Source organism: Pyrus communis, chromosome 16, assembly GCF_963583255.1.
Source record: "Pyrus communis chromosome 16, drPyrComm1.1, whole genome shotgun sequence".
NCBI lineage: Eukaryota > Viridiplantae > Streptophyta > Magnoliopsida > Rosales > Rosaceae > Pyrus > Pyrus communis.
Genome location: NC_084818.1, coordinates 9571793 through 9715971, shown reverse-complemented (window position 1 = coordinate 9715971; position 144179 = coordinate 9571793). Strand labels below are relative to the sequence as shown.

Here is a 144179-nt window from a genome sequence, read left to right as displayed (position 1 = left end):
GATGATTTTAATTGATTTTTAATATTTTTAGAAAATATAAAATGAGTATAAAATAAATAAAAACATATAATTAGATAACTGGACTCACTCCTAAAAACACTCTAGTTTTTGGACCTGGATCTAAAAGCCCCATTTTGTTATGAGATGGCTCGAGTTTGGTTCAAGTTTACCTCATAAATGTGAGTTTGAGGTTCGACATGCTATTGGACTATATGTCCTTATTTTTGTACCTAATAAAAAAAAAAAAAACACTATTTTGATTTATCTAAGAATATTTTTATTTCCATTGATTTTATTCTTAATATTGATGAAAAATCTCTTAGAAATAGGCATATCCTACTATTATTTAATTATTTACAATTTTCGTTTAAACTTGAATTGAACATTTTTGAAAAATAAGTTATTTTGAGCTTGGTTTATATAAGAGTTGGACCAAATCGGAGTTTGGATAAATTGTATGGGTTTGACTAGTGAAGCACGTCCTCACTTGAGTTGGTTGTCTCGTGCCAAGTTAGCGGTTCTTCAAACCTTTGTGAGGTTCTTTCAAGAATATCAAGTATCTTGCAGAGCAACAATTGGCTTGGTTGCTAGCTAGGTTGCTTAGGTAGAAATTGTTGTGATTGGCTCACTAAAGTTCCAATTGGATTGCAAGTCTATTTGAATTCAAGTCAAAGAGGAGAACCCGAATTGAATGAGCAATTTTCTTTTCCACTCAAACAAAAATTAAGTTAAAACACCCAAAAGTATGGTTTCTTTGGGTTATCTTCTTGTTTTGGGCTTCATATTGTAACCTAACCAACATGATCCTCTCTAGATCATTTTTGTGAGAATCCCGAAGTTTTGTTAATCATGTTCATTTATCATACATCGTGCAGTCAGTTTTCGTCAGGTACTGTTTGTGTTCAATTTTAAATAAAAAAAATTAAAATGATTTCTGATCTCGTGATTTACGGTGAATGAACACAATTAACGGATTCTTGGAATTCTCACAAGGAGGATCTAGAGTCGTTACCTAAAGCTTGCCTACAGTAAGTAGAACTTTACCACGGATTTTGAGAGATGGATATGAACCTAGAATATCAAATAGATTGAGAGAGCTTGTCGAGTTATTCTAATTCATGTACAAGTTATAAGGGAGGCATAATAAGGCTTGAGTCCTAGAGTGCGTGAGAGATTAAGACCTACGGTTTGATAGGGAATAAGGGGTTCCTTAGTAACCAAAGCTGTCTAGTCTTTGCCAACTAGTGAATTTTTTTGAAGGGGATCACCAGAGTGGATGTAAACAAAATTGATTGAACAACTGTAAATTCTTGTGTTCTTGCGTGGATGGTGCTCTTGCCTGTGTAATATTTATCTTCTTTACAATTGACTGCGTGCGTAGTTATAATATAGCAAGATCAATACTATCTACTAGGAAGAAGATCGTCATGTGCGACAACTAACTGCGTGTTTGTAAAAGGGCATTGACTCCAAAAATAAAACAAATTCATATATGTTAGAGGCTGCATCAGGGTTCAAGGTCTAGTTTTAGAGCAACAAACTAACTCCTACAAAATTCTAGCTGAGCGCATGCATACATGTTTTTGTCTTTGGGCTTTATAAATATTACTTTTCCAAGATTAGACACAGACCCACATATCACAAAGACACAATGCTCCTTAAAATTCATTTTCCCAATAAGATCCCCATATATCTGTTGGCCTTAGTTCTCATTCATTCATATGGATCTTTAATTGTGGCGTCGTAACTAAACAGAGCATCAAAGTGATTGAGTGTAGGAGGATGCGTGCAAATGGCATGATTATCAACAACCAGTCTCCAAAAGCTAATGACATTCTTATGAAAAAAGCCCCTTTTTCTTGATCACTCCACTAGATGCAGCACTTCATTATCTATATATGCACACAATTTCTGTTTTCAAGACCAGAAGTCCCACCACTGATAATCACCACTCGTAACATCAAAAAGACCATCAGAATTCAATTTCCCCCAATCCTCAGCTGATGTCAAGGAACCGTCTGCAGACTCCACTAAGTTCGCAAGGTCTGGTTCATCTTCCAGTCCAAAGTACTCTGCTTTTATGCGGCTGTCATCATCTGACAGCACCCCAAGTCCTCCTTGCTCTGATTTTTCCACTGAAAAATCAAGCTTCACCTTATCAGATTCAGAAATGGTGGCATCTCCGTTATCTGACTCACCGTCAATGCCATTGTTCATAACTACATCTTCCCCACAATTCTCCCTTTGCATCATCATCAGATTATTCAGCTTCTGCACCTGTCACAAAATAAGACATAATCTATCAATTCTTGATTATCTTAACATGTTAAAATTAGTGAAAAATGTTTTGTTCCTTACATGTAACGAGTAATTACTTCTTACACATGACACATGTGCCTAAACTTTTCCCCTTTTTTATGGTTTTAATGAGTTACTTTTACACGCATCAAACTGAACTTAAGGTTAACAAAGAATGGCTTCTTACAGGTGATGAACCAAGCACTGTTCTTCGATTAGGCATATTTAGCAAACCGGAATGAATGAACAATTACCTGAACAACCAGGGCCTGCTTTTCTTTCTTCAAAGCTTCAAACTTTGATGCCAAGTTGTTGTAATTGGCTCTCAATTTGCTGTAGTCTCTCTCGAGCTGCTTAGACTTCCATCTAGCTCTCTTGTTCTGAAACCAAATAGCAACCTGCTTAGGTTGCAACCCTAGCTCTTTGGCCAACTGCATCTTCTTCCTCGGCTCAAGCCTCGACTCAGACTCAAAGATGGACTCCAATGACCTAATCTGCTCATCACTGAACCTCTTGTTGTTCTTGTTGTTCTTCCTCCTTGTAGTGGCAGCTCCCAGTGGGCTCATGCAGCTGAAAGTCTCATGATCTTCTGCTGAGGGACTCGAATATTCGATTTTATCGAGCATCTTGGCAGATCGATTAGAAAATCTTAACAGGGTTTTGTGGGTGGTTGTGGAAGGAATGTTTTGGGAGTGTGCGAGTGTGTGTTTTTTCTGATATGTGCATGATATGGAATTTGTTGGTTTTTAAGGCTTTATGCAATGTGTGTTTGATGTCATGGTTTTTTGATCTGACTGGGTTTTGTGACTTGTGATCGCTTCTTTATATCCAAAATCTATGGGCTCTGATAAGTATAGTGCTTTTTCTCTTTACATTAATCAACACCATTTTTCTTTTTCTTTTGCAAAAGAAAATAAAATTATGGTTTGTATCTAGAACAATCATTTGATATATGATATAATATTAATGAACGACATAATTGATATATCATTATTATAAGGTAGGTAAATAATAAAAACAAATACACGTGTTACAGTTTTAGTAAAATTTTAACATTATGTGACGGTGTTTCGAGTACATTAAAAAAAACTCTCTTAATTTGCGCACACACCATATGATAATTTTGGTGAAGCTTATCATGAAACGGTATTTCAAGTATATCGAAAAATCTCTCTTAAATTATTCAAAGACCATACTATATAGTAAATATTAATTTTCCCTTCATGAACTTAGGGTCTGGCTAGCTTTATAGCCGAAGCTGTCTTTGTTAATTGCACTAATGCAGGCACATATTTTAGTGATTTAATATTGTTTATGACATGATTTTAAAATGCCTTTGTCATTTTCATAATTTGAACTATGGTAGTCAAGCTAAGTCTTCTCCTAATGAGTGATATAGATGTCGGCAACGTGAATCATGTTCCAACACTGAACCTTCCGACTTTGTTGATTTTGTGAGACCTATATATGAATCTATGATGCTAATATACATAGGTTCTTATATGTTTAGTTTTGGTGTCTACTAGTCCTACCCCTTGAATTGTCGTAGCTTAATTTAAATGGAGATACAATATTTTATACAGAGGCTGAAGTTCTGACGAATTCAAAAAAATTTCGTTACGCAAGTAAACGAATCTTGCATGCCACTCTTCTTTGTTGTACTTCGCTCCTTACTTTACTCCTCACATTTTGAATTTTTTGTTGGTATAACGATTTATTTTATACTAAGGGAAGAGAGAGTTCGGCTAAATCACACAATGAGCAACCTAATTTGGTATCGAATTTACCATCTACGAGATTCAAACCTAAAACCTATCACTTACAAGTGAAGAGGAATACCACCAAACCGCATATAGTACTGAGTACTAATCAAATTTTGTCGAACATATTTCTCCACTGATTCTATTACATACGTCACTAGAGACAAATTGTATAACATCAACTCCTGAATTTAGTGCTAATCAAATAGTAGACACTCCGACATGTACAATTAGAAGCTCTATAGAGAGCATAAAAGCGTTGAGTTTAGTATAACATAAAATTATCAATAAGGTTGCACATTGAAATACATTTTCACATTACTTGATAGTCTAATAATGTAATACGTCAAACTATTTTATTAAAAAAATCTGATCATGTTCATCACGCTAATAAACTGGATGTGATTAACATTGAACCTAAACTTAGTGAGTAATAGGTCTCCATCATACACCAAGTTTCATACTTACGATTAAGAACTCCTCAAGGGTAGGGCTTAGTCTTAGGCGAGCCACTTCCATTTCCGATCCAGAGCCATGAAAATGGTTTGATCAAGTCACTGTCGGAACGTGTCCAACTTTGGTTCTCCCATCCAGACGATCAATTTACAAACCCCACATCTGAATTAAAATCGTATTCAAATCAATAAACATTGAACAAATCACCAAAGGAATTTTATTTTATACCAAAAATTATGTTGTGCCCTGACAAGACTCTGTCACCTGTCACACGTCGCCGAATTATCCCTTGCCACCTGCCCTTGGTCAAAACTTGGTATCTCATTTTCTTTAGGGTTTCCAGTGCTGCCTCCTTGACGTGGCCGGTATCTGGTGGTTGTAACGTCGAAAGCTTGTGGATTACAGCCGACACGTGCCCTTTATGTTTGTTCTGATTTGTAGCCAATTCCAGACTCGTGCCTGTCAGAACAAGTCTTCAAGTTGTCTGTCATGCAGTGCTGTTTGCCACGTGGTTGTTTAACCCTATCATCCTAGTAAACCCTTAAAATATCTTGATTGGTGATGCTATCGACACACTTATTTTTATTTTTTTCAAATTATTTGTTAATTTTTATTACTTAATTTTTTTCAATTTATTTGATATATAGGCCAAAATTGAAAAGATACATATGAGAAGTAAAAAGAAATGTGTAAATATTCTACCACAATATGATCTTGGCCATTTTTTTACTTGGTATAAGATCTTGGTTGGTTTTTAATCAATTTTGCAGAACTATTAAGATTAGTATGAAACTAATTCTTCTTAAAAGCTATCTGGGATGCTGTACATATTACTTCGTCGATGCTCTATATATTACATCGTCGATGCCGATTTTAAAAGTTCAATTCAAGTCGATCGTATACTAAATAACATATATATTGAAGGATTTATAGAAATTAGAATGGTATTACTTTAATAAAGTTTATATTATTTCTTGTTAAATAACTCGATTGTAAGATGGAGACACTTTGAAATTTATACTGACCCACAAAATTGTTTTAAGTTGGAGAAATTTATTAAATACTTTATGGGGCTCAATGTAGGGTAAATGAATGTCCTCACGTTTCTTCTATGTTGTTGTTTAAATGGTTTGTTCTCCATTTTTTTTTCCTTATTCAATTGTGTGTAGGCAGCAGTTGGACGATCGACATTGGTTACTGAGATTTTTTTACTTACAATATTAATATCAAGGGAAAAAAAAGTATGAAAACTTTAATTTTGTGCTAAGACAGAGACTCATCACCATGAAAATTTGAATTAATTAAATTAAATTAATAATTTTATATAAATTAAAGAAAAAGAAAGATGGTAAGTGATGAGGATAGTGTTTGAAAATGACACTATATGTTTTATTTGTATTAGGCATGCTTATCATCATCATTTTCAAGTATTCGTTTCATATGGGTAAGTTTGGAGAGCAAAAAAGAATTGAACCAATCTACACTGTTGGAGTGACGAAGCAGAGCAAGACTTGATTAGGTGAATATGTTTTCCGAAAGGAAATTTCTTCGAGGAAGCTATCACTTTTACTTCTTGCCACCTTAGCATATATCGATCGTTGAATGCAGACGACCAATGAGTACTAGCATTGTGGAGCAAAACGAGAGGAACAAGGTGGAGCTTGTTGGACTAAGCAGTTACTGAAATTATGACTTTAGCTTCTGAAATTTAATTTTCTTCACATAAAACCCGTCATAAGTTTTTTACTAAAATAAAACTCATTAACTAGATTCCACATCAGCAAATTCATTAATTATATTTGACTTTACACATTTAAAAAATTTCGATGCCCAAAACACCCATATTTGAATGTTTAATGTACACAATTAGTAAGAGAGAATTAATGATTTTACGAAAATAATAAATAATAAATTTATTGCCTAATATATAATAACAACAAAACATGCCTAATATATTTAATAATACATGCTTTGTTAAGTCAACAAATTATATTTTACATATAAATGTAGGTAAATTATTTCACACACATATATATAACAAAAAATAAATAAAAATAAAAAATAAAATAAAAAGCCTGGTATACGTAAAAATTCGGGCAAAATAATTTACCTCCAAAAAATGTTATTTGATTCAGTGCACCTATTATTCGAATTTTAAAATGTTAGATTGCTTAAAAAAAAGCAAAATAATTTCCCCATTATATGTAAAATACATACAAAATAATTTACCTACATAATAAAGCAAACCCAATCTAAGCAACATACAAGCAAAATAATGTACCAACATAAAAAAAAAAAATTATTATTTTATTCAATATTTTACCTATTCTTTTGTCCACATAATAATAAAATGTGCCCAATATATATGATGATACCTACAAAATATATGTTATTTGCTCATCATAAATTTACATATAGGTAGATTAATTAGTATAATATGTTTGATCATATATGTAGTACTGTGCATATACATATATATATATATATATTTGAACGTATAGTAGTACTATATATATATATATATATATATATATATATATGTATGTATGTATATATATATGTATGTATGTATATATGGAGCTTGTGGTAGTACTATATACATTTGAACGTATATATGTATATATATGTGTGTGTTAGGGGTAATAATATGTAATAAATTATTTATTCATTGTAATTAAGGTGAGTAATAATATTTATTGATTTATTTTGAATATTGTGGTACAAGTTGTAAATATTTTGTATTAATAGGTCAATAGGTCAATTACTTTCCTACATGGCAATCACTTCTAAATTTGAGCTTTATTTGGATGTTTATAATTAGGTGGGTTTTTATATAGGAAATAAGAGTTGTAAGGGTCTATATCTAAAAAACCCTTTATTTTACTAGGGTATGTTGGGATATCAAGAGTTAGGAACATATGAAGGGATTAAATTGCAGTCATAATCGTAGTTCATGTCGCGTTTAGGAATTAAGTTATACTTACATCAATGATGGTTGGTGGAATAGTGCATGTGAATGCATGTCAAACTCGTAAGAAGGGGGATGACCTATGGTTTTGGTTGCCTAAAGTCCAAAGTGCTACTACATATTCAGGTTGCTAAAAGTGATAAACCTAACGAAAGGTCCACGTCAGCACCACCAATTCAACCACAACCTTCCCGCTGCAATCTGCAACCGAAGGAATAATCCCAACATGCACAACTCTCTCATCTATCTGCTGTACAACCTGGACAGCAGAAGGAATAATCCCAGCAGACAATCACATGGCTTCTGCCACCTTTAATGTTGTTTATATGCTACCTCTGCAATCTGCAACCGAAGGGAATAATCCCAGCAGACAATCACATGGCTCCTGCCACCTTTAATGTTGTTTATATGTTACCTTTATTGTTGTTTATTGCATGCGTGTATATGCAAACTGTATATAAACCATGCTGCCATTGCAGCATCGGGTGTGTAAAAATATATCAGACAAAGCAATATTCTTTATGGTATCTCAGAGCTGACAGTCTAACGACCAAAAGTTTTTTTAATTTTTTTTTTTTCCTCTCCCATGGCGTCCAGTTCAAGTCCCTCCCATCTCTCTCTTCCAAATGCTTCCAACTTTCTGACTATCAAGTTGGATCGTACCAACTATCCCCTATGGCATGCCCAGATGTTGCCCTTGCTTCGCAGCAGGAATCTGGTGTCTTTTGTCGATGGAACCAACCCATGTCCTCCTGCCTTCTTAAAGGACGATGATGGCCAACTCACTGATAAAACAATCCTGACTTTGATGCATGGATTCAGCACGATGCTATGGTTCTCTCTTGGATCAACAGTTCGGTTCATCTTACAGTTCTTGCCTCTCTTATTGGTAAGACCAGTTCTCTTTCTGCATGGACTTGTTTACGTGACAGGTATGCTTCTCAGTCTACTGGCCGCCTCCTCCAATTGCGTAGTGAGCTTATGAATACCCATCGTGGTGATTCCTCTATTGCTGAGTTTCTTGATCGTATTAATTGTCTTGCTGACACTCTCTCCCTCTCTGGTTCTCCTGTGACTGACTCTGATCTTGTTGCCATTATTTTAAATAATGTTGGGCCTACTTATGAGAGTACTGTTGCTTCTGCACAAGCACGGGATGAGGCCATCAATTACAGTGCCTTGGAGGCTCTTCTTCTTGGTGCAGAGAGACGTCAAAAGCTTCATACTATGATTGAAACTGGGCCCACTGCCCTTGCTGCTGGAAGAGGTCGTTCCGGCTCTTCCCGTGGTCGCGCTACTCCTCGCGGAGGCCGTGGTCACTTCAATGGCAGCCGTGGCCAGTTTCCTCCTCGTCCTCAAGGCCAGGACCACTATGCTCCTCCACCCCGACAACCCCATGATGGCGTTCTTGGTGCTCCTCATTCTCCAACCCAATCTGGTGGCCGTATCCAATGCCAAATATGTCGTCGTCACGGCCATTCTGCAATCGATTGTTTCAATCGCCTTAATATGGCCTATGAAGGACGTGTTCCTGCTCCACGTCTCCAAGCTTATGCTGCTGCTGCACCGTCTCCGGCATCTGCCTCTCCCTCTGGCATTCAAACCTGGCTTTTTGACTCTGGAGCCAATGCACATATCACCAATGATTTACATCAGGTTTCGAATCCTCGTCCCTACAATGGCACTGACAATGTTAATGGCGTGGTGGATGGATCAGGTTTGCACATTTCTCATGTTGGCACTTCTTTTCTTCACACACCCAGTCACTCATTTACCCTTCCCAACACCCTTCACTGCCCTAATGCTTCTACTAATGTTATTTCCATCAATCAATTTACCAAAGACAACCATTGTTCACTAACCTTATATCCCAATTCCTACCGTGTTCAGGACCTTCAAATGGGGAAGATGATTTTGCACGGCCAGAGTAAAAATGGTTTTTATCCATTTTCAAGTTCTTCTGTGGTTAACCATGGAGTCTCTGCATTTGTTGGTGTTAGAGTGTCGGATGCTATTTGGCATTCTAGGTTAGGTCACCCTGCAATTTCTGTTTTGCGTCGTCTGATTTCCCAAAATAAATTACCTTTAACTGGTAATGCAACCTACGACTTTTGTTCATCCTGTCCCCTTGGCAAAAGTCATAAGTTGCCATTTAATTTATCTTCTTCCCAGTCATCGTGTCCTTTGGAATTAATACATTCCGATGTATGGATTTCTCCTTCTTATTCAATTAATGGTTACAAGTATTATGTTGTTTTTGTGGATGACTTTTCTCGTTATGTATGGCTCTATCCTTTAAAGTTAAAATCTGATGTTTTTCAAACCTTTGTTCATTTTAAAAAGCTTGCAGAAAATATGTTCAACACCAAAATTAAATTTTTTCAATCTGATGGTGGAGGAGAGTTTGTCAATTCCTCTTTTAAACACCTTTTCTCTCAACATGGCATTCATCATAGACTCAGTTGTCCTCATCATCCCGAGCAAAACGGTCTCGCAGAACGTAAACATCGTCATCTTGTTGAAATTGGCTTAACTTTACTTGCTCATGCGTCTCTTCCTCACACTTTCTGGGATGACGCTTTTCACACTGCAAATTATCTCATTAATCGTCTTCCCACCAAAATATTGAATGGCGTCTCCCCTTTCCAAAAACTATTTTCAAAATCACCCCAGTATGATTTTCTCAAAGTATTTGGTTGTGCTTGTTTTCCCTATTTACGTCCATACACTGATACTAAACTTAAGTTTCGATCAAAACAATGCATTTTCTTAGGATACTCATTAAATTATCAAGGTTATAAATGTTATGATCCTACCACTGGCAAGTCTTTTCTGTCTCGTCATGTCATTTTCAATGAAAAGAGTTTTCCCTATACAGACCTTGCTACTCCGACCTTGTCAAAACCGAGTCAGTTGGACCATGTCCTGCCCATTGATACCTTCCAGTACACCCCACCACGTTCGACCCCACGGACCCCTCCTTCCCTTGTCGCCACCTCACCCTCTCCCCTGCTACCTACCCCGGCCTCCCATACTATCCTTCCATCCTCTCCCCCAGACTCCCATTCTCACCCACCAACTCCCACTACTCACGTGAATATTGAACCTGCTAACACCACTTCTCACACTATTCCATCCACTCATCCCATGATCACGCGTGGTCAACAAGGAATTCGAAAACCAAATCCCAGATATGCTTGCATCACTACTGTTACTAATACTTTGGTTGAGCCCACATGTTTCTCTCAGGCCAATAAGTCTCCCCAATGGTGCCAAGCAATGGCAGATGAATTTAACGCTTTACAGCGTACAGGCACTTGGACTTTGGTACCCTACAAGTCTTCTATGAATGTGTTACCAAATAAATGGGTGTATCGCATAAAAAAGAACTCTGATGGTTCTATCGAGCGTTTTAAAGCTAGACTAGTTGCAAATGGCTTTCATCAGCAAGAAGGCATTGATTTCTGCGAAACCTTCAGTCCGGTGGTCACCCATGCCACCATTCGGCTCATTCTCTCTATTGCTCTTCACTTTCAGTGGCCTATCCGCCAGCTTGATGTTCAAAATGCCTTCCTTCATGGCACCTTGAATGAGGAAGTTTATATGCGCCAACCTGCAGGGTTCATTGATCCACAGTTTCCCTCTCATGTGTGTCGACTTCGAAGGTCCCTATACGGTTTGAAACAAGCACCCCGTGCCTGGTTTCAATGTTTTTCCCAGAAACTAGAAGACTTGGGCTTCACTGCTTCCCAAGCTGACTCGTCTCTCTTCACCTATTTTGATGGCTCAACAATCATTTATCTTCTCATCTATGTGGATGACATTTTAATCACAGGGAACAACAATGCTCACTTGTCTCAGTTTATCACGCAACTTGGTGCTCATTTTGCAATGAAAGATCTTGGGCCCTTACACTACTTCTTGGGGATGGAGGTTTCCCGGACGCCTTCTGCCTTCTATCTCACTCAATCCAAGTACATTTTGGAGCTTCTACAGAACACTAATATGGCTGACTCCAAGCCCATCTCAACGCCAGTTCCCAGTGGTAAACAATTGAGTTTATATGATGGTGAGCCCCTCTCCGATGGATCTTCTTTTCGCAGTGTTGTGGGCGCCCTTCAATACCTTCTCTTTACCCGTCCTGATATTGCTTACGCTGTCAACCAAGTATGTCAGTACATGCACTCTCCAACTACTGCACATTGGGCTGCAGTCAAACGCATATTACGGTATTTGAAAGGCACACATGATCATGGCTTAATTTACAAACCCAGTCCTCTCACTCTAACTGCCTTCGCTGATGCTGACTACGCTGGCGACCCTGATAACCGTCGTTCCACTGGCGGTCACTGCATATTTCTTGGCGATAATTTAATTTCCTGGAGTTCGAAAAAGCAACGTGGAGTGTCACGGTCTAGCACAGAGGCGGAGTATCGTCAACTTGCCTATACTTCTGCCCATCTCTCATGGTTTCGCAATCTATTCCGTGATCTATATCTTCCATTACCGCCACCTCGTCTCTGGTGTGACAATATCAGCGTCATTGCTGTTGCTTCCAATCCCGTTTATCAAGCTCGCATGCGCCATGTTGAAGTGGATTATCACTACATCCGGGACAAGGTCATTCGCAAGGAAATCGAAGTTGGTTATGTGGCTACCACAGACCAAATTGCCGATTTTTTAACCAAAGGTTTGTCATCTGTTCGCTTTCATTATCTTATCTCCAAGCTTCCTGTTCGTCAACACCCTGTCAGCTTGCGGGGGCGTGATAAACCTAACGAAAGGTCCACGTCAGCACCACCAATTCAACCACAACCTTCCCGCTGCAATCTGCAACCGAAGGAATAATCCCAACATGCACAACTCTCTCATCTATCTGCTGTACAACCTGGACAGCAGAAGGAATAATCCCAGCAGACAATCACATGGCTTCTGCCACCTTTAATGTTGTTTATATGCTACCTCTGCAATCTGCAACCGAAGGGAATAATCCCAGCAGACAATCACATGGCTCCTGCCACCTTTAATGTTGTTTATATGTTACCTTTATTGTTGTTTATTGCATGCGTGTATATGCAAACTGTATATAAACCATGCTGCCATTGCAGCATCGGGTGTGTAAAAATATATCAGACAATATGTATGTATATATGGAGCTTGTGGTAGTACTATATACATTTGAACGTATATATGTATATATATGTGTGTGTTAGGGGTAATAATATGTAATAAATTATTTATTCGTTGTAATTAAGGTGAGTAATAATATTTATTGATTTATTTTGAATATTGTGGTACAAGTTGTAAATATTTTGTATTAATAGGTCAATAGGTCAATTACTTTCCTACATGGCAATCACTTCTAAATTTGAGCTTTATTTGGATGTTTATAATTAGGTGGGTTTTTATATAGGAAATAAGAGTTGTAAGGGTCTATATCTAAAAAACCCTTTATTTTACTAGGGTATGTTGGGATATCAAGAGTTAGGAACATATGAAGGGATTAAATTGCAGTCATAATCGTAGTTCATGTCGCGTTTAGGAATTAAGTTATACTTACATCAATGATGGTTGGTGGAATAGTGCATGTGAATGCATGTCAAACTCGTAAGAAGGGGGATGACCTATGGTTTTGGTTGCCTAAAGTCCAAAGTGCTACTACATATTCAGGTTGCTAAAAGGACGTTTGTATTAGTGTCTAAGTCCGATTCGTAGCCAACTTACATGAAGAGGAGAGCAGATATATGTGGTAGCGAAAGTTGACAAGAGCATTGGTATTGGAAATTAGTAACAAGAAGACAAAACACTTAGGCCTCATTTGATAGAGAGGACTGGTTTGGGTAGGATTGTTCACTATATTAAAGGTATTTTAAAAGGAAGAAATGGATAACAAATTCCTTACTTTGTCCAAGTTGAGGTTACTCATGAAGTAAAAGAATCATCTCCACCCTAGCCCAAAAAGTTGAGGATTATTCACTATATTGAAGGCATTTTAAAGGAAGAAATGAAGAACAAATTTAGCCTAAAGTAAAAGAACCATCTCTATCTGAGCCCAACACGTATGGCAATCCGTGGGCCTAAGATTGCCTGACCAACCCATCTGCCAACGTTAGCTTGACTCATTCCCCTAGTGTGATTTGAAGTCGGTCATGTGCAATTTTATTTTTTATTTTTTTGTGTTAGGGGTGTGTATAACATGTGCATATGAGAGGTGCGTTGGGGGACAAAAAAGTGCGGTGGGTTCCGCGCTGCAACACACTCAACGCCAACGAAGGTTTAGGCAACATAACTCGTTTATATCCATTGGACTTTCAACGGTAAATAAGTTGGACTGTTGGATTTTCAATTGTAAATAAATTTGAATTCAAAACCAACGACTATCACACGAGGCGCGATGTGGCCCGTTTGATTTATAACGGCTATATCATCCAATAGTCTAGATTAAGCCGACACCTTGAGGGTTAAAGAAAAAGGAAAAAAAAATCTCAAGAAGAAAAAAAAAAGGATTGAGTTGTTGTGCCCACGTGACCAATATGGGTTGTTGGATAGAAAAAAAAAAAAGTTTGAATCCATCGGTCCAGATTGGTTGAAAATCTTATCGAAAATTTATCCACAAGAATTTTGAATGGATAGTGACACGTGTCATGACGAGATTGGTTAGAAATCTTATCGGACAACTACCCATAAATAATTTACACGAGCATGACACTTGGTGCTACGGTCTACGAGATTGATTGAAAATTTAATCGAAATCTATTCATAAACATTGTAATTTCGGATTGTGACACGTAAAGTGACGAGATTGGTTGAAAACCCTATCCGAAATTAAACATAATATTATCTTTTTGTTAATTCTTAAAAAAATAAATTTTTAATATCAAATGCCCGAGCAGTTCATTACCGAGTGGAAATGCACTCGGACAATGACTATTGATTGAGGCAATAATTGCTTATTGCCCAATTACCTGGGCATTTATTATCATAAGAGTGGAATTGCTCTTATTGTGGCATTCTACTAGTTTGAACTTTGAGTTGCATATTTCTTTCTTGGATAGTACCATATGCACACTCGTTGTTACCTTCCATTGTTAAATTATGGTCATTGATCTTCTTCAATTTATTCGATCCGAGGATCGAAAATTTAAAAGGGTTGTGAGAAGTAACATAGGTGTGTAGATAGCACTACCCTTCTTCTTTTCCTCAGTGCAGGAGAGATAGGAGAGAATTCGAACGAGTGTGAAGGCTTTGAACTTATGCTTTTGGACAAGGAATTTTAAAATTTCATGAAACTTGGGCTTAGAAATGCTCTAACAAAAATAAGATGGAAAGATTTGGAAGTGACTATATTATATAATACATTTGAGAGAATTTTTAAATGACTTCGCAAAGGCTTTGATTTTAAAATTCTTTTATTCAATGCGTATGTGGTACTTTCATAATATTTATGTACTACTTGACTTATTTATTGATAATTCTCTTGTAGTGAATTTTTAACAATAAAATTTGCATTTCAAACACCAAATGAATTATGCAGTACTGGTGTTGATGTGGTACTTGGATTTTTTGTCTTTGGGTGTGGTTACTATGGTAGTTTGCAAACAAAATGGGGACGGGGCCACTTTATACTTTTGGTCCTTGTAGATTGAGAAAATTTTCACTATGGTCATTTTGTATTCAAGTTTCGCAATTAGTCATGTAGTTTCCCTATATTTTCAAATTTAGTTTCACTCGCTAATTAAACCAATCAAAATTAAATACGAAATTTTGACGTGGCAACATGTGCAGTTGTAAAAAATGCCTATATGTGGGACATGCACATGCAGGTTAAGTTATCTTCAATTTTAAAGGGTTAGCACTTAGCGAAATTGAAAACACTAAGCATGCAACAATAAAATGGCCAAAATTGAAACCAAAGGCTTAAATTCAATGATTGCTCAAACTATAGGGATCAAACAAGTCCTTTATCCTTTGTTAGAGTTTGCATGCTATTACTAGTTGTACAATCTATAACTTGGTGTTTCAAGATTTGACTGCTATCCTTCAAATGGGTTCTAGAATATCAAGCGTAGTAGAATAGAGAAGCATTGTACACACACACACACACACACACACACACACACACACACACACACACACACACACACACACACATTCCTCTTATCAACGATTGGAATGTTTTCAATTTCCGTTATAGTTTTATGCAGGTGCTACAACCGGGTGCCACTCATGTTGATCCCACCGAGGAATTTGCTTAGCCGATTATCTTCATGAGTGGATCCTAATTTCATGTTGGAATTAAAAATTCTTCTTCATTTATAAATTGTTCGTGTAAATTGAGATCTGGTTATGAATTCGAAGAAGAGATGAATGGAAAATCTCAGTGAAGAAAATGGAAATGGATGCTTCTCTCTGTAAGTCACAGAATAGCTACTGAATTCTTATTGATTTTTATCTGGTACCTCTCTCTCACACATATCATGCAAAATGAGGGAATATTACTATTAGAGAGTGTTGGATCTTTCTCTTTCTCTAAGCTTAGATCACAGCCACTCATCTAACTAATACTAAGGATCAAACTACACATGGCACTCATGGCCTTTACATATCAGAATTTTACACTTAGCATTCTTTGCACAAGTGGATACACCAATTAACATAAAACACTTATTCTAATTCTATCAACTCAATACTTATAACTCAACACTCCCCTTTAAGTTTTGAGTTGATTTCACACCAAGCATGTCTCTGAGATAGTTGAATTGATCCTTGGTTAGAGCCTTAGTGAATATGTCTGCCACTTGCTTGTTTGTTGGACAGTACACTAAGTCAATTATCCCTTATTGCAGTGCATCCTTGATGAAATGGTACCTTTTGTCGATGTGCTTGGTTTTCTGGTGAAACACTGGATTTTTAGTGATTACAATTGCAGCTGTATTGTCACCGTGCACTAGAGTTGTTTCAATTTGTAACTCACCAAAGTTTTCAAGTACGAATCTAAGCCAAATGGCTTGTGCAATTGCCTCAGAAGCACTGATGTACTCTGCTTCTGCAGTGGAAAGAGCTACACAATTTTGCTTCACAGAAGCCTATGAGAATACTCCACTGCCAAAGGAAAAATCATAACCCTAAGTGCTTTTAATATCATCAACAGATCCTCCCTAATCACTGTCACAGAATCCGATTAACATTGCATTCTTTCCCTTCACATACTCCAAACCATAATCCAAAGTGCCTTTGATGTATCTGAGCACTCTTTTGGCTGTTCCAAGATGTTTATTTGTAGGACAGTGCATAAATCTAGCTAGGAGACTTGCAGCATACATTATATCTGGTCGAGTAGCAGTGAGGTATAACAAGCTTCAAGCTTCCCACAATCCTTCTATATTGTTCCTCACTTGCTGGACCACTACCATCATCCTTGCATAGCTTATTTGATGAAACAAAAGGTGTGAACACAGATTTGCACTCACTCAAACCAAACTTACTCAACAGAGAGACTGCATACTTCCTTTGGTGAATAAATATGCTTGAGTGAGTTTGAATGACTTCAATGCCAAGGAAATGGTGAAGAAGTCCTAAATTGGTCATTTCATATTTGATCATCATGTCCTCCTTGAATTCCTTCAACAACTCATTACTATTTCCAGTATACATTATGTCATCCACATAAATTGAAACAATTAGAATTTTTTTCTCCTCTTGCTTTGATGTAAATAGTAGCTTCACTTGGGCTTTTCACAAATCCACATTAAGCAAAGTAAGAATTAATTTCACTATACCAGGCCCTTGGTGCCTGTTTTAAGCCATACAAAGCTTTATGAAGCTTGTACACCTTGTCTTCACTCCCCTTGACCACAAAACCATCTGGTTGCTTTATATAAACCTCCTATTCTAGTACTTAGTTTAGAAAAGCATACTTGACATCTAATTGATAGAGTTTCCAACTCTTTTGTCCAGCCAAAGTAATAAAAGTTCTAATTGTATCAAATCTAACTACTGGGGCAAATGTTTCATTATAATCTATTCTTGGTTTCTGAGCATACCCCTTTGCAACAAGCCTTGATTTGTTCTTTTGGACAGTTCCATCAAGGTTGAGTTTGGTCTTAAACACCCACTTCACACCAATTATGGGCTTGTTAGTTGGTCTGTCTACCAATTCCCATGATTCATCTTAAGTTGTTTCTTTAAATTTCTCAGGTTCTATAATGTAGAGATTTGCATTGTGCTAGAACATCATCCAAGTTTCTCTATTTTAGTGGAGTGTGATCAAAGGCCTGAGGCTTTCTCATGCTGCTATTTATATCATCTGTTGATTTGTGAGAAGATGACAATCTTGGCGACTGAGTATAGTCATGACTTCCAAAAGTTGTCCTAGGTGATGTAACTTGAGACTGCTCAGATAAGTCTTCATGATTAGTCACAATCACATAAGTCTCAAAGATCTCCTTCCAAACCCAAGCTGCACTTTCATCAAATACAACATCTCTTGATAGTAAAAACCTCTTAGTAACAGGATCATACACGATGTACCCTTTTTCACAAGTTACATATCCTACAAATATGCCATTGGTACTCTTTGCATCTAACTTCTGTCTCAGTTCACTTGATATGTGTACATAACATAAACAACCAAAGATTCTAAGATGGGCAATCCCTGGTTTTCTTCCACTGAATGCTTCAAATGGAGTTATATATCCGAGAGCTCTTGTAGAACACCTATTCAGTAAGGTAATCCTTTATCATGAAGCATGGCTTTTGCCATTTCAACTAGTGTTCTGTTCTTTCTTTCTACCACTCCATTCTGTTGTGAAGTATATGCCATAAAGAGTTGTCTTTGAATGCCTTCATCTTCAGACAACTTGTTAAACTCACAGGATGTGAATTCACCCCATCTGTCACTTCTCAGGCATTTTACTCTAAAACTATTCTGTAAGTCTACCATAGATTTGAATTTTCTAAAACAATTCAATGCATCTAACTTGTATTTGAGAAAGTAAACCCACATCATTCTTGTGCAGTCATCTACAAGAAGCATAAAGTACTTGTTACCAACAATGGACTCATTTTGCATAAACTCACATAAGTCTACATGAATTAACTCTAGGGGATTGCTTGCTCTCCATGCTTGATTCTTTGGAAGCCACTCTTTATGATGTTTTCCAAGCTAACAGCCTTCACAGACTTCATCAACTTCTTTTAAGTATGAAAGTCCATGCACCATTTCCTTCTCTTTGAGTTGTTTTAAACCCTTAGATGCAGATGGCCTAGCCTTTTGTGCCAGGTCCAAGTAGAGTGAGACATACTTTCTTTCAGAGCTATATGATCATTAGGTAATAGTGCTAAAGGATAGCATCTATTCCTCTTCATTTCTACTTTAATTACAAGGCATTCCAGTGAAGGACCATAAAAAATACTACACATTCTACTTCCAAACAACAAATAATACCCATACTCATCCATCTGTCCCACACTTAGTCAGGTCTCCTTCAATCTAGGTAGATACATTACTTCCTTCATGTATTTTCTGCCTTTGCTAGTATCAATTACTAGAGTGCCCATTCCAGCTACATTCATAAGCTTACCAGTTGGCATTTGTACTTTGCCTACCACATTTATCCTTATATCAACCAGTAGCTTCTCATTTTCAGTCATGTGGTTGCTGCAACCACTGTCAATATACCATTCACCATTGACAACTGATCCAAAGATAGTGATATTGGCATAGAATAAGTTCCTTATCACCTTTACTTGATTAGCATTGTTTGCCTTTTGCACATTCTCTAGCCTAGTGGCCAAACCTTTCATAGTTGTAGCATTTAGGCTTCCCCTTATATCTACACTCACCAAAGTGAAATTTAGAGCATACCCTACACTGTGGTTTTCTAACTGCCTGACCCATTGACTGTGATGAATATGCATTTTGTGCAAGACTATCAGGAAAGTTTTGCTGAAACTTGGGTTTTGAATCCCATTTCTTGCCCTTAGAATTCCAATTATTTTGGAACTGAGATGGACTAGATTGAGCTCCACTTCTATTTTGCCCTTTTGGACTCACTGAGAAAGATGTAAATGCCTTCCTAGTAGTATCAACAATGTGTAGATCAAACCGTTGTTCTTGGCTCTTTAAGATTGCAATTACCTTCTGCAATTCTATGTCTCCAAACATTTTGTATTTTCTATAACCAAACAGATAGGATCATACGGTTTACTTAGACTAATCAGAACCTTTTGCACAAGTCTCTTATTTGAAATAGATTCACCAAATGTTTTCATCTGATTAATCAATTCATTCAGCCTTGTAAGATAACTAGATAGAGATTCATCACCTCGCCTCCTAGCATATTCAAATTTTCGTCTAAGATTTTGAAGTTTTACCGATCTAACATGATCACCACCGTGGCATTCTCCATACAACAGATCCCATGCCATCTTAACTGAATCAACGTTGGCAATCCAAGTGAAGATCTGATCAGAGACTGCATTTTGTATGATTCTTAGAGTCTTCGCATCCTTCATGAACACAGCGGTCATTTCTTCATCAACTTCATCTTCCGATGACCCTTCAACTTTCTTCTTCTTCTTCGAATCGGGGGTTGTAATCCCCTTTTCTACCAAATTCCATAACCCAAGAGATTTGAAGATCATTGTCAACCTAATTCTCCAGAACTCATAGTTCTCACCTAAGAAAGTTGGCGCTCTCACTTCAGAGCCTCCAGATCTAGGCTTCTTTGGTCTGAATAAATTGATTTCTCTTCTTAAATGATAACGAAACTCCAACGACCTTCACCGAGCTTCGAGTGAACTTCGATTTAGCTCAGTGACTTCACAGATTGACACCCAGATTTAGATGATTGAACCTGACTCTGAGGCCATGTTAGTGTAAATTGGGATCTGGTTATGAATTCGAAGAAGAGATGAATGGAAAATCTCAGTGAAGAAAATGGAAATGGATTCTTCTTTCTGTAAGTCATGGAGCTACTGAATTCTCATTAATTTCTATTTAGTACCTCTCTCTCACACAGATCGTGCAAAAGGAGGGAATATTACCACCGTTAGAGAGTGTTGGATCCTTCTCTCTCTCTCTCTCTCTCTCTCTAAGCTTAGATTACAGTCACTCATTTAACTAATAACAAGGATCAAACTACTCATGACACTCATAACCTTTACATATCAGAATTTTACACTTGGCATTCTTTGCACAAGTGGATACACCAATTAACATAAAACACTTATTCTAATTCTATCAGCTCAATACTTATAATTCAACATAAATGACAGATCTCAAGCTCAACTTCTCTTAATGAATAAATCAATACTTGATTGTGACCAACTCATTTTGTGACTTAGTCCACATCTCTTTCAAAATATCAATTTGTATAAAAATAAAAAAGTTGGCCTGTATTTTGTTAGATTAAGAATATAAACCATAACTGATTCACGAAACCAAACAACCACATACCTGAGTAAACCATGACTGCTAGAATTAAGGAAAGAGTCTTCTGCAACTCGTCAGTCTATTGATGCAATTTCTCAACAATATGGGGCGTGAGGCTTTCTGTATTGCGAATCAATTGAGAGTGCAGGGACCCTTTATTTATACTTCATGTATTGATGATCAATAAGACGATTTCGACATAATATCAATCCTTATCGAACTCAACCTTATCACTACTTTTACCTGAGTGTTTATATCAGTAAACACATATACAAATAAGTATGTGTTTATCAAATCATTAAAGCTATGAAACCTGAATGTACACGCACTCTAATAGTTTACCAACAGTGTTATTCTAAATCTCTATGGTCACAACCTTTAAACACACGTGAAACAGGTGTGCAGCTCCAATAAGCCTTGCATATTTCACATCTTCCAAGTTGGAACGCTGACAGGCGCCACTCTAAGCTACCGGGCCTTATGTGATATTAGGATAAGAGGGCAGGCCTAACAATGATTCATAAACCAATTGCCACTCAAAACGAGGGCTTAGCCCAACTGACTGAGAAAGGCTTGGTATCTGATTAAAATACGACTTAGCAAGAATAGGGTTTCCATCTCAATGCCACCATCAAATTACAATTAAATTACAGCAATGGAGTTTAGTTTATGAATTTGTATTGACTCCCTCTAGTCTCCATCATGGTCCACACAGTTAACTTTTGACTATCTTTTAAAGTCCAGAAAAATCTAAGAGATCCAAAAAAGAAAAAAAAAAAAAGGCGATAGAGTGAATATCCTCAAGGAATTTCGTATTGCTGATTAGGAATGTGGTCATTGATTCCATCGAAAGGAGTTCAAAAGATGAAGAGAGCATGTAGTAACCACCACCAGGAAAAGGCTTGTGTAATTCCCGATGAAATTTTGCATGTCTGTAGCCCCTTCAGAGATAGATTAATCAATAATATATAGGTGATTAGTATAAAGTACGTGTGTGCATATGTTTTCCCAGCCTTTTTATCTTCTCGATCCAGACACCAAATTGACTTAAGCGCCAAAAAGCTTTCTCAAAAGTTTTCTCAACCTTTTCCTCCTTTTCAACTACTACTACTACTATACCACCTTGGTCCTTTTCTCTTTCACACAGTCACACTTAGTCACACAGTCTCACGGTCACACCCACAAATACAGACACAGCATGTGACAAGCTCATGGATTATGCAGGGTAGTGAACACAGTAAAACCTTAGGTCCAGATCGTTTGTGTTGTCCCCCGTCCTTTGTTTAGTACTCAATATATAAACATTTTCAAATGCATTCCTATCTTCTTCTCTTTGCAAATGTATGTTCTTAACGCAATGCCCATAAGGTGTCGATAACGCTAGCAAAGTACATGTTTTTGACTTAGAATCGATACAAAATATGTCCTCCTGCACAAGAGATCGTTACTATATACATACCCTAATCATATTGTTAATGACCAATACAAATTTATAATATAGTACTGTGACCGATGTTTGAAATTTGAAATGTGTGGATGGACAAGCTGGCTTTGAGAGGAAGCACAGGATGAGTAGCTAGGGGGGGGATTTGACATTTACGTGTTGTTTCTTTCCTGCTGGGCCTTTCTGTGTTTCTCTTTCATTTTTGTCTCACAGTCAGTCAGTCACACAGCTTCTTAATTTACACAACTTTCAAGACCTGTAAGAACTTCGAAATCTGGAGCCAGTATCGTCTTCTCCGTTTGTCACTCTGATATATACGTGTACAACAAAACACATTCAACCTTGAAAGAGAGAGAGAGAGAGAGAGAGAGAGAGAGAGAGAGAGAGAGAGAGAGCCAAATAAGAATATATAAGAGCTAGAAATTTAAAGGTGGGTCTCAGTCTCACTAGGGTTTTTCTCAATTTGGTGGTGAAGTTGGGTTCACTAGGCATGGCAGCACATCTTCCGGGCACCCCCATTTAGATAAAACAAGGGGATCATCATGATTCCAAATTCTCGATTTTACTAATCAACAATTATATTATTCTAATTACAATATTGCACATGATTTCATTCAACTTTTTAAGGGTAATTATTCCTCACCATGCCAAGAAACTACAAATATTAAGTCTCCCAAAGGGCCCTGTTTTATGTGTTGTACTTTTTTTACTTGTATTTTCAACTTTTAATCAAATATTACTTAAACATAAATTTACAATAAAACGACTCGTAGCATGAATTAAGTGAATAAGCAGCTGGATATGCAATTAAAGATTTAGGTGTTAAGTATTCAACGATCAAGAATTCCGGTGCATATTATACGCTAATCAATACTAGACTAACTTCAATATTTAGGCCATTATTGTGTGAATTTGGTGCTTGACATTATCACTTGAAACTGGCAAGAGCTAGCTAAGGGCATAGCCGCATATAGATATATAGACCTAGTTATATATCAAATTGGTAGATAGGGTTTCGCTTTAACTTACATTAAAACAACCCTCTTCATATTATATGCAATTATTTTTTCTAGCTAGGGTTATGATTGAAACAAATTGTCCAACCATGAGAGTGAAAAGCATGTGTGTTTAAATAAACAACTCAAGGCATTTTTCAGTGTTTTTTCATAAGTCCAACTTCTGCAAACCCTAATTTATGTTTTTTCTTTCGCTTTTCCCATGACTGTAATATCAAACATACCACAGTGTATGGTCTATTGCCAGTAAAGGCTCAGTACTTATGCAGCTTGTGATGTGAGAAACAAAAACTAGGGTTCATAAATTAACCTATCTACCCATTATTCCCATGTCACCAATATGCAAATGTCATATATGCTTTCAACTTATTGAATTGAATACATGAATGTGACTTAGAGTAAAAGAAAAAGGTTAAAAGATGTTACCTAGAAGGGGTGAAAGCGAAAACGACGACGTCGAGACATATTCACAGGCACAAAAAGGGCGGAACCCAGAAAGGTCGGGGAAAGGTAAAAGGGTTAAAAGGCAAAGTAAAAACAAGAGAATGGACTCCGTCTGCCCCATCTGTCGGTCATCGCCTCGAACTCCTCGCCCTGTGCACCTCAGCTCTAAAGTGACACGCCAGCCGAGGGTCCCTTTATTTTTATTTTTTCTTTTGACAAATAAATTAAAAAATTAATTTTGTTAAAAACTAATTAATTAAATTTTATGATTTCGCATAAAAGTGACAAACGTATTAAATGGGGTTACAGCTCAATCACTCAACCACTCCCCTGACTCGCTTCATAGCTCCTCTATTTGTTTGATTCCCTATTTATTTATTTATTTTTATTTGTTTGTGGTAAAAAATATTCTATTTACCCGACTAGTCATTGTTATTTGATTATGTTTTCAGTTTTTGATCATTGTACAATGATAGTATCCTACGGTCAAAAATGGGTCATCGATCTCTAGGCTTGCACAGAGTAGAGTCGTATCAAATGGTGAGTGATTTTTTAAAACTTTTTGCGGTACTAATTCTCATGCTTCATGCTTGTACGAGGAGACTCATCTGCCAAATCCGACGGTGGTTATCATATCATATCAGTTTCATCCATCAAATCTAACCTATTATAATTTTGACCAAAATAAAACCCTAGTATAAACATGTTTTCTTCTTTAATTAAGCTGTGATTGTGCAAATTAATATAACAGCCCAGTAGTATTCTAGATTTTTATTAAGAGTAAGGCATTGTAGGTTTGATCAATGTATATGAATAGTGGTGGTAGAGGCAGATTTGGGATTTGAATATTTGGAGGTCTCAACATTAAAGGTTCATATTTTTTTAGAAACATAACGCTAAGTGCGCAAAAAACTTTCAGTTTATTTGAGCATTTCATCACACATATAGTTTTGTAGATGACTATAGCCCCACCAAATGTCCGACCAAAAGGCACACCGAAAGATTTATGTGTTGTTTCTGTCCAAAAATTTTTGCATGCTGCACGGGTTATTTCTCCACTCACCCTTCATAATCTTTATGAATCCTATATGATAAGTTTAATATCAAATTATTACAACCGACTTGTTATGTGAGTCTTCGTTAATTACTCACCCTTAAAATAGACTAGAGAGAGAGAGAGAGAGAGAGAGAGAGAGAGAGAGAGAGAGAGAGAGAGAGAGAGAGAGAGAGAGAGAAGGAGAAGGTGCATGGGGTCGTGGTCATTTCTGGAAGTGAGAGATGAGAACCCAGCTGGTGGGGTCGAGTCCGCAACTATGTTTTTGTCCTTTTTTACAAGGCCTTTATTACTCTTCTTATTATAAAGTTTTTTTTTTTATATTTATAAGTCACCTCCCCCTCCCCACCCCATACCATACTAACCATACCATATCATCATTCTCTACATTCTAATTCATCATTATCATCCTTCATCTCTCTCTCTCTCTCTCTCTCTCTGTCTCTTTCTCTCTCTAAACCCCCCTTGAAGATAGGCGAAACTCTTGGGGGACAAAGAGATAAAAGAGATCAGAGAAACAAACACACGCATGCATAAACACTCACTCTTGGATTTACATACATAATTGTAGCTAGGGTTTTTGAAGATGTTGAAGGAGAAGAGGAGCTTTAGCTTTTGAGGGGAATGTTGTCTGGCTCGAGGACTCTTTTCATATTGATCTATAATCCCCTAGATCAAGAACCTATATATATATATATATATATATATATATATATCTGTATGTGTATGTATATGTTGCGTTTACCAACTGCATACACAGAGATGATCAGGTGAATTAGTGTCGTCGGACCAGGCTTCATTCCCCCCAATTTATGGCTTCCGATCCATACAGAGATCCCCTTTTTTTTCCAGGGCAGAGGGCTTGTTCATCTGAAGGTTTGGTTTCTATTTCTTATTTTTTTTAATTTGCTATTTTGGGGGTTTTTTACCGTCAGTTTAGAATTCTGGGTTTTTGTTTTTAGAGCAATTAAGGTTATTAGTTATGTGCAGATTGGTGTAATGATGGAGTATTTTGACTATTTCTGTTTTCATTTTCATGGACTGCATAAAAAGTTTTGATGATTGCTGGATCTACTTTTCATTTATTTTTGCTCTTGTTTGAATCATCATGGTGTGATGATTGTGGCCTAATACCTCATGATGCCTTCCAGTATCTGATCTGTCTGTTTCTGCTATTTTCTCAGATCTGGCTCCCTTTTTAATTTTTGTTTTCTAAAATAAATTATGTTGGTAAACACTCTCTCCTCTCTTTCACGTTATAATTCTCTCTCTTAGGGTTTCGTGGGTCTAGATTTATTAGGCGACAATACATCTAAACAAATCTTTTAGAAAATAGCATTAATTTATTGCCGAGGAGAACGGGCAACGAAGTGACACCCCTTCTGACACTGTTTCAAATGCGAAATGCCTATTTTCATCCCTAAACAGTACACCTATCTGTTTCTTACTCATAATCTAATGCTATTAGTCAGTAATCCTTTTTAAGTCTTGATTGTAAATTACAAAAATGCATAAATAGATCAGTAGTTTCTTACTTTCTCAGATCAGTTCCAATCTTGTCACTTTACCTATTTACTTTGATAATGTTTTTGTTAGACATCCCTTATTATCTTGAACTTATTTCTTTCCAAACTTGATGAGCATATGAAAATGTGGATTCAGCAGAAGTACAAATAATATTATAACTTTGGGAAAGTGCTTGTCCAAAAGGAAACCTGTTCACTTGCCTTTTTCTTTAGATTATTGTCTTACCAATGGACACTAATTTGAAACCCTTATCTTGTTTATCTTGGAGTTACTGTGAATATTGTGAACTTGTGATTCTCAAAGCTTTAGTCGCCCACAATGTCTTAACCCCACCTGGGTTTTTGTCCCTTTATTATGGCTTTATATGACTGACTGGTTGTTCAAAGAGTCAATGGAGATTAATTAGAACCCAAACACTGCTGAAAACTAAAGGTGAGTAGTTTGATTATATGAAGATTTATTTTATTTTTCTGTAATTTTGTATACTATGCAAGAACAAGGCGCATTGTGCAGCTGTAGTGCAAGAAAATATATCATAACTAATTTGATCAAGTGTTCGTGAGAATTTTCTCATGTTTAAGAATTCCCCTTGTATTCTTGAAGGGCAGCTGATTAATCCCAGAGTTAAAATTGTTTTTGGTTATAGAGGAGGATTTCGAAACTTGATCTCTAGCCTACTCATCCCCGCCTATCCACCCTCACCGCTGGATTAACTCCAGTGGCTTAATCCCGGACTTAAATTGCTGCGTAATTAGTCCAGTGTAATTTGTATACATCTCCTTTCATTACTTTCCTTCATATTTGCATCTATAATTAGCTACTTAAGAGAACCTCTGAAATGAATAGAGGGAAGTAAAATGGTTGAATACAAGGTTTTATAAGAACATATATGTGGTAAATGCCACTGCTCTAATGTTGCCCCAAGGGAAAAAAATTTCACACTGCCAAAAAATTTGGTCTGGTACATCATGTGTCATAATACAAGTAGTTGTAAATTTTATTTTCAAGTATCTTATGACATTTTATTGTGTTTCCAACACACGAAAAATTTCTCGCCCTAGGAAACCAATCTCTCTCTCTCTCTCTCTCTCACTCATTACACACACTCTGGAGGAAGACCAGCACGTTCATCTTCAGATACTTGATATTATTAATACATTGGGTCTCCTCGTGTCTCTCTTTCTAGATTCTCACTGTTATTTTACCTGTCTAATACCCTGCTTGTATCAAAAGTCAATCAATGAAAAACAAAAGTAGCTGGTTTTCACAAAACCCTGCTTGTACGAAAAGGCAATCACAAATCTATTTCCTTGTTTTCATTGCATGATTCTTCTCATTTTTCTTAACCCTCCTTACTTAGTGTTAATTGGAAAGGGATTAAGATTAACGTATGAATGCCGACTGATCACACACACTAAAGTCCCTTTTGGGAAGTTGAATCTTTTTTGACCTTTGCAAACATAAAAGTAAAAGCTTTAATATTGCTTTCTTTGTGCCCATAATTTTCCAATCACACACTTACAGAGAGCGAAGAATGAGATGAGGTTGGAGTCATCAGCTGTCCTTTAGGGTGAACTCCAATGAAAGCTTTTTGTGCATGACCACAAATTTCAATGGATAACTGGGGTGTGATTATTCCACTTGACCAAGACCCCTATCTCTATTAGTTAATTACTTTAATTAAATCTTTTGCAGAAGAGTACTTTGGATAATTGTTCCTAGATAAATAGCTAGCTAGCTATTAGGTCCATGTGCATCGGAACTTTGGGCTATTGGGTTGGTCCTAGCGGATGGGAACTTGTGGTGGACCTCGTATTCGTAATAGCTCCATACATATATAGGTACTGTAGTACTAGTTACTATTGTTTGAACTAATTAAATCCTCATCGAGTCAGGGTAATAAAACTGGCTATCTAAAAGCTAGCTAGGCTGCTTTCTTGCAGCAGTGTCTTTGAAGTACTGTAGGATCCAAGGCAACTTAATTCGGTTCAACTTTATTCCCTCATTAATTCGCAGGATTGACTGGCTAGGAATTGTTCTTTGTTCCTGCAGCTGAGGTTTGAACCCCTCTTTTAATAGAGATCTGGCGTTCTGTAATCTGATCTTTAGGCTTAAATATGCCAAAATTGTGCCTTTGTTCTTTGCTAACTAGGCTTAACTTTATTCCAGAAGAAAAAATGAAAACACTCCAAGAAAGTTCATATGAGTAAGTGGCCCTTTACCACAATGGTGGAGAGTAGTGTTCTCCTTGCACCACGATGTGAGTTCGAACCCCGTCGGCTCTCTAATCTAACATCTAATCTAACAAATTTATCATTTGACAAAAAAAAAAAAAAAAAGAAATCATATGAATTTATATTTCATGCATATAACTTAATGCAATACTAAAAGGCAGTGGAAGGGTCATATGTCTTGCTGCTTGCGCGATGAGCTTTTAAATTATTCTACTAAATATAGCACCGAAGGAAATTATAATTTATAAGCTAAAACCATCGTGTCGTACCTCAATCCAAACAACAAAATTTTTCTAATTTTAAAGAATGTTTCGCCAAAAACATGAGCAGGAATGTTTGTTTTCCCAGATGTGTATATAAATGCATGACACATCCACCGTTTGCTTCATCAGGTATCACACGTCTTACACTTTCCCTTAATGTACTTGATGTTAGCTCCGATGAGCACAATTGGAGACCATTATGTATCAGGACATCATGTATGTACTCTCACATGTATTGTGATGTGAAAATTATAGAACACTCCCAACTTCTCTTGAATCATAAGATCCTTTCTGCTCATATATTTCTTTGCAATTTTATACACTCACAAGGGAGTGCTAGAAACTGAACTCCGAGCTAGTGTTCTGTACCTTTTGTTCTTCCTGCTTTAGGGTTTCAAATAATGATATCTTATTGAAACGGTTCCAAACATAAGCACAAACATGAAATTTTGTGAATCAGCTACAAAGTGTTTTGAAGAGGCAAGTCAATTCCTCTTATTGGGCTAAGTTTTGAATGTCAAAATCCACTAAATTAGTTATGAATATTTTATTGGGCATAGATTAATAAATCACAATGCTAAACTGGTTAAAGGTATTTCCTTCTACATTCATGGTCGTGGATTTGTATAAGAAGCAAAATGTTTTATTTGTTAACTAGTTAGTCGGATTTTCATTTGGACCCTGCAAGTCTAAAACTTGATGGTCCAGCTCAGCCTAAACCCTTAGGTTCAGAGAAATGCGGATTTAGTTAAGTTTGGGCTTAGCAACTAAAAAATTTGAACTAGCAGGGAGGAATGCAACATGGGCCAAGGGTTTATTGTCCCCAAATTTCATATCTCATTTGTGTCATATTTTTAATTTTTGACACGTATTATTCAATTTAATTCCAAACTAACACCATTAAATTTTTCATAAAATTAATTATATTACCAAAAATTAAATATTTACAAAAACCAACAATTAAATAAACTCCCGAGCACCACATAAACCCATCGCCGCCGCCATTGTTCCTCCTTACCACCGGCAAAGCTTCCTCTCTCTCTCTCTCTCTCTCTCTCTCTCTCTCTCTCTACATATCCAACACTAGATCATGATCGATCCAGCACATCGAAGAACGAATATTCTGTCAAAGTTTGGTATTGGGACGCAAGGAGGATATCTAATCGATGCTTCGCCGCAGGATATTTGCAGTGAGAAAACTACATTCGAATATCAAGGAGGACATCAACAGAGAAGAAGATAGAGATAAAAGAGAGAAAAGAGAGCTTCGTCGGAGGTGAGCATTGCAGCCGACTTGCACGGTGGGAAAATTTAGGGTTGGTTGTTGGGGGGTAGGGTTGTTGGGGAGGTGGTTGTTGGTTTCTTTTGTTGTTAATTAAATTTTCAGTTTTTATTTTAGTAATTAATTATATGAAAATTTAACAATGTTAGATTTGAAAATGAGTTAAGGAACACGTGTCAAAAGTCTAGAAACAAGCCACGGAATGAGATATGAAATTTAGATGACCTGCAATAATAATATAATATTGAGATATATTAGTTCAAAATTCTACTCTAAAACCATCATTCATAAAATGCCATGCTAAAAAAATGTATCCACATCTAGTCTTGTTTGACATGACAAAAAATATTGCCACATGGAAAATATAGACAACTCAATTTTCAACAAAAGTTACAAAACTCACACCATCTCTCTTTACCAAATCCACAATTTCCCCACACATGATTCTCTCCTAGCAAACTAAAACTTGAAGTCACATCAAGTAGCCTAGTAGTAAGGGTACAGATTGACAAACAAAAAATGTGGGATGTTATGGGTTCGATGCTCTGAGCTGATAAGTTTGCTTAACCGTGGCAACGGAAAAAGTGAAATTCCCCATAACCTCTTCAGATCCAAAAAGAGTGGATAATCTTCGGTCCCGAACTTCAATCCAACCACCGACTTCATCACGCCCTTTCCTCTCACGAAGTCCCTAATCCTCCTCTCGTACTTCCCTAGAAAAGGCCTTTTGCAAACGACCTTGACAGAGATGGGGAAAGAATCAAACCCGAGTATGAAAATATGTGAATACAATAGATTACGATTACTGATTTTGTAACAGGGATATTAACCTAATTTCTCAATAATATTTTTTTGGTCTGCCTTGGTTCGTTCATTCTTATCTAAAAGTTAGAATGCATTGGCCATAATGCATCTGATGACTAGCTACTTATATCATATTACCATGATTATTTGAAGGTCAATGAAAATTATGTTGTATGACAAAATATTCAAAGACAAAAAACAAGAATTAGAGAATAACATGCCACTCACATCCTTTCTCTTTTGCTTTCTTCAAAAGCAAACACTGATTGTTCACTCCCCCACTTTGGGTGGTTTTCCACCCGCACTTCCTTGACTTTGCATCTTTCTGAGTTTCTAACCCATGCCACCATCTATTTATGTCTCATTTTGCTGGCATATTTTATCAAACATAATCATATGCGGTGAGTAATAGTATATGCTATATAGTTCGGGGCACATAACAAGGATAATTCCACGATATCTCTAAATCACTTAGTGTATATCCCTGATTACTGATTAGTATAACTTGCTATAACTTAGTGGTAGTACTTGTACAAAAACAGAAATGAATCTAGTTGGGTAGCACTCCATGACTTGTCAAATTCGAAATCAAATCGTAATACGTCTTGGTGTAATTGTATTTCCTTATTCTTCTGAAGGTCTCAATTTTGGAATTAATGTTTGTTATTCTTTGTCCAAAATGTGTAGTCGTTAGTTTTTTGTGCAAATGAATAACATATGCATATCACCGTAAAAGTTGTCAAACAAAAAACTGTTTGCTTAAATAATAATTTATATTGTCTCTATTTAACTATCTATTGTTAGGTGTACGATTTTATCACAAAAAGCCTTTATGATATTAGAAGTGGAACTCTCACGTATAAATTGCATATTATATTTTGTCTTCTCCAATGTGGGACTTCATTCTTCTTCTTTTTTACGAATGATAGCATTAGTCGGTTATTTAGTTGTTAACGGGGAGGGAGATCGATAGGACCGCAATATGGTGCATAAATATGATTGCTTTCCACCACTGCGGTAAAGCGCCATATACAATATGAGACTTTATTCTCTAGCAAAAACTAGCTTGTTCATGTAAAATTCATGGTTTTGCCTTGAAAAAAATGGAAATGAATAATTTATCAAGTGCTTTCTAAATGAATAATTTATCCCTCAACATTGAAATAAATATTGAATATTATTTCAAGAGTGAGTATCTGATCCCACTCGTAGCTTATCAAACGATGATTATTTTCAGCAGCTTGTAACATGAAAAGAGCTGTGAAAATAGAATCTAACTTTACTCGTAACTTATTAATATGTAATCTCCATACTAATTGTAAGCCCAAATAAAGTAATGCTCAAGAGTGAGGATCTCACATGCCCACATGGGTGCAAAACCCAAAAATTCATTTACCATCAAAATCTCTTCAAACACCACCTGCTTGAATATAATTATTATTTCTCTTGTTGCAGCCATCAACATTAAGCTTAAACCAACATGTAAAAAAAAGAAAAAAAAAAGAAAAAAAAAAGAGAGCTTCTCAATGAAGCGAAGATTCAATCCTGTAAGGTTTGTTATTCTTGTGTACAAAAGTCAACTATTCATGAAGATAAATACAAATAGGAATTATAGGCTCATCAATCATTTCAAAATCCTGCCCAAAAACAAATTTAATTCACCAGTACTAAATAAATTAGCAAGCAACGGAAAATACAAACCTCCACTGTAAACCCCCTAAGATGAGTGATTTAATGGTGAATTAATTAAAAATGTAGCCAATCAAGAAAATTAATGTCTTACAGTGGATTATATATTCCGAACCTCTGCTAGATTTTCTCTTGCCTTATGGTGTTGAAAAACATGAGTTACTTATTCATAGCCACAAATACATCTTTGGCACCCGGACCGTTTATTGCTCATTCTATTTTTCAGATTTTCATCATTAGTTAGGAGCTTATCAAAAGTGTACATGGCCACAGGAAACCCTGAAAACCATAAGAGGTATATAAAGTTTTCAAATGAGATTCCATCGCCAACAAGAAAGGCCACTATAATTAATGACCAACAAGTAAGCATATATAAAAGTTACCGTCACTTGTTTCCCTTCATAGGGGAATCGGAACATTTATTTTCTAAGATGAACGCCATGAACGAGCAAAGGATAACAACTTGAAAATAGGATTGAAACATGTTTTCTTTTGCATATGAATACTACAACATAATATCACAAAATTTTATAACCTGCACTCATATTTGAAATTTTTTTTGCGGTCTCTTTTATTGAAAAACACTAAGTGTAGGTCTTTGGTGTTCAAAACACCATTTTTGCACAAAAAGTAAAACACCATCGAAAACATTTTGATAGAGTAATAGGTTTTCCTTGTTAAAAAAAATAAAAATAAAATCCATATAATACCTCCTTGCCCCAAAAATATCTCTTATTAATTGTAGGGATACTTTCTGAGAATTTGTATTACACAAGAGAAAACAATAATAAAAAGTTGAGGGCCACATTTGTGCGCTATACAGCACACACACTCCACACTCTGTCATCGATTGATAGTGAAATCCAGCAACACATACATACCTCTAATTCTAAACCAAAGAAATGTCGGGACCTACTGGAATGGTATTTTGAGCCGAAAGGAAGGAAGGACCATTTTGTCATTCTGTAACCGATTTTATTCGACCCCTCTAAACTTTGTTGGAAGTACATTTCATATGAGGGAGAGGGTTGTGTTGTGTGTCTTGATTAAATTTCTTTTGCATTTTGAGTGCTAATACAATCGCGTGCTTCTCATAAGTGATTCCATCCAACTGATCCAAGTCTTGGACAACTTGTGTGGTATTTCTTCTTCATCAAGTTTAGTCGTTGTTGATTTCAAGATTTGGTTGCACTTTGCTGGTTCGTGTGCTTATTCTTCAAATTAATCCAAGAGACCATCTTTACAATTTTTACTTTCCTTCTCTAATAAAACTGCTAGCGTTTCATCTCAAAATTGTTTCCGACTTGCTAAATTTTTTATTTTTTTTAAAAACAAACGATATTATTTATATTAAGGGAGTGAGACTGCTAAGCCTCTAAATGGGGCAATAATATGGTCCAAATTCACTTGTAGTAGGAATCAAACCTAAGACATCTAGTTAAGAGAAATTTCACTAGACCGTAATACTAAATGGCCACTTGGTACAACTTATGTAACATAATTTTGTGCCATGTTTATCATAGTCAAACAATCCTAAGTCCCCTATTAATCAAAACGGCAACTAAACCACTTTGTGTGAAGGACTAGAAACCCAAAGTACCATAAGTTACAACACCCCACTTTCTTATCTGATTGTTTTGAAAAGATGACGATGTTTTTATCATCAACTGATCATCAATCAAGGGTCAAAGAAGCCCACTTACGAAACCCTAGTTACACAACTAATGAAAGCCCACATTATTCTTTGGCTCTCTCTCTCTCTCTCTCTCTCTCTCGCTATATATCAAATTCATTCCCTGGTTGGTATGCGTTTTGCACTAGGACTGGTTTATCAAAGATGACCAACGTACCAAGGTCTCTGAGTTATTCTTCTCTAACCCTATTCAAGCAAGCCATCGCAGCCTCAGATCCTTGGCCGTTTTCCTTCCTTTTCTTGTAAGATTTAATCTAGGGGAGAAAATCAAAAGCCCTAGGGTTTGCCTTTGTCTTTGCCTTCATCTTCTCGCCTTTGTTTGTTGGTTTTTCTTTTAATATTTTTTCAGATATGGGTAGCGGAGAGAGAAGTCTGAGAAATTTCCATCTTCACCTGCCGCATCTTCACCACCACCACCATCATCACGGTGGGAAGAAACAAGTGATTAGAGATGTTCCAAAAGGGTGTTTGGCAATCAAGGTGGGCCAGGGAAAAGAGCAACAGAGGTTTGTAATTCCTGTGATCTACTTCAATCACCCACTCTTCATACAGCTCTTGAAGGAAGCCGAGGAAGAGTATGGGTTTGATCAGAAGGGCACTATCACCATCCCTTGCCATGTGGAGGAGTTTAGGTCCGTCCAAGGCATGATCGATAGGGAGAAGTCCCTCCACCACCATCACCACCACCAGCACCACCACCATGTCGGGTGCTTTAGGGTTTGATCATCAATCAAAGATTGTAGCTCGAATCCCAATTCTCTGTAAATTTCGAGTTTTTTTAGCTATTTTTGTTTGTTTCCTTTCTAGTTGGAAGGTGATGGCAAATACGATGTGGTGATGATGAAAAAGAACTGTGAATGTGGATTGCATTTGCAGTCATTTTGTTATTGTTAGGAATCTTAATGATGATAAAGATAAATTCAAAATGCTTCTCTTTTTCTTTTTCTTTCCTTTTTCTTCTATTTATTATTGATGAGTATTCGAAAGTTTTTGTGATAAGGAAGGAGGACATCATTGGTACAACATTGAGAGGGAGAGAACAGACAAGGCCAAATGCTGGTAGGGTCAAAGCGCTTGCTAGGCCATTAAAATTGCTAGGTCAATGATATATTCTTGAGAGACAATATATTTGCATATAAATTATATCAACAATATTTTCTTCCAAAAAAGAATTTCTGTCAACGATCTTGTTCTTTTTTTTTCTTTTTTTTTTCTTTCGTTTTTCTCCAATTTCAACAATTACACCTCTTTCTTTAGTAATTTGACCATGATCAATTTGCTTGGTTGGTTGAAAAGATGTAAATTTTTTCATAACCTTTGAATTTTGAAATGGTTATCATAAATAATTAAACAATGGAAAAAATGCAGCAAAAGCAGAAATTTCTCAATTCCTTTCTTTTTATTTTTCGATACTTGGTAATAACATATTGATTCGAAAGTTATATAATTGATATTATTGATAATTTTTTTTTTTTTAACGGAGATATTATTGATAATATTGAATAAACAGAATAATATCATTCACTTGAGATATTATTTGTGTGATTGCAAAGATGCCAACAGAAACTCTAGGGAACTGGAAACAGTAGTGATGGGCCATAAATTGAACATAGAGTGTGGACCATTCTATCTGGAGTCTGTGCTCCACACTGCTCATACATCACTGAATAGTGAATACTCTTTGGAATCGTTGTGTATATATCACTTCCCATTTTCTTTTTCTTCTATTTTTGTTTCCAAACTTCCACTTATTGTTTCTGGTAATGTTTGTTTGGACCGCGTTAAATTGGGTCGATCATGTAGGAAGACTACCTACACAGAGAGAGAGAGAGAGAGAGAGAGAGAGAGAGAGAGAGAGAGAGAGAGAGTGAGTGAGCGAGTGTCCGGTGGGTGCATGACATCCACGTTTAAGTTGTTCAAGTTTTTCAGTTGGTGTGTCAAGGCTCTGCAGTCTGCATGGTAGACACTGTGTCATTCGACAGAGGAGCCAAACAGAAAGCAAGTTTGGACCCTTTTCAGATGGTATTAATTACCAGGTCTCGCTGCCATTTTTAATTAAGCACAATTTATAACAATCTTGGAAGTTCATGAGAGGCATAGAGTTAGCATGCAATCGAGGTTTCAAGCAGTACCAACTTAAATAGAGCACTTGAAAAAATGTCTCGCCTTTTGAGTTCGTGGAGGTGTTGGTTGTTAGGTTCTAAATTTTATTTTGGTTGTCGGGCTCCTACTTTTTCAATATTGGGTATGTTGAGTATCTAAATATATGCATGTTACAAATTGTTGCGAGGGTCTGCTGAGATTATAATAAGCATGTCTTTGGATATTTGTTACAGTTGAACCGATACTGTCAACACCACATGCATGTTATTGATAAAGGTTCTCTCACCTCTTTCATCCAAAATACTACATGCGATGTGAAATACATAAAATCCCTTCTGTTTTTTTATGTAATTCTAAATTGGTTTCAATTTTTTTAAACATCCCAAATAAGTATGCAATTTATTTAAAACATCACATCCGTTAAGCCTCAATTAGATTTTTGTTAAATTAATTAGGATTTACTTTGTCTCCAAATGTCATGAAAGCATGGTCTCCACAACTAATGGCCACTATCACTCCCATCAGGTCATCGCCTCCAAATTCATGCACAACACCAACTCCACCTTACAACTCACGCCGCCAACATTGAGAAGAAGGTCATGGAGGTTGCTAAAATGGTATGGATTGTCATGATGTGGCCACCACCATCTTCACCGTCCATAAAGAAGAACTGGAAGATTTATGAGTCAAGAATCGGCGAATGAGGAAATCACATGAGTAGAAACAAGCTCTTTGAAATCCTGTAGGAATTCTTAATCCTCTTATTTGTTAGCTGATTATCCTCCTAATGTAATCTCAATTTGGGTGCATTTTCAATTCAATTCAATACTTGTTTGATCATTGGGTTCCATCTTATATAATCTACATTTGAAATTTAGATTTTGAGGCAAATAATGTTAATATTGACCATGATATACCCAGTTGGTGTGTTTTAAAATAAGGGTTGGGATGGGGTATCAGTGGTCGTAGGTTGAGCTTGGATGTGGTGGGTGCTTGATATTTTTCCGTCTTCATTTTTGTTTTCTATTTTATTCGTGAATTAGTTTTTATTTTTTTATTTTTTTATCTTCATGTCTTGTTTGAAATTATTTTTATTATTATTTTAGTGACCAGGTAAGCTAAAAAGTGAGACTCATTGCTTGGTACTTATTTAGAATATTTACAAAAGTTGAGATCAATTTAAAATAACAGTAAAAAGTTAGGAAATTTTAGGTACTTGATCTTGAATTTTATATACACTATTATTATTAAAATAATAGTGCATTTAAAGCAACAAAATATTATAGCAACAGCCCGTATTGAGACTTATTATATATTTTGGTGCTAGATATATATATATAATTTTTATTAGTTCAAATGAAATTATATTAAAAAACGATCAATAACATATTAGGTTAGACATTCTAAATGTAATAAAAAAATCTTACATGCTGAAACAAACACGACAACTTCATATAATTTCGAATTTAGTTTCTGTTTCACGTGATAAACCATGTTTCGGCATGTGCACAACTCCCTTGCGGCTGCCGGTTTTTTAATCAGAAATTATGTAGGGAGATCAAGTTGAGGGTGACTCTAAGCTCTTGATTGATTGTCTTTATGGACCATGTTTAATTCTCTAATAATGATATTCTTACCATGTTTTCATACCATATTTATATATCACCTTATGTGGTATTTGATGTGGACATCCACATTATTTAAATTAATCAGAATTTAATTTAAATTAAAAACATCTAATAAATAAATAATTAAAAAAAAAAAAACTGGAATTAAATGGTGATTGTAGCATACAAGGAGTCTTCTCCTTCCTTCCCTGTTTAATCCTACTTCTTCTCCCGTTTCTTCTTCCACGCCAGTTCTTTGACGCCTTTTTTTTTCAAGTTAGTGTGGACTACCACCCTCTCTTATACTTTTCACCAGTACAAAAAATTACTTGCGTGACAGAATTTTGTGACACACCCCGACCGAGATCGGAGCGTGCTGGCCGTCACACGAAGGTGACGTAGCCATGTGCACGTGCGGAAGCTAATAAAGTAGTAATATAAAAGTACGAATAATTAAAAACTAGCATACAAGGTACTAAAACAAGTGCTAGTAAGTGAGATACAATTTCAGAGCAGGTCTATAGCAGCCCAAACGAAAACGACAACAGTAGTACGCCCGGAGGCGACCCTACAATGGGGAGTGTCTGTCAGAAACGCCGGAAAGCCCTCAAGGGAAACCACCGCAACGGCTAAGCAACTAGAACCTGGAGGGGCGCAAAACAAAAGCGTGAGTGGGCAAAAACAAAGCTCTTTGAAAACCATTTAGCAAAATACATTCTAACCCCTCGCCGTAAAACCTGTATACTTCCCAGAAAATAAACATATAAACGTATGTATAGATATGCCAAACGTGCTCAAGGGTATGCCAATCATGCTCAAGATATGTCATGCCAAAGTCTCATAATGAATGTAAGTGCCCAGGTATAAATCATATCAACATCATAACATCTGGCGGCCGGAGTCACCTAACGTGACCTGTACGGCTGCATCTAGAGCTCAAATCTCAACTCAATAACTGAACCTGCCCACGAGTCGGAACCACCTAAAGTGGTCTGTACGACAGGCCTGGGTGTAACATATATATACGCTCTAGTGCTACGATCACGTGAAGGCTGTGCGAATAATCGCGGGTCACCTACGAGTCGGAACCACCTAATGTGGTCTGTACGACAGGCCTATGCACCTAACTTGGATCCAAGCTGAGCGTGTGGTGCGGGAGGTGAACATCACGTGAAGGACTGTGCCCTACTCTGGGCGGAAGCACTAACACCGGGGGTGCAGGTTATGAGCTCTCTAAGCATCTTTAACCACTACTGAATTATAACATGCATACCACTTACCTGGCACTTACCTGTGCGTCCACAGCACCCAATATGCATATATATGTATGCCACTACTAATGCATGCAATGATGCATAAACGATAATAATAACATGCATGGCATAAGGCAAATAACCCTTTTTAAATCAATTTCTGGGAATATAAATGTATATAGGTATATACGGAAAACAAAAGCCCACTCACTAGTAAGTGGAAGGGTCGTAGCCCCCCTGCCTCGAGTGCGAACGCTCGTCCTCGGGGTACGTGTCACCTATATGCGAAATAACTATAGAAACGTTAACTTTAAAGCACATAACCAACTTCTCGTAATAACTTCTCATACATTGCTCAAAATGGACAAATGAATATACCAACGTGCTCTACACAACCTCAGGATCACAACCATAATTTTAGAATAATTTTCCTCCGCCGCACGCCCCCCACGCGCCGGCCAAGGCACGGACCTACGCGCCCCCACGCGCGGCCACGTGCCATGCACACTGACGGTGTCAACAGACGCCGTCAGGAATATTCCGTTAAAACCCCGGAATATTCCGTTAAAACTAACAGGTTCCGTTAACGGCGTCAGGAATATTCCGTCAGAATTGACGGAATATTCCGTCGCCTTCTTCATTCAATCGCCGGCGACGTCGCCGGCGCCGGAAACTGGGAAAACCTGCAACTTGGGTTTTCTCGCTCATTTTTCCACCATTTTTCACGTTTCTTGCACCAAATTAAACCTTAGAACTAGAAGAACACGTCCAAACAAGTTTTAAGGTCTAAAACTACAAGATTATACCTGTCCAAAAACTCCAAACTCGGCCAACTTCGAACCAGGCCTTCCCGACGTCCAAATTCGTCCAACGAACTACTCCGACGCTCCTTAGGACCTCACTAACAAAACTACAAGCTTCAAAAGTCCAAAAACACGCTAGAATAAGTTTGCATGAACAGTACTCAAATCAGCCATTGACGAATCGACGTGAAAACGAAGGATTTCTCACCTGAAAATGGTATGGCTGTGCTCGCCTCGACCTCACGAGTTCAATGGTGTAGTTGGTTCCCTCGATCTGTGATGGTTTGGTTGGTTTTGGTGCTTGTCCGTACGTATAGTGATAACGGGAAGGGAGAGAGACGCGGGGGAGAGAGACAGAGGGGAAAGAGAAAGTGGCTGTGTGTGTGAGTGTGTGTGTGTGTGGCCCTAAGCTTGCCAACACCCCACAAAACAACCAAAAACAATAATACGAAATCAAGCTAGGGGTAAAAGGGTCATTTCATATGCACGTTTCCGATATTTCCGGGACGGGATGTCACATTTTGCGCGACAAAGTAAATTCCGTCGTGCAATGAGACCTTATGCAACGAAAAACCCCCTTTTTTTTTTTTTTTTTTTGCTAGAACCCTAACGCGCGACCAAGATTTTCCTGCTATATCTTTGCGCGACAAAGGGTTCGTTGCACAAAGCTTGTTCATTTTCTTGGGCAAAACATTCAACGCTTTGGAAACCACTTGCACGACAAAGGCTTCGTCGTGCAAGTTAGAGTCAGTTTTTAGTCAAAGCATTCAGTGCATGTGAATCAACAGAAACTGAAAGTATTTAGTGAGATCTTTGCACAACAAAGCCTTCGTCGTACAAATGCCCTTTACTTCCTATAAATATGCGCTTCTGCTCTCCCTTTTCTTCACAATTCTATTCTCCTTATTCTTCAGAATTATGTTCGTGCTGAGATGGAGGATAAAAACAAGGATGATAACATGACCGACGAAAACCCGAATGATTTGATGCAGCATTTTCAATTCATGATGCGATTGTTGTAGCCATGGGAAACAATTGTCCTACTGCTGAGTGGCGTTCTTGGAAAGATGTGCCAGAGAATGCGAAGAAGACGGTGATGGATGAATTATTAGTAAGTATACTGTTGATGGATCAATAATTAATTTTGTGATATTTTTTTGTTATATGTTAGAATTAATTATTTCCATATATGTGTAACAGTGTAAGTATACTATTGATGATACGAACGAACAATTGATGAAGTTGATGGAGGATGCGTTGGAGGGAGGTTACAATAGGTGGCATTATGAAGTCCAGTGGAATGGAGGACCATCGAAATAGTAGTTTTAAATTTATGTTTTGTATGACAATATTTAAATTTAAGGTACTTTTTATAAGTTATGTATTTTTACTTAATTATGTTTTAATTCATGTTTGGTTATTTAAATAATTGAATGGAGTATAATATCAATTTATTTAAGTTATTAATTGAATGGAATATAATAATTTATTTAAGGTATTAATTGAATGGAATATAATATACTTTATTTAAGGTATTAATGATTTAGTGTATTAAGTGAATGGAATATAATATCAATTTATTTAAGGTATTAATTATTTAATGTATTAATTGAATGAAATATAATATCAATTTATTTAAGGTAGTAATTATTTTTAGAATACATATTATAAACTGAAAATTAGTTGGTAATTATAAAGTTTATGTAAACATAGATATCTATGTTTACGTAAACTTTATAATTACAATAAGTTCGTCGCTAAAACCTTTGCGTGACAAATCTATCGCTAAGCAAACTCTTGCGCGACAAAGATTTCGTTGCGCAAGGGCAATCAATTATAGGTCAATGTATTTGGTTCATCTGAATCAGAGAAATAAATACCGTATTTACTGCATGTGTTTGCGCGACAAATTGTTCGTTGCGCAAAGTCCCTAACCTTCCTTTAAATATGCGTTTCTGCTGTCCTTATTCTTCACAATTCGTTTCGAAAACGCTTTGCAATTCTGACGATTATAATCAGTTCGTTCTTTGAGTGTTGGTACGATGGCCGACAAAGATGCACGTTCATCAATGGCAATAGATGGAGAAGGTTCTGGATAAGGTTTGCGTTGAACTTTTTGCATTTTGTGTAAAGTTTTTATTTAGCTTTAGTATTATGAAATTATTTTTTGTTGATTGACAAGAAGAAAAGAGTTGTGGTACGGGTCCGACACACATATGGGAACATTGACGGATCGATATAGGGACCCGGGAGGTCTCGGGACCCTTCGAAAGCCCGAAGAAACACTTGTGATTGACCTTCGGGACCCTCCAACAATTTGGGCAGGTGCAGCAGAGAGGCTTGTTGTCTCCATGGATGTGCATGCAGCAGTGCTTACAAAGAAGAAGAAAAGGTTTCTAATTTTTGTTTTAATCCTCCAAATCGTCGCAACCTCTCAACTTTAAACTCAAGTTATCCCATCCCCCAACACCATTTGCCATTCCACCACCTCTAGCTGCCTAATTTTATTTATGCCAAATTCATTTAAGTTTTTTAATCCTAGACTCTAGTCTCAACTCCCAATTGTAATATATATGTTACATTAACAAATTTCATCTTTGTAAAGTCATTAATTGATGTGTTATGTTGCCGAGGAGAATTTATTGGTTTTATTACCTTTGAGATTAATCTTGATTATTATTATTATTATTATTATTATTATTATTTTTTAAAGCGGGACAACTAGTGGTAAGCCACAGTTATCGACCCCTTCTAGGGGCCTAGAAGACTCACAGAGGCATTTTAGCTTTCTCATGGCCACAATCAAGCAGATTCACTAGCTTGGAGCCTCGAACCCAGAACCTCCCTGTTTTTTGTATTTTAAGAGTCGAAATCCGCACCCTTACCACTTGGCCACTTGATGTGGTTGATTAATTTTGATTATTCAATGAACCAAATTCCATAAAAAATAGTACTATGGAACCAAACTAGTCTAATATATTTTTTTTGAACTTTTATCTTGGAGCCCTCCGATCTTGAAATCCTGGATCCGCCGTATGGAAGAAGCCGTTACCGAATCATTGGGGACGAAATAATAGGGGTTGTGAAGTCAAATAAGTGCGCCAGCTTTTCCTCCGACGTGGGAGCAATGGTGCGTACCAAATGTGCTGCAGATTGGGAGTCTTAGAGAGCCATCCCCGAGGAGCTGAAGATGCACATGATTGATGAGTTAGTTGTATGTGCTAATTTTATTAGTTAAATAATAACTATGTTTGTTAAACATAATATAATAGTTAGATTTTAATTTATTAGTTTTTGCCTGACAGTCCAATTGGGACATTGGCAAAAGTGATCCAAATCTGATGAAGGTTATCAACAACGTGTTCAAGTCGGGATTCTAGGAGTGGAACTTTGATAATGAACGCGATGCAACACTACAGCAAGAACAAGAAGTACCGGTGGATGAGTAGAATAAGATTTCTTATTTTAATATTATTGCTTATTTAATAATTATATATTAATTTTAAGTTTTTTTAGTATGAAATTTTTTATTAAATATGTACTTGATGTTTATTATGAATGAAATATGAATTTTAAGTTTGTTTAGTATGAATTTTTTTTTATTAAATATGAATTTTAAGTTTTTTAGTATAAAATCTTTTGATTAAATATGAATTTTAAGTTTTTTTAGTATGAAATTTTTTTTATTAATAAGTAAGTATATTAATTAAATATGCACAAATGGAATTATTTATTAAATATGTATGTGGTTTGAAAATTTTTGAAGAGTTAATGGAAAAATGTTGTCAATATCCCCCAAAAAAACAACAACAACAACAACAACAAACAAAAAAAAAAAAAAAAAAATACTCACACGACGAAGCAATGGGTTTAAAAAACCTGGGAAAGTCAAAGGCGTGCAAAAAGTTGAAGGCCACATCAATGTCCCAAAAAAAAAAAAAAGCCCAACGAACAATTATTCGTCGTGCAATGGGTTAAAAAATCCCGGGAAATCGTAGTCGAATGGTGCCAAAAATGTTGAAGCCCAAGGTTTTACGTGACAATGGTTGCATCACGCAAAAGTTGTTTACTTTACTAAACTTAACCAGATTGCTGGAAAGCAGAAGCTGCAAAACAATTGCAACAACTGCCTTCCCGTGGTACAATTTCCAACAATTTGAGGTATCATTTTTCTTAACTAAGTTATCTAATTAATTTCCATTCATTTAAATATTGTTGTATGTAGTTTATAGGTGTTGTGAGTTTATGTATCTGTATGCAACCATTTTTGTGTGGATGTACAAAAAATGGTTTGCAATGTTCATATAAGCTTAGTTTCTCGTTTGAGAATTTATTGGATTTCGCGAATGGATGCGAAAGGATGACTACGATCCAATGAATTCTTGAATTGTCCCAAATTTTTGGGCAGTTTGAGATTGCACATTCACATGTTGTAGTTTGCGGTTCACGCATTAGAGTTTGAGCGTGGGAAATGTGGTAACATCTCTTTGCGTTCTTCAAGTGCTTCGTAGTTTTTTGTATCTATCTCGTGCACTTGAAGAACTGCAGGGAAATGCTGCTAAATTTTTCCCACGCTCGAACTCTAATGAGTTGAAACCATAAATTATAGCACGTAACTGTGCATTCTCGAATGAGATAGGACCCATACTGGAGGCATAAGGTGGCATGTCATATTGAAGTTGTTGTAACCCTTGTAATTTTTTTTTTGTTTGCAGGTGAAATGGACAAACAGTGGATACATAATCCTAACAGATGTGTTGATGAATATTTGGATGTAATAAATCAATTCATCGATTTTGCAATTGCAAACAGCCGCGGCTCAACTCAAATTCGGTGTCCTTGTAGAAAGTGTAACAACTTAACGATTGAATATTTTGAAACTGTTCGATACCATTTAGTGAGAAATAGGATGATGGAAGCCTATACTACATGGAATCATCATGGAGAACAAATACAATATGCTTCATCCTCCGACACTACCCGAACAGTGGATACAATTAACTCTGTTGTGAATCCAAATAATCAAATTATGGACATTATCAATGATATTTTTTCAACCGCTAGTTCGAATATGAATATGGAAGAAGAAGATGGCGTCCCTCCCACCATGGACAGTGAAGTATTCGAAAAATACGAAAAACTATTAAAAAGTGCTAAGCAAGAATTATTCCCTGGTTGTGAAGGATTTTTTATGCTCATGGCCATTGTTGAGTTGATGCATGAAAAAATGAAGTTTCGTATGTCGAACCGGTGTTTTGATTACTTTTTGGGGGTTTTCAAGATGATGCTTCCAAATGACAATTGCCTTCCTAAAGATTATAAAAGTGCAAAGAAGGTGATGAGTGGTCTTGGATTGGGATATGAAAAAATTCACACGTGTAAAAATAATTGCATTTTGTTCTACAAAGAGAATAAATCGTTGGATAAATGTCCTGTAGGTAATGAGTCGTGGTTTAAAATGACATCTTAGAATAGAAGAACGAAGATTCCACAAAAAGTTATGTGTTATCTCCCATTAAAGCCCATGTTGCAGTGATTGTATATGTCAACGCACACTGCAAGCAATATGAGGTGGCATAAGGACAAATGGGTGGATGACTATGTTATGAGACATCCTGCAGATGGAGAGGCCTGGAAAGAGTTTGATCGGCTGTACCCCAAATTTGCACGTGAGCCCCGAAAAGTTAGATTAGGACTTGCGACGGACAGGTTTAATTCGTTCGGGGTTCTAAACCAGTACCACAGCACTTGGCCAATCTTTGAAATTCCATATAATTTGCCACCTTGGAAATGTATGAAAAAAGAATTTATGATGATGATGTTGTTAATAACCGAAGATCTAGGCACTTGTATTGATGTGTATTTACAACTGTTGATCAATGAACTAAAAGAATTATGAGAAAACGGTGTTCCCACGTACGATAAATCTACCGAGAAGATGTTCACTTTGAGAGCAGCCGTGATGTGGACTATAAATGATTTTCCTGCGTACGCTATGATGTCTGGGTAGAGCACTAAGGGCTACTACATATGCCCAATTTACAAAGAGGACACGACGTGTAGTTAGCACGCGGGAAAAGTTTGTTACCTAGGGCATCATAGGTGGTTGTTGTGGGACCATAAGTGGTGTCAAAATGAGACAGCCTTCTTCAAGGGCACAAAGCTTCGACCAAGACCAAGAGAATGGTCCGGCGATGAAATTTTAGCTCAGGTGAATCGGTTGGATCTTGCTCCATTGGGCAAGTTCGTAAATAAGATAAGACCAGACACACATCTAAACTGGACACACAAGATAAGGTTGTTTGAGCTCTCATACTGGTCCAAATTAAAATTGAGACACAACATCGATGTAATGCATGTTGAGAAAAATGTGTTTGATATACTGGTCAGAACTATATTGGACATCGAGGGAAAAACAAAGGACACGATAAAAGCTCATATCAATCTGGAAAAAATGGGCATTAGGCCAAGTTTACGGATGGTGAGGGATAGAGACATAGCTAGAAAGAAGCTCGCTTCGTTTTCAGTGAAACTGGAAAAGAGGAAAGAGTTTTTGCAGTTTCTATCTTCTGTAAAGTTTCCAGAAAGGTATGCTTCAAACATCAGCCATTGCACAAACGTGGATGAAGGCAAATTTCTCGCCCTCAAGAGTCATGATTGTCATGTCATACTTCAACTCCTACTACCAATGGGAATTCGACACCTCTTACCTGAAGATGTGGTAAAGCCGATTATGTTGTTGGCGAGATATTTTTCTCAATTAACTGCAAAAACTTTGTGGAAGTCCGATGTTAAATAGTTGTGTGACGATATTATTGAAGTGCTATGCAAGTTTGAACAAATAATTCCTCCAGCTTTCTTCACAAGCATGATCCACGTGATGATTCACTTACTAGTTGAGGCACTTGTAGTTGGACCCGTCAACTATCGATGGATGTATCCAATTGAAAGGTATATAATCGCCATAAATACTTTAGTTCGTGATATATGTATAATTACACTAATTTTATACGATAATTTGTTTATTGATGCAGACTACTGGGTGAATTAAAAAAGAGTGTACGAAACAAGGCAAAACCTGAAGGATCAATCGTGGAGGCATGGGATGGTTTTAAGTCCCTTACATTTTGTGCAATGTCCCTATAAGACGTTGAGACTACGTTCAACCGACAACAACACAATACTGACGGTGGTGTGAGAAGTGAAAAAAATTATGTTTTTTTCCCAAATTGCACGACCATTTGGCGAACCAATCAGAGGGGAGGCGTTTGACAAAAAGGACATGGAGGTAGCGCATTGGTTTGTACTTAACAATTGTGATGAGACAATTACGTACTAGATGAGCATGAAGAGTTGATGAAGCAAGAACATTCTTAACATTTATATGCCAAAAAGCATCGTTAATTGTTTCCTCAATGGTTTCATGAAAATGTATGTTCGTGTTTGGGTTTTTTACATAATTGTAAATGTTAAACTAACACGACATCTTTTGCTCTTTTATTTAGGTGAAGAAATTGAAGGAAATTAATTTGCCCGCTTACAATGAAGAATTGTACAGCATGGTGATTGGGCCAGTAAGCGCATAATTGTACTCCGGTTGTCATGTAAATGGCATCAAGTTTTTGGCAATTGAGCACGATGAAAAACTTTGTATGCAAAATAGTGGGGTACATGTACCGGGTGCGGGCGACATTGCAGACATTGATTTCTATTGAAAACTGACAAGTGTTGTGCAATTGATTTACAAAGAGCAGTGTCAAGTTATCCTCTTTAAGTGTCGCTCATTTGATACAAACCCACGTCGAGTTGGAGGTGTCAAACGAGACGATGGTTTGCTATCAATCAACACTAACAGATGTTGGTATAAGGACGACCCTTACATTTTGGCAATGATGGCTAAACAAATTTTCTAAATGACCCTAAGGCCAGGAGGGGATGGAAAGTAGTTCAGAAGATTGAGCACAGAGGGGTGTATGATATTAAGGACCAAGATCATGCTGCCGATGACGATTAGGTGACATTGCTGACCAACAATTGGAGGCTTCAACAGCACTTGGTGCAAATACACTGTGGAATATGACTATTGTACAAGAACCGTATCAGGTAGCTGGAGGTCCTGAAATCGAAATACCTATTGATTCCATTACGATTGACCTCGGGGATCTACCGTGTTACAATGCACCCGAGTGCGTGAACGAAGATATTGATGTGCCTATAGATGATGAGGAATGGGAGTCTAAATCCAACGATAGTGATGATCTTTATTCTAGTTCAGATGAGAATTAATGAAAAATTGTGATGTATATTAATTAAATGTATTGAATGGTATTTAAAAATGTTGTATACAAACAAAAGTTTCCTTTAAAATTTGTAACAAAATGAAATTAAAAAAATATTTATTTATTTAAACCAAAAAATAACTAAAATTTACAGTTATACGCGACGACATTGTATAAATATTTTTCGTGCAAATAAAAAAAATTAATTTTTTTAAATTGGTTGCGCAACGAAAGTTTAAACATCTCCATCGCATTGATTTTTTTCCCAAAGGTGGGTGCGTTTTTAATTCCGTGCCTTAACTCTCTATCTCCCTCTCAGACACTCAATCGATTATGTCCGATTCTCTCAAAATTGGGCGCAAATATTAAAAAATTCATTTAAAAAAAAAATAAAACACTTGTTGCGCAATGAATATTAAAACATCTTTGTCGCGCAAACATTTAAAATTTTGATTTTTTTCCTAAAATTGGGCACCTTTGTAAGTCGACATCTTTAATTCATTTCGCGCAAATATTTGTCTCAGACCCAAGCGCCCCTCTCTCTCTCGTTTGTAATTTGAACTCCTATCAGACCCAAGCTCATCTCTCTCTGTCCATTCAATCAACCTTCTCATTCTATCTCAGACTCAATGTCAGTGTCCCCCTCTCTCCTTCTCTCGCATTCCCTCGGTTTCTCTGTCTTTCTGTCACTCTCTGGTTCGAAACCACAGCACTCCGACGCCACACCACACACAACTTTACTAGGTAAGGACCCAATCTCCCTTAATTCATCTCCTTAATTCAATTATTTATAAGTGTAATTTTCTGAATTTTAATCTTCAATTGTTTTAGTTACAACATTTAGGGATTTGGGGTTGGAATTGGGAAGCCTGGGTTAGGGATTTAGGGTTGGAATTACGAATCTTGGGTTAGGGATTTAGGGTTGGAATTGGGAATTGTAGTTGCTCACAGTGTAGGGTTTTTGAATTAGGGTTCGAATTACAGATTTACAAGTTGGGGGGTTTTGAATTATGAGAAATTAGTAGGGAAGGGAATTTAGATGTCCAATCATTGTTGATATAGCCCTATGTTCGATTGGTGAATGTTTTGAATTTTTTTTTTTTATAAAAAGCTTACAACTAATAATGCTTTTTTTTTTTTGTTGGATTGCTGAATCGTACTATATATAGCCATGTGTTGTCAGTGTCTTGCGAAAACTGAATTTGGTTGTGTTTAATTCCCCATTATAGTTGATAGGAGTCGAGGGAATTTCCTAACAGTTCAAATTATTCTTACCATTCGTTGTATATATACTAGTAATGTTTTCACGAAACATTAACCCTGTGTAAAAGCATAAATGAGGCAGATTTGAATTGTTTAGCTAAGAAGGGAAAAGAAAGTAGTTTAGTTCATAGATGATAACCTCTACAATACCACTTTAGATGTAATTATTGCTTAACATATACATATGTGTGTGTGTGTGTGTGTGTGTAAGTATTGCTTAACATATATATATATATATATGTGTGTGTGTGTGTGTGTGTGTGTAAGTATTGCTTAACATATATATATATATATGTGTGTGTGTGTGTGTGTGTGTGTGTGTGTGTGTTATAAGTATTGCTTAATATATACATATACAAAATAAATATTAGTTGCATGATCAATGATATTAAATACTAATCTTATAGTGATATTGCACAATGTAGAAAAACATGAATGATACACTGAGAATATGAGTAGTGCTAAAGTATGATTAGGACATTCCCAATTGCATTATATTAGCTGGTCTGTTTGTTACTGTCTTCCTCACAATGACACTGTCACTGACTATTTGTCATTGTCTTCCTCACATGAACAAAGCTCTTACTCACTTCCTCACAATGTCAATCTCTGTTTGTCATTTTCTAGTCATATTTAGCAAGGACCTGTTAAAGTTGACTAAATGTAATTTACGTATGAATAATTTTCAGGTAGTAGTTACCTTGATAAAACAATAAAAGGTTTTATCTTCCCCCTCCCACAATCTCCAACCTAATACATATTCTCTAGCTGTCAACAGTGGAAACCTTTGTATTGTCCGACCAACTTCAACGCCATTGTTTTTATCCATCTGTAACTGCTCATGTTGAATCAGCATCTTGTCCCATTGCTTTATGTAATCATTGTCCAAGTAGAAGTCTCTCAGCTTCTCAAGAGAGCAATTCTCAAATAGTGTCACACTCAAGTATGTCAAAGGACCATCCTGAATGTAAGAGAAAAGATACATAAACTCAATTCCATAGCCTTTATTTGCTAAAACCAGTAGAGTTAAACAAGGAATCAAGTATTTCATGTGACCAACGGATTCTAGAACAAGAGTAAATGCCACTGGTAACTTTGGGTTAGAGAATATCATAATCAATTCAAAGACTAAGACAAGATGAATGACCTTAGGCTTGCAACACTTAGCATAGTAAGATAGAATATCATTTCTTTTGTCTATGACATTTTCCCATTTCACATTTTCGCCTATCTTCTCCACCAAGCTATCAATCAGAAACTTCAAATCTGCATCTGTCACCAGTTCTGATGTGCTGCAAAAGTAAACAGAATGAACACTTAAGTAACACATATCTAGTATAAATAGTGGTGAGAATATTCTTCATTGCATCTATAAGTGATCTTCTTCAGTGCATAAAATTGTTGTATGCCCAAAAGTGTTTGAAGATTATTGATTTGATAATATTTTGGCTTTAACTTTGTAATGGCATGCATTTGAAGATTATTGTAGATGGGTAAATTTGTTTGTTTGTTTTCATGAAAAAAATGTTCCTTGCCATACTCAATTTTATTCAGAGCTCATGTTTTCATTCACCTTATATATGTGAAATGAAATGCATATAATAATTTGATTATCTAAACAGATTCATGATTGTTTTTGTAGATGTCGAACTTAATATCAAACCGGCGGTCAGCTAGTAGGGGCAGTGAGACACCTTCTCAAGGAGGTAATGTTGCTGACACCTCCACACTTGATTTGGACACGATGGGTGTCCTTCCGGTCGCGCCATTGGGGCCAACGATGTCTACGACTGTTGCGTCATCGACTTCTTCGGTGACGCATAGTGTCCTAAGCGCCCGACGGACTCATTGAAGGCCCCGGACTTCTGAGGAGGCACAGCCGTCTGGTGACACTTCCTCTGTCCATGGAGAGGCATCCCGAATTGGTAAGCTTGCTCCTTCCCTCCCTCCTGCCTTCTCCTCATCTTCTGGTGTATATTAGTCTAGATAGCTTATATGCAAACATATTTAACCCAAAAGACTAAGGAACATATAATTATGGAGCTGCTCATTTAAAATGATTATATATCCTTGACTGTATACACCAGTTGATGAAGTACTTCAAGCACAATAATCGTTTATTTTCAAAGAGCATCATAATTAAATACAATTCTTGCTTTTTGAAGAAACTTGTATGATTCATAAGATCTAAGTACACCTCCCTAAAAAACCAAATGTGATATAAAAGGAAGCATCTATTAGCTGCTGTAGTATACTTCTGTTCACTGAAACATTAAGGGAAATTATTAAATTCCATGGAATTCCCTTATCATTAATCAGCTTTATTTCTAAAGTGACTTGATACTGCTGAATTTTTTTTTTTTTTTTTTAAGAAAAATAGCAGCATGCCTGTTTTAGATTTAAATTTTCCTATACTTTCCGAAGTAAAAAATCCTTGAAATTTTAACACAACTTTGTTGTAGGTGTCTACTTTGAATTTGAAAATTTTCATACTTTTTGGTTAAACGAATTATTTTCGGTGAATTTTACGGTACATGTCGTTTCTGCAGTTTTTATTACCACAATAAGTCTTTAACTTTATTTCTTTGAGTTACCTTTATAGTTTGGTGTAATGTAATTGTTGAGTTTAAATCTTCATTGACATAATCTTAAGCTAATATTTGTTTTACACCCTTAAACAACCTTTTTATTCTATTTTTTTCTCTTAATCTCACACCTCGAGTTTTGGGGTGTGACAATTTTGCTCTTAGCAACTAGAGGCATAATGTGCTAATTTACTGCATTATTAGTTGCAGATAATCAAACTTCCACTTAAAAGATGGATATTCAAAATCCCACCATTTCCCTTCAAGTATAGAATGTGAACTTAACTTGTGTAATTAAAATGTGAACCATAATATAATTAAGGAATCTTATCCTCTCTAATAATTGAGCAACAACGTTAAAAATATTTGATGCAAATCTAAGTGATCTTTTCATTTATGCAGAGAATACCATGCATGCTAGCTAGTTATTTTGAATTATGATTTTGACCTATATTAACGATTGTTAAGTAACACTGAGAACTCATATCAACAAGTTGTAAATTTTGTTTTAACGTCCCCCGTTGGTATAAACTGTTTGAATTGTTGGGTGGATGTGTTGTTTATGTTGTTATATTGTGTGCAGGTTTTAGGAAATGTTATAGTTTTAGGGGAGGTTCTGTCAAATTTTCGGTAGCAAATAGAAATCGTCTAATGTTTACTTTGTTTATTTGGTAGGTAAAAAAAAACCAGGGGCCCTTGTAGACTACAAAAGACTTCTCATACCACTCACACCACGACCCAGAAGATCACCATTACGTGGGATCCTTGACATCGTGCGGCTACAACAAAGGAGCAGCATAGTGTATTGGCCACGGACGTTGGTTGTGTTATCAGGAGCCATTGCCCCCTCAGGTGGGAGTAATGGAGAGTTGTGCCACAAGAGACCAATGACGCCGTGCTTTATGAATTATCGGTAAGTATTTTCAACCTCAAATACTACATTTTTTATTAAAGTATACAAAGATTATAAATTTTAACTACTATTTATTTGTTGAGTTTTGCAGCATCACTATGAGCTCTCCAACCTCGATTCCAACCAAATGGAGTACCTCAACGACCTTTACTCCAGTAGGTTCACTCAATGGAAGAGCGACCTCCACAAGCATTATGAGCTATATGAGGGTCTGGAGGTCGCTCTAGAAGTTGGGTGCCCTATGAAGTTGCTGGACCATCGGGATGTGGCTCTGCGGCCATTTTCAAGATGAGAAATACTTGGTACGTATAATTTATATTTCAATAATATATTAATAAAAAAATTTACAATTTAAAATAAACATTTCATTTTTTTTCATTCATTTGTTATAAATATCTAAACTAATACGTTTTTTTTTTTTAAGTGAACATAAAAAAGTGAAGGCAAACTCGATCAATCGGTCGAAGAAAAAACTTCTTCACCGATCTGGGTCACGACGCTTCTCTTATAGGTTGGAGGTACGACGTAAGGTAACTATATATTTATTTTAAGTTTTCAATCTTTTTACTCTTTATTACACAATTGACAATCTATGTTAACACTTTTTAAAAAATTTCAGGGGGGTCAAAGTTTCCTGAAATTGACATGTTCAAGGAGGTGTACGTTCGGCCCGGGGATGAGCTGATGGAGCAGCTTCATGTAAGTTCTTTCACATTTATAATGTTCAATTTGTATTAGTATTAATTACATTTATATTCAAATTAATTTGTTTTTTTCATTTTTCTAGTCCACCATGGTGGAGAAGGGCCAAACAATTCACGAGGAGGTGGTTTCCCAACTTCCCCTAGAGACCTCGATCGATGAGGTGTTTCCCCCTGAGGTTGCTCTTTTTCAGATCATGACCGACACACTTGATTAGACCCTCGGTCGTCGATGTGGGAATGTTCACTGGAGGCTTAAGAAAGCCAGCCTTCGGGACTCGTCTGCCTCATCCTCCAGGCAGAGAATTGAATGGGTCGATACGCTGACATATGAAATGGTGGGCTTGAATGAACAGATTGCAGCCCAACAGTCTCAGATTGTGGCCCAAAACAATTTCATGAACCAAATACGTCTTGCACTTCAGATCTCTGGCATTCAATTCTCCGACGTTGAACTACCTCTAGAAACGACCTCCCAGCCCCCCCCCCCCCCAGCAGCAGCTACGCCCTCTCAACCCCCCGTCGCAGCAGCCACGACCTCCCAACCCCCTAACACAACAGCAACACCACCAGCCGACGATTGTGATGTCGATGACTTCTTTTTTTAGTGTTGTTTTAATTTGTTTTAGAATTTAAAAATACTTTTTTTCCATTGTATATACATTTACAATAATTTTTCAATTCAATATTTTTCTTTACATTTTCTATTTTTATTTTCATTAAATTCACTTTTACATAAACGAAAAAAAAAATAATAATAAATTATTTAAAAAACTAATTTACAAATAAATAATAAATTATTTAAAAAAAACTAATTTTAAAATTTCACTGCGACGGCCTCTATATTCGTCTCGCAAAAGTTTGTGGGTCAAAATTCAACATCCGTCTCGCAAGACTTTGAGGGTCCAACCTGTGTTACTGTCGTGCAAGAGTTTGGGGGTTGAAACCCAATTTCGTCGCTCAGTAGCCCAATGACCACGACTTCCGTCGCACAATATTCATTTCGCTCGACAAAGACATTACCTCCATTGCGCAATGCCTGACGTCATGAGCTTTGCGCGACGAAGTCTTCGCCGCCCAATGTTTCTGGTGACGGTTTTTCTCTTTGCGCGACAGTTTCCCCTTCATCGCCCAAGATGTTATTCCTAGTAGTGTTTGTACCCACTTCACACTACTCACACCACCACCACCGTCGCCGATGCCTTGGAGGCCCTAAAGACCTCCGATGACAACTTCATCACTGTCTGGGACTACAACCACTCCAAACTCAATTTTGTTGTATTACTGATTATATGGATAATCAAGTGGTAAACAAGTACTAAATGATGGTTACAAGCACCTAGATACCGTTTTGCTTTCAGTTTAATTTCAATCTCCACTCTCATTTTTGCAGATCAATATATGTGGAGAATAGGGAATAAAACAATAGCATTTTGCACATGTATGCTAAATGTTTTTAATTTGTTGAGTTTTCTTGTAGAAAGAATGTAGAATTGATGAAGCTAATTTTCGCATTTTCACAGGCAAATTAAAATCTGGATATGATGTAAATTGCTATGATGAGAAACTTACCAATGCGAAATCTGTTCCTAGAACCCCACTTCAGAAATTGTCAATTGCTAAGTCTTCAATAATTTTAGTCCACACTAACGTGAAAATAACTAGGGTGAAAAAAAATGGTGTGAAAGAACTGGCATGGAAGAATTAAACATGAGAAGAAGCAGGATTGAACGGGAAAGGAAAGAGAAGACTCCTCGTATGCCACAATCACCGTTTAATTCCAGGTTTTTTTTAATTATTGGTTTATTAAATATTTTTAATTTAAATTAAATTCTGATTAATTTAAATTAAATTCTGATTAATTTAAATTAAATTCTGATTAATTTAAATGATGTGGCTGTCTACAAGGTGGTATATAAATGTGGTATAAAAACATGGTAAGAATAGCATTATTGTTAACTCCCTAGAGGCTCAGGACTATTCCACAGGATATTCACCTCCTGACTTCTCACTTTGTTAGCATTCAATTTCGCCACATTGGAGAGAAGAGAAGTTTGTTACTGATGCTCTTGTCACCTATAGTCATTTATCAATTCAGATTATGTTTGGTTTCACTCTTGTCCTACCCTTGTTACGCAGGCTTTATGTTTTACTCTTCTTGTACTGGATGCCCACGGAGTTTGTTGTTTAACTAAGGGATACTTTGGATGCGGTCCTTAATTCTTAATATTCTTTGATTAAGGGTAGCAGAAAATACACTCAAAATTAAAATAAAATAAAAAAAGGGTAGCAGAAAATACACTCAAAATGAAGGGTTGTTGGCACAATTATACACAGTATGGTAGTTGAGAATTCTACGTGATGTATAAAGTTAGAAACACAGACATGTTACATATAAGCACGCTTGATGGGAAGGGTCCGTAGGGAGGATTAGCATGTCAATTTTTGTTGCTTCCTTGGATTAAGTATTTTCCCTTTTGTGGTCAAACTATAAGGGATTATTAGGTTACGCAATAGATGCAGGCAGTGAGGGAGGCGTTGTCAGCTTGTGTTGAGGAGGGCTGCGATGGGGTGATAATAGAATCTTATTCAAGCAATTTAATTTCAATGCTTAAGGGTGAGAAGGAGATGCTGATATTATGATTGATAGCATTATATTTGATACAGGTAGCTATTCAAATGGAGTTCATTGAGTTTTCATGTGTCTCGGCGATGAAATAGGGTGGCTCATTCGCTGATTTCACAGATGGAGTTTGCTTTTCCCTAAATACATGTCCAAAATTATAGCAGAGGATGTAAACATTTGTATTTGACTTTAACTTTAATGAAATTCTATGGTTGGACAAAAAAAAAAAATGATCATATACATATATTTAGATGGCATTTTCAATGGATAGCATAAAAAAACAAATTATGCTAAATGAAGAAAAATTAGGCGAGAATAGATAACATCAAATTAATCAATGATAGACATTGTGAAGTATCTCAAGTAAGCTGATAGAGTATATATTCATTCCTAGCTATGACCTCTTTTAATATTAACTAATAACAACTTCCTAAGCATATGATAAAAGAACAAAGGAAGTGAAAAGGAGAGAAATATGAAATGTAATGACTAACACTCTTGGTCTTCAAACAAATATTAAAACTCTTTTAGTTGTAAGAGTTGTAATGCGCATTTAACCCTTCTCTTAACACGAACTTTGGATCTACATTTAAACCAGAATTTGGTTTCAACTATGAATGGTCATTTTTTATTTTTTATTTTTCCCGAAAATAACATCTTCTCTCTGACTAATTTCGATAAAATCGAATCACTCTCATCTAACTTTTAGGTGATTATCTAACTTAAATTGGAACTCTTCTATATATATGTCTATTTATACTTCGACAGGTTTGACATGCAAACACCATCTCGCATCTTTCACTCGATCGATCAAATCGCTTATATTTCTCACTTGAGATTCTAATTTAGCAAAGATGGTGAAGGGAGGAGTTGCTGTGTTTTTCCTTCTCTTTTGCGTATTATTGACACAATGTTTGGCTGCTTCCGATTCCACAGCTCCTGCAGCACCCCAAACACCCGCATCCCCATAGTAGTCACGGTGGAACCCTGATCCTAAGCTTGTAAAGTGCCTTGGAGCTTACCACACTGCCTCCGCAACTTGTTACCATGAGATTTCCGTATCTTACTGGACTCGCAAAGTCGCCATTCAAGAAGATTGCTGCAAGGCCATTGTAGAAATGGGCGACGATTGCGCCAACTATGTTTTCTACAAGTTCCACAACTACTTCTTCCAAGCTTTGTTAAAGAATCATTGCTCCAGCAAAGCTTCACCTTCACCTTCACCGGCACGCACAAAAGCTTAAGATCCATCTCTAGTTTAATCTTAGATTAGCTAGCTAGGTTTAGAGTACAAAAAAATAGCTCAAAACAAACAAGTACTCTTTTTTTTTTTTCCCATTCGTTTAGGGTCTCCAGCATTCTTCTTCGGGGCATGTTTAAATAGATAGTGGAATCTTAGATATCTTAAATTAAAATATATTTTTTTATAGTAATTTCATTTTTTTATTTTGTGCACTCTTCACGCTTGCATCTGCTTTTTTCATAACCACGAAATGATATGTTATAATTACATATGCATGTCTGGCATGTAAGTACCTGCCACAATTTAACTTTTCTATTTAGTTTTGTGTCGGTACCCTTTTTTCAATTAATTTCGTGACACGTACCCTAATAAGATGTAACAAGGGATAATAATATCCTAGATTTAATATATTATGTCCTTGAAGCGAATATTAACACCCCCCCCCCCCATGACAAGAACAGCCCCCCCCCCCAATGACAAGAACAGCAGTTCAAAGGATTGTATAATTAATATTAGCACTCCATTAAATTGTACATCGAGCTCATTTTCGGTCGTCGGAATTGTCATGCCGTAGCATTGACTAGCTTGTGGCTGTTAAAATCATTTTCGAAGCCAAGTTACAATCGAGTTTTAATATCAATTGTGTGCCAAAGAATTCTTCTTACGAAGCAAAGCTATTGTATAGCATCTCTAAGAGATGTATGTTGTGCTACATAAACAAAATTGGTATTTCGAAATAGCAAATGAGAGCGTGAGGTTTCGTTGTATTAATGATGAAAACAGAATTCACAAGATCACAATAAAAACAATAATTCAATCAATTCAAGTCATTCCATACTTGTAGCATTTAATGTTAGGGTAAATTACATTTTTATACCTCAGGTTTGGGGCCTATTTCAATTCCTTACTACATCTTCAAAACATTTCACTTTTATACCTTAAGTACTATTTTATTTCAAAATAATACATCGGTTACATTTTCCATCCATGGATCCGTTAAGTGCTGATGTGGCTGCCAAATGTGTGCCACGTGGCAAAAAAAAAATTTTATTTTTTTTAAACCTGAATTTTCTAAAAAAAATAAAATAAACCATTATCCCCCTCCCCCCCACCCCACCTGCAAGAAGAAGAAGTGAAGAGGGAGAAAAAATAAAAATAAAAAAAAACAAACAAACAAACTGCAACCCAGTTCGTCCCCACCCCCCCCCCTAGTTCCCCACATGCAACAACAACAACAACAAGAGGAAGAGTAAGAAGAAAATAAAAATAAAATTTGTAATCCAGTTCGTCCCCTAACACCCACCCAGCCCCCACCCCCCACCCCGCGCGCGCCCGTGACTTAGCAACCAACCTCCCCTCCCTCCCCCACCCCCTGGGTGACCTTGCGACCCACCTCCCTTGTACACTCCCTTGTACATAGACCTCGAATCACACCTAATTTCGGGTGGTTTTGTGGTAGATTCATCTTGGGGAGTTTGAGATGGGGATTTTGAGTTTGAGATGATTTTTGGACTGGTTTTGTGATAGATCCACCTAATCTCGGGTGGGATTTTTTAGGGTGGGTGATGGGGGATAGGAGAGAGGGGTGGCTCGAGTGGGATTTTGGGGTGGGTGATGATGGATGGGAGAAGGGGGTGGGTCGGGGATCGGTTTTTATTTTTTTTATTTATTTTTTAAAATTCAGGTTTTAAAAAAAAATCAAAAAATTTTTTTTTTTTGCCACATGGCATGCATCACGTCAACACTTAATGGATCTATGAATGGAAAATGTAACAGATGTATTATTTTGAAATAAAATAGTACTTAAGGTATGAAAGTGAAATGTTTTAAAGATATTGTAAAGAATTGAAATAGACCATAAACCTGAGGTATGAAAATGTAATTTACCCTTAATGTTATGTAGCGCGGAAGAATTTTCTGAGATAGACCTATTAAACGAAAGTTTTAAGTGTGCTTCCTTCCTACAATTTTTGGGTTGTGCTACTTTTTCTCTTTGTGTTGGTTTGGGCTGCATTCTCTCAAGCCCACTTCTCCTTAGGCTATCTCACTTATTAAAACCAAACGCAACGTCTAGGTCTTTAGGGCGTCTTCCTTATGTGTACGCATTCCTCGCAATCGCATGCCTTTTTTACCACGGTGGCGTATGCATTTCAGGATTGTCACCTTTTCATGACTGCGCCTAGAGCGTTTCGGTGATGCCTTTCCACAAGGCGTGCAATCGCATGCCTTTCAAAACGCTGCTCATGACATAGATGTATCCCAAAGGCAATTTTAGAATAAGTATGAAGTACATAGTATCAAACTACTGCAATTGTATTGGGATATAACGCTTGTCAATATATATATATATATATATCTAATGATAGTAACATAGAGATGTGCAGTACTTGTCTTTTAATAAAAAATAAAAAAATAAAAAAAAAGAGACCAGTATATGGCTTTGTCATAGCAGTCTATCCTTTCCGGGTTGGGAAGACTGGAAGATTCCGATGATATTTCAACATCCCTTTACCATCATTTTGTGATTCACCAGTGTTAGGAATCGAATCCAAAACTCACCTCGTCAAATGCAGGCCTGAAATTCGTTCCCAATCACTTAATCACCCCGTGGTGGTTGATGTGCAGTACTAGTCTACTACATGCTTCTATTAGATAAAATCAAATTCCTGTTCTCTTTTAATTTATAATTATCCAACTCTAATATACTTTTTTCTTTGACAATTGAAAGCTCATACACAGTGTCGTTATGGGAATTGACAGGTGACAACCCTAAAATTTTGTTGGGATTAATACAATTGACGCGTAATCCCAACGTGCCAAAAGTTCATAGAGTTAATATATCCCGCAAGGATTCGGTGTGGCGGGATATATGGAGGTTGAAGGTTCCGCCTACGTTATGCCATTTTGTTTGGAAGGGGTGTTGGAACTTCCTTCCAGTACGTACAAATTTGCAAGGTAGGGGGATTTGTTTGGAGACTAGTTGCCCGCTCTGCGAAGGTGAGGTGGAAACGCAGGTACATATTTTCTTTAGGTGCCCATTTGCTCGTGTTTTCTGGTTTGGTTCTCCGTTGAAATTAGATGTGGCCATGGTGGTGGGTGAGGATTTCTTGGAATGTTGGAAGTGGTTGTGTGCAAAATATGGCAAGGAGGGGGAGCCTAGTGACCTTATGCGGTGGGTGGTTTGTGGTCTATGGAGGATCTGGAAGTGTCGCAATAGTTAGGTGTTTGATAAGATTGAGGTAGAGCCTCTTGTCGCGATGCGATTACTTCAACAACAATGGGAAGAGATAGCGACGTGTGAGGGGGAATCACTGCAGCAGCCACCCCGTGGGCTGCAATGTAGAAGGGAGAGTACTCAAGGGTTGATAAAGCCAACTTTTCGAACAGTAAAAGTTAATTGTGATGGTGCATGGTGTAGTCGTACTAGTATGGGTGGCGTTGGGTGGGTTGCGAGGGATTTTGTGGGCATTTTCAAAGGTGCTGGAGGTGTGGGTAGAATCCTTTGTGTGTCGAGTATTATGACGGAAGCAGAAGCACTAAGGTTGGCTTTGGTGGCTTGTGTGGAAAGAGGCTTTGAGTCTGTTCAGGTGGAAACTGATTCACATGTTCTTGCCGACATGATTCATGGGAGTTTGCAATCGGAGGCAATTCTGGATGGTATTTGATGGGATATTAATCTTCTTAAGCAACAATTATGTGTTGTTGAGTTTTTATATGCTCCTCGTGCCTATAATGAGGTTGCGTATCTTGTGGCATCTTATGTCATGCACGTGAGGGTTGTTCATTTATGGGATGGTTTTGAACTAAAATGGTTGTTTAACATTCTGACGTCTGATGTAAACATTTCGATTCGTATTTAATAATATTCAAATTTCGACCAAAAAAATTTAACAATCTCTAACAAGAATCCTATTTATAAACTAGAGTTTGATTTCAACTATGGACGATGATTTTTTTACATACGATCCTAAAAGATAATGAGCTCGTATTAATCTTCAGACTTTACCAAACGGATTTGGACGAGTCATGTTCTCTTGGGGGTGATCAAGAACTTATGATGGCCTATTTTTAGACCTGATATAAGTAGAGAATAAATATATATTTATCAATGTTTTAGTCTTAATCTTTGATGTCAAATCTAAAAGGATCGACGAGTGATTATGCATTTCTTGATTATTTGACGATTAAAAGAACATTTTTGGTTTTTCTAAATTACTACATGCCATATAATATGCGAGTATATAGTAGTATATAGTAAATTAGAAGAGTGAATTAATTCAAACTATTAGATCAACTGAGGTCTTGTTGATCTAATTCTCTTTTAATTGATAATTACTGTCAAATTAGAAAAACCTAATTCAAAAAGGTTTCTTATTGGTTTTATTGTTTAAACACTTCGAGTTTTTAATCACCTATGCATGATGGTTTATTTACTTTTATACTAATCCTCATCGGTCGACTAATTTAGATAAAATCAAATCAGTCTCATCTAAATCTAGAGTGATTATCTAACTTAAATTCCAACTCTTCTATATGCATGCCTATATATACTTCCATACATTTCACAATCACTCACTCACATCTTTCACTCGATCAAATCACTTACTCGATTACGTATTACATTTCTCACTTGCGTTCGATTTTCGTTGACTGCATTAATGTGGTTCAAATTTATTTTTAAAGAAAATCGAACATAAAACCTCTCACATACTATACGCAAACTGCATTAATGTGGTTCAAATTTATTTTTAAAGAAAATCGAACATAAAACCCCTCACATACTATACGCGAGTATATAGTAGTGCATGGTAGATGCCCACTTGTTTAGAGAGAGAAGTTGGTTGAATTATTTAGCAATCAAATTGAACATGATCGATCGAAACTACTGGGACCATCAGAGTGCACGCCCGGAAAGGGGAGAAAAACTACAAAATCCGCAGAAGATGATGTGCAACAAAAACTCAACCACATCAACTGCAAAATAGGGAATCAGAAAGGCGAAAAATCAACAACTTTTTAAAAATTGGGTCGAAATTCCCAACCGGATTCACTAACATGTTCACTTTTTTATACACATTTTTCTTTACCCCGACGCGCCCGAAGAAAAAGAAACTAAAACTCCCGCAAATCATCCGAAACCCATGAATCTTATAAGAAACTATATGTCAAAAAGCTAAAAAGAAAGAGGGTAAAAAGAGAGAAGAATAAAACTAATGGTGTCTGGTGTTGGAGCTCCGGATCGTCACACCGTGCAAAAATTTTGTATATCCAAGGAAATTGAGCTTTCCGTCCGCGCTTCTGATCCAATCTCGGAGGATATTGTAGGCAGAAGGGCCGAGATTTAATTCCTGCAGAAACCGTTTCAGTTAAAATAAGAAATGCAGCAAAAATCTGCTGTAAAAGGAAAGGATACAAGATTTCCGAGAAAACGAGAGGAGCATAGTTGGTCATACTCTTGCCAGTTCTTCAATTGATATGACTCGGTTACCCTCCTGTTCAAAATGCTCAAAAGCGGTACAGGCTATCTGCTCCCACCCTTCAAGGGCCTCCAATTGATGGGTACTGATTGCGGCTGCACAAAATTCTTCGAAGTTCATTGTTCTATAAGCAAGCGGTTCCATCTGAAATCAATTTTAACAGGGAATTGAGAAAATGATAATTGCTGACCTCAAATACCATGGGATAAAAAAGGTTTAAGTGTCAGATAAATTATAGCTAAAGTTACGGTAGCCTGCACATGCTAGCAAACTTCAACTAACACAATCCAAAAGCAAGAGTAGAATATAACATAAGCCTTACCGCATTTAGGATATCAACAACCTTTGACTCTTTCATCGCTTCGGTTGAATTTCTCTGTAGAGCCTGCAAAGTTTAATTTCCTCACCATAAGCCCCTCTTCAAAATATACATTGCCTGGAAACTATTAAAAGAATTAGTAGGAGATAACCATTTTGAAATTACGAAGAGAGACGCGCTCATCTTTATCTGGTTCCAAAAGCATGAATTGGGCTCTTAGATATATCAGCTCTTCCTCCGTCAAAGCTTTGGAAAGAGACTGCAATCACGTCATGAAAAAACAGAAACATATCTTTAATGTAGGATATATCGGGCTCCATGAAAAGTGAAAGAAATGGCAGATTATTGATCACACAGCATTAGACACAGGAAACAAGAGAAAAAAAGAGGAACAAATTATGTAATTTACTAGGATTTAGCTAAATGGAGAAATTGATATGAAATTAGAATGTCTCTATGAACCATCACACTGCCTATTTTGTAAAGGGTTCAAAAGAAAAGCTAAAGGTTTTACCTTTTCGTCTCACTTCCATTAGACATCAGAACCGAAAAGTGGAAACTGAGATAGTAATTTAATAATTTTCTTTCTCCACCAATTAACAAAACAAGGGTTGATTTTTCTGTTCACTTTGCCAATTAAGTTTCTTAAAAAGTAGATATTGATTACATAGAAGTATCTTCCCATGTAACAAAGATATCTCAATATTGACATTTTATAAGCATCATTTTCAAGGATGCCATAGGGTGAAGGTGATGATATATTATACAGTTGAAAATACATTCTTTGAGATCCAAAATGAAAAGGAAACAGTTTAATCATCAAGTAAAACCAAGAGATGAAGCTTTGACATTTAAGAGCAGACACGGCCAAGCTATATGTAACATGAATAATTCGGTGATATCGAAAATTTCTAATAGTGAAAAAAGAAATGGGGTGAAGGTAGAAAGAGTCATATTTGGAAATGCTAACAATACCTTAAGTGCTGCACGTTTGAACGGCGTAGCATGGAGATATGATTTGACTAATTTATATATCAATATATCCAAAGGAAGAGGACGACTATCATCTCGCAACCATGGGTGAGCTGCAATTATGTGTCATTATTAGCTTTGAATAACAAATAGAAAATATCACTTATCATCACTATCAAATAACAATGCCAAATTGAAATAGTATTCAATTTAAAGTCACTTTTGCTTAAGAATATTCGGTATCAAACTAACAATAATTGTAGTTATATTGCAGGATATGTATGGGATGATTCTATAACCACACTTTTTGAGAGAATGAACACATGTATTTCAGCATATGACACAATATAGATGGATGCAGTTCAAATATGATGGAGCAACCAAATAGAAACCTCCCACCCGCTACCCTGAAATCAATAAGTTATTTAGATTGTGGGAGAGAAACACACAGACCACCCAAACATGATTAAGAGCAAAGCATATCATCTAAAACTGTCCACCAATTTTTTATCTCCTGGGTAGTACTTTAGACAGCAATAGAAAGAAATTTGGCTTACATAAGGCTTGGACAGCAGTCATTCTTTTTCGGTAGTCCTTATTCAAAAGTCTTCTTACGAAGTCCTTGGCCTCTAGAGATATAGTAGGCCAGGGCAAATCATCGAAGCTCGGATCAGCTCTTAGCACTGCACGGAAAATTCCAGATTCGGTTCGTGCCCAGAAAGGTCGGCTTCCACATAGCAGGATATAGGTGATAACACCAATGCTCCATATATCTCCCTCAAGGCTATAAGATCTATGGAGGACTTCAGGCGCAACATAGTATGCACTTCCAACAATGTCATTAAGTCTTTCATCTGCACATAAACGCATAAATGGGTAAATAATGAAGATAAAGTTTCCTCCTTTAATGTAATAAGTACAAAGAAAGTAAGAATTAGATCTAGCAGTCAAAAGAGGGGAAACACACATTTCATATTGACATTGGTTAGTTGAAAAAGGACTGCATGTTTTCCACTACAGTTCTCATCGCACATGATTTCTTTTTTGGTGACTATGACCAAATTTAGTTTTTCTTGGAAAAATGATGAACAACTAAACGCTCTCTGTTTTCTTTTCCAAGAGGGGTTAGAAGATAAGATATGTTGCACAGAATTATACTGGACTTGATACTACCGCATCCACAGATTTACCAGAATTAGATTGGACTTGTTGAAAACATTCAACAAGTTTCCTACAAATCCAAAAAATGGCATACAAAACAGAACACTTCTAAGAAAGAATTCATTTCATACCCGATACAAATACAAAAACGTGTATTTATCTTCAATTTCAACCAAATTAACCTGGAGTTGAAAAAAATCATCAAACTTATCAAAAGCATACCCAGGTGCCAAGTCATTGTAAGGTGTTCCATTCAATTGAAACATCAAATAGTCAGGAATATTGAATGTTGTCCGTTTCAAAAAGGAAAACAATAACTAAAACCAAGCGGTACTCTAACTGCAGCTCTAATATATTTACTAAAACAAGGATAATATCCAACTTCAACTAACAAGAGAGTAGGGATGATCATCAATAGATACCTGGTCTGATAAAGTCAGAAAGACCAAAATCAATAAGCTTCATATCAGCATCTTCACTTCTAGAAGCGAAAAGGAAATTCTGTTAAACAGGAAAGAGAAAAAATATTTAGCACTATGTTTGGAGGTAGAAACAGATAAGAAGTCATAATTAACTTAAACACATAGGTTGATAATCAAAACCTCTGGTTTTAAGTCACGGTGCACAACGCCTTGAAGATGACAAAATGAAACAACACTTAAGATTTGCACCACTATGTGTTTTGCATCTTCCTCTGCATACTTTCCGCCTCTGCAGTTAAGGTGAGTTTGTCAACATACAATACACCTTTGGAATGAAATGAGTATTTCAATACTGGCAAAGAAATTACCTAGATAAAATTCTGTCAAGAAGTTCCCCCCCTTCACACAATCTGGTAAGAGAACACAAATCCACAGATGTCACACCAAAGGAGCATGAGACGTGGCATATGATGCCTCAATCAGAAAAGTTTATATACTTCGTCATTCAACAATCATGCATGCAACTGACTGTCAAAATAAAAAGGATGAACAGAAAACAAGGTATACATACTCCATGACAATGTAAACATTATTGGCGTCTTCACATGCATCATAAAATTTTACAAGATGCTTATGCCCAGATAGAGCTTTCAATATCTTCACCTCTCTACGAACATCTTCAATTGATATTGCTGTCGTCATCTGCCAAATGAATTTGGTAAGAAACAAATACAATGCATTTAAAAGGGTGTCATTATTTATAATATCTCATGCCATTACAGCTACAGAAATTATAGACCTAAGGGAAAAAGGAAATAGAATATGAGGAAGGATGGCACACGTCCAAATCATCGGAGCACAGGAGTTATCATAGTTGCTACGTACTCACACACAGATCGTAGACCAGATTCATTTCCAGCTATAAATTACAACTTCAGACAAGAAATCGTAACAGATCATAATGCTGTCCTAAAATTACCAAATTTGACATATGTGAGCAGATATCTGGCTGACTGAAAGGTCAATAAAATCTAGCTCCGAGGCAAGTTAAACACAAATAATTCAATTTGAAAAGTAAAATCAATTTACCTCATAACAAATGTAAAACCTACAATGTACCACGCTTCATTCAACACCTAGGTGAATGACATTGAGGAACAAACCAATGTGCATTTCCCTAGCTTTGGCAAGTCAACAAACTTGTCGTGTACCCCTTTTGTGAACTCAGATAATCACGTATTCATTACAGAAAGAGAATTATCGTGCATTAACGCAACGAAGAGACAAGGACACGTACATCTCCCTTCTGCAGACATATAGCAACGTGTGTGCAGTGCAAGAAGCAACATAAGATTTAACGATCCCTGAGTTAAAGACATCATTTTCATGCAGCACATCCCACATCATTGTGGGATACCGCGAACTAAACCACCGTATCTAGTTCATAAATTCTGCTTTACTATAACAATTTCCCTAAATGTGGTTTCTCTATCCACACCCATCCAATTTTTCTTCCCTAATTAAAATTCACTTGCCACCACCAATGCACGAACCCGAAACAGGAATCCCATAAGAGATGGCATCCAATCCCTCCACATTTCCCATAATGGTTTGGCAATAATCGCGTAACTTCAACATAAATGTGTTAACTTTAGTACCCGCTTCACTACATTTTCGATATAAACACAATCGAATTTCAAAAACAATCACTAAACAAGCAATTGAAAGGAATGCAGAATTGATATCAGAGCTCAATTGTACCTTGGCTTTCGAAATTATCTTAACAGCCACAGCCTGGTCCCTGAGCTCACCCTTCTTTCCCCTACCAGAGCAAGTATGACCAAAATGCCCTCGCCCCACCTCCTTCCCGAGCTCGTACTTAGCTCCGAAATTCTTCCCGTACCCGAAACTCTTGTCCAGCGACTGCTCCGGCTCCGCCCCACCCTCCTCCGGAATCGGACTCTCCTTCGGCTTCCCAAAACGCTTCGCTAGCGACGCCTTTATGTGCTTCGCCGGAGAAGGAGGCGCGAACCTCCGCCTGAAAAACCTACCCGGAGTCGACGACCTCGCCGGAGACGGCGACACTCCATCGGGCAACGGGCTGGCCGATACACCGTGTGGGTAAGGGCTCGGCCACGGGCTAGGGTTCGACGACCTGGCCGGCGTGTTTTTTACGCTGACGGCCCCGTTCTGCCCGGCCTGAGACGGCGTCGTTTGAGGTTGGTGAACGGAGGTAGTGATTGTAGTTACGGTGGTGGACTTGGGGTCATTTTCGGTGGTGGGAATGGTTTTGCCGTAGCACTGGCCCATCGTCGAAGCTCAGTCTCCGGCGGTGTATCGGATCACGAGCCCCGAGTCAAAGTCCGCACATCTGACGGCCCCTATGGAATCTGAGTCGTCCCCCTGCCGGCGAGAGACGACAAAATGGGAGAAATGAGAAATTTGAGATCTACGGCGAGAAAACGATAAACCAAGAGAATGAAAGAGAATTTGAGTCAGGGGAATGGGAGAGAGAGAAAGAGGGGGAGAGAGAGAGAGAGAGAGAGGGACTCGGACAGAATGAGTAAGGCGCTGTGCTGCTGGGACACCATGAGCCAAGTGACGAGGTATTATAAACTGCTCTACTCCTTCCTAGCAAACAAATGTTTGACAGATTCTGGGTCGTTGGATTTGATTAATCACAAGGATGGATGGTCTAAATCATGGTGTAGGACGGATTGTTTTCCTACATAAAACATTTTAGTAAGCGTTTTTACTAGAAGCACGTTGAGAGTCAAAGTTATTTTCAGAAAAGTGCATGCATCAGAGTAGAAAAAAACCCCATTAAAACAAATTTGACTCGAATCATATCGAAATCAGCTCGAAAAAGTATCGAACCAATTATACTAATAGAACTTTAACGAAAAGCTCTCAGTACTATTCACTTTACGATAGAACTTTAACAAAAAATCATAGTTTTACATTAAAAAATCAATCCTGATACTATTCACTTTATCCTTTATTTTGTTTTTTCGTTAAAACTCAAAGTTTTCAAACATTTTTCATTAGTTTTCTTTTATACCAATCCATTTGGTAACCGAAATCAAAAAATTTGCAAAAGTTCAATAAAAATATCGAGATCACAGGCCTATTAGTTTGGTAATACCCAACCAAACTGAATTTAAGAATATATATATATATATATATATATATATATAGTTTAAATTTAAATATATAATATAGGTTATAAATTATTATAGTCGTCGGATTGTTGAGATTTTTTTTTTTTGGTCCAAGGATTGTTAAGATTTAATCTCAACCGTTGAACTCTTTTAGTCTCACCTTAGTTCTTCTCTTCTCTCTCGACTCGATGACTTCGTGCCCCCCCCCCTCGAATCCAATGACTTCCCTCTCCTTCTTTAGCCACACCACACCATACCACAAGCAAGAATCAACGGACCAAATCTCCCTCTCTTTCTGAGTTCCTTCATGAAATTGAGGTGATAAATTTCACATCCAACGGCTGTAACACACTATGCATTCCACCTTCAACAATCATTCTCAGTGTAGAACGTAAGAAATTTACCCTAACTCGGAATCAATTCGTGTTTTTTTTATTTTGGATTTTGAAATTGAATTAGGGCTTTGATTTAGGGATTCTGAAATGGAATTAGAATTTTCGATTGGGGATTTTTGAAAATCACATTAGGCTTTTCGATTTAGGGATTTTAAAATTTAGTGTCTTCAATTTGGGGGTTTTAAAATCGAATTAGGGGTTTTAATTTCAATTTGTGTTTAATTTTGGTCTGGTTGTTTCTTGTTAGCAATTGTTGGCTTTTGATGATCAATGTTTGAATCCTCCTATAGTTTGAAGCATGATCAAGAGATTTTAGTTTCTCGTACCCAACCAAAATCGAAATAATTTTGGAATTACTGATTTTCTATAAACCCAAATATTTTGTTCCGGATTGGTTTTTTCTTTTTATTCCCAATATGTTTGGTTCGATTTTCGATAACTACTTTTCGATTATTTTAATAGTGAATGATCATACAATTAAAATCTTAATATATATTGTATATTTATGCATACTTAAAGAAATGTGATATCCACACACCTTTTTTTTACTTCTTTCACATTTTTTTGGTTTTCGACTGTCAGATTTGATGAATTGAAGAAGATATACGGACAGAAATTAACAAGAGGTGTGTGGATAGCACACCCCTACTTAAAATGCTCGTGGAAGTGTTATTGAAGAAGTACGTGTGCTTGCCAGTCTTACTTTTAATAGTGAATGATCATATAGTTAAATTCTACTGTATATTGTAATTTGATGCATACTTAAAATGTTCATAGAAGTGTTATTGAAGAAGTACGTGTACTTAATCAAGAAATTAATAGCAAGTGCAAGGACGAATCTATTAAGAAACCTAGGTGGTCACAGGATCACTGGGAAGTCCATATAAGTGGTTGTGCGGACCTCTGAGTATCACCTAAGTTTCAGCAAAAATGTCGTTTTGAGTCAAACCATTTAAAAAAAAAATCTAGCCTTCTTCTTAAGCCATGTGCGAGCCTCACCCTTTTTATTCAAAAAAAAAAAAAAAAGGTTCGAATGACTGTTTCCTCTACGCCAGACCTCCAAACCACCAACTATCTCCTCTCCACGACCACGACCACTCAATGCACTAATTACTAAATTTAAGTAAGTCTTATATTTAAGTCTTAACTAATCATACAGGATGTTAAATTCATACTAGATTATAGTTATAGTTACAGTAAATTCTTATGATTTTGTTATTTTATTCAGGTTACGTGTTTATTTTTTTCACCTATATTATTTTAGCTTCATCAATTGATATAATTTTTTATTTTGATTATTTGATAAAAATTAAAAATATGGAACAATATTACAAACAAAAACCATCAACACTGTGTTCTCTGTATAACTCCTTTTGATTTTGTCTCTGCTTTTGTATTGGCCGTTTTGTAATTGTAAATTCAAACAAAAGGTTTTTTGGGGAAAGGGGAAGTATATTTCAATGCGGATTGGTCTATGGCAGGCGATGGACACGCTGGGCTTTGACTGGGCGAGGGCTTTGGAATTACAAGCTTGCTCTTATTTTGACAGGTGGCAGGGCTGTACGTGGGGAGAAATTTTTCCAAGTGCCGGGAACACCATGACACATGGTGTTCCCTCACCCATTAGGATTTAGTTTTATTTATTTATTGAAATATAAAATTGAAGGATATCCAAGATGTCAAATCCTAATGTGTGAGGGAATACCATGTGTCATGGTGTTTCCGGCACTTGAAAATTTTTCTCGTACGTGGGTAGGAACATTGTCCATTCACGGAGACCTAAGTAGGGGATAAGATTTAATCTCAACCGTTGAACTCTTTTAGTCTCACCTTAGTTCTTCTCTTCTTTCTCGACTCGATGACTTCGTGCCCCCCCCCCTCTCGAATCCAATGACTTCCCTCTCCTTCTTTAGCCACACCACACCATACCACAAGCAAGAATCAACGGACCAAATCTCCCTCTCTTTCTGAGTTCCTTCATGAAATTGAGGTGATAAATTTCACATCCAACGACGGTAACACACTATGCATTCTACCTTCAACAATCATTCGCAGTGTAGAACGTAAGAAATTTACCCTAACTCGGAATCAATTCGTGTTTTTTTTATTTTGGATTTTGAAATTGAATTAGGGCTTTGATTTAGGGATTCTGAAATGGAATTAGAATTTTCGACTGGGGATTTTTGAAAATCACATTAGGCTTTTCGATTTAGGGATTTTAAAATTTAGTGTCTTCAATTTGGGGGGTTTTAAATCGAATTAGGGTTTTTAATTTCAATTTGTCTTTAATTTTGGTCTGGTTGTTTCTTGTTAGCAATTGTTGGCTTTTGATGATCAATGTTTGAATCCTCCTATAGTTTGAAGCATGATCAAGAGATTTTAGTTTCTCGTACCCAACCAAAATCGAAATAATTTTGGAATTACTGATTTTCTATAAACCTAAATATTTTGTTCCGGATTGGTTTTTTCTTTTTATTCCCAATATGTTTGGTTCGATTTTCGATAACTACTTTTCGATTATTTTAATAGTGAATGATCATACAATTAAAATCTTAATATATATTGTATATTTATGCATATTTAAAGAAATGTGATATCCACACACCATTTTTTACTTCTTTCACATTTTTTTGGTTTTCGACTGTCAGATTTGATGAATTGAAGAAGATATACAGACAGAAATTAATAAGGGGTGTGTGGATAGCACACCGCTACTTAAAATGCTCGTGGAAGTGTTATTGAAGAAGTACGTGTGCTTGCCAGTCTTACTTTTAATAGTGAATGATCATATAGTTAAATTCTACTGTATATTGTAATTTGATGCATACTTAAAATGTTCATAGAAGTGTTATTGAAGAAGTACGTGTACTTACTCAAGAAATTAATAGCAACTGCAAGGACGAATCTACTAAGAAACCTAGGTGGTCACAGGATCACTGGGAAGTCCATATAAGTGGTTGTGCGGACCTCTGAGTATCACCTAAGTTTAAGCAAAAATGTCGTTTTGAGTCAAACCATTTAAAAAAAAAAAAAAAAACAGCCTTCTTCTTAAGCCATGTGCGAGCCTCACCCTTTTTATTCAAAAAAAAAAAAAAAGGTTCGAATAACTGTTTCCTCTACTCCAGACCTCCAAACCACCAACTATCTCCTCTCCACGACCACGACCACTCAATGCACTAATTACTAAATCTAAGTAAGTCTTATATTTGAGTCTTAACTAATCATACAGGATGTTAAATTCATACTAGATTATAGTTATAGTTACAGTAAATTCTTATGATTTTGTTATTTTATTCGGGTTACGTGTTTTTTTTTTCACCTATATTATTTTAGCTTCATCAATTGATATAATTTTTTATTTTAATTATTTGATAAAAATTAAAAATATGGAACAATATTACAAACAAAAACCATCAACACTGTGTTCTCTGTATAACTCCTTTTGATTTTGTCTCTGCTTTTGTATTGGCCGTTTTGTAATTGTAAATTCAAACAAAAGGTTTTTTGGGGAAAGGGGAAGTATTTTTCAATGCGGATTGGTGTATGGCAGGCGATGGACGCGCTGGGCTTTGACTAGGTGAGGGCTTTGGAATTACAAGCTTGCTCTTATTTTGACAGGTGGCAGGGCGGTACGTGGGTAGGAACATTGTCCATTCACGGAGACCTAAGCAGGGGATAAAATATTTGGAAAGGGCATTGGAGTGAGTCAGAGCTGACGTACATGCACAGCCTGGTCCGAAGCTTCGAAATAGGCGAAGATCACCTGTGTGTCCACAGAAGTATGACTGCTGTGTTATCTTTTTCAGACCGTTGAACGTTGTCGTTTTATCCACATGATTTTATTTACTTCAGTAAAGTACCACATAAGTGTGGCCTGTGGAAGTGTAGAGATAATTACGCAGTAACTTTTGAAAAAATTATAGGTAATTAAGCAGTTAATGGAACTTTGACCAAAAAAAAAAAACCAGAAAAAAAGAAGCAGCAGTTGATGGGACTTTTCTGGTTCTAAATCCTTCCCGCTTAAAAACTTACCACGCTAACGTCATCTTCAATGGGGTAGTTAACTTGCGAAGAGGATTCTCACCGATCCTTTTCTTAAAGATTTTAGGAATTTCGTGATTGTAATTGTGATCATTCATTGTATATCATACAGTCAGTTTTTATTAGATACTATTTATATTTAATTTTAAAATTTAAATTTTGAAATAATTTTTAACCGTATAATGTATTATAAACGATCACGATCACGAAATCCTTATTATCCTTATAAAAGAGATCCAACGAGGATCCTTTTCCGTTAACTGGTAGGCAAATTTACCACTCTAACATCATCTACTCTCACAAAGTATTGGCAAATCGAGCCCCAAGTTTTTTTATATAATTAAATATTTTATGTGGAGTGCATACTTTTGTAATTTTCCACTTTAACCATTATAGTACAATTTTGCATATTTTGTTTACTACATTATTGAAGATGCTCTAGTCTAAAACATCTCCAATGGTGGAGGCAAACAAAGTATTAAAAATTATAATATACTGCCTTATAAGGCATGTTGTCATTTGTGGTAGCATAAATTTGTCGTTTTCAGTATAGACGAAATTGTTCCTACAAAAGAATTATGCACCTCTGTTCAAAGATCAAAGTCACACACACACGGAGTGGGGAGGAAGATTTGACCAATGGATATCCAATACCTAAGTCAGTTTTTTTTAAAAAAAAGAGAGTTAAAGGCTTAATTACGTAACAAAAGTTTACAATTATTTGATGTACAATGAAGTATTTATAGAGCATACGTCAGCCACATGTGTAAAATTTCCCAAGTCATGCGTAGTCATCCAGTAGGCCAAGTGTGTCATCCGTTGAATAGAGAAAAATATTATCTCAAAGATATTATTTATGAAATAATATTTAGGGAATATCTTGTGATATCCTTCATTGGATTTGATTGTAATTCCTTTCTTGATTTGAGTTTGTCTTTAATAAGGAAAGCTTTAAAGATAGAGTTTGGTTATTAATTCTATCTTTAATATCTTTTTACTTTTCTTCTTCCCATGGTCAACAGAGTTTAGAGCAATAATAGTCATCAGCTTAGGTCTTCAAGAGGTTCAATTGCGCGTGGGATAAATGTAGGCCTTGCTAATTTAGTAAGAGCATTTTCGTCTCTTGTGTATAAAAGCCTATATGTCAGCTCAAAGAATTTCAAGAGTATTTTTGGTTCTACACCTACTCATTTTCCCATGAACTAGGCAATCCAATTAGGTAAAACTATATTATATTTATAAAAAAAAATCACCTCTTTGTTTGTTGTTCACCAAAAAACTGAATGATACAACCTAATTGAAGGACCACATATAATAATTATAATAAAATGCAATGTGGGGCCCAATCTGCCTACTCATGTTGCAGCAGGCATGCAATATTGCTTACTTTGGAAGGGAAGGCAAATTTTGGGTACGCAATTGGAGCAGCATTTTGCTTCCGTGGCTCATCAAATAAGGTTTGCTACCCGTTTGCCTATATTATTGAAGATAATTTACTTACTAATTTGGTACTGAAGTTCTTTTATAAAAAGTGGGTATCACAAAAAATTGAGTTCAAAAATATGTTTGGTAAATACTTAAAAAAATCTTATTTTCACAATTTTGAGTGAAGAAAAGCTGAAAACGTGAAGCAGCAAAAATGAGCTTATTCTCACAGCACAGCAAAATCAGTTTTTTTTTCAAAGCACAATAATAATACCAAACCAGCCCTAAGTGATGTGGCATGATTAAAACGATTCTTATCTATTTTAGCATTTTGTTTATGTGGCTCATCTTACCGTCAAGGTTGTTATAAGACCAAAAAAAAATTATCCTAGATTAATGAAAATAAAATAAATTTAAAGGAGGAATAACTTCTCAACTTATAGGTCCCTTAGCAATCTAATGGAAGGCGCACGGTCTAGGGGCTAGAGACCAAACTAGCCCTTTAAAATGACACTTATCTGTCATTCAAACTACTGTGAAATACTTTAAAAGCTCAAAACTGTCATTTTAGAGTAGAATCAATTATGGCATGGGTTAAATTACTACCATTAGACTTTGCTCTTAACATATTATAAGTAGTGGATTGCTCTAATGATTGGGTCTTCACTTCGAATCCATTGTGTTCAAACCCCCTCCATCATTCCCTTAGTGTAGTTTATAGTAGTAAGATTGCTTTATAAGTCCCGTATAAGGATAAAACTAATGAAAAAGGCTTGAAAACTTTGAGTTTTAACGAAATTGACAAAATAAAGGATAAAGTGAATAGTATCAGGATTAACTTTTAAGTATAAAAATGTGATTTTTAGTTAAAGTAAACAGTACTGTGAGCTTTTCATTAAAGTTCCCTATAACTAATTACTAATATAAAAAGCAGCTCATCTTCTTATAAGCATCAATAAGATTTAATAAACTTTTAATGTGAGATATTTGTTTCATATCATCAGAACGCACAAGTACTAGTTGTTGTCAACAGGAATAATTACTTTTAAAATGGTATCGGTGTCATTGTCATTATACTGTACTAGCCTTCATGCATGCACTTATGCGCGTGTAGAAGACATTTTTTGAATCACGGCATACTACGCGCTACTTACACGTTTTAAATCATGTTAGAAGAAAAGTCAAATATTTGAAGTAAATGATCTTAGATCATGCTAGAAAAAACCCCTCATAAACCAATTAAAGCAGTTGAATTTACATAATAAAATAAGTTTCTATAGAATTTACATTAAGAATAGAGAAAATAATATTTAATAAACAATTGATTGAATCACATTATTGTTAGCCAATTGTGAGGCAAAGGCCACCACATTCCCCTTAGTGTAGATAATATCGTTTGTTAAAAAAAAAAATCATTTGACAACTAATTTAATCACATTATTATCCGTATGCGAAATTTTTTTTTATGACCGGCATTACAGGTATCTTAAGATGTTTTATGTGTTTAAAATAGAGAGAATAATATTTAATAAACAACTAATTGAATCACATTATTGTTAGCCCATTATGAGACTAAGCCCACCTCATTTCCCCTTAGTATAGATAATATAGTTTGTTACAAAAAAAAAAAAAAAAAAAACAATCATTTAACAACTAATTTAATCACATTATTATCCGCGTGCGAATTTATAACCTGCATTATACTCCTCTTAAGATACTTTGAACGTGTTTAAAAATAGATAAATTAAATCACATTATTGCTAGCCTATTGTGAGGTACTAAAAAAAAACCACAAAATCATTAATTATTAAAAAGAATACTATTAAAATAACGAAAATGCCCTTACCTTATTTGAAACATTATTTTGGAATGCCTTTAAGGTTTTTTGTTTTGGGGGCATTTTTGTCTAATTATTTTTGGTAAAGCATTATGACACCAAAATACTATTCACCTTTTGTGTTCTCTTTATATATAATAGATTACTTCTTCAACTTATGATTCTTGGAGCTTATAAATTTCTAGTGAATATAAGGTGTCGGATTTCCACACATACGTTATGATTTCGAAACTCCCTCATCATGTAAATTATTTATTAGTTTCAAACTCCCCTCCCCTAATAATATTATTTTTATTTGAAAAAAATAGAGCCTATGAAATTCTATAATCTCATTGACTAAAAGAAAAGTCGAACTTTTATTTATTTGGTCGGGTCCTATCATCTTATACTTAATATAAACAAATAACTAACGCCTACGTGAGCCTTGAAAAATATTGTTATATGAAAGAGTTGTTGATGCATATTAAACAATAATCATTTTAAAACAAAAGGCAAAATTAGACCAATAACAAAAAAAATTGAAGTTGAAACCCCTTATTTTTTTTTTACTAATAAAACAAATGAATGAAGCAAAGTTTGAAACGAATCACTTTATCATTTTTCATTATCATATGGAAGCCGATGAACATTTCTTATAGGCATCATCTCATATCAATGTCTCGTTCTTTTGGTTACTTAATGACCAATAATTAATACATGATCACCCATCATTTAGTGTAACATCAAGAGTTGAGACAATCAAACATTAAAGCATATACTTATTCTTTATTCCGATCTAAAACTAAGTGACCATACATTCTTTCGTGATTGACCAAATAGAACATTTGTATTTCATATCAATACATGCAGAGCATAATACTAGTTAATCATGAATATTTTACCAACTCTGTCACTTAAATATGTTCAATGTCCGTTCCCTCCAGCCGTCCAGAATGATAAGAAAAAAGGAAGATATTAAGTGAACAATGCTCTTATTGCATAGAATTATTTGACTTGATCAAAGGGTTTGCATATAAAATTAGTAATTATGTGCCCTAATAATTATATTGGTTTTAAAATGTTGTTCATTACACAAATGAGAGGACATTAATTAGAATATAGAAACCATGAGATGAAAACGCAAGAGGACTCGTAACCAAAACCACAAGCTAACAAATAATTAATATCTTAACTTTAATGCATAGATGTTGTAATTAGGAAACCTACCCTTCTGGCTGTAGTGTATACTAATTAAGATTAAAAAAAAAAGATTCACTAATTTGCGTCACGGTTTTAAATTAAATGCCAAACCTCTCACGCATATTTTCAAACTATCTCATACATGCATATTACGTATTCTACTTTGCTTCACCTTAATCATAGATAATGTCAAACGAACAAAATATTTTAAATGATAATCCATCAGAACATGTTAAAACACCATGTCATGGATATAATATATAATTACGAAGCATTTACGTATTTACTTTGGCATCTAATCACACACAATATTTTCTGTTTTGAAAAAAAAAAAAATTAATTTTACACAAAATTAGGTTTTCAGAGGGATATCGTGGATGTTGTAAAACTACTCACTGTGCAAACAGGTGAATACGTAGGATTAATATTCTTTTCAATAGAAAAAAGGACCAAATTTAAGGGAGTGGTTGAGCTATAGCCTTGAGTTGAAAAAAGGTCTTGGGTGCGGCATCCGGAGTGGGTATGTTCGGAGAGAAGGTTGAGACCAGAATTTGGAAAATAGGGGGCTGAGTGCAGAGCAGGAAAAAGAGGTTGATTTAGAATTAGAATGCCAAGTGCTAGAGCAGGAAAAAGAGGTCTATCAACAGAAAAAGCTGCACAAAATTCACTCCATGGTGAGTTAAGGTGACCTCCACAAACTATAGAGAGTAACTTGAATGAATCGAGTAGATAAAAACTAACACATGTCTTTATATTATTGGCACAAAATGTCATCGACATTGTAGTGGCGTACCCGTGTCATACAAGTCATTCTTCAAACTTTAACCCTCTTAATACATATAGTAAAACCAGTTTATTTATAAATGAGAGGAAGTTGAGGTAGTTCTCTTTGTAGGAGTTTGAGACCCTCTTGTTCCACATTGGGCAACAGTATTTTTTCACTAACTTTTATATAGGTTTATTCCTTCTTCTTAGTAATTAGAACTTGGACCATTTGGAAATGGATTGAAGGCTTGGGCCTTATGGTTGTGTGGATTAGGCTTGAATATAATATAGCCTAAATACAATTAAAATTAATTAATTAGATTCATTAATTTTATTTTTTTGGATTAAGTTTTTTAATTAATTTATTAATTAAAAACGTTTTGATTAAAAGACACAGCTATTAGAAAGAGTTGTGTACTTTCAAATACACTGAACAAGTATTTGAAAGGGTGTGAAATAGCCTATATATTTGCAATCATAGTATCCAAGTGAAATCATCTTTTCTTTCTCTTTTTCTTTCGTACAAAATTTCCAGAGAGTAAGCACACAAAGCAAATTCGTTAGAATTCTAGAATCCAGTGCGGGTTGTAGAATTAGGTAGTTGAATCCTGGTCGAGCAGACGTTGTAGAACCGCAAACACAAGAGTGAGACGAAAATACTGTTTGAAGGACATAGCTTTTACGCTAGCCTCTACCTTCTGTGATCAAGTTAGTATCATTGATATTCTTATATAAGTTTCTGTATTTATTGTATAATTTCATTCTGCACATAAAGTATTTTTGGTTAATAAAATATTAGAATTTCAAGTTCTGTTTATTTCTGTTATTTTTTATTTATTTCTGAATTGTTCTCCAACACTCTTGTAGATGTTTAAAAGAACCAGTCAATGATGGATCCTTAATTTCCTCTCTGGAACATAAAATAATAAAAGGAGATCTATAATCCATGATTGATGGACTAGAAATCCGAAAGAAGAAATCGCAACTCATACAAGTAGTTTTCAAATTTAAATTATTTAGTGGATTCAAATTTAAGCTTGAGTCTCCCTTTTTATAGGTTGGTTAACGCCATGCTTATAGCTTATTGCATTCAACTTTAAATATCTCTTCTTGTAAATTAGTGGAAAGCAAGATCGATTATTCTTAATTCGGAAAAACAAAAACAGCGGCGATCGAACTCTATCGAAATTAGTTGGTTCAAAATTAAAACCGGCATCCCAAGAATATATTAGAAGCTGTTAGGATGATTCTGGTATGTGGGGTTTACTCATCCTTCATGTTTAGGTAGTGGGAGTTTCAACTGAATCTCTGTGGTATGACGGATGATTCTGGTATGATCTTTATTATACTGTTTGCATTGCCAATTTTCATCCCTCTTTGTTCTTATGGATCTAAAATCTCAACCATATATTTGGATTGAGACTCCACTTTGGACTGATGACCAAATCTTGCGAGCTTTAGGTAAGCTGGTGGATGAGCTCAATCTGGACAACGGTGGCAGCGCATGTGAATGTTTTTGTTCATATTTATGCGAATTTAGAGCGTATATAATTTTTGTTAAGACTTTAGTTTTGCCTTCTTTATAAGAGTAATGCTAGGAAGACTAAATTTTGTAAACTAAATGACATGAAAGTTGGTAATTGGATTATTACTTAATCGTTGATAAACGTGCTCATTTTTTATTTGTGACACCTCATTTGATTTACTAATTTAGTCTACAAATTTAGTCTCTATTACTTTTATTTTAATTGTAAGAGAGTTTTCTTTAAGTATGCTTTCTGTATGAATGATGAATATGTATTATTATTCAGATTAGAGGTGGGTCCGGTTTCAATGGGTAACAAAATTTACTATTCGGTTTATTTTTATTTTTTATTTTTCGTTTTTTTTGGGTTCGACTGGTTTTTTTTTTTTTTTTTTTTTTTTTTTTTGAAAAAAGGCAACTAAATAAAGGCTTACATTTGTATATTAATAATAAGAAAATGTAAAAAAGTGGGAAGGTAGCTCTACATATTCAAGTTCATATAAATCAATCCAATGATAATCCCAATTGGAAAGAAAAATGATTGCAATATCCATTCCGAAAGCAAACAAGCAGAGAGGCTCTTCCAAAGCAGACATAGGCACATAACTTGCATACTCAATATATATTGACTTGTCAGAAGCCGCATTCCAAAATATTTCCTCAATAACCAATGAAGTAACCTTCCTAATTGAACCCAATATGCTCCTTGCAAAAGCCCTAAACTTAATTTCGAACTTGGTAGGAAAGTTTTCACATAACAAAAATCATGGCAAGGGATATACTCATTGAAATTCAACGGGCATACATTCACCCATCTTTGGGATTGAAGATGGTGTTTTTCTGTAAGTAAGAGCAATTTTATTCGTAAATGTTGAAGTACATGCAACACCAATTATCAGTGAGAGCAGCTGAGCTTTCCGAGTTTGGACTTTGGAGGGTTATGGACCTTAGGGTTAAATGGTAAACATAAAACGACGTCGTTTTAAGGGGATTTTGATTCGGCTCAGTTTTCAAACCATTGAAATCTAAACTGAACCACTAAAATTTGGTTCAGTTTTTCTGATTCAGTTTGTTTTTTTTCTTTCGGCTTTTTGGCTTCGATTCGGTGTTCGATCAAGAGTTAGAAACTTTTGAAAAAACCTATCCTTCTTATTTGTTGGGTGCTTCTTAAACTAAGAATATATGCTCAAATCTAACGTGGAGAGGCGCTTATGAGGTTTTTTTTTTTTTTTCGATTTTTTATTCTTCTAAACCCACCCCTAATTTTGATCATATCAGAGTTGCGTTCAAAAAATTTGTTTCGTAACTTATGTCCATATTGGTCAACAAGATCTAACAACTCATTTTTAAATGCGTAACTTATATGTGTACCATAGAAAATTCATTGTACTCTTTTTATATGCCAATCACTTGTCACTTGTGTATGTGGTTTAGGTCCAAAGTTTTTGAAACATTAGTGGGGCCCAAAATAATCTTGGTCTTGGATTTCAAAACGTGAGCTTCCATCAAACCCAAGTTAAGAAGAGTGACTAGTGACAAACTTGATTTGTGTAAAAATAAGGCCAGCAAGTTGGGGTACCTTTGGCCCAAACCTTTCATGTGACCGGGTTTCCATTATTTTATCAAAGTGTCACCTAATTGATATCGAATACATACAAATGTCGTCAATCTTATCCTTCACCTAATTGCTAACGAGCCATGACCTTCCGATTACGCCAGCCAGGAGCCAGCCTGCAGTTGATGGTAACTGATGAGATTCTTGGAGTAGCTTCAAAGGGAACTCATAGTCACTGCAACACACGTAAGATCATAAGGAAAATAGGCTGCTTCATCGATCGGTCACCTCATTTCTTTTTAAAGAAAGCATATGATTCTCCCTTTGAATGGAGTTGTAGGACCGTTGGCTAGGATCAATCATGGTAACAATCCTCACTTGTAATATTCATCCACTCACACACACACACACACACATATATATATATGTGTACTTTACTCAAAGGGATCTCCCTTTTTTCGGTAAAAGTGGAAACTAGTTGTGGTGCTCACATTATATTGAACTTTAATGACCCAAATCATTTATTTTTCAAGTTTCACTTTGTAGATCATTGTTGCAAAATATTAACCAAATTGAAAATCTTTAAGGCGTCCAATTGAGTTTAAAGAAATTGACGAATATTATGTTTTAAGAAATATTAAAATTTCATCGTGACAATCAAATGAGTAAATGGTTTCAGATTGAATTAATTTTTTTTGTGAAAATTTATAGACTTAAAAAATAGACAGTCTAGATAGTTTGACGTATGATGGACACCACGATTAGTTCCTATTTTTACCAAACTATAGGGATCCCTCTGAATAAAGGCTCGTCTGTATATATGATTGTGGCATCGTCCATTTGGTGGACTGTTGATTACTACCATACATTCACTGCAAACTTTTTTTGAAATGACAGGTCATCTTAAAGGCTTTTGTTCATGTGCACAAGTATAGGATTGTAAGGAATAATGCTATTTAAACGTACAAAAGGAATAATGCTATTTAAACGTACAAAATTCAGCACATCGCTAACAAATTTAAATTTACACTAATTAATAATAGTGAGTTGAAGATAAAACAGTAGAGTTTATGTCTATTAGAGAATCTGTTAACAACGAGTTTGTGTGTTTAAACATCAGAAAACTTATGTGATTTAGTAATGTTCAAAACTAGTCTTATCCAATATTTAAAATATATACGAAATTATTGATATTTTCATTGAAATAACCGAAAATTAATGATCGATATGGAAATGAAGGGTGAAATGCAAACTTTACCTGATATCGACGAGCTGATATACACACTACATTGCAAATTTTCTTAATTTCCGTTGAAGGTGACATATATCGATATCAATATATCCACCTAGTGTCTCCATAAATTTGCATATCAATATTTATGATGTTGTGATAAACTCGTTGCATGTAAGTCTCTCTCTTCTGTTATTTCGCCACTTCCCTTGTGATGATGAGCAAAGGCTGTGAGTCTCTGACAAAGTTGCAAGGGGAAATGCATGTGACTGGTAAGGGGGAAAAACAAAAGAGAGGTGGATTGTCTACCCTCTCATTTTCATATTCACTTCATGCCCTTCTATTTGTATGATTACGGTTAAACCACGTCAATATTTTATATTTCTATTAATTTTTGTTTTATTATTTTAATAAAAATTAATATAAAATATTAACGTGGCTTAACCGTGATCACACATCACAAGAGGGTACAAAGAAAGTATAAAAATGGTAGAACAGACAATCCATCCCAAAAAAAAAATGCCCCACCGTTAGATCAATATCCTGCGGTAACACAGTAATGCCAGTACCTGCATTTGTACGACATGCATGGGTTTGTTCACGTGCCCATACTACTTTGTATTTATTGTCACCCCTAACCAGGGCCAGTGGGCCACCCCGTATGCTTTATAGATCGGGCCTTAAGGTAAAAATACCTTTGGGCTTTTATTTTTAACACATATTAATTGATGGAACTCCTAGGATTTTACTAACACTTAATTCTCGTATAGATTGAACATTAATATAAGAAAAAATAACAAAAAGTTTTTAAAAACTTTAGTTTTAATGAAAATGACAAAATAAAGGTGTAAGCGCATAGTACCATGAGTGACTTTTCAAGATAAAAATATCGTTTTCGATAAAAATGAATAGTACCGGAAGTGTTTCATTAAGATTCCTTCAAATATAAGGAGATCAATCTAGAAAGGCCTAATAATGCAAGATCCAACAGGATCTTCAAGGGATAATGATTCCTAAGCCAAGATCACCGATGTTGTTAAGAGTCATCTCTAAACAGGACTTTTAATTGGTGCCTCTCATCAAGTTTTCCATGGTAAATCATTGGTGGCTAAATGAGCGGGATAATGTAGTGTTCAAACCAACCACTTAGGGAGTGCAAGCGTGCCCTAATGAATCATCTTTTTAGAGAAAAAACTCATTTCCTTTGTTAGCTGTATGGCACAAGAGTGATTCTACTCTTGTGTGGAATTCATTTCCCACAACTTCATATGTACGACGTTGATAACAATTTTGAAAAGATAAATAAATATTAAACTCAATGCTTTAGAGAAAAAACTCAAATTAACACAAACAAAAAAAATTAATTAGAAGTGGACAGATGCGAGCGTATTTTTCTTTTCTCGGTTGAACATTTGAAGTTTTTTTTTTTTATAAATAAAAATGATAGTCGTCCGGGTGTTCATCCTAATTTACTAGTTTATTTATTAATTTCAATATTTCCTTCTGTCCTTTACCATACAAAAAGAATATATTTAGCAATGATTTTGACACTTACCTTTAATTTTTTGCACTTTAAAACTGAATGAGTCTGTGGGATCATTGTGACATGCTTATTAATCATGCACATATTTAGAATAAACTACGTTATCAGATAACCCAAAAATCTTGCGGTCATATTAATTTAAATTTAAATTTAAACTATTTAATAGTATGATTTAGTAATATTTTTTTATACTTATAAATAAATGATTATAAGTTCGAATCTCATGATCAAATCATTCCCTGTAAACTGGTTTTAGTTTAATTGCGGTGTAAATACTAATTAACGCACACCACTAAATATATTAGTAGTAGATATGGAACATCACATGTGGGCATGTGACCATCGTGGGGACTGTAATACAAATACGAAAAAACAACCAGTCGATATCCCATTTCATATTACTAATTAAATCCAAAGCCTCAATTCCAAGGCTTGTTTCATTGTCCTGCCAAATAATTCCAACCTTTTGAATTGCCAACATCAAACGTTAAAGTGAATGAACTATGAAGTTGTTTTGGAATCACTTAGTACTACGGTCTAGTGATATTCTTCTTCACTTGTAAGTAAGAAGTCTTAGGTTTGATTCTCGCCAAAGGTGAATTTGAATCATATAATTGTTAACCCATTATACGGCTACGATCACCCATTTCCCCTTTAGTGTAGATAATATCACTTTTTCAAAAAAAAAAAAAAAAAAAACAGCTGTTTTGGAAAGTTGATTGAGCTAAGAGCATCACAATAGGCTCTCTATACATGGCTGAAAAAGTGGTGGATAACCCAATTTTAGAGTTTCGATGAATCTTTGAAGTTCTAAAAAGAATCTCTCCTAATGAAGAAATATATACTTTTCAAACTATGTATGAGATTATATATTTATTTATGTAATAATTTGATTACGAGGTAATAGACGAGGGAACATCCAAGTTGTCCAACTCAAAATGTGTACCACAACATGTGGGAGTAGATTGATATAACCTTTAACACTGTGTATACTATATACTTGTTTATACTACACTTGAATCTCTGTAATTAAGATACATTGATTCAAAATTCAAATTTTATTGATGTTTTTATTGAGTGTAGTAACTAATGTTCTTAACAACTTAAGTTATAAGCTCCTTATCAAGGGTCCAAGATCTTAATAGATTTGGACTAAAACCACACAATTTGCGACCCATTATAATTTGGTATCAAATTCGCATCACATGAGTTGAACGTAAAACCTTCCACATACAAGTGAAAATAAATATCATAAGACCGTAGTGAACTTTAATCGTGTCAACCGTAACAACTTGGCATCAAACTTGCCATCACAGAAGTTGAACCTTAAGACCTTCCACATACAACTATAAATGAAAATGAATATCATAAGACCGTAGTGATCTTTAGTTGTACCACAAAGTCTAACAAGTTACAATGAGATCGACTTCTTTATGGAAGATTGTCCTAGTGAATAGGGACTTCCTCTTCAACCACTTTGTCCCTAGTTTAAACCCTCCCCTATTCCCTTAGTATAGCTTAAATTAATAATATCACTTATAAAAAAAAAATTGCAACATTTTTGCTAATCAGGTGATTAATTAAGGTACCATAGTCTAAGAGTTCGAATTTAAAGGACAATCAACAATTCATATGTTAGTGAAGCGAAGGTAATCGAAAATCTAATCGATTTAAACATTAAAGACAAATATGTTTCACAATTTTTTTTAAAATAATAGAATGAAATTGGTATACGACAATCTGCAAGCATCTGTCAATCGTTAATATATCCAAAACTTACTATTTATCAGTACAGGAAACAAAAGGAAATAGCATATTTAATGACCTATAATGTTTTCTAAACTCTGTTAGTGTATGCTTTATTTGGTCGGATTATACACGAAGAACATAATTTTATAGAAAAGACTACGGACATTAATTGGTACTATAATACTATTCACTATGAAGGGAGTGAGATTCTTTAAAAAATGGATAGCTCGACATAAAGTGATGGCCCGTGTATGTTCATAGAGATTAAAAGGAGTAAGAATCCTACTCTCGTCCATTTGCTTCACTACTTGTATAAATAATTCTTTGGGTAAAGTACAAAAAACTACCTTAATTATTAGTGCCACGATACTTTCATACCTCATCTTTTAAAATTGACAATGTCATACCTCATCTTACTAATTTGTGCCAATGTCAAACCTCCGTCAGTTTTTCTGTTAAATGCTGATGTGGCCAGAAACGAGACCCATTTTTATTAAAAAATTAAAAAAAAAAACAATAAACCAAAAAAAACCCATCAACCCGTGTCCCCCTCCCCAAAAACCCATATCCCCTTCTCTGAGTTCTCCCCCACCTAACCTTCTCTCTTGTCTCTCTCTCTTCTCTCTCCCTGCAACCTGTATCCCTAAAATCCCCAAACCCAGAAACCATTCCCACCCGAGTCATCACCGCCGGCGAACTCTCAATCCTCTGAGCCGACGATCGCCGATTAACCCTAGACCCTTCCCTGCCACTCCTGCTGGCGTCGGAGCTAGGGATGGCAACGGTTTGGTTTGGGGACGGAAATACTATATCCATCCCTATAACCACAAAAATTAACCATATCTATAACCACAAATTAACCATCGGGTATTATCCATAACCATACCCACCGGGTAACGGATTCCCCATCGGTTAACGGTTATATCCATCTTCATCAATACAAAAAAATATATTCGTCCAATTGACGGTAAAATGATTTAGTGAATAGATCTTGTAAAGCATAAAAATTAAAGCTAAACATTAATAATGTTGGCTAATATTTGATATCTCCTATAAGTACCATTGAATTATCATATATTTTGATTCATATAAAAAATTTTGAACTTTCCCACAAAATGCAACTCACACAATGCAATTTTTATATTTTTAAGGTAATGGATTCAGTGAATAATGAATATATATAAATATATATATACACACACTATTTAATATTTTAATATTACATAATTATATTATATTATTCGGTTTGGATTCGGGGACGGATACGGATTGGAGACCCCTATAACTATATCCAAAAGGATAACCGAATAATATTCATGGTTTTTACCCATACCCAAAATATACCCAAATTTTCATACCCAAATCCAATCCATTCGGGCGGTTATCCGCGATTATCGGGTCTAACGGTTAGAATTGCCATCCCTAGTCGGAGCTCTCCTTTTGGCACCACAGGTGCTTTTGGTTCCCCCACTTCAAATACCATGATAAGTTGAAATTGTGCAGAGGCTTCGCCTTCTCGCCATGGACTTCACCTTCTCGCCATGGACTTCACCTCCACTCTCTCCTCCTCATCCAACCCACCTATATACACCCTTTATCGGAAACTCAGACCAAAGAGAGCCACTCTCAGATCATAACTCTCTCTCTGTTTCTCACGCTTCCTCTGATTTTCTTAGAAAATCTCGGAATTTTATGGGAAAAACGGAGAGTTTTTCTATTAGGATTGTTGTTGTTGTTATTTTTTTGTTTTTCTCTTGCAAATCGTCGGAGGGGCAGACTCCGGGAGCGAGGAGGAGAAGGGAATGTTGTTGTGGAGGTTGTGGCTAGAGTTAGGGTTTGGGGGCAATTGGGGGTTGTGGCTGTCATCGTTGGAGTCAACGACAAAGGTAGGGTTTTTGTCGGTGGGATCGGAGAGGAAGGTTGGGGGGGGGACGGGTGGGAAGGATTTCTAGGTTTTGGGATTTTAGGGATGTAGGTTGCATGGATAGAGAAGAGAGAGAGGCGATAGAAAGAGAGGAGATAGAGGGTTGGGTGGGAGAAAACTCAAATAAGGGGATTTGGGTTTTTGGAGAGGGGGGACACGGGTTGATGGGTTTTTTTTTGTTTTTGTTTTAATTTTCAATATTTAATTAAATTTTTAATAAAAAATCGGTCCCGTCTCTACCCACGTCAGCATTTAACAGAAAAAATGACAGAAAAACTGACAGAGGTCTGAAATTGGCACAAATTCGTAAGATGATGTATGACATTGTCAATTTTAAAAGATAAGATATGAAAGTGTCGTGACACCAATAGTTAAGGTAGTTTTTTTATACTTTACTCTAATTCTTTTAAGTACATACATTTTTCACTTCACTTGAGTAACTTCCAAGACAAACACTCACTCTCATATGATCATATCTGGTTGTCTCGTGGTCATTTTCTTGTGCTCTGTCTCTCTCTAATAAGAATTTGCTATAGAACTCGAACAAATAGAAAGAGAGAAAAAGGTCTCGATCACCCCCACCATTCACCGCCATCACCACCATCACACCCTCCTCAAATTTCAACACTAACCCAATAATAATCACTCATCCCTCTCTTCAAAGCAACCTTTTTTCCCCCCACTTCTTCGTCACAACCAAACCAAACCCACCTCACCTTCTCTCTAAACAACCAAACCCCCATTTCACTTCTTTTATTCTCTCTCTCTCTCTCTCTCTCTCTCTCTCTCTCTCTCTCTCTCTGTGTTACTTCTTTCGTGTGTTTTAATATTATAGTTCACAAAAGCAAAATGGCTCGGCTCTTCCGATCCAAATCTTGCCATCTTGTTGGACTCACTGAGTTCAACATTCCCCCTCCTAGTCCATTCTCCTACCACCACAACACCAGCAAAGAAGAAGAAGAAGAAGAAGAAGAAGATGATGAAGGGCTGGAATATGAGGAGTTGGATTTTGAAGACGAGGAGGAGGCTGAAGGAAATCCCATGTCTACCCCATTTCTGAGTCCCACGATTAGAGCCAGTGGGAACAACAAAGGTCGAGACTTCCATGGGCATAACGGTCAACAACAGCAGCACCACCAGTCCGCCATACTCGACATTTTTGTGGCGGCTCTGAGGAAGTCTCTGGTAACTTGCAGTGTGGAGAGGGATGACGTGGCGTCCTCTATCGACATCAGTTCTCCGAGCGAGGTGAGACACGTTTCGCATGTCACTTTTGATAGGTTTAATGGGTTTCTGGGTTTGCCCACTGAGCTCGAGCCCGAGGTCCCCAGGAAGGTGCCAAGTGCCAGGTCAGAACCCCTCCTTTTTCTTTTACCAATTTTTGCTCTTTTTTTTTCTTCTTTTTTTTTTTTTTTTTTTTTTTGGATTTGGTTGAGGATGAATTTTTGAAATTTGTGAAGTGAGTTTGGTTATATGGAAATTTTGGGATTTAGATTGGTTTGTAGTACCAATTGTTTGTCTAAATTTGAAAACTTTGACGGATTATAGCATGCACCGGTGAAAAGTATAGATGATCCTTCTTCGTTGGATTCTTTACCGTGCACATTCAATCATCCATTGCTTTTGTGCACGTCATAGACCGCAGCATAGTAGAATTTTCATTAAAGCTCATTCATACTTGCATTTCTTGCTTGTGTGTTTTTCTTAATTGTTTTGCATTTTGTAGTGCAAAATGGAAAAACTGGTGGCATTATATTGTTCTTCTGTAAACTTGTAAATCGGGTTTTCTGATTTTTCCGTATCCCGGCTTGCATAGGTTGGTCTTTTTGATCCTGGATCCACAGCCACAAGAACAGTTACCATAAGATGGTTTTTTTTCAAACACTGTTGGTTTGAACTAGGTTGTGAATCCCCTTCGTTCAGTCACAAGTTCCGTTACTGCTTTTATCGATCTCCTCAAGTACAGAGTTTTCCAGTACTTAGAACTGCCAGAGGATTTGATTTAAATTCTTATATGGGGAGGGAATTTATAGGTTAAAAAGGAGGATGAGGATTTTGCCAAGTACAAAGATGTGATTTTGACAGAGGCAATCGAGTTCAATTGTTTAGCATTTGTAGTCCGAATAGCTTCTGCTTTCTGGTGTGTGATAGCTTTTACTTTATTCTGCCTTGATTTTATTTTTGATGGGCACTTAGGCAGATAAGGGAGAGTAACACGAAGGATTTATTGTTTTTTGTTTTAGTCTTATAAATGTTGGGTGGAGTCGTTCCAATCATCAGTGCAAACCATTTGGTCTATTCGGTTTTTAGTGGCATTGTTTGAAAACGATCTTATCTTTCAAATTGATCTGCGTAGCAGGGTGGCACAAACATTTGATCTTTCGGTATTGTTTCTGAATGATCATTTCTTTGTTTGTCTTTTTCCTTTTCCTTTTGATCAGCATGTTCTCCTACGAAATTGCTTCGGAAGGTAGGTTGTGGTAACAATGTATATGGATACTGCGGCAGGATTCCTGTTAGATGAAACGTTCTGTTTCAGAAGTTTTAATACATGTCTCTCATCATTCCATTTTAGTCCTAATCAGAGTTTCTGTACTATTTTATATTTGACTATTGCTTAATGGAATACACTTCTTTGTCATCCAGTGCAAGTGTGTTTGGGGTCTCTGCCAAGTCGATGCAGTGTTCTTATGATAATAATGGGAACAGTGTGCCAACTATACTTCTTATGATGCAAGAACGATTGTATTCAGGAGGAGGCCTTAAAGTAAGTTGGTATTTCAAACTAGTAGCGAAGTTATACGCATATTCTTCTCAGCACAACTAAAGGTTTTTATTTCATTATTCTCCGTCTTCAAGGCAGAAGGAATATTCAGAATAAATGCTGAAAACGGTCAAGAAGAGCATCTTCGTGACCAGTTGAACAAAGGCATCGTGCCACATGGAATTGATGTTCATTGTATAGCAGGTTTGATAAAGGTAAGCATATAATCTGACATTTCTAAGTGAATGCAATTGGATACTTTTTGGAATACATAGCCACCATCTCCTTCAGGATGTTCAGTAATTTTAAAGATGTGTGGACTTTCAATATTCTTTTCAAGCTTTCAAAATCGTGAAATATCTAGATCATTAATAAACCCTTTTGAATTAAACCCTTCATTTAAACTTATCTTCTATGGTTTTTGGTTTCTGCCTTGGTTCTCAACCTTTTTTTTCCTCCTTTTGTTAACGGGTGTACTCCCGTCTCTCCCCTTCTTAAACATTGCAGGCATGGTTTAGAGAGCTTCCTACAAGGGTACTTGATTCGCTCACACCAGAACAGGTGATGCACTGCAACACAGAAGATGACTGCACAGAACTTGTGAAGACACTTCCTCCAACAGAAGCTTCACTGCTAGATTGGGCCATCAATTTGATGGCAGATGTTGCGCAGAACGAACAGCACAACAAGATGAATGCCCGCAACATTGCTATGGTTTTTGCACCTAACATGACCGAGGTTTGTACCATTTTTTCACACGGTTGTTTGTTGATGTGAAATGTCTCTGGTTGTGATATGCAGTTTGCCTTGTTTGCTTTGATCCTTGGCCCCCAAGGTGGGTCAAGTGACCTGGAATCAGGACGACACATTTTCGATGGAAGGCCCTAGTTGGATTCCCACAATAACTCCTCTATCGATTTACCTGATACCTAGGTCAAGCGTAGGCCTGGGGTTTTAGGGGTTTATGCGGCCCACCTGTTAAAGGATGAGTTGGAGTTCCACATCTTCAAATGATTGTTGTTCCTTGGCTATGTAACTTTCTTTGTAATGGCCATAAGAAAGTCCTTTTTGTCCACAAACAAGCATAAGCTTTGCTATGGACTAAACAAGAGTTTTTGCTGCAGATGGCCGATCCCTTGACTGCACTAATACATGCGGTGCAAGTTATGAATTTCCTCAAGACATTGATTTTAAAGATCCTGCGCACGAGAGAGGAATCAGCTGCGGAGGCTACATTGCACTCATCGTGCAAAAAATCTCTTAACCACAACAGACAAACCTTGTATTCGATTATGGGCGATTCTTTTGTTCATGATAGCTCATTCAGAACCGCCACTTTGGACAGCCCAAAAGCTGACATCGATGAGAAACTTTGGTGCTCTCCGGTAATGACTGATGGGGAAGAAGAACTCGAATCCACTTCGCACAGCAGCAGCGCATCTACTAAATGTGAACTTGAGTGTTCAGAAAACGGATGTAGAAGTGGATACGAAGCTGGAGACTGGTTAAGTTGGAGGAAAGGAGTGCGGAAGCTATACAGCCACCCGGTGTTTCAGTTGAGTAAGCCGGCTAAGAAGGGTACGAAACTTGAGATTGTAAATACTAGGGGAGAAGCATGGGCATAGAGAAATGGGAAGCTGAGGAATCTGTTTTTGTTCTTATGATTGTGGTTTGTGTAAACATTTTAGATGTTAGCATTTTGTTTTGTTCTAGTCAGATAAAAGGTTTGGAAGGAACTAACTACAGGTCTAGTGAAATGGGTGGTAACCAGTGAGCTATTTTGTATGATTCGACTTATAACTTTGTGTGATTTTACTAACTAACAATGCCAATTGGTTGCTTTCATGGTCAAAGCCCAAATCCATTTTTTTAATGTTGTATTTCCTTAGAAGAGTTTTTTATTTTTTTTAATTTTTTTTATCATAATTCACAAATTATGATATTTTATATTCTACCAACTCATCAGTTTGGTTCAATTTTTGACTTAGTCATCAATTTTGTTATTGCCGTTACATTTCGTTAAAAAAAATCTGTTAGTTGGCTGATGTGGAAAAATGGTTGGGCCTAAGTATTGATTATATAGAAAAACGAAAAAAAAAAAAAAAAAATCCCTTTTTGCTCATCCCCTAACCAAAAGTGACCGTTATTTGCCCTCCAAAAATTTGTCATGTGTCTCTTGAACGAACCTATGGTTATCTATTATTTAATTAAATCTTTTATGGCAAAAAAAACAATTAAATGAATTAAAAATAGAGAAACATGAAATATGTCTAATTTTTTTTTAGCCAACATTAGAATAGTTGCCACTTAGTACTACGGTTTAGTGATATTTATCTTCACTTGTAAGTGAGAGATCTTGGGTTCAATTCTCGGCAAAAACGAATTTGAACCATATTTGTGACAACCCGTTCCAAATTTTACGTTTTTATTTTATTTTAAAAGCGTGAATTTACGAAATTGCCCTAGAGGTAAGGACTTTGACTTCTGTTGACCATCGTCTAGAGAGACGTATGACTTATTCTTTTAACATATTCTCGTAATACTTGTGGATGTGAATGCAGAGGCGAAAGCCGTTTGCGAGTCCGGCTTATAAGGTATAGTTACGGACATTCGAAATTGGTTATTCAAGGTTTAGTGTTAATTAAATTAAATCCCCAATTAGAAATTGGTTATTTAAGGTGAAGCCTAATCAGAAATGGAGGAAAAGAAAAGAAAAGAAAAAAAAAAAAAAGTGGCTTCCCGTCCACCGCACCCACCACGAGTTCCTATTTTCCAAGGCCGATTCCGGCCAACTCTGGTGGAGTTTTTCGATGCCACCACCACCATCTTGAAGCTCTCATTCCCCTCTACAAAACCCACCCAAGAACCACCTTGATTAACCATGGTATGTGGCGGTTTGAGGCCACAAAAGTTGATGAAAATCAATGGTGCTCCGGCCACCCTTTTCGATTTTCCGGCAAATCGGCAAAGCGATGGCCAATGCCACCACCTGGGCTTTGTAGCCCATCATCCCAGGAGTAAAACCCAACCAACCTTGACCCCGTTGGACCACCGTAGACAACGAATCAACGTCGGAAAGTTTTAGGCACCCGCCGGCTTTGTGGGCAAAATTGACCATCTTCCGTCCACTTTTGGACTTCGTGGCAGGTATGAAAGTTGCTCCACTCACTGAGATCTTCATTTCTATGAAGTTTGAGAATTTTTGGAAATAGTTGGATTTTCCGGCGAGTCGGGGCGGCCGACCGCCACCGTTGATCGTTGGAACCTAAATTCGTTACGATACATTGCTTGATGAAAATGTGAATCGACGATCCGACCGTTGGATAGTCACCAAACTTGGGTACATTATAATACGTAATATTTAAAGATCATAGGAATTTATGGATCCGGAATCCGATGTACGGATCTTCCTGAATTGAATTTGTAAGTTAGTAAAATAAATGTTCACGTCCACTTGGTTTTGGAAAATGACGGAGATCCAACCGTTGGATCGTAATGAAATTTTAATATGTTATTCTAGAAACTTATTGTGTATCGTTGGGAGTTGCGGATTGGAAATCTGATATGCGGATCTTCCGGGTCAAGTTATACAGGGTTGTAAACCCTACCGTCGATCTTTGATCGACTATTGACTTGTGGTCAATGGGTCTCAAACTATTTTAGAATGTCTTTGAGGTTGTATTTTATGTGAATTACATATTCTACGGATAAGAGTTCTGAGATGTGATTTGATAATTGGTCACAGGGACCAATCATTCTGGACGTCTCGATGCGTGCGCTAGAGAATCATAGCGTGGACTCCAGGTGAGTGCATCTTTTCCTTTTTATCGTACATATTATTGAGAGTTCTATCGACACTTTTAAATTGATTAGGTATATTACTTTCATATATAATTATTGTGAATGCTTGAAGTACTATATGAACTACGAATGGCTTGATCCCTGTTTAGGGTACGTAGGCAGTCTAACGAGACGTTAGATGCAGCCATAAAATATTTGAGACAAAAGCCTTGCTTAGGAAATTGAGTAATTCGAAGGAAATTGGTAAAGGCAAGTTTTAGTTTTATGAATTAGTTAGTTAAATTAGTGTTAATTGGGTTGTCATGGATAATTATCCCTGAAAATAAGTAGTTTGGGAGGAGGGCGTTATTGATTGTACACTTCTCACCGTATTGTTTATAATTGAAAATGCTACGACATGGTTGAGTATTAGATTGCATCATGGTATATCCATATGTATATTACTTGCATATAATTATTGGGAATGCTTTCAAGTGCAAAGGTGAACTCAGGACACCCAGGTAAGTTCAGGTGAGTTTATGGTATTAGTTGAATCGATTGAGTTATAGCATGACTACAGTTATGTGTTAGGCAACTTCGATACTGTCGTACTGGTTGCCATGAGTTCCACATGTTATATTGAGATGCATTGAGAGCTCATAAACCTGCACCCCGGTGTTAGTGCTCCAGCCCGTGGCCAGGGCACAGTCCTTCATGTGATGTTCACCTCCCGCACCTTACGCTCACCTTGGATCCAAGGTAGGTGCACAATCTTGTCGTACAGACCACTTTAGGTGGTTCCGACTCGTAGGTGACCCGCGATTATTCGCACAGTCTTCACGTGATCGTAGCACTTGAGCGTATTTATTTACACCCAATCCTGTCGTACAGACCACTTTAGGTGGTTCCGACTCGTGTGCAGGTATACTTATTGAGCTATTTGCTAGCCAGGATTGATGAGATATGGATAAGTCGTACAAGTCACTATAGGTGACTCCGACTTATATACTAGCTAGGATTGATGAGATATGGATAAGTTGTACATGTCATTTTAGATGACTCTGACTGATATATCACTTTGTATTGATTAAATTCATTTGGCCTACTTATTAATGTATGATAGAGTTGATGGCAAACCGTGGTTTTGGTCATTTCTGAGTATGGTTTGGATATATGTATATATGTTGTATTGTCCTATAGAAAACGATAAGGGAATTACAGTGAAGGGTTATTACTGTTAGAAAGGTAATAGTTTTGGAAAGCTTGGTTTTACTGCTTACTCACTTTCTGTTTTGTACCCCTTCAGGTTTTAACTGCTGGGTTCGTATCGACAAGGATATATAGCTAATCTTAGTATTGGTGGCTACTTTTAATGGTATGATTCTTACCCATACTACTGTACCTTACTTATGCTCTGACATCGCGTGTGAAATGGGTTCGCTCCCACTCGTAGCGCACTCTGGTACTTAGACACTTTTAGATTCAAATTTATTCACTTTTTGTACACTATCACATTTTATGGCTTCGTCACCTTCCAGGTGTCGGCCAGCACAGCTCGATTCAGGGTCCAAGTGGACTTTCTGGGTCGGGGTGTGTTAACATTATTGCGAGCCTATTATGGGGTTAAGCCCACCTCCTCGCCCCTTTCTCTTAGTATAAATAATATCATTTGTGCAAAAAAAAAAAAAAAAAAAAAAAAAACATTATGATAGTTCAATTTATTGAAATAAGTCAAATTTCTTAAGTATAGGATTATTTTTATTACCAATAATCTCTTTAATGACAAAATTATTATAAAAATTAAATTATTCCTAATTATCTCTTTAGTTATTTCTTCTATTTTTTTTGGTTGCTATTTTTAAATTTTTAATTTTTATAATCAACCTATCACAAGATAATTGTATTTATTTACATATTCTTTTTTTATTTTTATTTATATTTTTTATAATCAACTTGTATCACATATTAATTTGTCTTGTTTGTGGATATATTGTGTTTTTGTACCTTTTAATTAGGTTTCACATCTCGTTTATAGATATAATATGCATTTATATATTTGTTACTTGAGTTAGGATTGTATGTTTTGCAAATGGATTCGTGTTAGTATATTAGTTTTTTGTTAGAAGATATTAAGAAGATTTATGGAAAAATAATAGAGTATACTTTTAATAGTTAATTTTATATTGAGACAACACTTTTTGTTACTTAATTTCAACTGCCAGATTGAAAGATATCCTCAAGCGAGTTTGTTTGAATTCAAAGGTTAGATGACCTTGTCTTACGATGCCTATATATATCCTTAGATATTTTGCCTTTTACTTTACCAAAATCCTTCAAATCATCCATTGTAAAAAATTTTACAATTCTCTTGTTGTACCGATTTCAAGATCCTTTCTTTCCATGAAGCTCTTCACAAGACATCCTCGAGCAAGAAATCCAAGTTGACTAAGGCCATCTCCAACTGAAGGAGGGTCAGATGGCTCGTTTTAACCCTATAGCCCTCCAAAAAATTAATATTTTAATGAATGGTGCCATACCATATTTCTTACCATCTCCAACGAAGGGGTCAGAGGGTCAGAGGCCAAACATAACACTATGACAAAAAACCATCTCCAACCGAGGGGGCTAAAGGGTCATAGGGCCAAACATAATTTATTATTTTAATTGAATTAATATGGTTACTTAAATTAAACTACCTCAATAATTTTTCGAGATGGAATGTCAAGAATTTTTCGATTTGGAATCTCAATAATTTCATGTCTTGAATTTCGAGTGCCACGTGTCAAAATCTGATGAACAACTACTTCAAATAAGTACATGAGGCGCCATACAATGAAACGTTCGAAAGCCACAAACAAGTACCTACAACAGGATCTTGTTACACATCTTTGGGCCAAAAGAAGCATGGAGTAGACGTTTAAGTTTTATGTTGTTAAATGTTTTTTTTTTTTTTTTTAATGTTGTTTAATGTTACTTAATGTTATTTAACGTTGTTTATTGCTGGATCAGCTGGGGTTGGCTGGTTGGGTTGGGACAGCCGGTTGGCCCGATTCACCTTTTGTGGCTTGGTGGGGCCCACGAGCCCTTTGACCTAATCTTCGGTTGGAGTCGGTTTTCGTGTCATTTAGAGCTATTTTCGGTCCTCTGGCTGGATCGGTTAGAGATGGCCTAAGGTCCGCCAAAAGGCTCTTATCCTTAAGGTTCTTTTACTGTGTTAATGAGATGTTTTTTGGTTAACCGTATTTTCCTTTGCACCTGAAGTTTTGTGTTCGTTTCCTCCTCCCATAGTTTATATGAATTTAATGTAAATTATTCATTATTTGTTAAAAAAAAAAAAAAAAAAACCATATTTCCACCGTGGTGATGTCCTAATTAGATTTATTTGTGGCTTCCTCAACACACTATTGGAGCAGTGTGTAATATACCCTTCATTTAGTTTTATTGGTTACTCCAAGGGAGCATTTTGAGATTTAGAAAAATACTCTGGCTGGTTGCAATGTTTTGTGGGAGAGAATCAATTGCTCATCTACCAATCTAACCGAAAAGTGAAGTGTTCTTTGGTTATTTTGGGTGCTGCACAACTGATTTGTATCGGAGAAGAGTTGTTTTCTTGCTTCTCGTTTATATTTTCGGTATCATTGAGTGACTAAGCTTGAGTGTACTTGAGGTTTAGGGTTCTAGAGAGATAAACACTATCTTGTAATTGCTCTCTTCAATTATGGTAGATCCCCTTCCTCGTCTGCAAACTGGACATGTAAGGCTCATTAAACGCGAAACAACGTAAATCTTAGTGTTCTTAGTTGTATGGACCTTTTCACTTTTCACTAATTTGTTTCTTGCCTAGTTGTTACTTTTCTTACGCACGATCTTGCATGTATAGGCTGACAAGGGTTTGGTTATGATCTGGTGTTGTATTTGGTGGCTAGAGATAAGGAGATCAGAAATTGAATTTAACTTTGTCATCATCTAAATCTGGTAGACATTCTGTTGCTAGTGCGATTAGAGGTTGAGAAATTTGATGGCTCTAATAATATCGATGTATATCAACAAGAGATATAGCTTTGGAGGAGAATTATGTAGACACAAATTATGTTTATGGTATTTGTTAGGGCAGAGCAAACAAACTGAAAACTTGAAAAAGGACCAAACTAAACCGTCTGGGTTGGTTTCGTTTTGATGTTTTATTGGTCCATTCGGTTTATAAAACAAGACCGAACCGGAAGAATCAGTTTAATATGCGGTTTTGATTTACAGACCATGAGTTAACCGAAACAAACCACTTATAACAAAAGTTAGAATTTATAAATTGACGTGTATTGATTACTTTGTTTGGATTCATAAATATAGACATTTAGAATTTATGCATGAAAAAAAAAAAAAAAAGAAAAAAAATTTAGGATCTCCAATTCCCAAGTTTAAATTCCATGTAAATATGTGTCATTTCTAAATTTTTATCAGTGAGAGTATAAAAATACAGAAATTCCGTAGTCAAATTCCATTGTTTTTTTAGGTTAACCAAACAAGAAAATTCACAAATTATAGAAAATAAAATTTCGTCATTTCTATTTCCATCATCTTGAAATTCCTTAGTAATCTTAAATTTTTTCACCCAAACTAGGCCTGGCAAACGGTCGTGTCGTGTCATACCCATTATCTTAACGGGTTATTGACAGGTCGGGTCATTTTACTTGACTCGTTATGACCCGCTAAGAAAAATAATTTTTTTTTCTTTCTAAATTTACTCATACCACATTGCGACATAAATATTATCTTAAAACATAAAAATACATTTGTTGTTAAGTACTACATCTACGCACTCCAAGATAAGAGCCTAATAAAAAGCATCAATACACTACTAGTCTACTACAAAATATCAAATGTGCAAGGAAATACAAAATGAAGGAGTTTTTCTTTTCAAGGTTGTGAAACCTTTCTCGGAAGTTAAAACAAAATACATTAAAAAAAAAATAGCAACAAAAAGAAAAGGTTACCGCAAGCTCGGAGCCAATCAGTGTGGTGGAGAGAGACGGGAGAGGGTGGTCGTGACTCATGGTTGTCCGAAGTTGAGGCTCAAGACTGAGATTCGAGAGTTAAGTTCGAGAGAGAGAGAAAATGGCTGCTTCAGTTTGAGCCCTTGATTTCGAGAATGAGAGAGACAGAGTTTGATTTAGGCATTAGGGCTGAGAAAACATTGGACGGTCAAGATTAAATCTTAGCCGATCCAACGGTCATCAATTTTCCAAATTTAATTCAAATATATATATATATATATATATATGTATGTATGTATGTATGTATGTATAATGGTAGGGATTTAATCTCACAAAAGTGAGACTAAATCCTACTGCTATAATTATAGTAATTTTTTCTAGTGGTATAAAATTATTAAAATAATATTTTTCTTATCGTGTAACAGGTTATCCACATGTATACCTGGACCGATACCTTATCTTAACAGGTGCTTATCGGGTAAAAAGTCACATCAGTAATATTCCATAAGATTTCAAAGGGTAAAAAGTCATACATGTAAATCATTTTGTAGAGGTGTCCCTGTTAGCGTTAGACGCTGGTTTGCACTTCGTGCCTCGTCCATAAGCACATAACTCCACTGCCATCGTTTCAGAATTTTACGATCATCTTTCTGCTGTGCATTAGAAGACCATAAGTAAAAGGAATTAAATGAACATAAAATCAAAATTACTATCAATTGTCCATATGCAACACCAAAGCAAACCTTTGTCTTTCAAATAGTGAGTAACACACGAGAAGAACATTAAAAGGAGGTGGTAATCCAGCTTTGGACAAAGAGTTCAACTCTTTTGAATATGCCGATCATGCAACCCCATGATACTGGAGAACAGTGAATGATGGGCACCACTTTTTAAGTTATCTTTCCCAATTTTCCAAAACAGAAGCCGGGCATACAATCAAATGTGGACTTGGGTCATCATTTAAATGTTTCAATAACATCAAGCATGTTATAGCCTGTTTAACAAGGACAAACAACGATCACCTCCCACTCTTGGCAGTGGAAGGATAACGGGTTGGTGCTGTCCGGATCCCTCATGGCTCGCTGGACTGTTCCAATTTGAACCAACACTTCTTTAAAAAAGTTTCCGAAAAAAAAAAAAAAAAGCTAAACATATTATTGGCATATGCAAAGAGAAAGGACATGCAGGTACTTGAATGGTCTTCCCGAGACCTATCGCGTTGGCCAAAATGGCTGCACAAAATATAAAGGATATTAAACTATAATGATTCAAAATTGAGACTAAACCAAGCCATATATGCTTATACACTTAGCCTTATAAATTTAACAATGCAGTTGAAAATTTTTGAACTATTGTGATCTAATAACATTTAAGCTTAACATTTCAAAATCATGCAGTAGTAAAATAACTAATGAAATTCCATTCGGTGATCTGAATTTATTAGTCACACAGTTTAAGATCTTGTACTACTCAGAGTCTAGAGAATCAGTATTACTCAGAGTCTAGAGAAGCAAAATTTATCACAGTCATGCATTTTTACACAAAGAATTACTTTTTAAAGTAGAAGTAAAATCAAAATTATGCTTATAGAGAACAAAAAAAAAAAGTACCTCCACCGAGACCCTTTTGATACAGCAGAAAAAGAAAGTTAACACTAACCAACTGATATGGCTTGAGAATAGGTTGAAAATCGGAATCTTTAGACCTACAAGCCTCAATAATGTCATCCTACAACAAATAACAGTAACCATCACTTGCCAATCCAATTGAAAGAGGATATAACATTAGCAACAACAACAGAAAAAATAGCCAATTTTATGCTTATGAGGACCTCTCAACACATACTGAAAAGAAATACAATACCTTCATGCAAGTAATACTCAATGACATAAAAGAACCGTACTTTTATACAGCTACATTCTATTGGCCTATAATTTTCCTTATTTCACTAATTACATTGGAAACAAAGGATACTAAATTTTGTAGCCCAATTATGAATGAGTAAAGGTAAGAGCTTTCCAACTCCATGTCATTCATACTACAAGAAGCTCAGTAAAAGTAAGAAAAGGCACCTGATTGACAATCCTCACAGAGGCAGCTTCCACTTTGGCGTATCGATCAGAAACCACTGGAGCCGAACTCCCGTGGAGCTCATTTCTCAAATCCGCCGATATTTTGGTACACTTCTGCAAAGCCTTCCCAACCACGTCGTTGTCCTCCAACTCCTCTACCTCCTCCCCTTCTTCCTCACTCATTGACTCAATATTAGCCTAATCCCCATCGCTATCCTGGTCCTTGACCACGAACTGATGTCCACGATTGACCGGCCTGGCCTTCGAGACCTCACCTGCGTCGTCGTCCTCCAATTCGTTCTTAATAACGACTCAATCGGAGTCGTCATCCTCCAGTTTGTGATTAATCTCAACACAATCGGAATCGGAGTCTTTGTCGTCGTGGGAGCTATTACGGTTTGAAGGCTGATTGGAAGGCGATGAGGAAGGCTATGAGAGAGGATGAGGAGAGGATGAGGAGAAGGCTGGCTGGGTGCAATTGGGAGGAAGGCTACGCGAGACAGAGTGAGAGAAAGGGCGAGATCAGGAAGTTAGATGAGGAGGAATGACTGTTTTCCATTTGGTCCAGCGTAATTTAGGAAAATTCAAAATAAGCACCTATTTTTCACCATTGTGATGTTGCGCAAGTTATGTTTTAAAAATCATTATAAAATTTATTGAAAATGTGACTTTACTCCTTTCAAATTCAATTTTTGTACATAAAACCCATAATAATATATTTTTCTAACAAAAACCCAATTCGAACTACAATAATAAATTTAAAGCTACTTAATAAATATACATACCATTCAATTTATGAAGTATTATACGTACAAAATAAATAAATTTAAAGCTATAATAAATATATATACCATTGAACTTGATGGGATACGCATTCTACGAAATTAGTTTCAACGATCCAACCGTCAAACTTATTTGTATATACTTTGAGATCGCATACGCTAAAAATCGCAAAAAACAAACAGTCAGAGATCAAGTAATGGGACAAAACTTTTTGACGATTATAAACGAAAAATCACGATTTTGATGATTTTTTATAGCTACACTCCTTGACCCTATATGAATACAATGAATGAACTCGATTTTCAATTTAAAATATTTACACTAGTGGATATCACAAAATCTTATGTTATACTTAATGAAAGTATATAAACCCTTTGCGCAATGTGGTTGATATGTCGCGTAAACAACCTTTGTGTGACATATTGGTTGGTACGTCGCGCAAACAACCTTTGCGTGATGCATTGGTTTGTACGTCGCGCAAAACAGAACACATACTACTTCCTGCTTAAGCGGACTGCATGGCCATTTGAGCAACATAACACATACTACTTTCCGATTGAGTGGATTATGTGGCCACTTGAGCAATAGAACACATACTACTTTCCGCTTGAGCAGAAGAAAAACTATCGCTTGAGTAGCAGACCCTAATGTAATGCTCATTTGAGTGACCTAATAATTTTTTTTTTAATTTTTTTGACAATTCTTAAAACAAAAGCAATGAAAACAAAAAAATTAAAGTGCCCACCCCAAAACTTAAATGAAACATTGTCCTCAATGTTTGCAAAAACTAATACACGCAATGCATTCATCAAAGCAAAGAAATGGAAAGACAACATAAAGAAAAAAAAATTGAAAAAAAAAAATTGCAAAGATGGGATTTCGAACTCCCTTTAATGAAGTATCGAAGTTGACAAATCACCCATTCAACGATCCAACCCTCACTTTAAAGATGTGGAAAAAGTCGTTGACTTTGCACGACGAAGACTGTCGTTGCATGAAATTGTTTTGCGCAACGAAAACCTTCGTCGCGCACAACAGTTTCGCGTAACGAAGGTGAAGCTTCGTCGCGCAATGTTGGGAAAAAAGTAGTTGAAGTCTTGGTTTGGCGCCAAAAACTTGCGCGACAAATAAACCGCATTGCGCAAATAGTCTTTGTTGGAACTTGTGAGGGACTGGGAGTCCCACATCGCCCATACACTTTTTGAAAGTCCCCTTACTCACTTATAGTTTGAAAAAAATTAGGCCAAAGCCATAGATCTTGGGCCTTGGACTTGAAGGGTTTGGGTGTATATATTAAATGTCAATGATTGGGGCTCTTGGGCTTGGATGGATGAAAAACACAAGTACGATTTTTACGTTTTTGATTTTAGGATTCAGTTTTTTCCCGAAAGGATAAGACTGATTACATAAATAGTTACACCTGTTTTGAAAAGATAAGCATAAATGACCACAATTGTTCAAATACGCCATTATATATATGGCAGTAATATCAAAAACCAAAGACATCAATTCCATCGCTTTCTCCAAGTTCGAGTGCAAGAACTTGGATAAATAGTTGTATCCTGCAAGATAGACATCCGTTGAACTACTGCACTGGTGTAGGGGCTAATTTCCGTTTTAGGAGATTACTACTGCAAGCCTTTATCTTAAAAAACAAGTCAGTGATTTGTGATTTTATATGCAATTTCATTAATTGTTCATATTTTGATATATTGTATCGATTATGGAATTTTCATTTGAAATAAACTATGCAAATTATTATATATTGTATAATTGAAATTTGATAGGTTTTAACAATCTAAGACAGAAGTTGATTTCATGGATCAATCAAATGTTGGTGTTGTCAAGCAACACGTTGAGAAACCTGAGAAATTTAAGGGAGTTGATTTTAAACGTTGGCAACATAAGATGTTGTTCTACTTGATAACTCTGAACTTGAGTCACGTCATTACTTCTAAGGCCCCTGAAGCACTAGAAGAAGGAGATATTCATGCCGAAATTCTGCAGGCTATAGAAGCTTGGACTCACAGTGAATTTCTATGCATGAACTACATTTTGAATACTTTAGATGACTCTCTGTATGATGTTTATTCATCATATAAGATGGCGAAAGATCTGTGGGAGTCTTTAGACAAAAAGTATAAGTCTGAAGTGGCTAGTTCGAAGAAGTTTGTGATTGGAAAATTTCTAAATTACAAGATGAGTGACACCAAGTATGTTGTCAACCAAGTTGAAGAACTCCAAGTGATTGTTCATGAGTTAGATGAAGAGAATCTCGGTCTGAAATAATGTTTTGTGGTTAGCTCTATTATAGAGAAGTTGCATTCGAATTGGAAGGACTTTAAGATTTATCTTATGTATTTAACTGAAGACATGAGCATGGATCAGTTGATTCTCAAACTGTGTGTGGAAGAGGATCATTGCAAAAATGAGAAGTATGATGTCTCATCGTTGGAGGCAAAAGCCAATGTTGTGGAAGGAGAATACTTACACAAGGAAAATTACCATCAGAAAAACAAAGGCAATGATGCTGCAAAGAAAGCACTGTCTGTTGCGAAAGGGAAAACCTTTAAGAAACTCAAAGGAGGTTGCTGGGTTTGTGGAAAGATAGGTCATAGGGCAAAGGATTGCCGCCACAAGAAGGATCAGAATACTGAGAATTCTAATCAAGCAAACATTGTAGAAGACAAGTTTGTTGTTGTTGTTGTATCTGAGGTCAATTTATTGAGTAATTCCAATGACTGGTGGGTTGATACAGGAGTTACAAGGCATGTTTGTGCTGATCAAAATTTATTTGTTTCCTACCAATCAATTAATGGTGGAGAAAATTTGTACATGGGAAATGCAACTGCATCTGCTGTTGTAGGGAAGGGAAAAGTGACAGTTAAACTCACCTCTAGAAAAGAGCTTTCACTCACCAATGTTTTACATGTTCCTGATATTCGCAAGAATCAGATTTCTGGATCGCTTCTAAGTAACAAAGGTTTTAAAGTAGTCTTTGAATCTGATAAGTTTGTCATCACTAAGGATGAGGTGTATGTGGGAAAGGGCTATCTGGCTGAGGGGCTCTTCAAATTGAATGTACTTTCTGCTGATGCTATTAATAATAATAACAAGCCTATTGCTTCTTCTACTTACTTGATTGAGTCCTCTACATCATGGCATGCAAGATTAGGACATGTAATTTTTGTTCTCTTCAACGAATGGTTAACTTAGGCATATTGCCCAAATGTTCCATGAACAAAGTATCTAAATGTGAGATATGCACAGAATCCAAATATGCAAAACACTATATAAATCAGTGGAGAAATCCAACGAAATACTTGGTTTAATTCATAGTGATCTTTGTGATTTCAATTCCATACCAACTCGTGGAGGAAAAAACTACTATATTTCTTTCATTGATGATTGCATCAAGTATTGTTATGTCTATTTGATTCATAGCAAAGATGAGGCTTTAAACATGTTTACGACATTTAAAGCCGAAGTCGAAAATCAACTAGACAAAAGAATAAAAGTCTTAAGGTCAGATAGAGGTGGTGAATACGAATCTAATGACTTTGCAGAATTTTGTTTGAAACATGAAATAATACATTAAACAACAGCATCATATACTCCTCAACAAAACGGAGTGGCTAAATGGAAAAATTGAACATTGAAAGATATGATTAGTTTCATGTTAAACAATTTTGGTGCACCACATAATTTATAGGGTGAGGCACTTCTTACTGCCAACACAATATTGAACCGAATTCCACATAAGAAGACTAATGAATCTCTTTATGAAATCTGGAAAGGTAGGTTACATATATATAAAATTTTGAAAGTGTGGGGTTGTCTTGCGAAAGTTCAAGTGCCTCTTCCAAAGACACGAAAACTTGGACCAAAAACAATGGATTGCATATTTATTGGTCACGCTAATAATAGTTCAGCATATAGATTTTTGGTTCATAAATCTGAAATTGCAAACATTCATGTAAATACAATACTTGAATCTGCAGAAGCTGAGTTCTTTGAGGAAACTTTTCCTTATAAAGATAGGTCATATGTATTGAATAAAAGAGTATATGATGATACTACGAGAAATGATGACGATAATCATGCTTCAACTTCTAGAGTCCAAAGCCAATATTTGGAACCAAGGAAGAGTAAAAGAGCAAAATTTGCAAAGGATTTTGGTCCTGATTTCCTCACTTTTCTAACTAAAGAAGAGCCTCAAACTTATAAGGCTACATTAGAATCCTCTGAAGCACCTTATTGGAAAGAAGCTACTTAAAGTGAAATGGAATCCATCTTGCAAAATAATACATGAGAATTGGTTAATTTGCCTCCTGGAAATAAACCAAAAGGACACAAATAGATTTTCAAGGGGAATTGAGACCGGATGGTACCACAGACAAGTATAAAGCTCATCTAGTTGCCAAAGGGTATCGTAAAAAAGAAGGACTTGACTACTTTGACACTTATTCACCAGTAGCTAGAATAACATCTAAAAGGTTATTAATAGCTATATCGTCTATGTAAAATCTCGAGATACATCAAATGGATGTCAAGACTGCATTTCTGAATGATGAATTAGACAAAGAAATATATATGGAACAACCTGAAGGTTTCATTGTCAAAGGTCAATAAAAGAAAGTTTGCAAATTGATTACATCATTATATGGACATAAATAAGCTCCTAAGCAAAGACATGAAAAATTCGATCATAATATGATCACAAATGGATCTATAATCAATGAAAGTGATAAATGTATTTATGTTAAGAAAATGAAAAATGCTTATGTTATTGTATGTCTATATGTTGATGACATGCTTATAATGGGAACAAACAAAGATGTCATTTACTCCACAAAGAAAATGCTAAATTCTAGCTTTGATATGAAGATATGGGAATAGCTGATGTGATTCTTGGAGTTCGAATTCTAAGGAACTCAGATGGACATGTTCTAACTCAATCACATTATGTTGAAAAGGTTTGGACATTATAATTGTAAACCTACAATAACTCTATTGATCCCATTCATAAGCTTACTAAAAACGAAGAAGAGAACATATCTCAATTGGAGTATACCCAAGTTATAGGTTGCTTGATGTACCTTATGAATAGTAAAAGACCTGATCTCGCTTATTCAATAAGTCGACTAAGCAGGTATTCAAGTAGTCTTGGAAGAGATCATTGAAATGCTTTAATAAGGGTATTAAGAAACTTAAAGCATACAATGAACTATGGTTTGCATTACACTCAATATCTCCCAGTATTAGAAAGATATAGTGATGCAAATTGGATTTTAGGGAGCACAAACAGTAAATCTATAAGTAGATACATATTTACACTCGGTGGAGTGGCTGTGTCATGGAAATTGTCTAAGCAAATGCGTATTGTACGTTCGACAATGGAATCAGAGTTTATAGCTTTAGATGCAGCTGATGATGAAGTTGAATGGATTAAACATTTTCTGGAAGATATTCTATTATGACCCAAGCCTGTGACTGCAGTGTGTATACATTATGACAACATGGCTGCATAAGGTCGAGCCAAAAACGCTGAATATAATGGGAAGTCGAGACATATAAGGTGACGACATAGAACCATTAGATAGCTACTCAAGAATTTCCATTGATTATATTAAATCTAAGGAGAACATTGCCGATCCTTTGACTAAAGGCCTATCCAAGAATCAAGTGGCATTTAAATCGAGGGAAATGGGTTTAAAGCCAACTCAATGAGTTATAACTTGACGGAAACCTAACCTAGCTAATTGGAGATCCCATGGTCTAGGTTAACTAGTTGAGGAAAACTCAAGGTAAGAAATATACAATCCTTACTCATTCCTATGATGGAAAATAGTGTGTTGCCTATAAGACGAAGAAGGTGAATCAATATTCTTAATAACGCTAATATCTTATGGTTAAGATGAATATAGTAAGATATTTTTTATTAGCATTACCTATATGAGATTGATGTGGGGTCGCATTTTGAGAATTGGTATGGCTACAATTCTCTAAAGGTCTCATGAAATCAAGATATGTTTAGGACCAAAATGAACATAACCGTATGAATTGAAGTGTGTCAAGATGTGATATGTGTGATACTTATTGTTTCGATTTACTACTAAGAATGATCAGTTTAAGATATTAAATTCACTGCTTAATTAGGTAAATGCGATAAGTACTCACTAGAGAAGGTTCAAGTCCAAAAGACACATTTCGTGATGCGTATCATATCTAAGTTCTATGGAAAGACGTTACTAATTTAGTTAGTATCTTATTTTCTATTCAAATGTGGGGTATTGATAGAGTTTGAATAGAAAATGTGGGGTATTGTTGGAACTTATGAGGGATTGGGAGTCCCACATCGCCTATACACTTTTTGAAAGTCCCCTTTATAAGTGAGTTCACTCACTTATAGTTTGAAAAGAATTAGGCCAAAGCCATTGGGCCTTGGACTTGGAGGGTTTGGGTGTCAATATTAAATGTCAAAGATTAGGGCTCTTGGGCTCAGATGGACGAAAAACACAAGTACGATTTTTACGTTTTTGATTTTAGGATTCAGTTTTTTTTTTTTTTGAAAGGATAAGACTGATTACATAAATAGTTACGTTTGTTCTCAAAAACATAAGCATGAATGGCCATAACTGTTCAAATACGCCATTATATATATGGCAGTAATATCAGAAACCAAAGACATCAATTCCATCGCTTTCTCCTTAATTCTTCATAGAGAAACACTTAGTAAATTCACCAAGAATCCAAGTTCGAGTGCACGAACTTGGATTAGATAGTTGTATCCTGCCAGATAGATGTTCGTTGAGCTACTGCACTGGTGTAGGGGCGAATTTCTATCTTAAGAGATTGCTACTGCAAGCCTCTATCTTAAAAAACAAGTCAGTGATTTATGATTTTACATGCAATTTCATTAATTGTTCATATTTTGATGTATTGTATATATTGTGGAATTTTCATTCGAAATAAACTGTGAAAATTATTATATATTGTATAATTGAAATTTGATTGGTTCTAATAGTCTTTGCACGATGGTGAAACAAAATGTTGCGCAAAGGCCGTTTGCGCGACGCGGTTTGTGCATCGCTCAAGCTTTTGGCGCCAAACCAAGACTTTTATTGCTTTTTTCCAACATTGCGCGATGAAGGTGAAGATTCGTTACACAAAACTGTTTTGCGCGACGTCAGTCTTCGTTGCACAAACTGCCGTTGTGCAAAATGTCCTTGCATGATGCTTAGTTGTCAACGTTGTGCAAAATGGTCTTGCACAACGTAATTTACTCTGTCGCGCAAAGTCCCGTCGTGCAAGTATGTTTTTGTACCAGTGAAGGTCAAACAATTAATCTGACCAAATGCATAAATTGATACAATTTTAATACCTTATGGTGTAAAATGAGAAAGTTAACGTTTCATGGTCCATTTTGATCATAGTAGAGAGTCGACCCAAAACCACCAAATCAAATCGCATGTTTTGCGAAACAAGCATGGTCATCTAGTGGAGTCATTTGGACTTCGCCTATTGCCCAGAGCAGAATGATGGTGGCATCTTGCTCCGTTTGAGCTCCGCCAGAGCTGGTTAGTCTATGACCGGACTTTTGAGGTAATAGTATTCAGGATGAGCCTTACTCTGGGCTTGGAAAATCATGGTCCCACAATTGTCCCTAATTATCCGTCTAAGAAGAAGGAATATTAGTGTGAGGAGAGTTCGAACTAGAGTGCATAGAAAGGCACATATACTCTAACTAACATGACTGATTCACGTTTACCATTGATAATGAGAGGTGACGTAACTGTTGCATGTTTAATTAAGGTTTCGATCCTTGGTTCATCCCCAAATCTTTGACATAAGATGCTGCAAATTAGTTTACTACAATTATTTAGACAATCAATAGTTTTGTCTTTCTTAAACACAATCATTCTGTTAATTACAATATCACTGTTGAAATTACTGCCGCCTAAACGTCACCTTCGTGGTATTTTTTTAAGGTTAATAACATATAAAACTGTCCTTAGATCCAAAAGCAATTAGAGGCAGGCATGATCTTAATTTTTATAATCAAAAGTATGCACCGTGATTGTGATAAAAAGCTTCGGCCTATTCTTTTAAAGTCCATTTTGGTGGGTTTGGATTTAGGACTAGAGTTAAACAGTTACTATTTACTTAAATAGTAAACTACTATAGCTATTACTATTCACTCACCACGCCTGTTGTGATATGATTGATTCTTTTCACAAAGATTTATTTTATTTTATTGTATAATTCAATTGTTTAAATTAATAAACAGATGTGATTAAAATGAGACTTGAAATGGATGTCTTAGATTTGGCCACATGTCGAGTACATTGAAAGTAGCCGTTATTGTAGGTCCCAGCTGACAAAATCTGTTGCCACTCTCCAAGATGGGTGCTTGTGGCACATGTGTCTGGCGCAAAATAAAATAAAATAAAAGGTCTCGCTAATGTCACCAACGTCAGCGTTATGGATTTAGATATGGACTCAAAATTGACATGGCTGGTGAGCCTTGGCAACCCAAAAATTGGCAGATGTGTGTTTTGAGCGCCTCCTCCCCCATCTTAATTTTGGCATTTGATTTATTTAACAACAACTAAGAGAGGTAGGGATGTGTAGAGGAGAAAAATGATGTGCATAAATCATTTTCTATACATAGAAGCGATATTCTACTTAAGCTAATTTAAACTGTGAAGAGAGTTCGAACTCGAGTGCATAAAGAGAGCACATCTACTATAACTAACACGTCTATATTCACGTCTGCCAATGCTTGTTGTATAAGTGATCACAATAATGATGATCTAGTATTTTTGGGGGCAAGGAATTTGATTATGAGAAGTCACACTCTTGCATGTTCAATTAAGGTTTGGATCTTTGATTGATCCCCAAATCTTTGACATAAGATACTGCATTAGTTGATTAGAATTATTTAGACAATCAATAATTTCGTCTTTATTAAACACAATCATGAGCTGCAAACAAAAAACAAAAACAGGTTTTTAGTTTTCTAGACCTTAGGCCATCTCCAGCTAAGGGTTAAGCGATTTTTAATGAAAAGCGATAAAGGTTCCAAAGCTAAAAACTGGTCTGATTGTTTAAAAACTCATCTTTAACCAATGATTGGGCTACAATCTTATGGAGCACACCAAGCGATTATTTGACTAAACATGCATTAAGCTAGCCTAATGTAGCCTGCTCTTACCCCTTTTTTGCAAACATAGTGTGTGGTTTGGTGTGCAATTTCAACTTAATATCGAACCAAACCAAACTGCACCCAACCCTAGTATTTTTTTTGCATAAAATTGTGAGAAACAAGACTGACAAGTAAATTGTTGTTTGGTTATTTTGAGTGCTCCACATCATATTTGTAGTGGAAAATTAAGAGTTCTTTGTGGAGCCAAAAAATAATCACAATGTGACACGTGGATCTTTGGATGAAAAGGACAAGTATACCCTTGAGGCACATCGGGATTCCTACGCGTGAGCAACAGACAATCATCCCTCAACCAAGTCAAAAGTGCCCAAAATAGGTAACAATTCAAAACCTATTTCATCCATCCTCATCAAATCCTTTCCACAAGGTAACTCTCAAATCTTTCCCTTTTTATTATACTAATTAGCTAATGAATTAGGCAATTATTCTATTAAGTGGCTAATTAATTAGTTAATTATTCAATTATGCCCAATTAAACACAAATCAAGAACGTAGCCCACAAAGAGAGCCAAGTAGCCGGTCCTCTCTCACCTAAGGAGGCCGGCCATACCCCTGTAAAAGCCCTTTCATTCTCTCCAAAACCCAAAACCCAATTCCAATTCTCTTGCTAAAGCTCTCTAAATTCTCCAAACACTTTTCCCTCAAAATTATAACTTTGACACCGGAGATTCTTCGGCCAAATCCCCCCTCATTCATCATGGGCGCGTGAGACTCTTAGCCTTGACCTAAGTTGTTATTTGTTTTGTAGGTGCAATTTTGTCCAAGAGCAAGGAGGAAGAAATTTGCATCCACAAATTGGTGCTTTCATTGAGAGTTGAGTCCAACACTCGTAGAAGACTCTCACATCCAAGGTTTTCTATTTTTTTATTTTGTAGATTTTTTGTATGTTCTTATTTTTAGAATTTTTTATTTGCAAAAATTCTTTGGTAAAACGTAAAAGAAAAGTACAATGGCAAGAAATTTGGAAACTTCAACAAATGAAAATTCCTATGTTCAAGAGATGAGACCACAAAGATCCATAAGGCTAAACATGACAATAAGTAGAGTGGCACTACCACCACAAGGCTTCACCATGGCAATCACTGCGGTAGCCACCACGGTAGCCACCCACGGTGAGGTCCATGGCACCACCACCACGGCCCAAGCTGTGTCGTCCAAACTTGTTGTAGCTCACATGGGCCCAAGCCTAAGCAAGATGGCCCGAGCCACTTAAACCTGACGCGAACCCAACGCGTTGCTAAGCCGAGCCCTAGTCTTCCACCCATATGCGCCACACGTCGAGCAGACCACTTTCGTGGCCCAACCTGCTTCTGCTGAGCAGCCTACTCTTGTGGCCCAACCTACTTTGGCTAAGCAGCCCACTCTGGTGGCCCAGCCTGCTTCTGCTAAGCTGGGAGCAAATCTCGTGCCCAAAGTCTACCACACTTCCACTGCTCAATGAGACGTATTTCTTCCAAGCTCTTTTAACCCAAATGGAGAACAACACTTGCCTCGACAAGTCATAGAGTTAACGAGCGCCCTCGCACAACAGACGACTTTGGTGAACCAGCTCTTGTAACGTACCAAGATTCAACGTGCCCTAGATGAGGTGTCCTGAAGTAGGATAAGGGTAGACTAAGAACCTCTCCAATAGCATCCCTGCAAGCAGCCACTCGACAAGCCATGAACTGAGCGTTCATGCAATTTACACTCCTGATTGGGCCTTTGAGATATCGTATACTCCCGTCTTAGCATGTGGAGGAGTGTGCAATCTCGACTAGGCCCACGGACGAGTATACATTCACGGTTGGGGTCACACTCCAATAGTCAACATAAGAAACCTTCCAGGCGAAATGTTTATTCGCAGTTAAGCCCGCAAGGAGCATCCTCCACCTCACATCGGAGTAAGCAACACGATGGATGGAGAGAAGCAATCACTCAATCCAGCTCAAGTTTAATCGGCAACCTACGAGAAATTCGCTCATTTGCTAGGAACGTACCACATGCACCGCAACCACGGCAAAGACGAAGAGCAGCCTAGACCAGCAGGTTACAACTAGGGGTAGCCGAGAGCTCCACTACCCTAACAAAGGAAAATTTAGGAAGAAGTATAGAGACTCTTGACCAAGTGATTACACGATTTTCAACGCAACGAGGTCATCGACGAGGCACTATAACGGGATACGACCAACATAAGCAGGTCACCCTTCACGGACGAGATCGAGCAGGCAGAGCAGCCTTCCAAAAATGACTTCTAGCAAACCACCTGTTATTCGAAAAATTGATTATGAAAAATGTTCTAACTTTGGCATACTCTTTTGCTCTAACAAAGAAACATGCATTTTGGGACAACATTCGCCGATCAAGATGCAAGGACTTGAAAAAAAACCTGACATCACCTCCGTACTATCCAAATCGGAAGCAGCGGAGGACTTATTTGCATGTTTGATGGTATCTGAAGCAGCAATAAACTCTACCATCATACGAGAAGAGCTAGGGGCCCGACTACATGTATTTCATAGTTCAAAAGCTCTCATCAATGCTACCAGAAATTCAAAAGCTAACTTTGGCGATAGTTGTTGCAACCCAGAAGTTCAAGTTTTACCTTCAGACGTACACAGTCATCCTCATGCCTTATTATTCCGCCCAATCCAGATGCGTGACGATAAAGGCGTAGACACTAGAGGAGGCAAAAGTTTCTGACAAATGCAACAACTTGATCCAAAAGGCGCGCCAAGGGCAAACGAACATTAGAAGGACACATTCAGAAGCAAGTTTTGTCATTGTCGCCTTAAAAAATTCTACATAAGAGCAACATGTACCGGCAGTCAAACACCACCTTTTGCTACGTGTTACATGGCCCTAGTCGACCCTTGCTCCATAATTCAACTCTAGAATGGCTTAATACCGGCAGTTAAACATCTCTTGCTACGTGTAACATAGCTCCAGCTCCACGGCTCCCTACCACGCCTTCACAATGCAACAGGGCAACCAAATGACGGCTCCACAGTTCCCAACTGCACCTTTATGCCTAGCCTAGGCAATGTAATAGAGCGGCCCAACGACGCCTTGGAGGCAGCCAAGCACACCTTAGCAGCACCTGCTCCCTCAATTGAGATTTTTGGCATTTGTGTGTTGACGGCACATCCAACTACAAAGCCTAGGGAGTAGGCGTGGTCCTTGTCACCCTAGATGGCTCAATGCTCTAGCAGGCGATCACTCTAGGCTTCAAAGCATCCAACAATGAAGCAGAGTATGAGGCCTTACTAGTAGGCTTTCGAATGGCAAAAGACTTGGTAGTGAAAAAGCTTGCAATTCGTTCTAATTCCTAGTTAATCACCAGCCAGACTATTGGGGAGTACACAACAAAGCATCCAAGGATGACACAATACCTAGAGAAGGTACGCACTTAACTTGAGGCATTTTAGACTTACACTCTCACTCAAGTTCGACGGGCAGACAACACTCACGCAGATGCGCTAGCCGACTTAGGTTCTGCCCTCGACCACCAACTCAAACCATAACATAACCCATATATACATGTATCTCACTCTTGCCATGTCATTAATTTAATGAAGGATCAAACAATCAATCCGACCAAATGCACAAATTGATACAATTTTAATATCTCATGGTGTATAATGAGAAAGTTAAAATTTCACGGTCCATTTTGATAATCACTCTAAACTTTAAGGGTGTGAAATGTCATTAGCCTTAAATTTTATAATCTGAACTGTTTATTTTCTCATTCTACGAAAAAAAACATTAGAATTAGAGATCGTTTAGTCCTCTAATGATTCAAATAAGCGGATAGTGCATCATAATATATTATAACGTACTAACACAACCGATTTATATCATAGATTTGAATGCATAAATAATACCTCTTATTTGAATAACTTTGTAGGAATAATCTTCAAATAAAGTTTAAAAAATTGAACGGTTCATATTACAAATTCACAACAACAAAAATCAATAGACTAATGAACCTCAATCTCGGTCAGTTACTTCTCTAAATACTTTTAGGACATGAATTATCTCCTTGTCTTCATAATTAATATTGCTTAGTTTAAGTATTGTTGGGTCGAAAGAGGAAAACAAGAAAATGATAGTGGCTATACAGACGTGCATCATCATCAATGTACTTCATGTTCAAAACTTTATTTTTGCTATCACAAATTCATGTACGCAACTTTTATTTTGTAATAGAGAAACATAATCAAGGCTTAGCAAACTGAAGGATTTTGGGTATCTTGGCCTAATTCGTGGATAACCGGGCCTTAGAGACAGATGGGGCACATTACGCAGTACATCTGATGGACGGCTGCCCTGGAATCCTTAAGCTGCTACCGAGTGCACTAAGGTAGCCTACGGTTTTCAGAATACTGCATATGGCTTGCCTTTCGAGCAGTAAAGCCATGCTAGACTTATACAACCGCACATTCTTGTGAAAGGTTGAACAAGTTAGTGTGCATATACGAAGCTTTATTCACTGCCAACATGCTACATAGTTGATAAACTTCACCTCTCCCAAGCACGGAATGACCTACATCAAGTCCTAAAGTGTTGTGATACCTGCTACGTAACCTACGAAATTTAAGAAAGCCAAGGTGAACAGCCTAATGGTCACGCAGACTTGTCTGCCTCTGTAAGTAAGGTGTCCGGCTGCCGACCCTATGGCTAAAAGAAGTGAAGATGGAGAAAAGTGAAAGAAGCAAGTTTATTAAATTTTCTAGCAAAATTGATAAACAACTAGAAAAGACTAAAGGAGTTTAAGCAAAGCAAAAAGCAACGAGGGAAACAAAAAAAATCCTAAAGACTACCTAGAAGACCACTCTTCAGTAGCTTAGACACTACACGACTACTCGGTTGCCACACCTTCAGCAACCGCACATTCTCAACAGCGGCACCATCTGGCGCTTCACCCCTAGTGGCTCCAGCCTGGGCACCAACGTCTCTGACTACTTCACCAATGGAGGCCTCAAAAGTAAAGGCAAGCAAGTCTTCCAGAGAAATAGAGAAGGTTTTAAAGTCTCTCCCAGTAAATTCGAAGTCAGACGGCTCACCAAAGAGATGATCTACATAACCCAGATTGTAGAAATCCGCCTGACTGTGAACAAGCAGAGCCTCGAGCCCAGCCTTCTCACATTTGAGCTGTCTGATCTCCTCGAGTAGACCAACACAGACGCGCTGTAAATTTTGTCCAAGAGCAAGGAGAAAGAAATTTGCATCCACATTCTTCTTGTTTGATTGTTTCCTTTATCTTTGCCTTGTTATTAGTTCCACAAACAATTGACAATTTCACACAACAGTAATTAAGCAGAAACAATCATTTTTATTTGAAGTATATTTAGATTTGAATCAATTAATCAACATCCCTTCATTTGATGAATAAAATTGGAGCAAAGTTTTTTATGTATCGTGTCATAGTTTTGTATACTACACTAAATCTTTTCTTTCTTTTTCTCAAGGAGTAAAGGCTGGGGCCAAGAACGAACTACAACCAATATGTGGCAGGTAAATGAATTAATAGCATACGGACCTACTTAAAAATGGTAGCTTAACAGAATTTGATGATGAAAAGGATGACCTTAGATATGCAAGGTTTGGACCCTCCTTCATCAATGACTGTTTGGTATATTTCCATGTCCGAAAATCGACATTATTCATGCATTGTTTGTAAATTAGATATAAATGTGACTTTCACATTTTAAATTTGATTTTTTCATCAAAGATGCCTTTAGGGATGAATTGGTAATTTAATTTTAGTTAATTCTTGTTGTTAATAAATTTTAGATATTCTGGAGAGGGGTTGCGACAAAAAATAAATGATGTTTTATCTGGAGGAAAACTCATCAAAATGGTGGGGAAACTGTCCCCATTTGGGTCTCAACTATAACCATATATCTTCGATTCCAATTTATTATATATAGGTTTGAAAGACACTCTTTGAGTGCAGCCACTGTTTTTATTTCCAATAATTGGATTGAGAGTGAGATGTCGCGGCCTTTAGTTGTTCGGTGAAAGACAGCCGCAGAGGGACTACAGTACTATTTGTCCCATGCAACGTACCGCAAGCCAAACCGAATTTTGTAATAATCGCAAAATCCAATAAATAAAAATCATCATCCCATTCATTGCCAATAAAATAATTTTACTGTATAAATTTTAGAGCTAACTACATTTACACCTTTTAGGTTTGAAGTGATTTTCAAAATGGGGCATAAGATTCTAATTTTCTTACGTTGCACTTTGAAGTTTTGAAATTGTATCAATATCCTCGTTTTGTCTCTTTGAATATTTAATTTCCGTTAAATTTATGATTTTTTTTTTCCTTAAGTGGTGCAATTTTGGCTCATACCATAACCCATATATACATGTATCTCACTCTTGCCATGTCATTAATTTAATGAAGGATCAAACAATCAATCCGACCAAATGCACAAATTGATACAATTTTAATATCTCATGGTGTATAATGAGAAAGTTAAAATTTCACGGTCCATTTTGATAATCACTCTAAACTTTAAGGGTGTGAAATGTCATTAGCCTTAAATTTTATAATCTGAACTGTTTATTTTCTCATTCTACGAAAAAAAACATTAGAATTAGAGATCGTTTAGTCCTCTAATGATTCAAATAAGCGGATAGTGCATCATAATATATTATAACGTACTAACACAGCCGATTTATATCATAGATTTGAATGCATAAATAATACCTCTTATTTGAATAACTTTGTAGGAATAATCTTCAAATAAAGTTTAAAAAATTGAACGGTTCATATTACAAATTCACAACAACAAAAATCAATAGACTAATGAACCTCAATCTCGGTCAGTTACTTCTCTAAATACTTTTAGGACATGAATTATCTCCTTGTCTTCATAATTAATATTGCTTAGTTTAAGTATTGTTGGGTCGAAAGAGGAAAACAAGAAAATGATAGTGGCTATACAGACGTGCATCATCATCAATGTACTTCATGTTCAAAACTTCATTTTTGCTATCACAAATTCATGTACGCAACTTTTATTTTGTAATAGAGAAACATAATCAAGGCTTAGCAAAATGAAGGATTTTGGGTATCTTGGCCTAATTCGTGGATAACCGGGCCTTAGAGACAGATGGGGCACATTACGCAGTACATCTGATGGACGGCTGCCCTGGAATCCTTAAGCTGCTACCGAGTGCACTAAGGTAGCCTACGGTTTTCAGAATACTGCATATGGCTTGCCTTTCGAGCAGTAAAGCCATGCTAGACTTATACAACCGCACATTCTTGTGAAAGGTTGAACAAGTTAGTGTGCATATACGAAGCTTTATTCACTGCCAACATGCTACATAGTTGATAAACTTCACCTCTCCCAAGCATGGAACGACCTACATCAAGTCCTAAAGTGTTGTGATACCTGTTACGCAACCTACGAAATTTAAGAAAGCCAAGGTGAATGATAGGAGCATATTTATGCGACTTAATTGGCTTGTTCTCATGCATTTACGTTGTGTTTCTTTAGTTATTTTAGTCCTTTATGCCATTTTCGTGTGTTTCTAGGTTCATATGGCTAAGGAAGCAAAAAGAAGCAATTTGGAGCATTCTAGAGCATTTTTGGGCCAAGATTGGATAGTGCAAGCATGGAGGCATGAGGATGGACGAATTTGAAGGCTTGAATTCAGTTAGGGAGCTGCAAGGGGGCCTAAAAACCTTATTTCTAGAAGGCTTTATCTATTCACACCTTGTCCTAGCCGTCCTAGCTTGTCACTAGCCGTCCTAGCTTGTCTCCTAGCCGTCCTAGCTTGTCACTAGCCATCCTACCTTGTCTCCTAGCCGTCCTACCTTGTCTCCTAGCCGTCCTAGCTTGTCACTAGCCGTCCTAGCTTGTCACTAGCCGTCCTAGCTTGTCTCCTAGCCATCCTACCTTGTCTCCTAGCCTTCCTAGCTTGTCACTAGCCGTCCTACCTTGTCCAAACTACACACATATATCCTTTAAGTGTTTCAAAACCTTTCCTAGCCCTATAAATAAGGGTTTGCAGCAAGGCACTAGGGGGATCACTCATTCACCCAATTTTCGTCCATTCATCTAGCCACACCACTCTACACATTTTAAAATCCTAGAAACACAATTCCAGCCAAACACTACACCTTGTCGTGCCTATCCTCCATCCAATTCCATAATCCCTAATCCCAAAACACATCCCAACCATCCCATCCACCTTTGTGCCGTAGCAAGGAGAAAGAAGGAAAGACTCTTGGATGCTCAAGCTTCGTCGTTGGTGCATTTTAGGTGTAATTCGTTTTATGATTTCAATGTTTAATTTATTTTCCTTTCATTTTGCTATGAACATGAGTGGCTAAACCCCTATTGGTTAGGGGTGATTTCGAAGCCATAACTATGTGTGCAAGTTGATTTGATAATTTCCAGTTATGAGTTCTTGAATCGTGAATGCAATTGGCTTAACTGTGCGAGTAATAACGTATTTGTGTTTGTTAATTAGGGGTCGACACTTAATTGGCTTGCATGAATATGATGCTAGAATATAAGTTTGTTTCACATAATTGTCACACACTTATATACACAAGTAGTGAAGGTTGCTAGTCACAATCGCGTTAAGTTCAATTCCTAGCATAAGTGTCATGATGTCATAGTCACAAGTGCTTTGTCAATGCTTATAGTTTTCATTGAACGTAATGATCTTTGATTGTATCTTTATTATGATGTCATGTAAGGAACTTTTGAAGAATGCTTTGGGTTGTCGTATGATGTCATCCAATTCAATAACACAAGGAAAACTTGAGAATTAACTAGTGATGTCACGGTTAATTTGGGGCATTGTCATTCATAATTCTATGAAGGAATAACTGGAAATCGAGTCATTTGCATACTTGTCATGTGTGGAGAAAGAACCCCTAACTAATCCATCATCCATTAAAAACCCCAAAAACGTTTCAAAATCAGTTTTACTTTGCAATCTGTTTTCTCAACTTTAATTTCGTCCAAATCAAATCCCCCTTTACTTTGAAGTCTCAATTTAGTTAGAAATTGTTTTGGTTCATGTTTTTAAGTGTTTTGAGTCAAGTTTTCAACCAATTTCGTCCAAATTAGTGTAGGTGCTCAAAACTGCCCAGAAAGTGGTTTTTAGGCAGTTTTGAGTCTTCTAGTTGCTGTTTTGAGTTTTTGTTTTGTTTTAGTGTTTTAACTTTGGTTTTTCATTCTTTGAGTCCAAATTAGTGTTTTTAACTTTGTTTTGGAGTTCTTAGGTCATTTTTCAAGAGTTTAGCAATCCCTCCTAATCCCCGGTTTTGAACGATCCCTACTTACATACTTTGCTACAATTGTCAGAAGAGGGTTTAATTTGTGTGCTTAATATATTTTGCATCAAATTTTTGGCGCCGTTGCCGGGGATTAGCAACTTTGCTAATCCCTTGGATTGTTTTATTTTCGTTTGTTTTTATTTTATTCCAGATTCTTAATCTTGTTTTGTTTCTTGTTTTAGGTACTAGTTTATGACTCGGAGTTCTCATCCGATTCGTGAACATATCCTGGAGTGATTGGGTTCTTCGTCCGACTGTACGACGTTAAAGCAAGCGCTACTTGGGAGGCAACCCATGCATTCAACAAAGGAAGACCTAGAAAGCACTCCAATTCCAGATTTGCGTTCCTAAACTCTTCTCTTTGTTGCTATTTCGTTTCTGCCATGTTAGGTTGTTTAGTTGTTGTTTTATTTGTTTGTTTGTTAATTGTGTGAGTCTATGCTTGAAACATTGAGGACAATGTTTGATTTAAGTGTGGGGGGGGGGGGGGGTAAACAAGTGTTTTTGTATGATTTTACATGATTTTCGTGGGATTTTATCACCTATCACTTATAATGTTGTTTCTCACTGTTTTTAAGTGTTTTTAGTGTGTTTTGAAGTGTTTTTATGTGTTTGGATCAGAAAATCCGAAAATTTACAAAAAAAAATTGCAAAAGAGTTTTGAAAAACCCCAAAAAGAGTTGTTTTAAAGTTGTTTTTGTGTGTTTGTTTGGGTCTTAGGTCACCTTCCAACACAATGATGAGGATTTGGTTTTAAATTACATGACTATTAAAGAATGTTGTAAACATGGCTGGAAGTTGATTTATGCTTTGGTTTATGCTTGGTTATGGTTATAGCTTATGAATTCACATATTACAAAGAGAAAATCTGTTTTTGTAACATGCTTGAACGAAGGAACTTAAACTAAAGCTACATCCTTGTGAGACTTGAGCCTATAACATTCTTTGGAGAGTATAAATCTGTGATTTCTTGTTTTCTAAAGTCGTTGCATGATCTCATCATTCTTTGCTTGGTTGCTACTTGGAATGCATTTCATTGTAGTTCCAAATACTAGAACTCATGCCCAATTCATTCAAAGCATGATATTGATTGCATAACATACAATAAGATGAAGTTGTTAGTCAAGCCAAAGCCAAAAAGCCTATCCCTTTTCACACGTATTGTAGGATTACACATTTTGAGCCTTTTCAAGCTTATTTTCTTTGTTAACCACATTATCCTCACCTAGCCTAGATTAGGACTTTCCATACCCTTGTTCTTAAAGGATAGTGAAGCATGACTTAGAATGAACTCCTTTTGATCAATATATTGCAGAAAATAAGTGTGGGGGAAGATAATAGGGCACGGCCAAAGAATGAAATAAAGAAAAAAGAAAAAAATTCGTGGAAAAATAAAAAAAGAAAATAGAAAAGTGTTGAAAAGAAAGAAAAAGAGTTGAAAAATAAGTGAGAATGATCTCACAAGTATTGGTTATTGAAGGAAGGGTCCAAAAGAGTGAATTTGACCCTAGTTGTTGCATGAATCTTCCCTTGTGTTTAAAAGTTGATTTCTGCCATTAAAAGTGAGTTTAAGTGTCAATTTCATTACTTTGCTTCCTATTACTTTAAGAACCTTTGTTTTACTTTACCTTTCTTTGTTAAACCATTACCCTTTGCCCCGTTACAACCCTCAACTTCTATCTTGATGTTATGTGTTCAATTTGTGGAGTTTGAATTTGGTATGAGCATATGGAATCACTGGTCTTCATTCTAAGTAGTAGCATTCCATTCATGAGATCATATTCATGTCATTGTCATAAATCCAAAAAATGCTTTCTTTGATATAACATATGTGAGTGTTAGAATTCATATTTTCATCAATCTCCTCACATATACCTAGTGTAGGGTGTGGAGTTAGAAAATCTGTGTGAAAATTGAGTGCATTCTAGTAAGGAATTGAGGGAATTCTCTAAGGCATGTTACTACATTCAAAATGTTGTTTTAATTGATTAAATGTGAAATAATAAGTGGTAACTATGATTAAGTGTTTGTTGAAGTGTAAAGTAAGCTAAATGTCGTGGGAATGATGTTCTATATTGTGTCATGTTCGTTTGAAATCCCTGAGATACATGTTGGAAGGTTTAGAATGTGTTTTGGTTTGTTTTTAGTTTCTTTCGTTTTGTTTTGCTCGAGGACTAGCAAAAGCTAAGTGTGGGGGAATTTGATAGGAGCATATTTATGCGACTTAATTGGCTTGTTCTCATGCATTTACGTTGTGTTTCTTTAGTTATTTTAGTCCTTTATGCCATTTTCGTGTGTTTCTAGGTTCATATGGCTAAGGAAGCAAAAAGAAGCAATTTGGAGCATTCTAGAGCATTTTTGGGCCAAGATTGGATAGTGCAAGCATGGAGGCATGAGGATGGACGAATTTGAAGGCTTGAATTCAGTTAGGGAGCTGCAAGGGGGCCTAAAAACCTTATTTCTAGAAGGCTTTATCTATTCACACCTTGTCCTAGCCGTCCTAGCTTGTCACTAGCCGTCCTACCTTGTCTCCTAGTCGTCCTAGCTTGTCACTAGCCGTCCTACCTTGTCTCCTAGCCATCCTACCTTGTCTCCTAGCCGTCCTAGCTTGTCACTAGCCGTCCTACCTTGTCTCCTAGCCGTCCTAGCCTCCTAGCCGTCCTACCTTGTCTCCTAGCCGTCCTAGCTTGTCTCCTAGCCGTCCTAGCTTGTCACTAGTCGTACCTTGTCTCCTAGCCGTCCTAGCCTCCTAGCCGTCCTACCTTGTCTCCTAGCCGTCCTAGCTTGTCTCCTAGCCGTCCTAGCTTGTCACTAGTCGTCCTAGCTTGTCACTAGCCGTCCTAGCTTGTCTCCTAGCCGTCCTACCTTGTCTCCTAGCCTTCCTAGCTTGTCACTAGCCGTCCTACCTTGTCCAAGCTACACACATATATCCTTTAAGTGTTTCAAAACCTTTCCTAGCCCTATAAATAAGGGTTTGCAGCAAGGCACTAGGGGGATCACTCATTCACCCAATTTTCGTCCATTCATCTAGCCACACCACTCTACACATTTTAAAATCCTAGAAACACAATTCCAGCCAAACACTACACCTTGTCGTGCCTATCCTCCATCCAATTCCATAATCCCTAATCCCAAAACACATCCCAACCATCCCATCCACCTTTGTGCCGTAGCAAGGAGAAAGAAGGAAAGACTCTTGGATGCTCAAGCTTCGTCGTTGGTGCATTCTAGGTGTAATTCGTTTTATGATTTCAATGTTTAATTTATTTTCCTTTCATTTTGCTATGAACATGAGTGGCTAAACCCCTATTGGTTAGGGGTGATTTCGAAGCCATAACTATGTGTGCAAGTTGATTTGATAAATTCCAGTTATGAGTTCTTGAATCGTGAATGCAATTGGCTTAACTGTGCGAGTAATAACGTATTTGTGTTTGTTAATTAGGGGTCGACACTTAATTGGCTTGCATGAATATGATGCTAGAATATAAGTTTGTTTCACATAATTGTCACACACTTATATTCACAAGTAGTGAAGGTTGCTAGTCACAATCGCGTTAAGTTCAATTCCTAGCATAAATGTCATGATGTCATAGTCACAAGTGCTTTGTCAATGCTTATAGTTTTCATTGAACGTAATGATCTTTGATTGTATCTTTATTATGATGTCATGTAAGGAACTTTTGAAGAATGCTTTGGGTTGTCGTATGATGTCATCCAATTCAATAACACAAGGAAAACTTGAGAATTAACTAGTGATGTCACGGTTAATTTGGGGCATTTTCATTCATAATTCTATGAAGGAATAACTGGAAATCGAGTCATTTGCATATTTGTCATGTGTGGAGAAAGAACCCGTAACTAATCCATCATCCATTAAAAACCCCAAAAACGTTTCAAAATCAGTTTTACTTTGCAATCTGTTTTCTCAACTTTAATTTCGTCCAAATCAAATCTCCCTTTACTTTGAAGTCTCAATTTAGTTAGAAATTGTTTTGGTTCATGTTTTTAAGTGTTTTGAGTCAAGTTTTCAACCAATTTCGTCCAAATTAGTGTAGGTGCTCAAAACTGCCCAGAAAGTGGTTTTTAGGCAGTTTTGAGTCTTCTAGTTGCTGTTTTGAGTTTTTGTTTTGTTTTAGTGTTTTAACTTTGGTTTTTCATTCTTTGAGTCCAAATTAGTGTTTTTAACTTTGTTTTGGAGTTCTTAGGTCAGTTTTCAAGAGTTTAGCAATCCCTCCTAATCCCCGGTTTTGAACGATCCCTACTTACATACTTTGCTACAATTGTCAGAAGAGGGTTTAATTTGTGTGCTTAATATATTTTGCATCAGTGAACAGCCTAGTGGTCACACAGACTTGTCTGCCTCTGTAAGTTAGGTGTCCGGCTGCCGAACCTATGGCTAAAAGAAGTGAAGATGGAGAAAAGTGAAAGAAGCAAGTTTATTAAATTTTCTAGCAAAATTGATAAACAACTAGAAAAGACTAAAAGAGTTTAAGCAAAGCAAAAAGCAACGAGGGAAACAAAAAAAATCCTAAAGACTACCTAGAAGACCACTCTTCAGTAGCTTAGACACTACACGACTACTCGGTTGCCACACCTTCAACAACCGCACATTCTCAACAGCGGCACCATCTGACGCTTCACCCCTAGTGGCTCCAGCCTGAGCACCAACGTCTCTGACTACTTCACCAATGGAGGCCTCAAAAGTAAAGGCAAGCAAGTCTTCCAGAGAAATAGAGAAGGTTTTAAAGTCTCTCCCAGTAAATTCGAAGTCAGACGGCTCACCAAAGAGATAATCTACATAACCCAGATTGTAGAAATCCGCCTGACTGTGAACAAGCAGAACCTCGAGCCCAGCATTCTCACATTTGAGCTGTCTGATCTCCTCGAGTAGACCAACACAGACGCGCTGTAGATTATCCATTTCTTTCTTCAAACTTTCGTTTATCTTCAGTGCACCTTGGAGTTCCAACACTTGGGGTTCAAGCTTATCAACGACTTTTTTGAAGTGGATCACTTGGTTATAAGAAGCAATTAACTCTTCATCCTTTATATAAGCAACAGAACGAAGCTAAGAAACGGCACGCTTAAGATCTTGAATCTGAGGTATGTGACATCCGATCTCTCTCTTTGCACTTTCATACTTAACTTGGATCACATCAAGCTTAGTCTTTAAGTCAACGATCCCTTGGCGAGTGGTCTCAAGTTGCAGAGAAGTAGGGGCAAAAATATTAGACCCATTCAAAGCGACGAGCTCAAATTCCAACCTCTTGATCTTCTTGGCTGAAGAATAAGCTTCGGTTGCCACAACCTTTGCCACCTCATTGGCAGCAGAATAATCGTCTTCTGCATCATTGCAAGTAGAGTAGTCTTCTTATACTCGACCTTATGCTTTGCAAAGGAACTTGGGTAAACAATCCCTTTAACACCTTCGACAAACTTAGCACAAGAGTCAATGTCTTCAAGCAGATCTGGTTTCAAAAGTGCACAGATCTCAGCAGACTCCCCAGAAGCAGGCTTAATGGATTTCTCACAGCTGCCCACGTAAGCAGTCTCATCCTTCTTAGTAGGAAAATCAGTCTCAGGAGCAAGGGGAGTTGGCCTTGACGTCACTTTAGCAGAAGAGTCCACCTTATCGCTCTTCATAATAGCAAGCCTCTTCAAAGGTGAACTGCACTTAGCTCCCAACGGACGTCTTGGTACATACCTCGACACTGAGGGCATAATAGGACCTCTACACTGAGCAATCCTATCAACAATCGTACTAGCCATTCTTGACATGGCAGACGCCACATGCTCAGATCTAGCAGCCTCATTCTTTCCCATTAGAAGAAGTCATGTCAATCATAGGCTTCTCGGCAACAGGCGGACTTTTACGAGCAAGCGGGGAAGATCTCTTCTTTCTACCATCATTGACAGTAGGCTTTACGACAGCAATCAGACGAGCCAAGGCATTCGCCTTGATCTTCTTTACCTTCTTTAGGGAGCAACCCACATTTCTTTCGACGAAGAGAACTAAGCAGCCAATGCCATTCACAATACGCAGTAAGGGAGCTTAACCCATATTGGCTTTTCCCTCATTTTTTCTCTCGGATCAGCAAGCATGAGGTCTGCATGTCCAGCATTCTAGCAGCCTATAAGACCTATGACCTCCTTATTTTTCTCAATCGCCGGCCTGGCCCGCGTCAGGTCCAAGAGCCCAAATGACATAAGCCATGTGGCTCGCCTAGCACTGCGCCCCAACGCCATAATCTGTGGCCCCAGCCACACAAGGTGCCCTTAGCTCTAGCCAAGCCGAGTAGCCCAAGAAATGGTCTCTGCCACAACACTTCCTCGGCCCATGCTGAGCTGACTCCTGGCCCCTGCCAGTCGATGTGCCGCACCACCTCGACGGCTACCCCGCGACAGTACTATCTAAGAAGAAGATAAGGAAAATTAAATTTTTCTTACCTCGGTGCAGTGCGGAGAAGACGATGAAAACAACAAAAGGCGGTCGTTTGCACATGCAAGATGTAGAAGATTACTAGAGGAGGGGGAACAAATATCCTTTAAGATTTCTCTCTCTCTCTTTTGCAGGGTAGAATAAATCGATTTCCAAAGTTGATTTAATAACCCACTTAGGTGGACTTAAATAGGCTTTGAGAGAAATTTATTTCCCTCTCCTAGAAGGATCTAATTTCCTATTAAAGAGGGAATCAACATCAAAATATGAAACAATCCTACGTTTCCTAAAGCGAGAAGATCTCTACACATGCTGCCATTTCCTACGAGCAACCCAACAGGTGTGGAGGCATTTGTGGAGCCAAAAAATAATCACAATGTGACACGTGGATCTTTGGATAGAAAAGGACAAGAATACCCTTGAGGCACATCGGCATTCCTACGCGCGAGCATCAAGCAATCATCCCTCAACCAAGTCAAAAGTGCCTAAAATAGGTAACAATTCAAAACCTAGTGCATCCATTCTCATCAAATCCTTTCCACAAGGTAACTCTCAAATCTTTCCCTTTTTATTATAATAATTGGGAAGTGTTATTGGCACTCCAAAAATCTCATTCTACACTCCTCACAAGTGTATTTTTCTTTCCAAACATAGAAAGTTTGGAGTGTAGAATGAGATTTTTTGAGTGGCAATAACAATTCCCTACTAATTAGCTAATCAAATAGGTAATTATTCTATTAATTGGCTAAATAATTAGTTAATTATTCAATTATGCCCAATTAAACACAAATCAAGAACCTAGCCCACAAAGAGAGCCAAGTCGCTGGTCCTCTCTCACCCAAGGAGGTTGGCCACACCCCTATAAAAGCCCTTTCATTCTCTCCAAAACACAATTCCAATTCTCTTGCTAAAACTCTCTAAATGCTCCAAACACTTTTCCCTCAAAATTCTAACTTTGGCATCGAAGGTTCTTCGGCCAAAGCCCCCCTCCCCCCCCCCCCCCCAAAAAAAAAAAAATCATCATGGGCACGTGAGGCTCTTGGCCTTGACCTAAGGTGTTATTTGTTTTGTAAGTGCAATTTTGTCCAAGAGCAAGAAGAAAGAAATTTGCATCCACATTCTTCTTGTTTGATTGTTTCCTTTATCTTTGACTTGTTATTAGTTCCACAAACAATTGACGATTTCACACAACAGTAATTAAGCAGAAACAATCATTTTTATTTGAAGTATATTTAGATTTGAATCAATTAATCAACATCCCTTCATTTGATGAATAAAATTGGAGCAAAGTTTTTTATGTATCGTGTCATAGTTTTGTATACTACACTAAATCTTTTCTTTCTTTTTCTCAAGGAGTAAAGGCTGGGGCCAAGAACGAACTACAACCAATATGTGGCAGGTAAATGAATTAATAGCATACGGACCTACTTAAAAATGGTAGCTTAACAGAATTTGATGATGAAAAGGATGACCTTAGATATGCAAGGTTTGGACCCTCCTTCATCAATGACTGTTTGGTATATTTCCATGTCCGAAAATCGACATTATTCATGCATTGTTTGTAAATTAGATATAAATGTGACTTTCACATTTTAAATTTGATTTTTTCATCAAAGATGCCTTTAGGGATGAATTGGTAATTTAATTTTAGTTAATTCTTGTTGTTAATAAATTTTAGATATTCTGGAGAGGGGTTGCGACAAAAAATAAATGATGTTTTATCTGGAGGAAAACTCATCAAAATGGTGGGGAAACTGTCCCCATTTGGGTCTCAACTATAACCATATATCTTCGATTCCAATTTATTATATATAGGTTTGAAAGACACTCTTTGAGTGCAGCCACTGTTTTTATTTCCAATAATTGGATTGAGAGTGAGATGTCGCGGCCTTTAGTTGTTCGGTGAAAGACAGCCGCAGAGGGACTACAGTACTATTTGTCCCATGCAACGTACCGCAAGCCAAACCGAATTTTGTAATAATCGCAAAATCCAATAAATAAAAATCATCATCCCATTCATTGTCAATAAAATAATTTTACTGTATAAATTTTAGAGCTAACTACATTTACACCTTTTAGGTTTGAAGTGATTTTCAAAATGGGGCATAAGATTCTAGTTTTCTTACGTTGCACTTTGAAGTTTTGAAATTGTATCAATATCCTCGTTTTGTCTCTTTGAATATTTAATTTCCGTTAAATTTATGATTTTTTTTCCTTAAGTGGTGCAATTTTGGCTCATACCATAACCCATATATACATGTATCTCACTCTTGCCATGTCATTAATTTAATGAAGGATCAAACAATCAATCCGACCAAATGCACAAATTGATACAATTTTAATATCTCATGGTGTATAATGAGAAAGTTAAAATTTCATGGTCCATTTTGATAATCACTCTAAACTTTAAGGGTGTGAAATGTCATTAGCCTTAAATTTTATAATCTGAACTGTTTATTTTCTCATTCTACGAAAAAAAAACATTAGAATTAGAGATTGTTTAGTCCTCTAATGATTCAAATAAGCGGATAGTGCATCATAATATATTATAACGTACTAACACAGCCGATTTATATCATAGATTTGAATGCATAAATAATACCTCTTATTTGAATAACTTTGTAGGAATAATCTTCAAATAAAGTTTAAAAAATTGAACGGTTCATATTACAAATTCAAAACAACAAAAATCAATAGACTAATGAACCTCAATCTCGGTCAGTTACTTCTCTAAATACTTTTAGGACATGAATTATCTCCTTGTCTTCATAATTAATATTGCTTAGTTTAAGTATTGTTGGGTCGAAAGAGGAAAACAAGAAAATGATAGTGGCGTTATACAGACGTGCATCATCATCAATGTACTTCATGTTCAAAACTTCATTTTTGCTATCACAAATTCATGTACGCAACTTTTATTTTGTAATAGAGAAACATAATCAAGAAAGTAATCGACAACGTCCCTAATTAACTATCCAGAAATGTCATTTCATGTAATTATGGAGTTACATAAAATTGGCATCCATATGAAGGAGTGTGTGGAGTTTGTATTTCTCAGAAAATTATTAACCATGTAATGCCAAGTGGCACAATCTTAGCTTAGTTAATAACATGTGCTTTGATTGTAGAACATTAGATTCTAGTTAGATTGGAGGATTGTTGACCGTTGGATATTAGTTAGTTAGATGGTTACTTAGCTATTAAGTTTCCTATCTATTATAAATAGTGATGAGATGCTCTTTACAATGTAATGAAGGTTTTATCTCTGTAATACAGAAGTACTTTACAATTCTCTCTCTAAAACTCTCTCTTAAACTCTTTGTATTCTTTTCTGCTTTCTGTACCAACTGTTATGATGGTACCAAGCCGGTTCGTTCTTTTGGGGGGGCTTGGTGTTGATCGGAGCAAGTTGGTGCTTAGCGGAGCAAGTCGATGCTAAGTGAAGCTAGTCGGTGGCACAAGTCGGTGTTGTTTGCAATAAGTTGGTGTTGGTTCAGATTGAGATTCAGAGATCGATTGTTGAATCTTTTTCTCGAAGTTTCATCAATGGCGGTGTTGTTTGGATCTTGTGTTGTGAAATCAAGTTTCTTCTTTCAATTCTCAGGGTGATTGATTGTTCTTGTGATTAAAATTGAGGCATGAAGCGATTCAGATTTTTGTTGTTGTTGAAAAAATGTTGAATTTCTTGGAAAATCGTTAAGGCACAAAGCCATATATCTTTCTTGGATATTGAATGTGATTATGGTATTATCGTAGCACAACGCTTACTGTTTCATAAAATCTTGAATTATTGAAGAAGATTATAGCACGAAGCTTTCATTTCTATTCAGAAAAACACAAATTAGGGCATGAAGCTCTCTAATGTGTATGAATTTGGTCTTATATGACACGAAGTCTGTTATTTGATGGGTGAGAGATTTTGTTTGCACAAGAATATTGTTGATTGCTATATTGTCTAGAGATATAAGGCAATTATAGTTGCTATAAGGTGATTAAATTTGGTACTGTGATTTTTGTAGAATTACGATCTTTGTGGAATTGTCTGTTTGGCTAATTGTTGTTCGTTGTCTATAACAACATGAGTTCTACATCACTCAAGATTGACAGTGTGTTGGGAATGCTTATAATTCGGTTGCAAGATGATAATTTTGCTAAGTGGTCCTTTCAATTTCAATATGTCTTGGAAGGATATGATCTTTTTGACTACTTTGACGAGACCAATGTTTGTCCTCCTAAGTATGTAGTGTCTTTGGAGAGTGGAGTCACAAAGGAGATAATTGCAGCATATCGTCAGTAAATAAAGATTGATAAGGCATTACTGAGTTTTCTGATTGCAACACTTTGGTGATGAGGCAATTAAATATGTTGTAGGAAGCACGATAGCTCATGAGGCGTGGACACAACTTACTGATAGGTATGCTACTGTGTCATAGGCAAGGATAAATTATCTCAAGACTAAGTTACACACAATCAAGAAAGGGGCTGATTCAATTAAGAAATATTTGCTGAGACTTAAACATTTAAAGGACCAATTACATACTGTAGGAGAAAGTATTTCAGGGAATGATTTGATTGTTGCTGTATTAGCTGGTTTACCATTTGAGTATAACATGATAAGAACTGTGATTGTGACAAGAGAGTCACTAAGAAGGAATTTTGTGCCCAACTGCTGAGTGCCAAAAGAACGGTTGAAGAATACCAAACTACAATGCAGTTTCCAATGATAGGCATGTTATCTCAGGGTGAATCTTCTGCAAGTGGAGCTCAAAGACAATTTTATCAAGGAGAGTCCTCTGCTATGGGTGCTAACATGCAGTTATACCAAGGAGATAGTTCATATGGTTCTAGTTTTAATGCTCAAACCTATAATGGTGTAGGATTTGTTGGGCAATATCAAAGGAACTCTTGTAATGGTAATGGTGGAAATGGATCTAATGGGGGAAGTTTTTCATAGTATCAATAGTTTCAAGGACCAAGAAATAACAATGGTCCTAGATTCAATCAAAGATCAAGGTTCAATGGAAGAGGCAACTCTTGAGGATTCAATAATAGAAGTGGTGGTTTTTTTGGCTCTTCTACTAATAACAATGGCAACTCAAACTGGAATTCTTGGAATGGAAATAATGGATAGAGATCCAATATAATACCCGTGTCAGATTTGTTATAAGATGGGCCATACTACTCTCAACTGCTACTACAGAAATGAACAAACTGCTTCTAATGCTCCTATTCCCGAGTGCCAGATTTGTGGTAAACGTGGACATATTGCCCTCAATTGCTTCCATTGAGGAAATTACTCATACCAAGGAGCTCAACCACCTCAAACTATGAATCCACAACTGCTTTTAATCCTAATCAATCTTGGATCATGGACACTAGAGCAACTCATCACATAACTGGAAACATTGAAGATATGACCATGATTGCACTATTCGAATGAGACCAAAAAATTACAGTTGGTAGTGGGGAATGCCTACTTGTGAAGAATACGGGTTCATCCTCTATCAAAACATCTTCTAAACCTTTGAATCTTTATACTGTTTTGCATGTACCTGAATTAGCTACAAGTCTTGTCTCTGTTTATACCTTATGCAATGATAATAATTGCTATGTTATTCTTGATGAATTGGGATTCTGGGTGCAGGACAAGGCAACAAAGACAATACTCATGAGAGGAAATAGTAGTGGGGGTCTATATCACATTCCAAAGCAGCTTTTCTTCAATTATAATCAACTATTGCAGTCTACACCCAAGGCATTTCTTAGGCAGTTAGTCAAAGCATCATTGTGGTATCATCGGCTAGGGCATCCAACCAATGAGATTCTTCACAGTATGATGTCTTAATCTCATATTACTTACACTAGGGATATAAATAAGCATGTATGTAGTTTCTGTCTTCAAGGCAAAATGTTTAGACAAGTATTTGAGTCTCGTACTTTGGCGTTTGTACAACCTTTTGAGAAAATTAACACTGATGTATGAGGTCCATCTTCTATTGTATATGTGGAAGGCTACAAGTACTATGTCAGTTTTATAAATGATTGTACTAAGTTCACTTGGATTTTTCCATTAATATACAAATCTCAAGTTTTTGAAGTATTTCAATCTTTCTATGCCTTTATTCAGACTCATTTTCAAGCAGTTGTTAAATTCTTTCAATTTGACGGTGGTGGTGAATACATGAGTGCTGCATTTAAGAAATTTCTAACTTCTAAAGGGATTGTTCATTTGATTTTTTGCCTATATACACCTCAACAAAATGGTACTACTGAATGAAAACATCGGCATATCTTAGAAACTGCAATGACTCTCCTTACAATTGCCAAATTACCCATAATTTTTGGTATCATGCTTGTGCACATGTTGTCCTTCTGATTAATAGGATGCCATGTAAGTCTTTAGGCATGCATTCTCCATTTTTCAAGCTATTTAAGGTTCTACCAGTGCTTAATTCTCTGAAAGTGTTTGGCACTTCAGTTTATCCTTACTTGAGACCCTAAAATTCTTTTAAGTTGGATGCTCAAACAGATCAATTTGTTTTTCTAGGCTATGCTCTTGGGTATAAAGGTGTGGTATGTTACCATAGAGCTAAGAGAAAGTTGTTTATTTCACGACATGTTATTCATGATGAGCAGATTTTCCTATTTCATCATGATACTAATACAAGTGGTATTCCAAAAACTGTTGCTATATCTGCTAGATTTCATCCTGTTCTAGTTCCATATATGTTGCCATCTTCAACTGAAAGGTCTTAATCAGTGACATTACAAGGATAAGTAACTCTATGTCAGCTATGCATGAATCATCTCATTGTTCACATGATTCTCTGAATGGTTCTTTAGTCTCAGGACAACATCAATCTAGTTCATCTTTACAAGAATCTTCTCAAGCTGTTCGAGATACTCAGTTACAAGTTCATTCTCCCCACACAACTCTCTTCTCTTCAACAGCTTCCAACTCTTTGTTGCCTGTCCAAGCTTCCACCTAACCAAAGGTACGTCTTCCTTTTACTCCAAATGATGATTCAAATATAGCTAATCATTCTACTCAGATTAATTATATTTCTGAGCATCCTATGCAAACTAGACTTAAAACATGTACTATACAAAGACAGGATTACAGTGCTTATTTTGTCCAATCTCACTTATCTCCCATATTAAGTGATCTTACATTATGTGGTTATACTTCTCTCATGAGTATTACGGAAAGTTATGAACCATCTTCATATGAGACTGCTGTTAATAGTGTTCATTGGAAGGATGCTATGGTAGATGAATTGACAGCTTTGCAAAGACAAGGCATATGGTAATTGGTTCCTCCACCTTTGGACAAAAATATTATTGGCAGCAAGTGGGTTTATAAAGTTAAAAGAGATCAACATGGTTTGGTTTATAGGTATAAAGCAAGGTTAGTTGCTCAAGGCTTTAGTCAAGAACAAAGACTGAATTATGAAGACACTTTCAGTCTTGTAGTTCAACATAGCACAGTTCAAATTGTACTAGCATTATCAGCCTCTCATAGATGGTCGTTAAGACAACTGGATGTGAATAATGCATTTCTTCATAGAGATTTGCAAGAAAAGGTCTTTATGAAGCAACCACAAGGTTTTCAAGATCCTGAGCATCCAAATTATGTCTGCAAGTTGATAAAGTTTTTGTATTGCCTGAAACAAGCACCTCGAGCCTGGAACTCCAAATTTACAACATTCTTGCCTACCTTGGGTTTTGTTGCCTTAAAATCAGATACTTGTCTCTTTACTAAAACGCAGGGTTGATGTGATGATTTTGCTTCTTCATGTTGATGATATAATCATCACAGGATCAAACTCTTCTTTGATTCAATAAGTGATAGATTCTTTGGGGAAAGTATTTGATATGAAAGATATGGGCAAATTGACTTTATTTTTAGGCTTACACATTACTTACAAGGATAATGGTGATCTGTTCATATCTTAGTCAAAATATGTGAAGGACTTGTTGAAGAAGGCTGGTTTAGAGTCATGTAAACCTTGTCCAACTCCTTGTAAACCTCATACATAGTTACTTAAGGATGAAGGCACACCCTTAGTTGATCCAAAGGCCCAGATATAGCATTTGCAGTCAATTATGCTTGTCAATTCATGGCCATTCCTACAGATTCTCACTTTGCTCTTGTTAAACGGATACTCAGATATTTCCAAGGCACTATTTCCTATGGTCTTACTTATTATGCTACTTCACAGATGGAATTAACAACATTTAGTGATGCAGATTGAGCATCTGACATTAATACTCGAAGGTCTACAACTGGATATGTGGTGTTTTTGGGTCAAGACCCTATTTCATGGCAGTTTAAGAAGCAAGGAGGAGTGTCTCGAAGTTCTATAGAGGCTGAGTACAAAGGGTTTACATGGTCCCTTGTTTCTTCCAATCTCAAACTGGGATTCCCAATTTGAGATTAAGGGGGGGCATTAACCATGTAATGCCAAGTGGCACAATCTTAGCTTAGTTAATAACATGTGCTTTGATTGTAGACCATTAGATTCTAGTTAGATTGGAGGATTGTTGCCGTTGGATGTTAGTTAGTTAGATGGTTACTTAGCTATTAAGTTTCCTATCTACTATAAATAGTGATGAGATGCTCTTTACAATGTAATGAAGGTTTTATCTCTCTAATACAAAAGTACTTTACAATTCTCTCTAAAACTCTCTGTATTCTTTTCTGCTTTCTGTACCAACTGTTTTGAAAAATAATGACAAAAAAGAGGAGTGCGTGCGTTATATATGAATTTGTTAGTTAGCTATCGCTTGTTTACACAATTTTGGCATGTGAGAGAGTAGCCACCGATATAATTATATGAAAACGAAATGAAAAGAACTAATACATGCAGCTCCACCGATTGAACTGTTCGTACGGTTACTACGGTGTATAAAGTTATTAAGAAAGACAGTAAACAATATTTACGTTAATACACACACAGACACAGACACACTTCATTTATTTGTAGAAAACTTTTCAAAGAAAGATGTTCATATATAACTTTATATGCGATAGGAAGGATTCAGACTCGTTCAGTTTTATACTTTCTGTTTAAGGATCTAGAAAATAATCAAATTTGAAATTACTTTGCCATTTTACTGCCATCAAAATAATTCAATTTTATTTCAACGAGAATGTGATCTTTAGTGACATTAAAAATAAACAATTCTTATACGCATTGCGGAGTGCCAAAGAGGATCAATACTGGGAGAACGGGGGGATTAAAAAAAAATTAAAACTTCCAATACCGTGGTATCTTCGATATAGAGTTTAAGAATTGGTAAAGATAGGAGACCAATTATTTAAATTAAATTTTGTAAACCATATGATGTGGTATTGGCAATTGAATTATTACTTTAAATGTTGATTACCGTTCTTATTTCATATTGATGATATATCACTTGATTTGCAAATTTGATCTAAAAATTTAACCTGTCTACCATTACTCTTTAAGAATTACACATACATATATATAAACATAATATACAGTACAATATATAGAGAAAAGGAAACTCAGAAAGCGTTTACCACGCAGCACATGCTAGTTTTCCAGTTTATGGTGACTTGATTTGCATGTAGTGCCTTTCATTATTGGACGTGGGGTGATTGTAGATAGATCATCTTTTTTTATTATATTTTGTAATAAATCACATGATGTACCATATTAATTCATACATCATGTTATTTATTAAATATGGTGTAAAAAATGGTCTCCCTAAAATTTTTCTTGACTATAATGATTGAGGATAATTTTTAGAAACCACAGCAAGTGGCCAGTGGTAAGGGCGTGGACTGCAGCTCTACAATAAAACAAAAAAAAAAATGTGAGAGGTAAAACTCCCCATAATCTCTCTGGCTCAGAAGAGATGGATAATCGTAACTTGTCACCAATTATCCCCATTTTTTAAAAAATAAACACAATAGATAAAAAAAACATACTCATACTTTAACCAAATCTTCAAATACAACAGTTCTAATCCATTTCTTCTCCCGCTTTCCTGTTTGTTTGGTGTCTTTGAAAAGTTTTCCTCGTGAAAAGTTCTCCCGCTTTCCTTAATTTTTCTGGCAACTCCTTCCTCGTGCTGTAAAATCCTATTGGTTAATTGTCCCTCCTATTTGAAAAAGTCCGTTTTGATTAATTTGTACTATCTTTCACTGACCATGAACATAAATTTAGGTCACACCAAATTAAAAGATGATGAAGTAGACTTCATATAATAATGCATATGTATAGACATATGTATCTGTGCACATATTATTATATGATGCATGCAAGCTAGGCACATTAAAATCGCGTGATGTTATGCGGATGTACATGTGTAATACGTTGTCCAAATTGTTGTTATTATTTTTATATGAAAGGAAATACGTTGTCCAACTTGATGCGTTTTATGAATATTTTTTTTACACAGCCTTTGGGTTGGCGTGTCATTAATTGTTTTCATGATAATTAATCATCGATGTTGATGGGAGGGGGAAAGAATTTGCAGTAAGATATTGGGAACACCTAGAAAGTGTTATGATAAAATAATCAATATTCTTTTAAGGATATTGTTGAATAAAAATGTGCGAACATTCTTCGCGTGGTAGATAAGAAGCAGGAGAGATACATATTGGATTTAAACAAAATGGAATAACGCGGCCAGTTTACTTAATTTTATGGAGAGAAATGAACTTTTTGTGTTTGTAAATATGCGAGTATTTGAATCCTTCCAATACATCGAGCTAATAGCAATAGTAATTGGGAAATCGAATCGATAGGCAATATGCACCTCATGGGGCATATACGCCCGTACCAATATAGGACATTTCAATGAAGGATAATAGTGATTGATCTCCTTGTGTCGAGCATACAGTGACAAGCATGTGAGATGCCAACACTAATTCAAGATTTTTCTCCATCAATATTGTTTATCAAATATATAAATTCCTTCTAATAAATGTTTGCATGGCCTTGGACAATATCTAGTTTTAATTTATGCATATAGCTAAAAAGCTAGGTAGCTCAACTTCTTGCATGGTAGTTGAGTTGGCAGGCTCAAAGGGTTCTGTCTGATCGCTAAGGCACTGCCCACATGTCGATTAAACTTGTCCAATTATATACGTGTCATAATCTGCATGGGACAAATACAACACTGAAAAAGTTGAGATTTTATCATAAAATCAGTTAACAGTATGGGAATTAGCCTAATTACTTATAAGTACATGCAAAATCTCTCTTCTTCTCCGATTTAGGATTGGTGTTCTCAACCCGCCACTTCACGTGTGATGAATTTTCAAGCCTACTAGGTGGACAAAACAAATCGGGTGGCATGGAGTATGTGTGACTGTTGGAACTCACACGCGAGACAACCTACTATGGTACCATGAATAAATTGAGATTTCACCCATTAAGTAAACTGACAACTTTATGGCACAAAGCCCAAGCTTACCAAGCATCAACTCCAAACCATGCGTTGGTCACCAACAAGAGTAGAGGTCTATGAAAGGATGTAAAGGTTGACAAGCCTAGCACTCGGGAAAGTTCTTTTTCGGCCACTCTTGGCCGAGCGAGGGGCTTGGTACATGTTGGCCTGGGAAACCTTGTAACTAGCCATGAGCAAGTGTCACTTCATCTCCATGTGTCGATTGAATAATGGAGTAGCCATCAAGTTGTGTATACGCGTTTAGTTCATTAATGCTAGAATGGTGAAGTACTTGAGATCCTAAGACTTTTGGGGCTCACTAAGGGCCGATATAAGAAGGACAAGTAACTCTTGTAAGGGGTCAAACACAAGAGTAAATTTGCATCATGTTGTTGTAAAGCATTATTTGTAATCCACATCAAATATATATAGATCACTATAGTGAAAGTAGCCCCATTCTAAGGGTGGAGCACTTAAAAACTTTGTTCTTTATTATTTAACCTTGACCCCAAGTTTCATCGAGAGTTGACCATATTAGTCCTTGTTGACCTCCTAGTTTTGAGAGCGTGAATGCTTGTGCTTCAGTAATATGATGACCTTTTAATTTTCTTTTGGAGCTGCATGAACTCATACACTCAAAGAATGAGTTCATATTTTTGTTGATCTTCTTTGCTCTTTGCTTATGCGAGCTGTGTATGTGTCTCCATCTCTAAATAATTATTCTATATTTTTCATTTTTACAGGAAGAAAATCATTGAGTACACAAGGAAAATTAGAATGATTTTGGTCCTTGGATTGGTTTAGAATGTTTGTTGTTGTTGGTGAAAGAAAAAAAAACCCGAACCAAACTCAAATCGAACCGAAAAATTGAATCGAAGTTAAATCGAATTGAAAAAACTAAATCAAATCAAAGAGTAATTTTGGTTTGATTTTGACAAAAAACCAAACTAATTAAAACCGAACCTAGCCCTAGCATAGATTGTATTAGGAACTGAAGAACATTATAGCTTGTAAAAGTAAAAACCTACATTATTTGACTCTTTCTACTTTTGTAAATTAGAAGTGGTAGGACCAATGAGGGTGGCAGGAGGGGGTAGGAGGGGATGTGTAGAAAAGAGAGAAGAATTCCTCAAACCATTTGGTCCAATTAGAAATCCAAAAAACAAATCCACTTAACAAAATAATTTCATGAAAAGATTAAACAATGACTCTATAGACGTGGACTTGGAGAAACCACAAAAAATAAGGTGGTGCTATCCGTAAGTTCATTTTTACCTCCTCACACACTTTTTTCAATTTTTGGCCATTTAATCGAATGAATTGAAAAAAAAAAAAAAATCAAAGGACATGAATTAACTAGACGTATGTGAGATGTAAAAATAAATGTGCAAATAGCACCACTCCAAAAATTATTGATGCAACGAAGGCACTGAACAATTGTGACATCCCACATCGCCCAGGGGAGTGATCCTTATATGTATATTCTCATCCCTACCTAGCACGAGGCCTTTTGGGAGCTCACTGGCTTCGGGTTCCGTAGGAACTCCGAAGTTAAGCGAGAAGAGGGCTAGAGCAATCTCATGATGAGTGACGTACTGGGAAGTTGCTCGTGAGTTCCCAAAAACAAAACCGTGAGGGAATGGTAAGCCCAAAGCGGACAATATCGTGCTACGGTGGTGGAGCGGGTCCGGAAAGTGGTCCCGCCCGGGCCAGGATGTGACAATTTGGTATCAGAGTCTAACCCTGGTCGTGTGTGTGCCGACGAGGACATCGGGCCCCTAAGGGGGGTGGATTGTGACATCCCACATCACTCAGGGGAGTGATCCTTATATGTATATTCTCATCTCTACCTAGCACGAGGCCTTTTGGGAGCTTACTGGCTTCGGGTTCCGTAGGAACTCCGAAGTTAAGCGAGAAGAGGGCTAGAGTAATCCCATGATGGGTGACCCACTGGGAAGTTGCTCGTGAGTTCCCAAAAACAAAACCGTGAGGGAATGGTAAGCCCAAAACGGACAATATCGTGCTACGGTGGTGGAGCGGGTCCGGGAAGTGGTCCCGCCCGGGTCGGGATGTGACAACAATAGTGAATTGAAGAAGTAAACCATGCAAAGCAAAGTTATGCAATACGGACAAGTTCTGAGCATAGTAGAAATTAGAATATATCATATTAACACGTCTGGTTGTTTTATAAAAAAAAATTACTTATGTTGTGTTGTAGGTTAAATTAGTTATGAAATAAAGTAGCTAAGTTTTGGTAAATTAGATTTGTAAAAAATGCTTTGAGTTCAAGAAATAATAATATTAAAGTGTATAATAAACTTTTATATAAAAGTGTTGTGAGTATGTATGATGACCAAAATGGACAGACTATTCATCCATATTTTTTAATATGTAATTATTCTCTACATACACTCTCGCTTTTAAGGAGACGCACTCTCTATCTCCTCTCCCTCATTTTCTCCGTCCAATTCTTCATACAATTTCGGCAAGTCCACGATGCCACGATTGCTAAGACTGAATCTGGATCGTGCAATCTAGGCAATCCGGGCAATAATAAATGAATTCATTAATTACATATTACTTTGCACATTTTACTTTTTTTAGATGCCTAAAATACCCCAATTGCATATTTGACGTGCATAATTAATTCTATGCACAATGATTTTGCAAAAAGAAAAATAAGACATTAATGTTAAAAAACTCATTGCATATTAATATCAAATATGAGAATTGTTGGCTTAATTCTATGCATCTGGCATTATGAGTTCATACATATATTTTTACAATAAAATTAAAAAAACCTAATATATGTAATAATACATAAAAAAAAAAAGTAATTTACCTACCATGTACAAAAATGTTATTTGATTCAAAATGTGTGTGTGTGTGTGTGTGTGTGTGTGTGTGTGTGTGTGTGTATATGTACACACATGTTATTTGTTCCGTCGGATGTGTGTACATATTTATATAATTAGACCATATTAATTTACCTACCTTGTCACATCCCAGCCCGGGCCCCACCACATCTCGGACTCGACTCCACCGTAGCACGATATTGTCCGCTTTGGACCTCGACCACACCCTCACGGTTTTGTTTCTGGGAACTCACATGAGAACTTCCTAGTGGGTCACCCATCATGGAGTGCTCTCACGTGAGTTCCCAGAAACAAAACCATGAGCGTGTGGTCGGGGCCCAAAGCAGACAATATCGTGCTACGGTGAAGTCGAGCCCGGGATATGGTGGGGCCCGGGCTGGGATGTGACAATTTGGTATCAGAGTTAATCCTTAGTCGGATGTGTGCCGACGAGGACGTTAGGCCCCTAAGGGGGGTGGATTGTTACATCCCACATCGCCCATGGGAGTGATCCTGTAAGCCTTATATGTATATTCTCATCTCTACTTAGCATGAGAACTTCCACCCTCTTATATGTAAGCCTTAGATGTAACAATCCATCCCCATTCTGGGAACTCACATAAGAACTTCACAATGGGTCACCCATCATGGAGTGCTCTTGCGTGAGTTCCCAGAAACAAAACTGTGAGGGTGTGGTTGGGGTCCAAAACGGACAATATCGTGCTACGATGGAGTCAAGCCTGGGATGTGGTGAGGCTCGGGCTGGGATGTGACAATTTGGTATCATAGCTAATCCCTAGTCGAATGTGTGCCGACGAGGATGTCAGGCCCCTAAGGGGGGTGGATTGTTACATCCCACATCGCTCAGGGGAGTGATCTTGTAAGCCTTATATGTATATTCTCATCTCTACCTAGCACGAGAACTTCCACCCCCCTTATATGTAAGCCTTAGATGTAACTATCCACCCCCTTCTGGGAACTCACACGAGAACTTCCTAATAGGTCACCCATCATGGAATGCTTTTGCGTGAGTTTCCAGAAACAAAACCGTGAGGGTGTGGTCGGGGCCTAAAGCGGAAAATATCATGCTACTGTGGAGTCGAGCCCGGGATGTGGTGGGGGCCCGGTCTGGGATGTGACAATTTGGTATCAGAGCCAATCCCTAGTCGGATGTGAGCCAACGAGGACGTCAGACCCCTATGGGGGGTGGATTGTTACATCCCATATCGCCCAGCGGAGTCGAGCCTGGGATGTGGTAGGGGCCCAGGCTGGGACGTGACATACCTACTATTTGAAATGTTGATTTTCAATGATGCAAAATATTGCACACCAACAACAAAATATTGTATAAACTTAGGAATTGGATCATGCTTTTGATTTTATCTTTTTACCTACAAACAATCGTAAGCATATTACTTTATATATTTTTGCCAAAAAAGGTCCCTAATAGGCTAATATATGTAATAATACATGAAAAATAATTTACCTACCTTGTATACAAAAATGTTATTTGATTCAAAATATATAATCTAGGTTTTCTCCAAATATATATATATATATATATATATATATATATATATATATATATATATATAATCTAGGTGTAGTATATATATTTTATATATAATTGGAACAAATTAATTTGCCTACTTACAAATTAATTTCCAATAATTTACCTACAAAAAATTATACCCCGTGAGTAATATAATATCTTTTTTTCACTAATACATGGAGAATAATTTACCCATAACAAGAAGAAATGTAATTTGATGTATTATATTGAAAAATATTATGTCATACCTATATTTATACAACAATAAACCGTGTCTAATATACGTAACAATACATGAAAAATAATTTACCTACAAGTTAGAGAAGTGTTATTTGATTCAAAATATATAATATGGATTTAGTATATTTTTTTTAAAAAAAATTGGAACAAATTAATTTACTTCCCAATTAATGCAAAATATATATAAATTTTTGGTATGATTTGGATACAATTAATGCAATACAACAGTTTATATATTTTATTTCACTTTTTCTAGAACTTTTAATTTGGAATAAATTTAGGGATTTGAAAAAGTGGCATGGGCGTAAATAAATTGTATTAGTAGGTCAATAGT

The 144179-nt window shown here is 36.5% G+C and overlaps 7 protein-coding genes and 1 long non-coding RNA gene across 9 annotated transcripts; 4 read left to right on the top strand and 4 right to left on the bottom strand.

The window, feature by feature from the left end:
• Positions 1–1507: 1507 nt before the first annotated feature.
• On the bottom strand, positions 1508–3112 carry LOC137720929 (homeobox-leucine zipper protein ATHB-12-like). Its single transcript, XM_068460049.1, has 2 exons — positions 2553–3112; positions 1508–2277 (listed from the first exon to the last, which is right to left on the bottom strand). Exons 1-2 carry the CDS (start codon positions 2922–2924, stop codon positions 1918–1920), a joined length of 732 nt encoding a protein of 243 aa, XP_068316150.1. The 5' UTR covers positions 2925–3112; the 3' UTR covers positions 1508–1917.
• A 31606-nt stretch (positions 3113–34718) lies between these two features.
• On the top strand, positions 34719–35090 carry LOC137719768 (auxin-responsive protein SAUR32-like). The gene has a single exon (XM_068458792.1). The coding sequence runs from the start codon at positions 34719–34721 to the stop codon at positions 35088–35090; it is 372 nt and encodes a 123-aa protein (XP_068314893.1).
• A 15270-nt stretch (positions 35091–50360) lies between these two features.
• LOC137719767 (uncharacterized) lies at positions 50361–51639 on the bottom strand. The gene is made up of 3 exons (XM_068458791.1): positions 51464–51639; positions 50823–50967; positions 50361–50636 (listed from the first exon to the last, which is right to left on the bottom strand). Exons 1-3 carry the CDS (start codon positions 51637–51639, stop codon positions 50361–50363), a joined length of 597 nt encoding a protein of 198 aa, XP_068314892.1.
• A 1317-nt stretch (positions 51640–52956) lies between these two features.
• On the top strand, positions 52957–54403 carry LOC137719584 (uncharacterized). The gene is made up of 5 exons (XR_011066416.1): positions 52957–53173; positions 53265–53475; positions 53598–53703; positions 53793–53872; positions 53961–54403. It is a non-coding gene; the product is annotated as an uncharacterized lncRNA (long non-coding RNA).
• Positions 54404–61000: 6597 nt separating this feature from the next.
• On the top strand, positions 61001–61408 carry LOC137719766 (uncharacterized). Its single transcript, XM_068458790.1, has one exon. It carries the CDS (start codon positions 61001–61003, stop codon positions 61406–61408), a length of 408 nt encoding a protein of 135 aa, XP_068314891.1.
• Positions 61409–62741: 1333 nt separating this feature from the next.
• Positions 62742–68647, bottom strand: LOC137720272 (CDPK-related kinase 3-like). The gene is made up of 11 exons (XM_068459320.1): positions 67856–68647; positions 66666–66796; positions 66463–66504; positions 66275–66383; positions 66095–66173; positions 65069–65365; positions 64515–64624; positions 63691–63798; positions 63543–63605; positions 63197–63364; positions 62742–63091 (listed from the first exon to the last, which is right to left on the bottom strand). Exons 1-11 carry the CDS (start codon positions 68402–68404, stop codon positions 62954–62956), a joined length of 1794 nt encoding a protein of 597 aa, XP_068315421.1. The 5' UTR covers positions 68405–68647; the 3' UTR covers positions 62742–62953.
• A 20306-nt stretch (positions 68648–88953) lies between these two features.
• Positions 88954–93037, top strand: LOC137721180 (rho GTPase-activating protein 3-like). Its single transcript, XM_068460286.1, has 5 exons — positions 88954–89773; positions 91071–91191; positions 91284–91403; positions 91696–91926; positions 92313–93037. Exons 1-5 carry the CDS (start codon positions 89274–89276, stop codon positions 92811–92813), a joined length of 1473 nt encoding a protein of 490 aa, XP_068316387.1. The 5' UTR covers positions 88954–89273; the 3' UTR covers positions 92814–93037.
• A 7244-nt stretch (positions 93038–100281) lies between these two features.
• LOC137721554 (protein CHROMATIN REMODELING 19-like) lies at positions 100282–102574 on the bottom strand. Of its 2 annotated transcripts, XR_011066652.1 has the most exons (4): positions 102032–102574; positions 101570–101687; positions 100703–101191; positions 100282–100609 (listed from the first exon to the last, which is right to left on the bottom strand). XR_011066652.1 is itself a non-coding variant. In XM_068460651.1 (3 exons), the coding sequence occupies exons 1-3, from the start codon at positions 102212–102214 to the stop codon at positions 101073–101075; spliced, it is 420 nt and encodes a 139-aa protein (XP_068316752.1). In that variant the 5' UTR covers positions 102215–102574; the 3' UTR covers positions 100282–101072. The 2 variants fall into 2 exon arrangements, 1 of the variants encoding a protein (XP_068316752.1); XM_068460651.1 differs by having other exon boundaries at positions 100282–101191.
• Between the last annotated feature and the right edge of the window lie 41605 nt (positions 102575–144179).

What these genes read in the sequence shown, in the direction of transcription:
- LOC137720929 (XM_068460049.1), bottom strand. Translation starts at nt 2,924, where the DNA reads ATGCTCGATAAAATCGAATATTCGAGTCCCTCAGCAGAAGATCATGAG. An exon ending in AGCAGGCCCTGGTTGTTCAG is followed by an intron (nt 2,278 to 2,552) that starts GTAATTGTTCAT and finishes ATTTTGTGACAG; the next exon opens with GTGCAGAAGCTGAATAATCT.
- LOC137719768 (XM_068458792.1), top strand. Translation starts at nt 34,719, where the DNA reads ATGGGTAGCGGAGAGAGAAGTCTGAGAAATTTCCATCTTCACCTGCCG.
- LOC137719767 (XM_068458791.1), bottom strand. Translation starts at nt 51,639, where the DNA reads ATGAGGAGAAGGCAGGAGGGAGGGAAGGAGCAAGCTTACCAATTCGGG. An exon ending in AAGTCGATGACGCAACAGTC is followed by an intron (nt 50,968 to 51,463) that starts GTAGACATCGTT and finishes TTACTTTTGCAG; the next exon opens with CACATCAGAACTGGTGACAG. An exon ending in CTAAGTGTTGCAAGCCTAAG is followed by an intron (nt 50,637 to 50,822) that starts GTCATTCATCTT and finishes TCTTACATTCAG; the next exon opens with GATGGTCCTTTGACATACTT.
- LOC137719766 (XM_068458790.1), top strand. Translation starts at nt 61,001, where the DNA reads ATGCGATTACTTCAACAACAATGGGAAGAGATAGCGACGTGTGAGGGG.
- LOC137720272 (XM_068459320.1), bottom strand. Translation starts at nt 68,404, where the DNA reads ATGGGCCAGTGCTACGGCAAAACCATTCCCACCACCGAAAATGACCCC. An exon ending in AGATAATTTCGAAAGCCAAG is followed by an intron (nt 66,797 to 67,855) that starts GTACAATTGAGC and finishes TTCATTTGGCAG; the next exon opens with ATGACGACAGCAATATCAAT. An exon ending in TTGTTGATATCCTAAATGCG is followed by an intron (nt 63,365 to 63,542) that starts GTAAGGCTTATG and finishes AATTGATTTCAG; the next exon opens with ATGGAACCGCTTGCTTATAG.
- LOC137721180 (XM_068460286.1), top strand. Translation starts at nt 89,274, where the DNA reads ATGGCTCGGCTCTTCCGATCCAAATCTTGCCATCTTGTTGGACTCACT. An exon ending in ATTCAGGAGGAGGCCTTAAA is followed by an intron (nt 91,192 to 91,283) that starts GTAAGTTGGTAT and finishes TCCGTCTTCAAG; the next exon opens with GCAGAAGGAATATTCAGAAT. An exon ending in GTATAGCAGGTTTGATAAAG is followed by an intron (nt 91,404 to 91,695) that starts GTAAGCATATAA and finishes TAAACATTGCAG; the next exon opens with GCATGGTTTAGAGAGCTTCC.
- LOC137721554 (XM_068460651.1), bottom strand. Translation starts at nt 102,214, where the DNA reads ATGAGTGAGGAAGAAGGGGAGGAGGTAGAGGAGTTGGAGGACAACGAC. An exon ending in CTGTGAGGATTGTCAATCAG is followed by an intron (nt 101,688 to 102,031) that starts GTGCCTTTTCTT and finishes TATTTGTTGTAG; the next exon opens with GATGACATTATTGAGGCTTG. An exon ending in TCAAAAGGGTCTCGGTGGAG is followed by an intron (nt 101,192 to 101,569) that starts GTACTTTTTTTT and finishes TATTTTGTGCAG; the next exon opens with CCATTTTGGCCAACGCGATA.